At 44.1% G+C, this 121,896-nt stretch overlaps 1 protein-coding gene across 1 annotated transcript; it reads left to right on the plus strand.

Annotated features, from left to right (window-relative positions):
• Positions 1-30,458: 30,458 nt before the first annotated feature.
• lhx4 (LIM homeobox 4) lies at positions 30,459-118,795 on the plus strand. The gene is made up of 6 exons (XM_078219321.1): positions 30,459-30,534; positions 33,401-33,572; positions 98,774-98,976; positions 110,763-110,920; positions 115,296-115,467; positions 118,404-118,795. Exons 1-6 carry the CDS (start codon positions 30,459-30,461, stop codon positions 118,793-118,795), a joined length of 1,173 nt encoding a protein of 390 aa, XP_078075447.1.
• Positions 118,796-121,896: the final 3,101 nt, after the last annotated feature.

A 121,896-nucleotide genomic window follows, 5' to 3' on the forward strand; every position in this document is an offset into this window, starting at 1 on the left:
GCTTCGCCCGCCATGGAGTTGGAACGGGTGAGGGATGGACAATGGAAATGTCCGTTGACCTTGGGCAGGACTTTCCGGTCTCGTTTGAGCGAGGCCATAAAATCACACGCACTGTTTGGGATATCTGATGTGAGGCACATTTTTACATTTCAAAGACATTAAAAGCATGAAATTTGAACAGATAATGTCTGTATGGGTTGTATGGGTGCCATTTGAGATCCAAAATGAGACCCGAGGTGATCAGGCACACTTCTGGAGTGAGTCGTTCCTGACCCCATATTGACAAAGACATAAGTAGGAAGATAGGAACATCGGAATTAGGAAGAGTGGTAGGCAAATGCAGCCCTTCGAGCCTGCCCCGCCACTCAATCAGGTCATGACTGATCTCTCCCTGGTCTCAAATCCACCTCCCCACCTGTTTCCCATATCCCCTTACCCCTTTTTTAAATTAGAAATATATCTATCTCCTTCTTGAAATGATTCAACAATTCAGACTCCACCACGCAATGGGGCAGCGAGTTCTACAAATTCACTACCCTCTGCGAAAAGTAGTTCCTCCTCATCTGAGTTTTAAATCTACTGTCTCTTAACCTATACCTGTGACCTCTTGTTCCAGATTGCCACATAAGATTGCCACATTTGGTGCAAGCCCAGTGAACACCTGACAGAAGTATGCTAAGTAGGCATTAACACCACCATTTTGGAGTTCAACACTCCAACTAACTGCCTCTTAATCATGCAAGAACTCACACTCAACAGCAGTAGGACCCTCACACCATCACCAGTGCGATTTAAAAACATTATCAGCTACTTATAGGTTAGTCGCTTGTTGGTACTTCTAGGCTATTGCAATGATCCTACAAGTGTCTGGTGCTTTCTATAGTTGTTTCAAGTTGAAGAGGTCTATAGGGAGTGGTCTGACAGGTACTAAAGGTCTTGAAGAATGAGCAGAGGGCATGCAGAACAGGATAGGGTACTGGAAGAGGGAGGAGGAAGAGGAGGTGAAGGGTTCGCAGCGGGATGCTGTGTTGGCCAAGTGTACTCCAGAAGTAATTCTCCTACCTCAACTTCAGCATGAAAAGGGTGTCAGGCATTTCTGCTTCATTCAAGATGTCCTCACTGATACCTGCCACCTGCTGCATTCACAACTACAACCTCAGACAAGACACTGTCATGCTGCCGATGTGACTGCAGTGATCATTTGTGGACCTTGTTCCTTCCAAGTTGGAGAGATATGCAGTTTGCTTTCTATTGTTTGAATAAGGGTGGCAACTGACACTGTCAATTAATTGAAAGTTAAATACATTTAATTCTCTCTTACCAGAGATGAGCAACTGGGGTAAAGCTTATGTTCGGCTTCATAAGAACATAAGAACATAAGAGCTAGGAGCTGGAGTAGGCCCCCTCAAGCCTGCTCCGCCATTCAATAAGATCATGGCTGATCTTTTTATGGACTCAGCTCCACTTACCCGCTCACTCACCATAACCCTTAATTCCTTTATTGTTCAAAAATGTATCTATCCTTGCCTTAAAAACATCCAATGTGGTAGCCTCAACTGCTTCACTGGGCAGGGAATTCCACAGATTCACAACCCTTTGGGTGAAGAAGTTCCTCCTCAACTCAGTCCTAAATCTGTCCCCCCCCCCTTATTTTGAGGCTATGCCCCCTAGTTCTAGTTTCACCCGTCAGTGGAAACAACCTCCCTGCTTCTATCTTATCTATTCCCTTCATAACTTTATATGTTTCTATAGTGCCATCATTGACTGCACACACATTACCACTGACCTCAAGCACCTCTTGGCCAAGAGGCCCAGCTGCGGACAGTACGACTTTGATGTTGGGGGGCAGCAGTCGGGGCTGCTGGGCTGGCTGACAGACAACAGCATGGGCACTGGCAGAGAGGCAGTAGCAGGAGGCTAAACGCTGTCACATCGAATGTAGACAGCAGGTTAATGTTCCATATAGCCACTAGTAGTCAGTCCCATGAGGCAGAACATCAGCAGTCCTAATGGTCTGCTGGAAGACAAATTGCTGGACTGCTCTGATGCTGTATAGACTCTTTTGCACAGTGCCGTCTACAGCCATGGTGACAGCAAAGAACAAAGAACAAAGAACAATACAGCACAGGAACAGGCCCTTCGGCCCTCCAAGCCCGCGCTGCTCCCCGGTCCAGGATTGAATCCTGAATCCAGGATCCCCGCCCAATTTTCCAGCCTATCTACATACCAAAATCCTATCCACCGAGCTGTCCCTCACAGCTACGATGCTTTGTTCATTACAACCTATTAACTCACCCCCACCCCCCCATTCCAGACCATGTGATCTCCAGGGAGAGGCGAAAACCCAGAGTGAAAAACCCCAGTGCCAATATGGGGAAAAAAAGTCTGGGAAATTCCACCCCCCACTATTTAGCTTTTGGCAAAGATAATGGCCGCGATTCTCCCATTGCGACCTGCAGCTTTTATGTCGGCCTTGAACAGGGATTTGCGCTGGCACCGGGAATGCATGCGCATCTCCCAGAGCCGGTGAACAGTCGCCGATCAGACCATGCTGGAAACTGATGGGAAGGCAGGTAAATCATTTAAATCTGTTTTTAATCGGTTTTAAATATGCATATTAGTTAATTATCAGGACCTTTCAGGTCCCGATTGAATCTCCCAGGAGTACTTCATCCCAGTGGAGTTCAGACTAGCTTCCCACGTTCGGGGAACTAGCGGGAGACCCCGCCGGAATGAAGGGGGGACAATCGGGGCCTACCAGGGGGTCGGGCAGCAGGGGGGTGGTGCCCCCTGGGCATGGGCACCCTGGCAGTGCCCGCCTGAGCCCCCTGGTACTGCCCAAGGGGCAAAGTGCCATACCCAGGGGGCATCCTGGCACTGCTCAACGGGCATCAGGCAGTGCCAAAGGGGTGGGGCCTATTGTGGGCAGGGCCTAGGGGTGATCGGTGGGGGTGGGGGGTCCCGCTGCCACGCTGCAGACAGGATTGGTCTGGAATGGAGGGAGGGCAGCGATTGGGGCAGGTTGGGGGGGTTGTCTGCTGAGGGGGGCCTGCGTCCGAGGAGTCTGACCCCGGGGAGGGGGTTCAGCAGGGGAGCGGTCTGCTGGGGTGAGGGGGCTGGGGGGATCGCCACAGCTGGGGGGTGGGGCCTGGACATCAGTGCGCTCTGGGACGGAGGTGGTGGGGGGGAGTGGTTGGTGGGGGGGTGGTCAGGGCTGGCCCGGGAATTGCTGTGAGGGCCACGATTGGGCCATGCGGGTGGTGGTGGGGGGGGAGGGGTGCTGGAGAGGCAGCACCGTGGTGGTCTCGGGCTGGCGAGCAATCGAGCTGGCCAGCAAACGGGAAGTTGACAGTTTGGGGCCACTGTGCATGCGCAGAGTTCCAGAACTGTCAAACTCCAGCGTGAATAGGGTCTGGCATGCTACCCCCCCCCCCCCCCCCCCCCCCCCCGGGTATTTAATGAGATTCACGACCGGGACCTCTTCAGTGCACAGAGTGCGGAGATTCAGGTGAGAAGCTGAACTGAAAGAACAGTCGGCCACCAATTCAGCACTTTTGGGAGAATTGCGGCCAATGTTTCAGGTTTGGTTTTACTTTGAGCCTTAGTGTGGGAGACACGTTATATTCTATATGCTGGGGTGGATTACTCTGCTCTCGCTTTTTACTACTATGTGTCAATACATCTGTTGATTAATTTATTGCTTAAGGCTCAGTCTGAGGGAATATCCAAACCAAAGACCAAGAGGTTGCATCAGACTATGTGATATATCCAGCTGCATGTATGAGTTACAGGCTTTCTATTTGACTCCTAAGGTCAATTGTTGCTCATTATCAAGGCATTTGCAGGAGATTATGTCATAGGGAGCAAAGTTTTATTTGTGAGTAATAACTTGGGGGAACTTCCAAGAGCTTAGGATGGGACAAGGGACACAATATTACACTTACACCTGATCAAGTGAGATAGCAAACACCAGTTCTATGGGTGCAGTATAAACATAGTAATTAGCAAAATTGTCGCGTTTCTCTTACCCCCACTCCTTGTCTATGAAAATTCAAGTGTTTCTTTGGAAGGGATATTCTTGTCCCAGTATAGACTACCTGATTTCTTCATATATATTAAATGCCAACTCAAACTTCACTCTTCATTCAGCTTGTGGAGATAGGTTTTGCATACTCTTTCTTCTGAGAAATTGAAAAGAATGTGCAGGACACTACTAAATTTGATTGAAGAAGGAGAGAAGATGGAGTTAAGTTAACGCATATAGGTCCAGTGATGCCACGTTTGGGTTTGAAAACCCTGCCAACTGTAGGAGGAAGCCAAGACTAGGGGAGGAAGGGGGGATCCTACGTTTTGAAGAATGGGTGTGAGCAGAAGTCACAGCAACAATTTCAGCAAGGCGAGGACGTAGAAGTGTGAGGAGCTTGTGGGATAGTGTGTGCTGAGTTTACAAAGTGCAAAAGGGAAAGGATCAGATAGACAATGACTATAGAGGGCATCAATAAGGTGGCTAGCTTCTTTTTCTACTCTCACAGATAAAAGGAGAAAAATCCATCTCAACACCCTTGCCTCCCTCATATCAGCTCCTAATTCTATTGGAAGAACATCCTAAGGAAACAGTTAACTGATTGAATGGGCAGATTATAGTTGAGTAAACTATGTATTCTCTGGCATGCTACCAGCTAGAATTCCCGTAGTATGACTCATCACTTTACCAACCAGAAGCAATTATGAAGTTATCCAGGAATTGTACCTATATACTGCATTATTCTATACTTTATTTTTTGTTTCAATGTATTGTTGAAGATTAAAAGTAAATATAATACTGATCTTTACTTCTTTTTTCTCCCAACTTCCTGAATACTTGCATATTAGTTCAAGTTACAAGTATTGAACTGTATTCCATTGGTAAATAGATCTCTCCATTAATGGATGGTTTTGATTAACTAGCAGCCCCCATTCCCCTGAATGCCGGATAGTAAAGATTTAACTGTACAGACATAAGAACAACACCATTACCTGGAGTCAGGTCACCTTGAGAGATGCAGTTAACCCAATAAGCCAGTTACACTGCACTTTTGCATTAATGCAAGGCTGTGTCAGCATTTTGTTTTGGAAGGATAAAGGGAATGCCACGCATGTCTTTCTGCAACTCACCAGGAGCCACTGCGCTGACAAAAGTGAAAGTCTGCATTATATCATCATTCCCATTGAGTAGGCACAATAGTAGGAAGTGCCAATGCTTCCTTGAAACAGACATGCTCACTAAGCAGGACCCATCAACTACAATGTATTTATTCTGAAAGATGCAGCATGTTAATACCCACTCACTCTGTAACTCACAATTTGGGCACTTGATGCCCAATGTATAAGTGAGATATGCGCATTCCTGATTCCTGAGTGGTGGATGCCAATCAAATAGATGACATTATTTTTCACCAACCATGTGAGAACCTTTTTTTAAGTTTATTTATTAGTCACAAGTAGGCTTACATTAACTTTGCAATGAAGTTACTGTGAAAATCCCCGAGTTGCTCCGGCACCTTTTCGGGTACACTGAGGGAGAACTCAGCATGACCAATGCAACTAACCAGCACATCTTTCGGACTGTGGGAGGAAACCGGAGCATCCGGAGGAAACCCACGCAGACATGAGAACGTGCAAACTCCTCACAGATAGTGACCCAAGCCGGGAATTGAACCCAGGTCTCTGGCCTCTGGCGCTGTGAGGCAGTAGTGCTAACCATGTTGCCACCGTGCCACCTTCAGAAGATTGCAGTGACAATCATAAACAACAGTCATTCTCTTAGCACAGGGAGCTGGTTCCATGTCTCTCTGTGTAGGTTACACTACATAGGCTTTTGGTCGCATACACATTGGTTAAGGGTCTCTCTGTCAAAGTCCTTCTGTCTAAGTATCAGGAATAATAAGAATGCTTTCATAAGGCAATCTGGCAAAAGCTAGCATGTATCTGTTAAAAAACAAATGGTGTTTAACAAATTTGGTTGAGATTATTGATGAGGTAAAGTAAAGGATTGATGAGGGGGATGTGGTTCCACTTTCAAAATGTGTTTTAACAAAGCGAAGGCCCATAGACTAAAAGGGGCAGTATCAATATTGATACAAAACTGGCAGAGTAACATGAAACAGAGAGTATTAGTAAATCATTGTAACCATTCTATGTTTCTCTGATCCTATGAGATGAGGAAAGTCATTTTGTCTGTCACAGTTTAATGAATTTACATTTCTATTTCATTATTTTCACCATGTAAACATGAAGACGGTGTGTGTTGTTATTATATATATATATTCCTTTTCCCCCATATACTGTCTAGTTTCCTTTTGAAAGCATCTGAACTATTTGTCTCAACCACATCCTGTAACAGTGAGCCCCATACAGTCTTACCACTCCTTCAGTAAAGAAATTTATCCTTATTTCAATGTTGGATTTATTAGTAAGTAACTTATATTTATGGGCCTTGTTTTGAATTCTTCCCAGTCAGAATTTTAAAGACCATTATCAAGTCTTCTTTAAATGTTCTCTTTCCTGAAGAAAAAATTCTCTAACCTATTCAAAGTTACCCATTAGTGATAATATCTCAGCACTGTAACCCTTGTATATCTTGTTTGCTCTTGCCACATATCTTCTGTGTCATTTTTGGAGTATGGAGACCAGAGCAATATACAATACATTCAGTGCGACTTGATCACACAACGTCCTGTACAAGTTTAATACATCTTCACTACTTTTCAATTCTATAACCCTTCACAGAAATCCCAGTGTTTTGTTAGTGTTATGTTTAGATTGCAATGTATTCTCTATTACTGATTTCAAGATGACTGCTCAACAGTTCCCTGCATTTATTCTATCTCCCTTTTTGTATGTAGAAACACATTAGTTGTCCACCAGTCCTCTGGCACTATCCCCTTTTCAATGGAACTTTTGTATTTATAAACTCGTGCTCCTACCATCTCTTCCCTAGTTTCCTTGGGTAAGATTGGGCACTGACCATCCAGACCTAGGATTTATTAGTTTGTTAAATATTTTTCACCTTTTTTATCACAACTACATTAATATTTTTATTAATATTGGGGCAGCACGCTGGCACAGTGGTTATCACTGCTGCCTCACAGCGGCAGGGACCCAGGTTCGATTCCTGTCTTGGTGACTGTCTGTGTGAAGTTTGCACATTCTCCCCATGTCTGCGTGGATTTCCTCCGGGTGCTCCAGTTTCCTCCCGCAGTCCAAAGATGTGCAGGGTAGGTGGATTGGCCATGCTAAATTCTCCTTCAGTGTACCCGAACAGGGTACACTGTGTGTGGCGACTAGGGGATTTTCACAGTAACTTCATTGCAGTGTCAATGTAAGCCTACTTGTGACTAATAAATAAACTTTAAAACTTTAAAATAAAATTTCAACTCATGTTCCAGTGAAGCGTCTATTTCATTATTATGTTCAGTAAAAACTGGCATGAGGATCAGTGACTGCTTCTATTACCCCTCCACAACCTGCAGCAGCAGTACCATCCTCTGCTAGTGGAGCATTCTTCAAAAGTACAGCCTTCTGATTGAACCTTTGGCCTCAGGATGCAGCCCATCAGCCTTAATTAGATGGCAGACAAGGAAGTTGGCAATTACAAGGCCATCGTCCAGAATATCACACCAGCGGATCCCAGAATCTTATGCCCTTTAAGAAAAGTTCCATTATGAACTTATGGGCAATGGATTTTGCACTTAGCCTCTCAGTGAGTACTGGAAATCTAAAATGAAAACAGAAAATGCTGGATATACTCAACAGGTCTGGTAGCATCCAAGGAGAGAAAATAGAGGCCAGAATTTTCCAGCCGTTCCCACCAGCGGGGTCCTCTGGTCCCACTGATACATACATCTCCCAGCTAATGAAGGCAATGCAACTAACTGCTCCTATCTACCAATGTAACTGAAGTTCCTCATCCCTGAATCCGTGCTCTTAAATCTTTCCTGCACCCTCTCTAAAACCTTCACATGCATCCGAAATTGGGATCTTCAGGACGGAACACAATACTCCAGTTGAGGCTGCCCAAGTGTTTTTTAAATATTCATTGTAACATCTCTGCTATTATATGGTCACTTTCTGTTTTCTCCAGTACAAATTATTGCTTATTTACTTTTTCCCTTTGAGTTAAATTATTTAATACCTCTATCCCCCTCTGTACTGAATTGCCAATATCCTGAAATTCTTGTTGCCATTCTGTTTAGAAAGCCATTTAATTTATCAGATTATTGCAGCTCTGTGCACAAAGCACTTTAAACCCAGACCTGAATGACTGAAACACTTCTTTTTATTCATTCATGGGACACGAGTGTCACTGGCTGGCCAGCATTTATTGTCCTCCCTAGTTGCCCTTGAGAAGGTGGTGGTGAGCTGCCTTCTTGAATCGCTGCACTCCATATGCTGTGGGTTGACCCACAATGCCACTGGAAAGGAATTCCAGGATTTTGGCCCAGCGATTACAAAAGAATGGGATATATTTCCAAGTCAAGATGATGAGTTGCTTGGAGGGGAACTTGCAGGTGGTGATGTTCCCATGTATCTGCTGTCCTTGTCAGATTCACCTTATTAACAGCTGCGAGTGAATTGGCAGCCTTTTTCAAAATCATCTTCATCTTTTATTGCATTGACACAAATATTGTCAATGCATGAAGCAGACTTGCCTAGAATTGTTTAAGGAACATTTGAAAGCAATTGAATGTTGTAAGGCCTTGCTGCCTAGAATAATGTAACTTCACTTTAATGGCCTTCCTCCCATCTCTCTCGAGCCTGTGGACCGGGTCTTGTCAGTCTCGTTCACCAATATATGTAGTCACTGCAATTAATACTCATAGACTCTGCCACAGAAGTTCTGTCCCTCATGGTCTGGTACATACACTGAGAATACTGCTCTCCAACAAATCAACTGAAATCACTTGATGATGTAGGTAGGACCATAGCAGATGCCATCTCCCTAGCCTTGCACTCAACCCTGGACACCTAGATAACAAAGACACCTATGTCAGCCTCCTATTTATTGACTACAGTTCACCCTTCAACATTATTATTCCCACAAAACTCATCTCCAAACTCCGGGCCTGGGCCTTGGCATCACCCTCTGCGACTGGATCCTGAACTTCTTAACTCACAGACCACAATCAGTAAAGATAGGCAACAACACCTCCTCCACAATCATCCTCAACATTGGTGCCCCACAAAGCTGTGTTCTCAGCCCCCTACTATACTCCTTTTACACCTATGACTGTGTGGCCAAATTCCCCTCCAATTCAATTTTCAAGTTTGCTGACGACATTGCCGTAGTGGGTCGGATCTCAAACAATGATGAGATAGAGTACAGGAATGAGAGAGAATCTGTGAACTGGTGCGGCAACAATAATCTCTCCCTCAATGTCAACAAAATGAAGGAGATTAGGAAGCGTAAAGGAGAACATGCCCCTGTCTACATCAATGGAGATGAAGTAGAAAGGGTCAACAGCTTCAAGTTTTTAGGTGTCCAGATCACCAACAACCTGTCCTGGTCCCCCCATGCCAACACTATAATTAAGAAAGCCCACAACACCTCTACTTTCTCACAAGACTGAGGAAATTTGGCATGTCAGCTACGACCTGATGAAGTGTATCCCAGGATATTGTGGGAGGCTAGGGAGAAAATTGCGGGTCCCCTAGCACAGATATTTGTATCACCGATAGTCACGGGTGAGGTGCCTGAAAATTGGAGGGTGGCAAATGTTGTGCCTTTGTTTAAAAAGAGCTGCAGGGAAAAGCCTGGGAACTACAGGCCAGTGACACTCACATCTGTGGTGGGTAAATTGTTGGAAGGTATTTTGAGAGACAGGATCTACAAGCATTTAGAGATGCAAGGACTGATTAGGGACAGTCAGAATGGCTTTGTGAGTGGAAAATCATGTCTCACAAATTAGATTGAGTTTTTTGAAGGGGTAACCAAGAAGGTAGATGAGGGCAGTGCAGTTGATGTTGTGTACATGGACTTTAGCAAGGCCTTTGACAAGGTACCGCATGGTAGGATGTTGCATAAGGTTAAATCTCACAGGATCCAGGGTGAGGTATCTAAATGGATACAAAATTGGCTTCTTGACAAAAGCCAGAGGGTGATCGTAGAGGGTTGTTTTTCAAACTGGAGGCCTGTGACCAGCAGTGTGCCTCAGGGATCAGTGCTGGGCCCACTGTTGTTTGTCATTTATATTAATGATTTGGATGAGAATATAGGAGGCATGATTAGTAAGTTTGCAGATGACACCAAGATTGGTGGCATAGTGGACAGTGAAGACAGTTGTCTCCAGTTGCAACGGGATCTTGATCATTTGGGCCAGTGGGCCGATGAATGGCAGATGGAGTTTAATTTAGATAAATGCGAGGTGATGCATTTAGGTAGATTGAACCAGGGCAGGACTTAATGGTAGGGCATTGGAGTGAGTTACAGAACAAAGAGATCTAGGGGTACATGTTCATAGCTCCTTGAAAGTAGAGTCACAGGTGGACAGAGTAGTGAAGAAGGCATTCAGCATGCTTGGTTTCATTGGTCAGAACATTGAATACAGGAGTTGGGATGTCTTGCTGAAGTTGTACAAGACATTGGTAAGGCCACAGTTGGAATACCGTGTAAAGTTCTGATCACCCTATTATAGAAAGGATATTATTAAACTAGAAAGAGTGCAGAAGAGATTTACTAGGATGCTACCAGGACTTGATGGTTTGAGTTATAAGGAGAGTCTGGATAGACTGGGACTTTTTTCTCTGGAGCGTAGAAGGCTGAGGGGTGATCTTATAGAGGTCTATAAAATAATGAGGGACACAGATCAGCTAGATAGTCAGTATCTTTTCCTAAAGGTAGGGGAGTCTAAAACTAGAGGGCATAGGTTTATGATGAGAGGGGAGAGATACAAATGTGTCCAGAGGGGCAATTTTTTCACACAGAGGGTGGTGAGTGTCTGGAACAAGCTGTCAGTGGTAGTAGTAGAGGCGGGTACAATTTTGTCTTTTAAAAAGCATTTAGACAGTTACATGTGTAAGATGGGTATAGAGGGATATGGGCCAAATGCGGGCAATTGGGATTAGCTTAGGCATTTTTTAAAAAAGGCGACATGGACAAGTTGGGCCAAGGGGCCTGTTTCCATGCTGTAAACCTCTATGATTCTATAACTCTATGACTCTCACCAACTTTTACAGATGCTGCATAGAGAGCATTCTTTCTGGTTTTATCACAGCTTGGTATGGCTCCTGCTCTGCCCAATACCGCAAGGAACTACAAAAGGTCGTGAATGTAGCCCAATTCATCAAGCAAACTAGCCTCCCATCCATTGACTCTGTCTACACTTCCCACTGCCTCTGCAAAGCAGCCAGCATAATTAAGGACCCCACGTACCAGGCATTCTCTCTTCCACCTTCTTCCGTCAGGAAAAAATACAAAAGTCTGAGGTCACGTACCAACCGACTCAAGAACAGCTTCTTCCCTGCTGCTGTCAGACTTTTGAATGGACTTATCATGCATTAAGTTGATCTTTCTCTCCACCCTAGCTATGACTGTAACACTACATTCTGCACTCTCTCTTTTCCTTCTCTATGCACAGTATGCTTTGTCTGTATAGTGCACAAGAAACAATACTTTTCACTGTATGTTAATAAATGTTACAATAATAAATCAAATCAAATCAAATCAAAGGGAGGTAGAGAGAAAACAGGGAATTATAGACGAGTAAGCCTAACATCGGTAGTGGGGAATATTCTCGAACCCATTATCAAAGACTTTATAGTAGAGCATTTCGAAAGCAATGGCAGAATCAGACAGAGTCAGCATGGATTTATGAAGGGGAAATCATGCTTGACAAATCTGTTGGAATTCTTTGACGATGTAACTAGTAGAGTTGACAAGGAGGAGCCAGTCGATGTGGTATATTTGGAATTTCAGAAAGCATTTGACAAAGTGCCGCATAAGAGATTATCATGCAAGATTAAAGCACATGGGATTGGGGGAAGTGTATTGAGATGAAGAGAAAACTGGTTGGCAGAGAGGAAACAAAGAGTAGGAGTTAATGTGTCCTTTTCAAATTGGCAGGCAGCAACTAATGGGGTGCACATGAATCAGTGCTGGGACTCCAGCTATTCACAATATATATTAATGATGTGAATGAGAGAACAAAATATAACATCTCAAAGATTGCAGGTGATACCAAGTTGGGTGGGAGGGTGAACTGTGATGAGGGTGCAGAGATCCTTCAGAATGATCTGGACAGGTTGCGTGAGTGGGCAAATCAATAGCAGATGCAGTATAGTTTGGATAAATGTGAGGTTATTCACTTTGGAAGCAAAAACAAGAAGACAGATTACTACCTGAATGGCTGTAAATTGGGAGAGGGGAGTGTCCAGCGGAACCTAGGTGTCCTTGTGCGGCAATCGTTGGAGGTAAGCATGCAGGTGCAGCAGGCAGTAAAGAAGGCAAACGGCATGTTGGCCTTCATTGCGAGAGGTTTCGAGTACAGGAGCAGGGATGTGTTGTTACAATTATACAGGGCCTTGGTGAGGCCACGCCTAGAATATTGTGTGCCGTTTTGGTCTCCTTTTCTGAGGAAGGATGTTTTAGCTCTCGAGGGAGTGCAGCAAAGGTTTACCACGCTGATTCCGGGAATGGCGGGACTGAACTACAAGGAGTGACTGACTAGGTTAAGATTGTTTTCGTCAGAGTTCAGATGAATGAGGGGGGATCTCATAGAGACTTACAAAATTCTAACAGGACTAGACAGGGTAGATGCAGGGAGGATATTCCCAATGGTGGGGAAGTCCAGAACCAGGGGTCACAGTCTGAGGATTCGGGGTAGACAATTTAGGACAGAGGTAAAGAGACAGGCTTCACCCAAAGAGTGGTGAGCCTGTGGACTTCATCACCACAGGAAGTAGTTGATGCCAAAGCATTAAATGTATTCAAGAGGCGGCTAGATATAGCACTTGGGGCAAATGGGATCAAAAGTTATGGGGAGAAAGCAGGATTAGGCTCTTGAGTTGGATGATCAGCCATAATTGTAATGAACGGTGGAGCAGGCTTGAAGGGCCAAATGGCCTCCTTCTGATCCTATCTTTTATGTTTCTATGTATGGCAAAATTACTCTTTGAAATGTGCACAAAAGTTCTTATTGGTACTATTTAATTACTCTTGGTAACATTCAGTGAAGTTATCTGTAAAATAAGGGGGTGGGACATGGTGGCACAGCTGGTTAGGGGCGGCATGGTGGCACAGTGGTTAGCGTTGCTGCCTCACAGCACCAGGGACCTGGAATGAATTACGACCGTGGGTGACTGCCTGCGTGGGTTTCCTCCAGGTGCTCCAGTTTCCTTCCACACACCAAAGATGTGCAGGTTAGGTGGATTTGCCGTGCCAAATGTGTAGAGTCACAGAGATGGGGTGGGAGAAAGGGCCTGGGTAAGATACTCTGTCAGAGAGTTGATGCAGAGTGCAGGGACTCTATGATTCCAGGGGGGGAGTTTTCCCATCCCACCCACCACGGGAATCGTAGAGGGTGGAGGGTGGACCATGCACTAGTCCATTGACTTCGGGTGGGATTTTCCCATTTTGGGGCGAGCGCAGCTGGAAAATCCCACCCTATGAATATAAAAGCTTTCTCTTAGTAGCACAATCTGGCATTACTTTTGGCAATACACCCAGAAATTACTCCTGAAAATACCAAAATTACACATGGCAGTGCACATGAAGCTAGTTTGGTCATGTTTACTTAAATTACTCCAGATAATGTAGCACCAGAATGATATTCTGGTGATACACACTAAAACTTTGCTATGTTAGAAAACAATTACTTTTGGCAAGATATGGCAAAATGTTCTAAAGTTATGCTTAGTGACTTTAAAGGGTGACCTTACTATCTAATACTTACAGTAGAGAATGGCAATCACAAACAGCACCCTGTGAGAACTCAGCCATCCAGCCTGGAAGATGAATGGATTGTAAAGCAGAACCTGGCTGTTCACACTTCCCTCAAATCGACTCGCCAAGAAGGACTTTGCTGAGTGCAATGATTTGTAGAATCAACCTTCTAAAGTACACTTGATAACTTACACCAAAGTTATTATTAGCAACATGGCAACATAAAATGAAATAATTCTTGGAAAGGTACATCAAAATTACTCTTGATACTGTACCATGAAACAGTCTCTGTCACATGCACTAAAATTACTCTAACTCATATGCAAATGAGACTTGCTGATAAACACTCTTCATTTCTGTTTACAATATATGCAGTTAAATTATTTTTGGCACAAAATATTAAACATACATTTATAGCATAGTTTAAAATCATGCTTGTTAGCATACACTGAGCAGTATTGTCCATCAGAAGAGGGTGGGTGATCATTAATGGATTCAAAAGAAGCTAGGGACTGGAACATGTGAGAGACAGGACAGAAGATGAGGCAGGTGCTGAATGTAGAGATGGAACTATTGGAAAAGATTTTTGACAAATGATATTTTATCTGATGAGCATAATTTCAGTTGTTCTATTCAGTAGTTTGCTATTCATTTAAGTTCTCCTTTGTGACGGCAGTCACTGTTATTTTGCTCTTCACTTTTTGATCTTTGCTATCCTCAAAGGGGTTTGTTTATCATTAATTCTAAAGAAGAGTTTGACACGTGAAACATGAAGCCTGTCTTTTCACTTTGTATATGCCAACTGACCTGCCATTTCCAGGATTACTGACTTCACTTCTGATGTGCAGTATTTACAGGATTTTTTTGTCTTATTTCTACAAATATGCTGAATTTAATTAGTAGTGTAAACTATTACACTCAATTGTGGATATTGCATTTACAAAGTCAATTGTCAATTCCAATACAGCTTTCAAGAAATACACTTTCAAAAGGCTTGACAAATATTTTGTACAATATAAAGTAGAATGTTAGAAACTAAATGGATGACAAACATTTCCCTACTCAACACTTTCAGAAGTACTTTACACTTGGTAATACTCACTAAAGTTACTCTTGGTGATGTATACTAAAGTTACACTTGATAATAAACAATCAAGTCACTCTATGTAATATTGCCATCAGAGTAGAGAAGGTTCAAATGAAAATAAATTGAGGTTTTAAAATTGATGAAGCATTTCCATAATGAATAAGGAAAGGCTATTTCCGCTGGCTAGGGATTTAGTGATAAGGGGCTATCAATTTAAACATATTACTGAGAGTCAGGAGAGATGCAAGATTGTTGAACCACAGAATGATTTTGCAACTGTGAGTCATTGAGAAACATTGCATCTTTATCTGGTAAATTGGACAAATATTCGAAGCAGAGAAGATAAAGGTGTGTGAGAAGAGGGAGAAGTTTTAGATTACCCTGGCAAAGAATTAGCATAGACAAGTCAAATGACGGTCGTTAATGCTGTACACATTTTTGGTTAATTAATTATTATTGATAATTTGCATTAAAATAGCCATTGGTACAATCTATAATTATTATCAGTCATAAGCATGAAATGACTATGGGTAAGGTACTCTAACAATTGTAATAGACACTGAAATATAAGATTTCTATTGGTAACATGCATTGAAATTGCTTTAGATAATAATGACAAATTATTATTGGTAATAGACAGAATATTAATCCTACTCTGCACAAATTGGTTCAGGTAAGCAACGGTGAAATTCTGTTGATAACCTGCACATATTATTGCTAGGAAAGAAACACAGAAATTGTTCTTAATAAAATATACTAAAGCAAACCTAAGTTTGCTAAGATGCACCAATATTATTGTTAACATACATCAAAATGCAACCGCAGTGAAGTACGCTACAATGAAAGTGGCATTACACAGAAAATTAATGGGCACTGCACAGGAAGAATGCTGTCACGTAAATCTGACATATCTATTTCGTAAAGTTAGTTCCAAAGATCAATTTTAAACCCAAATGCTATTAATCGTGAGTGCAGTGTTTTGAGGTCGTGGGTGGAGATTAGCTGAGATATTTGGGACTCACAAAAGCGATGATTCCGTGACCCGTTTTTTTCTCAAATTGTTGTCCATCCTTCATTGCGAGAAGTGGGAGAATTCCTTCAGGCAGACAAGCCTGTCGCTGACACACTCGCAGTTGTCAGCACCTGCTTAGCGTCGGACAAGCAATTGGGTGTCGAATTCGAGTTTCAGATCACTGACAGGCTTCCGATACAAGAAGGAAATCTGCTTCAATGTTACAACATCCTATCCGATTTGGAGGAAAGGTTCTCACAATGAACAGCTTAAAAGTAGTTCACACGAAATGTTCAACCTGCCTATCGGCTCGAGCTTCAATTTATTAGTGTAGATGTGGCTGCACTTATGTTGCAAGTCAGTGGCAGCATAGGTGTACTGTTTGTGGTGTTTTCCTGTGTTTATATCAGTATTTTAGTGAGTTTGTGTCAGTGTTTCTGTGTATCTGTGTCAGTCACTCTGTGTGCATGTGTCAGTGTTTCTGTATATCTATATCAGTGTTTCTGTGTGCTTGTGTCAGTCTTTCTGTGTGCTTGTGTCAGTGTTTCTCTGACTCAGTGTCTCTGTGTGCTTGTGTCGGTGTTTATGTGTACCTGTGTCAATGTTTCTGTGTGCGTTTGTGTCTGTGTTTCTGTGTGCTTGTGTTGGTGTTTCTGTGTATCTGTGTCAGTGTCTCTGTGTATTTGTGTCACTGTTTCTTTGTGTCTGTGCCAGTATCTTTGTGTGCTTGTGTGAGTATTTCTGTGTGTTTGTGTCAGTGTTTCTCTGTTTGAGTCAATGTCTCTGTGTGTTTGTGTCAGTGTCTCTGTGTGCTTGTGTCATTGTTTCTGTAGATGTCAGTGTTTCTGTATATGTGTCAGTGTCTGTGTGTGCTTGTGTCAGTGTTTCTGTAGATGTCAGTGTTTCTGTATATGTGTCAGTGTCTCTGTGTGCTTGTGTCAGTGTTTCTGTGTGCTTGTGTCAGTATTTTTGTGTGCTTGTGTCGGTGTCTCTGTGTGTTTGTGTCAGTGTTTCTGTATGCTTGTGTCAGTGTTTCTGTGTGCTTGTGTCAGTGTTTCTGTGTGCTTGTGTCAGTGTTTCTCTGTTTGAGTCAGTGTCTCTGTGTGCTTGTGTAATTGTTTTTGTGTACTTGTGTCAGTGTTTCTGTGTGCTTGTGTCAGTGTTTCTCTGTTTGAGTCAATGTAGCTATGTGCTTGTGTCAGTGTCTCTGTGTGCTTGTGTCAGTGTTTCTGTGTGCTTGTGTCAGTGTTTCTGTGTGCTTGTGTCAGTGTCCCTGTGTGCTTGTGTCAGTGTTTCTGTGTGTTTGAGTCAGTGTTTCTGTATGCTTGTGTCAGTGTTTCTGTGTGTTTGTGTCAGCATTTTTGTGTGCTTGGAACATAGAACATAGAAAAACTACAGCACAAACAGGCCCTTTGGTCCACAAGTTGCGCCGGTCATGTCCCTACCTACCTAGGCCTATATATAGGCTTACCTATTACCCTCAATCCTATTAAGTCCCATGTACTCATCCAGAAGTCTCTTAAAAGACCCTATCGAGTTTGCATCTACCACAATTGACGGCAGCCGATTCCACTCACCCACCACCCTCTGAGTGAAAAACTTACCCCTGACATCTCCTCTGTATCTACTCCCCAGCACCTTAAACCTGTGTCCTCTCGTAGCAGCCATTTCAGCCCTGGGAAAAAGCCTCCGATAATCCACCCGATCTATACCTCTCAACATCTTGTACCCCTCTATCAGGTCACCTCTCATCCTTCGTCTCTCCAAGGAGAAAAGACCGAGCTCCCTCAGCCTATCCTCATAAGGCATGCCACCCAATCCAGGCAACATCCTTGTAAATCTTCTCTGCACCCTTTCAATAATTTCTACATCCTTCCTGTAATAAGGCAACCAGAACTGAGCACAGTACTCTAAGTGGGGTCTGACGAGGGTCTTATAAAGCTGCATCATTATCTCCCGACTCCTAAACTCAATCCCTCGATTGATGAAGGCCAGCACACCATACGCCTTCTTAACCACTTCCTCTACCTACGATGCCAATTTAAGAGTCCTATGGACCCGGACCCCAAGGTCCTTCTGATCCTCTACACTGCTAAGAGACTTACCCTTGATATTATACTCCTTCATCCCATTTGACCTGCCAAAATGTACCACTACCTATTTATTCGGGTTGAAGTCCATCTGCCACTTCTCCGCCCAGTCTTGCATCCTATCTATGTCATGCTGCAGCTTCTGACATCCCTCCAAACTATCCACAACACCACCAACCTTCGTGTCGTCGGCAAACTTACCAACCCATCCCTCCACTTCCTCATCCAGGTCATTTATGAAAATAACAAACAGCAAGGGTCCCAGAACAGATCCCTGGTGCACTCCATTGGTGACCGACCTCCATTCAGAAAAAGACCCATCTACAACCACTCTCTGCCTTCTGCAGGCAAGCCAGTTCTGGATCCACAAGGCAACAGCCCCTTGGATCCCATGCCCTCTCACTTTCTCGAGAAGTCTTGCATGGGGGACCTTATCGAACAACTTGCTGAAGTCCATGTAAACTACATCTACCGCTTTTCCTTCGTCAACGTGTTTAGTCACATTTTCAAAGAACTCCACCAGGCTCGTAAGGCACAATTTGCCTTTGAAAAAGCCGTGCTGACTACTTTTGAGCATACTAAACTTCTCTAAATGTTCATAAATCCTGTCCCTCAGGATCTTCTACATCAACTTACCAACCACTGAGGTTAGACTCACCAGTCGGTAATTTCCTGGGCTATCCCTATTCCCTTTCTTGAATATAGGAACCACATCCGCAATCCTCCAATCCTCCGGAACCTCTCCCGTCTCCATCGACGATGCAAAGATCATCGCCAGAGGCTCTGCAATCTCTTCCCTCGCCTCCCACAGTAACCTGGGGTACATCCCATCCGGTTCCAGCGACTTATCTATCTTGATGCTATTCACAATTTCCAACACATCCTCTTTCTTAATGTCGACAAACTCAATCTTCTCAGTCCACCGCAATTCTGTAGTACAACCACCCAGGTCTTTTTCCATCGTGAATACCGAGGTAAAGTATTCATTAAGCACCTCTGCTATTTCTTCCGGTTCCGTACAGACTTTCTCACCTTCACATTTTATAGGTCCTATTCCTTCACATCTCATCCTTTTACTCTTCACATATTTATAGAATGCCTTAGGGTTCTCCTTAATCTTACCTGCCAAGGCCTTCTCGTGACCCCTTCTGGCTCTCCTAATTTCCTTCTTAAGTCCCTTCCTACAAGCCGTATGCTCATCTAGATCCCCATCATCGTCTAGCTCTCTGAACCTATTGTACGCTTTCCTTTTCTTTTTGACTAGGTTCAGCACAGCTTTCATGCACCACGGTTCCCGTAACCTACCAAAACCTCCCTGTCTCATCGGAACGTTGTCATGTAGAACTCTAGACAAACATTCCTTGAAAATCTGCTACCTTACTTCGGTACTTTCCCTCGAGAATACCTCCTTCCAATTTACGCCTCTAATCTCCTGCCTGATGGCTTCATATTTCCCTTTACTCCAGATAAACACTTTCCTAGCTTACCTGATCCTATTTCTTTCCAATGTTAGTGTAAAGGAGATAGAGTTATGATCACTATCCCCAAGATGCTCCCCCACTGAGAGACCCGACACCTGTCCAGGCTCATTAGCCAGTACCAGATCGAGTACAGCCTCTCCTCTTGTAGGTTTATCCACATGCTGTGTCAGGAAACCCTCCTGAACACACCTCACAAACTCCTCCCCATCCAAACCCCTTACCCTCGGGATATTCCAATCGATGTTTGGGAAATTAAAGTCTCCCATCACGACAACCCTGTGTAAGGGACTGAGGAAAATTTGTGGGGAAGACAGTTACCAGTGTTCTTTATCCCTGGTGGGCTTCAGTGTCCTGTTTGCAGGGTGGGTGCTGTGAACAGGATGCTGTTGGTTGAGTGATGTGGGCTGGGCCAATGGGATTGCACTGGGGGCGGGAGAAAAAAAAAGGCGCCAGGAAGTGAAGAGGCAGAGAGCTGGAGAGAGAGGCAGAGCTGGAGAGGAAGAGTGCAGAGAGAGAGGCAGAGCTGGAGAGGCAGAGAGCTGGAGAGAGAGGCAGAGCTGGAGAGAGAGGCAGAGGTGGAGAGGAAGAGTGCAGAGAGAGAGAGCTTTTTCCAGGCAGGGAGAATTCGGTTTGGAGTGAGAGGCAGCCAGGCGTTCCCCTGCCTGTTCTTTTCATTACTGCCGAGGAGGACAGCCTTCAGCGCACTCGACCTACTTTGCTGCACGGATAGCTCGCGGCACCTCTGCCTCCTGCGGCATCATCTTCCACACGTGTGTCTCTCCTGGACTGTGCGTGGGTGTCGTGAGTAACTGGTGGGGACTATACAGTCCAACTGGATCAGTATCTACGAATGTGTTACGGAGGATGAGTTTACCCATATGTGCACCAACGGTTGAAGATCAGAGCTCACTGTTTTATGTCTGTTAATGATATGTGTTATTAAATTTATTTTTGATATTCCGACTTACAGTACTGACATTTATGGGTAAACAGGGAATTAGCCAAATCAACATCAACCGCTAGGAATTCGGGATCCTGTTGATTGAATATTTAAATAGTAGCCCCCATATAGTGGTCAGCAGGGGGTTACACCTGTTATTATTACATCTCTCCAGGATCTGTTTCCCTATCTGCTCCTCAACAGCCCTGTTACTATTGGACGGCCTATAGAAAACACCCAGCAAAGTTATCGACCCCTTCCCGCTCCGAACTTCCATCCACAGAGACTCCGTAGACAACCCCTCCACGGCATCCACCTTCTCTACAGCTGTGACACTATCCCTGATCAGCAGTGCCCCCCCCCCCCCTCTTCTGCCTCCCTCTCTGTCCTTTCTGAAACATCTGAAACCCGGCACCTGAAGTATCCAGTCCTGTCCCTGTCCCCAAGTCTCCGTAATGGCCACCACACCACACTTCCAAGCATCGATCCACACTCTAAGCTCCTCCACTTTATTTACTACACTCCTGGCATTAAAATAGACACATCTCAAACCATTGGTCTGAGCTCTCCCCTTCTCCATCACCCGTCTATTCTCCCTCTTACTCTGTCTACAGTGTGAGTGTGGATCGCTGCTTGGAAGTCTGTTTGTGTCAGTGTCTCTGAGTGCTTGTGTAAGTGTTTCTGTGTGCTTGTGTCAGTGTTTCTGTATATGTGTCAGTGTTTCTGTGTGCTTGTGTCAGTGTTTCTGTGTGCTTGTGTCAGTGTCTCTGTGTGCTTGTGTCATTGTTTCTGTGTGCTTGTGTCAGTGTCCCTGTACGTTTGTGTCAGTGTTTCTGTATATGTCTGTTTCTGTATATGTGTCAATGTCTCTGTGTGCTTGTGTCAGTGTCTCTATGTGCTTGTGTCAGTGTTTCTGTATATGTCAGTGTTTCTGTGTGCTTGTGTCAGTGTTTCTGTGTGCTTGTGTCAGTGTCTCTGTGTGCTTGTGTCAGTGTCTCTGTGTGCTTGTGTCAGTGTCTCTATGTGCTTGTGTCAGTGTTTCTGTGTGCTTGTGTCAGTGTGTCTGTATATTTGTGTCAGTGTTTCTGTGTTTGTTCCAGAGTTTCTGTGTGTTGTGTCAATGTAGCTGGGCACCTGTGCTGTAATTTCTGTATATCTGTGTTTCTGTGGGCTTGTGTCAGTGTTTCTATGTGCTAGTGTCAGTGTTTCTGTGTGCTTGTGTCAGTGTCTCTGTGTGCTTGTGTCAGTGTCTCTGTGTGCTTGTGTCATTGCTTCTGTGTGCTTGTGTCAGTGTCCCTGTATGTTTGTGTCAGTGTTTCTGTATATGTCAGTGTTTCTGTATATGTGTCAGTGTCTCTGTGTGCTTGTGTCAGTGTCTCTATGTGTTTGTGTCAGTGTTTCTGTATATGTCAGTGTTTTTGTGTGCTTGTGCCAGTGTTTCTGTATATTTGTGTCAGTGTTTCTGTGTTTGTGCCTGAGTTTCTGTGTGTTGTGTCAATGCATCTGGGCATCTGTGCTGCAATTTCTGTATATCTGTGTTTCTGTGGGCTTGTGTCAGTGTTTCCGTGTGCTAGTGTCAGTGTTTCTGTGTGCTTGTGTTAGTGTTTCTGTATGTCTGTGTCAGCGTTTCTGTGTGCTTGTGTCAATGATTCTGTGTGCTTTTATCAGTGTCTCTGCACCTGTGTCGGTGTCTGTGTGCTTGTGTGCTTGTGTCAGTTTCTCTGAGTGCTTGCGTCAGTCTGTCTGTATATCTGTGTCAGTGCCTCTCTGTGCTTGTGTCAGTGTCTCTGTGTGCTTGTGTCAGTATTTCTGTACATATGTATCAGTGTATCTGTGTGTTTGTGTCAGTGCTTCTGCTTTGCTATTTCTGTAAATCTGTGTCAGTGTTTCTGTGCCTGTGTCAGTGTCTCTGTGTGCTTGTGTCAGTGTCGCTGAGTGCATGTTAGTCTGTCTGTATATCTGTGTCTGTGCCTCTGTGAGCTTGTGTCAGTGTCTCTGTGTGCTTTTGTCAGTATTTCTGTATATCTGTGTCAGTGTCTCTGTGTGGTTGTGTCAGTGTCTCTGGGCATGATTTTATAGCCTTGCTCATACCGAAACCAGAAACTACCCTCCAAGGTCAACAGACCTTCCCATTGTCTGCCCCTTATCCGCTCTGATTTCCATGGCGGGCGGGGTGGTAAAATTCTGGCCATTGTGTCTCCACATGGTTTTGCCAGTGTTTCAGAGTGCTTGTGTCAGTGTTTCTGTGTGTTTGTGTCAGTGTTTCTGTATGCTTGTGTCAGTAACTCTGTGTGCTTGTACTCTGTGTGCTTGTGTCAGTGTTTCTGTGTATCTGTATCAATGTTCTGTGTATCTGTAGTAAGAATTTTAACAACACCAGGTTAAAGTCCAACAGGTTTATTTGGTAGCAAATGCCATTAGCTTTCGGAGCACTGCTCCATCGTCAGATGGAGTGGAAATCTGCTAACGCCGGCATCTCCACATCATAACTGTGTATCTGTGTCAGTGTTTCTGTGTGGTTGTGTCCATGTCTCTGTGTGCTGTGTTAATGTCTCTATGTGCATGTATCAGTGTTTCTGTGTGCTTGTGTCAGTGTCTCTGTATATCTGTGTCAGTGATTCTGTGTATTTGTGTCAATGATACCTCATTCTGTCTGCCTGTATTGGTCATATTCTGTGTTTCCCCTCAAGTCCTTCTTTCTGTGGATTTTTGCTGGTGTTTCTTTATGCCTGTGTTAGTGTTAGTATTTCTGTGTAATTGTCTTGGTGATTTGTCTTAAGAGCAATGATTTAAGTAGTTCTGTGTATTTGTGCTGTGTTACTTATTATTGCCATCGTGTTACTGTCAGTGTTTATGGTCATATTTGTGAGTTAATAGCTGTGTATAAGAGTATGTACGTAATAAAAACAGATAAAGTGGATAAACTCAGCAAGTCTGACAGCGTCTATGGAGAGAAACAGATGGGCCTAAGTGATCCTTGTACATAACGCTAGAGTTTGTACGAATGTGGATGCGTACCCGCTCATAATTTTAGTGTTATCACGTTTCTTCGAGAAGTTTAGGGCTTGAAGTGAGCTTTTATTCTAGACAATAATTGTTTTCTTAAATTTTAATTTCATTCAGACTCCTGGCGAAAGCCGTTTACCAGCTAAACAGCGAGGAAGTTTGAGATCGACTTCTGGTCAATTCCAATTTGCGATTTCCATTTTAAAATCTAGTCATTTGTTGAAGCCGTGCAGGAGAGTGACTGAAAGTGCTGGGGGAATTCTAGATGGGGATTACTGCCAAGTGGATAGGTGCATTGTGAGAGAACAATGTCCGGTACCTCGGTCTGTCTGCAAAACATTACCAAGTTCTGTAACTTTATACAAGGTCTATTCAGCTGAAGATTATCCCAATTCCATTTGATCCCATCTTCCAGAAAAAAGGACCAACCCCAGCATCTTCCCATCACGGCATTTAAACAATGAGAATCCATTCAGGACTTGACTCCCATGCTGAGCAGGTGACAGGCCGTGTTATTTCCATCGCCCCCGAGCAGAAGGCAGAGGGGAATTGAGAAACTTTATTCAGGATTGGGCACCCGGTCTCAAGCGATCCCTCTATAATGTAGCTGGGGTAGCTGGAAAGGGAAGCAAAGTGATGCATGGGAATTCGCGGGTGTTGGTTGCATTGCACGTTGACTGTGATTGCAGCCTTATTTTTGGATATCTGTGTGCTCGAGTGGCAGCCTGTATGTTAGAGATATGTGTTGTGTATGTTTGAAACGTGTTGCAGTGATGCACGCATTCTCTCCCCCCCCCCCCCCCCGCCCCCTCCACACCCAACTACCGTCCTTCTCAGATACCAGAGAACAGGCGACCTGCCAAGGCCACGTTTAAAGGTGCTGTGGTATGTTTAAAAATTAATCTTTGCCAGGGGGCCACATTGATGGTGTCCCATTTTGAGGGGCTGATCAATAAAGTCGATGCGAATCAATTCATTCCCTGATTAATATGCAAGGGGCAGACCATCCCTGCGAGAGAATCCCTCGGGATTTACTTGTTTATTATTCCCAAGTATTTGGGGGAAAGAATCGTTTATAAGCACACAAGGACACACACAGACTGGGGTTTAGTTTATAAAGTTTCCCCTTCTCTCTCATACACACACGCATAAAATAAGTTTGAAACCGTGTTGTTACTGGAACACATGGTCTAAGTCCTCACATTATAGAGCAGCAACATTGAAAGCTATTTTTGAAAAAGCGGTGTAACAGTCCAGGAGTGTTGCTCTGATACCTTCTTCATGACTTATCAGATATGTGAATGACTTTTGGCACTACTTTGCTGCAAGGGACTTGCTACGAACCTGGCTGTGTTGAGAAACGTGAGTTTTAAATCCTGAATTCTGTGGAGCGTGTACAGTAAGAAATATCCACATTGGAATAATTTAGCGAATTAATTCACTTGATTCGGTCAGCTTTGAAATGTGAACAGATGTGGAAGGAACTTTGACATGTATTATATATCAATATATAACAATATTATATATACCGTACATGCAATATAGTCAAAGTGGACTGGCGGACTGTGTACAGGAAATCTAGTGGGGAAGTGAAAGGTAATGCATATGAGGGAGACTTGTTAAAGTCTGATTTTATTTTTAAATCTGGAGCCCTTATGTTCGCAAGGTATGAATAGCGAGGCACGTTGAACAATCAGTATAAGGCTATTGTGTTTTTCACGACAGCACCAGGGGGAACAGTATCTGGGGCAGTGTGGAATAGTATATTCTAATCAAGAATATATTTGCTTGGTGGTTACTTAGCGAGGGTATGGCGTTCATTTTTAAACACGACACTTTCAGGAGATGCGAAGGCCTTAGAGAGAGTGAGGGAGGTTTAATAGAATAGAATTCACCTCTGTGGAGAATATGGAGGCGCTAGGGATGGTCTTCTTCGATCAGGGAAGGCGTGAGAGCAGCTTTGAAATCGCCTTTCAACGTGAAGATGAGTTTTGATCAAGTCTAGATGCTGTGTCTACTAGCCGCAGGGTGCTAACTGGAAGGCACAGGTTTAAAATGCTTGGCACAAGGACTAGCAACATCGGGAGGAATCTCTTGACCTTTCGCAGGGAATGGTCCTGATCAGGAAATGCACTGTCTGACAGGATGGTGGAAGCCGATTCGATGGGACCTTTCAAAAAACAATTGGACAAATACTCGAAGGAAAAACATTGCGAGAGCTATGGGGGCAAGTGCAGCTTCAACCAGTTTTCAATAAAACAAACAGAAGCATTCAATTCTCCGACAACATATGCTGCTCCAATGGTTCCCCACTTTATTCAAATATTCGTCCTTCCACCTGCATTCCTTGCTAACTTGTCTCTCCCCGCCCATTGTTTTTCATTGCATCTCGCAACACTGCAGCATTCAAATTATTGTCGACCAAAGGTTTGGCATGGTCAAATCTGACAGCTTTCACGAGCTGATCTCGAAGTTGGACTTGTCCCTCCGCCCGATTCGAAGTTTGTCTCATCAGACCTTCGACATGCACATTGAATAACACTGCTGGCCAGTAGTATCCTTGTGGCACGCCATCTCCAACCATTCCTGGATTTTACTCTCCCTGTTTCACCCGAGAATACCTGCAATCTGTCTCCTGGTGTAAAATCTTTACCCAGCCTCCCATCTCCCCGGCTCACACCCTCAGTACCACACCCCTCCCCCCCCCCCCACCCCCTCTACCATCACCCCACTGCCTCAACTTGCTGCACTGAAACGCTTTGCAAAATCGACAAGGGGAACGCTCACCTCCCGGTGATGCTCCTCTAATGCAGTTCTCAATTCTATCCCATGTGTTCATTGCCAAGGTATTGCCACTTGTGCCGACACATTTGCATCAGTCAAGAATAGTTGAATCGGGCGAAACAGTTGAATCATTTTGGTGGCTAAAAGCTGTGTAAAGAAGGTGAGGTCTGAGATCGAAATGGGGGCAATTGCATTTTATTGAAGGAAGAGGATACCGACTGGAAAGCTGAATTAGAGACCTTGAAGACGAGGATTAGTGGAGAGATTGGCATGGAGTGCGGTGAAAGTTGAGGAAGGAGATGGTAGGGCTTCTACGGAGCTTTGAGGTGTAGGGTTGGAATTACAAGATGAAATTAAAGTGTATAGATAAGACAATCATAAGGAGCTGTTGGCAATGAAGCCAGTAAATTGATGTTATCAGAATGAATTGGATTGGAACGCGTGTTGAGAGGAGATGGGACGCTTAAAGAGGTGATAGAAGGAAGGATGTGTGGAAGGAAAAGAAGACGAAGGGAAACAGAAAATGCTGGAGATATCCACCAGGTCTGGCGAGTCAACCTTTCAGGCCTGTGACCTTTCATTCGTCCAGACTTGAAACAATTGTTCCCCTCTCCACAGATGCGACCAGGCCTGCTGAGTATTTCCCACTTTGATTCCAGATTTACAGCCTTATCTTGGTTTTGTGTGGGAGACAAAAAGATAGCTGGAGCACTGAAATAACTGTGTGTGGAGAATGGTGGAGGGAAGTACAAAGCAGAGTGCGTTGGAGAGAGAAGAATTGAGCCAAAGGTTGACTTCAGCGGATAATTGATGATGGTTGTGATAATAAGACATTCAGAATGGAAATGAAATCTGTTCAGTCAAAGCTGTGTGCGATTGTCAACACAACGGGAGCTATTGGAATCTATCAATGATCATTTTATAACTTTGGATGCATTGAAAGCTTAGATCTATATTTTGCTGTGATCGCTACCCGCCTGATTACCCCTTCGTTGCTATGAATAATTGCATTACTATTTTGTAAAATGTTTCACAGTCTGTATATGTCTGACAGATCAAAGTATATTTGTTAGTGTATGGTAAATTTCCCGTATTTCTGCAAGTATGCAGTATGTCTAGTTAGTACATATGACATATCTGTATGTGGTCACAGTAAATGTCTCCATTTAGATATGGTGAACAGTTTACGGCATATCCCAAGTGTGTCTGTATGTATCTCGTATATGTCTGTTTTTATGCAATTGCTAACCAGTCACAAATGAGCAACGCTATTATTTAAACTAAAGCAAAATCCACTCCGGTTTAAAATACTTGATTCAAGTGTAGGCTAGTATATGTTTTTATTTAGCACATGACAAATCGGAACCAAGTAAACAAATCATCAACCAAATAGTATTTCAGCTGAATAATAGCAATGTCTTGCATTTATTTAGCTCCTTTGATGATGTCGAATGTTACAAGATGCTTCACAGCAGTTATGCCAAAACTGGGTAGCCAATGAAAGAATAAGATATTATTAGTCTACATGAGCAAAAGTTTGTCCAGAGAGATGGAAAGATAAGAGAGGGAGGCACTTCCAGAGGTGTGTGGGGGGTGGGGGGGAGGGGTTGGTTGGTAAATCTGAAGACAGGGCTTCCAGTGGTGGGATGAAAAGACCAAAGTGGAGGCTCGGGGGAGGAGAAATTGTGACAGCTAGGACCGTGAAGGGACTTAAGCAGCTCTTAAGGTGAGAATTTGAAGTTAGACGTGTTGGAGACCGGGAGACAACATTGATCAGTGAGAACAGCAGTGATAGGGGAGTGAAATTTGGTGGATACAGCTTACAAAGGTAGCTTTGACTTCCGAGATGTGAAGCTGAAGGAAATTGTGGTTCGCAACTGTTCACCCAACTCTCACAGCACCAAGGCATTGGGATGGCAGAGAGATACTGAAGTAGCAGAGAGATTGGTAATGTTGCGGTTCTTGGGGAAGTGGATCTTGTGTCTTCAGATGATACCACCGAGGCGTGCCAACGCCAACTTGCATTTATATAGCATCTTAATGTTGTAAAATGTCACGGGAAGGCAATCAATTAGAAAATCACAGTGTATCATTGAAGGAGATATTAGGACAGGCGACATAACGGCCGATCAAAGGACGAGGTTTTAGGGAGACTCTGAGTGGAAGTCAGAGAGGGAAAAGGACTGAGGAGCCAATACCATGACCTAGGGTCCAGACAGCCGAAGGTGCAGCTACTAAGCATGGGGCAAAGCATGTGGGGGATACATAAGAGGTTGAAGTTGGAGGAATCAGCGAAGAATAGAAACCAAAACAGGAAATGCTGGAAAATCTCAGCAGGAATCACAGCTTTTGTGGAGAGAATAGAGCCAACGTTTTGAGTCTGGATGACTCAAGAATAGATCCTAGGTTGGGGGTTGGGCGCCCCCCACCCCCCCCCCCCCCCCCCCCAATCCCGGCAGTCTCCTCAGGCAAGGAACTGAGCGGGGAGGGAGTCTCCTGAGTGTCATTTCGGACAGGCACGGTGACTGAGTGGTTAGCACTGCTGCTTCACAGCGCCAGGGTCCCGGGTTCAATTCCAGTCTCGGATCACTGTCGGTGTGGAGTTTGCACGTTCTCCCTGTGTCCGCGTGGGTTTCCTCCGGGTTCTCCAGCTTCCTCCCACAGTCCGAAAGATGTGTAGGTTAAGTTGATTGTCCATGTTAAATTGCCCGTTAGTGACCCGAGATGTGGAGATTAGGGGAATGGCTACGGTAAATGTGTGGGGTTATGGGGATAGGGTGGGGAGTAGACCTGGTAAGATGCACTGTCAGAGAGTCAGTGAGACTCAATGGGCCGAATGGTCTCCTTCTGCACTGTTGGGATTCTCTGGATTCGATGTATGGGGGGAGGATGCTCCTGAGATAAGATACTGATGGGGGAGAGAGGATACTCCTAAGGTCGGGACTAATGGGGTGAGGAGGGTGTCCTGAGCTAAGGAACTGATGGGGGTGAGGGGGGTCTCTTGAGTTTAGGGGGTGAGGGGCGGGGTCTCCTGACGTAAGGAACAGATGGGGGTGAGGGAGTCTCTTGACTTAGGGCGCTGATAAGATGAGGGGGAATGTCCTGAGTTAAGGGGCTGATGAGGGTGAGAGGGATATTCTGAGTTAAGGGGCTGATGGGGGTGAGGGGGCCTCCTGAGGTAAGGAACAGATGGGGGTGAGTGGGTCTCTTGAGTTAGGGCACTGATAGGTTGAGGGGAGATGTCCTGAGTAAAGGGGGCTGATGGGGGTAAGGGGAGATGTCCTGAGTAAAGGGGGCTGATGGTGGAGAGGGGAATGTCCTGAGTTCAGGGGCTGATGGGGGTGACCACTGCCAGGCTCAGCTTGGTTAGACAGCAGTGTATCCTGCCAGGCGGCGGAGATTGAAAGGGGGGCGGGCAGGGGGGTGAAGAGCACGTTCACTCAGTCAATCCTGTAACCGCACCAAATGGCATTAGGACCGATTGACTGGGGGAGATATTAGAATTAATTCGACACTTGTGTAAATAGCCGAACAGGGAGCGGAGCCCTTTCTGATTGAATTCGCCCCGAGTGAAGAATCCATCAGCAAAAGGAAGCAGCAGACCCACCGCTTTCGGTGCCAGCCTTTGGCAGTGGAGGTGGTAGGATGGTGGGGGAGGGGGGGAGGAGGAGGAGGGGGGTGAAATTGAGAGTGCCTGCAATACCTGCTGCAGCTTGAATGACTTCCATGAAGTGAAGGGAAAGCAAGGCTGGGTGGCGCATTGGTACTAATGAAGCCCCAATGAGTGGAGAGCCCGCCTCCTCCACAGCCAGGGATCTCCTGTTATGGTGAAGACTCGCCCCCTGGAGGGAGCACCCTCGCTGCCTGATTGGCAGCTAGCAGCCGATGAAGTCATGGTGTCCTGGGCTGAGTGGATGATAGAGATGTGGATGGATCAGTGAGGAGGGAACCCCGCATCAACACAGGCTACTGGGCCACTGGATTTATTTATTGATATCTGGACGCATCGCTTTGGAAGACAGGGCTGGATTTATATTGTGCAGAGAGACACATAGCTCTTTTATTTTTATTTTTTGTCTTGTTTTTTTTGTTGGGGGTGGAGGGAGGGAAAGGGGGGGGCGACTCTTTTTTTTTTGGAAAATGATGCAAAGTGCAGCCATGGCCACAGAGAGTCCTGGGAAAGGAGTTCGGGAGCTGTTGGGAGTCACGGTGCAACGTAAGGAGCTTTCAATATAGGGGACGTTCAGAGCTGCGGGAAACCTGTTTCATTTCAACCCCCCCCCCCCTTCCCCCTCCCCACCTCCATCCACCCACCTGCCAACTGCATACTTTCTGGGGACCTGGGTGGTGGGTAAACCTGTCTTTGCTGGTCGAGGGATTGCCTGGTAGAGAGAGGGTGGTGGAAAGAAAATATCAGAGAGGGACATCGGATGAAAAAGGCTGTCTGCAGGAATTGGAGCAAGCAGTTGAAATGAATTTTAGGCTGCAGTAATAAAGGACAGCTTAGGGAGCACGGTGACAGTTTATTATTGATGGCGATTGCGATATAAACTCCAGATTGGGTCAGGAGTGTTGCAACTTTATCATTAGGAACGGTAGGAGATTTATTTTTTCACATATATATTTAAAAACTGTGGTTTCCGCTTAGGTCAATGAAGTACACGGGACAAGTAATGCCCCAGAACAAGAGAGCGCTCCCGTTGCAATGAGAATATCACAGCATGGATGAAGTTCGGTGGAAATATCCCATTCACTGGGTAATGATAGGGGGGGGAGAAACAGTCACTGAGTAACTTCAGTCCGCGCGAACGCTGAAGCAGGACCTGTCACTTCAGCTGAGATTACTGATGGTGTAAAAAAAAAGCAAACCGTGTATCATCGGCAGAATAGATTCAATCGTGGGAGCATCCGGTGTAAATCAGCAGCCGGTGGTGCGGGGGGGGGGGGAGGGGGGCGGTGGGGTGGTGAGGGGAGTGTGAATCTAATCCAGGGTAGTGAGGTGTAGGGTAGCGGGGTGAGATGTGTAACTGTGATACCACTCAAGGTGAGGGTACCTTATCCATTCTATACACCCACAGGACCCTGAAATGGGCGGGGGGGGGGGGGGTGGGGTGGGGGTGGCGGGGGGAGGTTGCCCCATCAAAATGGCAAGCCTACTTGGTGCAAATATTTAGAAGACGTGGGAAATGGTCTGAACATTATTTTTTAATGTGCAGGTTGTCAGTTCTAATCTGCTATCGACAACGTCTATTAATAACACACAGCATATTATTAACCTCTCTCTCTTTCTCTCTCTTTCTCTGGCTGAAGGGTACATATATTTATATATCAAATACTAACATTAATCAGGGTTCCAAACCTGTGTTAAAACTCGCTGGTAAGTAGGTAAGAGCGCAAACCTTGACATACTCAATGGTGGAGATACTCGTATCTAGACTGGGAGCAGGGGGATTTAATAATGTGTGTCTTGGAGAAAAGTGGATATAGAAAGATATTTTGAGTTACTACTTGCAAATAGAACGCTATCCGTTTAGGGTAACTCTGCCCTCTGTCTCGGTCAGCAGAACCAAGCTGCAGCATCTGGTTAACTTGCTTCAAGCGAGCTGCCAACTAACAGTCGCAACAAGCCGCCCCGTGAAACAATTGGGAACCCCCACACTGTGAAGTTAATGGTCTTATGACCTCTTTCAGGTGCCGGCCATTTTGGAGGGGCTGTATCGGATCCTGCAATCCCCCACCCCATTTCACATCTAAAGCACTTTCAGGTTTCGATCCAACTTCATATGTGTTTGATTCATATTGCCCGGTTCTCCAATACACACGGCTTCGGTTGTCAATGCCTTCTGTAATGGAATACAAAGCAAGTATATTCCACCTCGATACAACCCTGTAAAATAATTCCTAGTCCTCACACTCTCTTTCCTGTAACTGTAACTCTTTTAAGACATATTTGTATTTTTAAAGTAAATGTCACAATGAACCCAAGCACTTTCTCTCTGAACGCGACCAAAATCAAGGTTTAAATGTTTTTGGAAGATAGGTTTGGGCACTGGGGATTACCTTTAGTCTCTTATTTCGAGTCAATGATAGGGGGTCTTCCCAGTTTTTAAAATTTTAGACAGTGTCTCACTCCATCCATTTCTCTCCCTCTTATTTTGTTCATCTCCAGCTCAATACAACTCTCTCGGTGACAATTGAGAAGTATTTTTTGTGTGTCTGTATCTGATATATTTCAAATGCTGTCCCCATTGTTGTGGTAAAAGAAATATTCAACTCAGAAATCGTCTACCTCTAAAATATTGTCAATCTGCCGAATATGGTCGGCTGAATTTACCGGGAGTTTCACGATGAAACTGCGCCGGGTCTATTTCACTGCTTGTTTCCCAGAATCGGAATACACGCATGTTACAGCTCACAGGATCAGCGCTGACTGTTTGTGAAAGAATTTCACACTTTTCTATTGAAAGGCGAATTCTTGCGTTTCTCTGCGCCAGGTGGCAATCCTAACTGAAAAAGGAAAATAGTTAGGAATAATAAGTGGGCTATCTAAGAAGTCTAACCTCTGAACAGAAGTGATATTCTCGAAGTAATTAACAGTCCTGTTTAACCAATTCAGCTGTGACTTTTCTGGGTAAGATCCCTCAGCAGATATCAGCTTATTTTTCGCTAACGAAGGGTCATCCAGACTTGAAACGTTGGCTCCATTCTCTATCCACAGATGCTGTCAGACCTGCTGAGATTTTCCAGCATTTTCCATTTTTGTTTCAGTTGCCAGCATCCGCGATAATTTGCTTTTAGTTTATTTTTCTTCAGATTGTTTTCGCATTCTGTCCATCCAAGTTCTTATGTACATCTCTTTCTTGCCACCTTCATTTATTTTGCTGAGATTTATTGCACCATGATCTATGATTCTATGTTCGCATCCTTTTGTGTTTAATCCTCGCCCTCCTCCAGTTCCCTTACAAATGTATATTTTCTCCCCCCAGCACCCCCGCCCTTTATAGAGATTGGTACTCTATCTCTGCAGGCTTTTTCCCCATCAAATTGTTATTAACTTATCTTCTTATCCCTTTTTGTTGCAGAGATCCCGCTGTGTGCAGGCTGTAACCAGCACATCCTGGATAAGTTCATCTTGAAGGTACTGGACCGCTCTTGGCACAGCAAGTGCCTGAAATGTGCTGACTGTCAGGCGCAGCTGACCGACAAGTGTTTCTCCAGGGGCGGGAACGTGTACTGCAAGGAGGACTTTTTCAAGTGAGTCACTTCGGGTTGCATGTGGCTATGGTCAAGGGGCGGCATTTGTCCAACGAACACTGACTGAGGGAAAGAATGGGGTGCGTAGCTTTACAGAAACAGCACCAACCTCACCCAGTGGCAATTGACCCTGGAGAGGAAACATGCAGTGCCCATTGGCCCGCTTGGGACCTTCCATGATGCATGGCACCACATGGTATAGAGGGGGTGATTTGATATACAGAATTTTAGTCATTATTTGTACTCTGCGGTTAAGTAGTTATCGTTTATTATATAGGTGCTGCCTTGGGGCACTTACCGTAACGTTTTACCTTTCCCCCTTTCTAAGTGTCGCCCCTCCAGAGTAACAAACGAAATGCCCATTTCTACATTGATGTTGTCATTCGGGCCTAGATAGAAGTCTACAAGATTATGAGAGGCATGGACAGAGTGGATAGTCAGAAGCTTTTTCCCAGGGTGGAAGAGTCAATTACTAGGGGGCATAGGTTTAACGTGCGAGGGGCAAGGTTTAAAGGAGATGTACGAGGCAGCTATTTTACACAGAGTAGTGGGTGCCTGGAACTCGTTGCCGGGGGAGGTAGTGGAAGCGGATACGGTAGTGACTTTTAAGGGGCGTCTTGACAAGTCCATGAATAGGATGGGAATAGAGGAATATGGTCCCCGGAAGGGGAGGAGGTTTTAGTTAAGTCGGGCAGCATGGTCGGTGCAGACTTGGAGGGCCGAAGGGCCTGTTCCTGTGCTGTAACTTTCTTTGTTCTTTGTTCTTGTTCTATCTACTCAGACAGCAGTCTCATTTCAACGAGATTCAAACTTACACAATTTTCATACGGTCTTTTCATATCAGCACTGACTTGTAAAATATCACAAATTGTTCATGTTTGATGTCATTTAATGTTTGATGTATTAATCTAGATTTGTGCTGTACGAATTCAGACACATTCAGTGACTTGTGTGGCGTGTATATTTACAGTTGTAAATAGAAGCCGTATCAATACTATCCCTTCCACACTTACAGGCCACACAGCAGCAATCCGCGTTAATCTGCATGTACAGCTGGTGTGCTACATTGAGTGCTCTGTTGCCCTCATTCTGTGTCACATTAGATTCACCAGAAAACCGGGACAAAACGCACAGGTCAGATCAGAAAAAAAGACAGTTAAAGAGGGGCGGAACTGTTTAAATAACAAGCCACAACAGAGAGGGGCGGAATATTTCCTGTTAAGAAGGAAAGGATAAAGTGCTTCCACTGTTTCGAGCGAATAGATTAGACCGAAATGAGACAATTGACCCGATAGTCTCTGATAAGATATCACGAGGAGTACTCACATTGGGCTGGGCTACCCAGGTGGGCGGGTATAGAGTGACGGGTACTTGCTGTGGGTTTAGCATGCTTGTATCAATATTACAAGTCAGTACGAGTGATCCGTGTCAATATTATAAAACCTGTTGCATATGTGTCGATAGTTTGCGGTTTCGGCGCTGAGAACTGTATACAATTAACAATTCTTTCGATGCACTTTGCCAATTTGAGAACCTCATCTGGCAAATGAGTCGGTCTGCCCAAGTTTGCTGACCTTTATTAACAGTGGGATGCTCTTGGGCGAAAATATATTCCGCGGTTTTCGCTCTGTGGTCCAGGCCTGTTATCCGTCCGATATTTTAAACAAGTCCCGGCGGGCGGGTGACACGCACACCACCGACTCCATTCACCTTTCCAGAAAGCGCCGCTCTCAGATTGGTGGGAAGGATCTGACGGTGAATGTTTCAGCCTTGGCTAGAGTTTGTACACAGCAAAAATATTATTATTAAATTAATACTGTTAGAAAGTAAACAGTTCAAAATAAACCGAGATATCCAAAGAGCGAACCAAATGTATATTTATTATATATAATATTTAAATAAAGAAATAGAAAGAGATGAGCTCTCTGATAGGTAGATAGCAATAGATATCCTTATAGAGAAAGGTACAGATTACAATTTCATACACTTGCTTCACTAGGATGCTGCAGGCGGGCTAGTTAGGATAGGGAAGGAAAGAAGCCCACTGGATTTGTAGGTTGATAGCTGGTATATTGCAACTGCGAGTGGCCGGCTAGATTTGGAAAGTCTTTTGTGGAACCGAAAATGTCTGGAGTATGAACGAAAAAAATGTTGGCACAGTACATAAGGAAAGGTGCTTTGAAACTGGGACCTGTTTTCTTTGTCTAGTTTTTGGACAGACTTTTCATTTAAGTCATTTCATTTTCATTCCAAGACATATAAAGATACCACCTATAGATAAAATCTTGTGTTTGAGAAGTTTCTCTATGTTGTGTTTGGTCTTTTTAATTCAGGTTTGATGTTATGCTCTCTCTCTCTGTGCTCTCGCCGTTCCGTTGTATTTCCGCTCCTTCTGATTTATTATCCTGCCCCAAATGCGGAAGATTAACGTCTGCGGGTTTCCCACCGAATTACAGTGAAAATCCCAACCTTTAATCACCTCGCATCAACAACATCTGTCCCCCTCAACGCCGCTGTTTTCAGATTTGAGTTGAAGGCAGTGTATGGAGATGAATGTTTTTAAACATGCAGTTTGTGAAACAAATGCACCTTTCCCCGGTAAAGGCAATTTTGGTCCTTGCCTGTTTAAATTGAGATGGAGCAAGGGTTGGGATAGGGTCGGATCTTTGTTTCAATGTGATTGTGGTTCAACCTGCAGATTGTGTCGTTTCTCTGTGTAACCGGGACTGTTCCGTTCCTAGCTTTTGGATCAACAGTGAGATTGGAGTAATCTTATTTGGGGATACTGTGCCATCACTATTTCTATAAGGCCGAGGCAATTGCGTGAACACTGCTTAAATTCGGGAAGGTTATTTAACCGGGTTATTTTTAAGATAATTGTCGGAATTATACAGGCCTTACTCTCGTCTTACACTGGACACATCTCTACAAGAGTGCAGATTCTGAACATTGTTTAAAAGGGACCGGTTTCAAAAATCGAAATAATGTGCCGTCTTTGGTTAAATCTAAGTGATCTTTTAAATCGGAATATTGCCTGACCTGGGAGGTAGCAGTGGGGGATTTTTGAATAGCGCATCTGTTGGACGGTGGATAAGACAGGTTTTTATTTAGAATTTAGGGAAGTAATCTCCCAGCCTTTAGAAAACCAGGAATCAGAGATTGTTTTGAGATGGAATTGCTATAAAATCCATTGGTTGTCTTGTGAGGGACTTGTGTGGCACTATCGTGTCGGCGATGGATATTTTACAAGAGGAATGGACAGTCACTGTGCAATATACTCCATAGTCCAGGTAGCGATTCAACTTGGGATTCCCAATTCCTCTGTAAAAACGTTTCACACGGATCAGCAATAACACCCTTTGGAGAAACCGCAAAAGAAAACTAAAATAAAACAGGGTCTCAGACTTTTGCGTTCATTGCTAGCATGACTAGAAAACGAATTTTTTTTTAGAAAACACCAGTTAGAATTTCCACTCCACAATCCTGTCTGCCCGGTTTCAGCCACTTCAAGCTGAGAATGGAGCCCACGAATAAAGAAATAAAGCTACGAATTTACCTGTTATTCACCCCCTTTTAGACAAGGCACAAACAGTGATATTTCATCCGCTGTACGCGTCCAAACGGAATTAAAGTCGGAGGTTCTGTTTATGTGAAGCAAAATATCTGATAATCTGGAAAATAAATCCCTGTTTAACGGTACACAGTTTTGCAACAAAAACATGAATGCAAGTTAAAAACAGTTTGATAACCAGCGGCTGGTAAGGGTGGATCCTAACGGGCAGCCCGAATCAAATCCAACTCACAGGCAGCTGAATTAGATCTAGGAAATTCGGATCAGGAAATTGAACCGAAAGCAAAGGGATCAGTTTAGTGTGATCAGGACTTCAGTTCTAAATGTGACTGGGTGTGAAATATGAGCCGGATTAGAGGATGCAGTGTGAGCTGGATTAGAGGGTGAAGTGCGAGCCGGATTAAAGAATGCAGTGTGAGCCGGATTAGAGGGTGCAGTGAGAGCCAGAGTAGAGAATGCAGTGTGAACGGATTAGAGGATGCAGTGTGAGCTGGATTAGAGGGTGCAATGTGAGCAGATTAGAGGATGCAGTGTGAGCAGATGAGAGGATGCAGTGTGAGCTGGATTAGAGGGTACAGTGTGAGCCGGATTAGAGGGTGCAGTGTGAGCTGGATTAGAGGGTGCAGTGTGAGCATATTAGAGGATGCAGTGTGAGCAGATTAGAGGATGCAGTGTGAGCTGGATTAGAGGGTGCAGTGTGAGCCGGATTAGAGGGTGCAGTGTGAGCCGGATTAGAGGGTGCAGTGAGAGCCAGAATAGAGAGTGAAGTGTGAGGCGGATTAGAAAGTGCAGTGTGAACGGATTAGAAGATGCAGTGCGAGCTGGATTAGAGGGTGCAGTGTGATCTGGATTAGAGGGTGCAGTGTGAGCATATTAAAGGATGCAGTGTGAGCAAATTAGAGGATGCAGTGTGAGCTGGATTAGAGGGTGCAGTGTGAGCCGTATTAGAGGGTGCAGTGAGAGCCAGAGTAGAGAGTGAAGTGTGAGGCGGAGTAGAGAGTGAAGTGTGAGGTGGATTAGAAATGTGAATGGATTAGAGGATGCAGTGTGAGCAGGATTAGAGGATGCAGTGTGAGCAGGATTAGAGGGTGCAGTGTGAGCAGATTAGAGGATGCAGTGTGAGCCGGATTAGAGGGTGCAGTGAGAGCCAGAGTAGAGAGTGAAGTGTGAGGTGGATTAGAAAGTGCAGTGTGAACAGATTAGAGGATGCAGTGTGAGCTGGATTAGAGGGTGCAGTGTGAGCCGTATTAGAGGGTGCAGTGAGAGCTGGATTAGAGGGTGCAGTGTGAGCCGGATTAGAGGGTGCAGTGAGAGCTGGATTAGAGCATGCAGTGTGAACAGATTAGAGGGTGCAGTGTGAGCTGGATTAGAGGGTGCAGTGTGAGCCGGATTAGAGGGTGCAGTGTGAGCTGGATTAGAGCATGCAGTGTGAGCGGGATTAGAGGGTGCAATGTGAGCTGGATTAGAGGGTGCAGTGTGATCTGGATTAGAGGGTGTAGTGTGAGCTGGATTAGAGGGTGCAGTGTGAGCCAGAATAGAGGGTGCAGTGTGAGCTGGATTAGAGGGTGCAGTGTGAGCTGGATTAGAGGGTGCAATGTTAGCCAGATTAGAGGGTGCAGTGTGAGCTGGATTAGCGGGTGTAATGTGAGCTGGATTAGAGGGTGCAGTGTGAGCCAGATTAGAGGGTGTAGTGTGAGCCGGATTAGAGGGTGCAGTGTGAGCCGGATTAGAGTGTGCTGTGTGAGCTGGATTAGAGTGTGCTGTGTGAGCTGGATTAGAGTGTGCAGCGTGAGCCGGATTAGAGTGTGCACCGTGAGCTGGATTACAGTGTACAGCGTGAGCCGGATTAGAGGGTGCAGTGTGAACAGAATTAGAAGGTGCAGTGTGAGCCGGATTAGAGGATGCAGTGTAATTGGGTTGATAAATATGAACTGGGGTTAAGGCTGAGTGTCAGGGGACACCTCTGTGCTTTCCACCGGAACTAACCCACATTCTTTGATAACCCGCTTCGACTAGTCTTTCTGCTCATTTTGGAGAATCGCTCCCCAGCTCCGAGCCGCTCTGAACCCACCGACCAACTCAGACAGTCCGAACCTGGGGGTCTGGGGAACTTTCACAAAATCTGTGTTCTCCCTTATCTTTCCATTAATAAATCGGGACTGCGAATTGGCTCAATGATTAACGTGGAAATGTTCCATGATGCACATTAATGCAAAGGATCTAAAAAAAACAGCTCCCCGCGTAAGCATTCCTCTTTGAAAAATTAAATATATTAATTGCAAACATATTTTATTCACACATTGAAAGAACTGGTTCCAAGGGCTCTTGAGGATGTGAGGCCCCACAGCGGGATTTGGCTAACTCGGTGTGTGGAGACATGACTGTCCACAATTAATAATCAGATTGGTTAGCGGGATCACCCATTCACTGATCACTCTGACGTGTGCGAGACCTCCTTATATTGCGGGCATTCCATAAAAATGAAAGTTACGAAGCGAATGCTTGGAATGGACTGGGAAAGCATTTAATCCATCTCCTTGCTTGCGCCAAGAAACACATTCGAATTGAATCCAATTCATGGCCCTCACAAGAGACAAGCAAGACCCAAGCTGACAAGATAAGGCATCGCACCCCATCTTGGGTTTGATCTGACGCCTTATCCAAAAGGCTGGAATGGCTCAGAAAGGATAATGTTTATCGCAAAGTTCAGGAGTCAGTGAATGATTCGTTCTGTGTTTACCTGTGGCGAGTTTGCCTCTTTTTAAAATTTCTACAATGTTTATTTCCACTGCAAAACAGTTACTAAAACAGAAAATGGCTGTCTCAAATGTTACAGAAATTAGTTATTCACAGATATGCGGGTGAATATTTGTGTGTGTGTGTATTCAACCCAGGGACTGGTAGTAATCGAGTTAACTGGACCCCCCTCACTCACACCCAATTTCCTCATTCAAAGTGGATTTATTTTACAAGCCTGTGGTAGCACTGATTGTTAGATTGTTGCTCTGGAATATCACAGTGCAGGAAACATCTGAAGTTCAGCAGTCTGGAAACTGAGCAAACGCCATGGCGAATCCAGATGTGTTTGGCGGAACCCTTGTCGAGCTCTGCGACTTTTCTACGGCCCCTGAGCTCTCTTCCCCATCTCTAGAGTGGAACCATCCTTCCCTTAAATTTGGCATCCTTCTCCGGGGCAGCCTTTCCATTGTACTCGGTGTTAAAAGCCTATTCTTGTATGTTTTTTAAATCACCACTTCAGTGACAAACTGGGCGAGATTCAATGGAAGATTAGCCGTATTAGAATGAATTAAATGATTTCTTTTCAGATAAGGAGGCAAGATAAATGTGCTAGGGTCTGATGGGACACACACCAAAAATGCCGGAGGAGCTGAGAGAGGGAATTATATTCAGTCCTTAGGAATTCTGTTTCCGGGTGAATATTGAGCGTGAATGTGTGCCGGAAGACAGCAGAGTGTTCAAATAGTCCCCAAGATAAATTCTAATCGGAAATTGAGAGGGAAATTGTCACGTATATATATATAAAGGAAAAACCGTGATGTCCAGCGTGGTTCAGTTCTGGGGTCACTTCTGTTGACCGTGTGTAGCAATGATAAGATTTCAGCCTGGATTTGTAGCTGAGACCAAAATAGGAAGGACTTTGGTTTTAGAAAATCGAGGAAGATCGCACAAGGTAGCGGCAGGTGAATAGCCTTAGAAGTTGCAATTGGAATTCAATGACAGTAAGTGCGATGTGATACATTTCGGTTAAAAAGTGAACGGTAGCCATCACACTCTTCATGACTGTAGGTTCAGTGCTGGGAAAGAGCTGCAGGATTTGGGGGGTATGGATTCACATAAATATTAAAGGCGACATCTCAGGTTGTAAAAGCTGGGGAAAAAGAGCTTTAATAATTTCATAGAATATACAGTGCAGAAACAGGCCCAACCTGTCCATGCCAGTGTTTATATTCCTATCCAGCCTCCTTCCATTCTATTCTAACTCTGTCATAAACTTCTATCCCCCAATCGTTCAGGTACTTATTTTGCCTCTTGTGTCAGTGCTATTCACCTCAACCAGTTCCTGTAGAAACTTCCATATTTCCACCACACAGTGGATAAAGAAGTTTCATCTAAGTTCACTTTTTGGTTGCTTGGTCACTATCTCACTATAAGGCGGCACAGTGGCGCAGTGCTTAGCACTGCTGCCTCACAGCGCCAGGGACCTGGGTTCAATTCCGGCCTTGGGTCACTATCTGTGTGGAGTTTACACGTTCTCCCTCTGTCTGTGTGGGTTTCCTCTGGGTGCTGTGGTTTCCTCCCAAACTTCAAAGATGTGTGTGTTAGGTTGATTGGTCATGGCCATGATAAATTGCCCCTTAGTGTCAGGAGAATTAGCAAGGTGAATGTGTGAGGTTACTGGGATGGGGCCAGGGTGGGATTGTAGTTGGTGCCGGCTTGATGGGCTAAATAGCCTCCTTCTGCACTGTAGGGATTCTGTGATTCTTGTTGATGGTTCCCAGTACAGATGGAAACATTCTCTGTGTCTCCACTCTCCCAACACCTTAATCATCTGACCCCCCTACCCCCCCCCCCCCCCCCCCCCCCACACACACACCACCCCACCAGCCTTCAGAAGAAAAGAGACCCAGCCAGTCCATCCGTTCCTGATAGGTATAATCTCACATGATAAAAACAGAACACGCTGGGTAAACTCAGCAAGTCTGACAGTCATCTGTGGAGAGAGAAACAGAATTAACATTTGGAATCCTGCATGACTTCTTCAGAGCTCAGAGTCAGAGAAACTCGAAATGTTAACTCTGTTTCTCACTCCACAGATGTTGCCAGACCTGAGTTTTGTCCAGAATTTTTTGTATTTATTTCAGATTTCCAGCATCCACAGTATTTTGCTTTTAGTTTAGATTTAACCTCACAGTCAGTTCTGGCATCATCCTTGAAAGTCTTATTTTTATCCTCTCCAGCATATTTCTGTTCCTTCTTTATAATATGGTGACCGGAATAGTACACAGTACTCCAATTGTGGTGCAACCAAGATTTAATAAAGGTTTAGGATAACCTGCCTATATTTCAATTTTATCGCTACAGAAACAAACTCTAATGCTTGATTTGCTTTTTTTAATGGTCTTATTGATCTGTGGCATGACTTTTAGTGACTTGCGCATTCATACTCCCAAAGTTCCCTTTAAACTTTAGTTATCAAACACAACCTGTTGATTTTAACACACTGTCCCTTCTAATTTTTTAACCCTGCCGAGTGCATTCATTATTTGACAGAGTCCAGAATATTGCAGAGTGCTGCAAAGCCATGCACCCACTCAACTTTGTGAGAACCCAAATCCTTTTGTTCCTCTACCCCAATTAGATGTATATTTTCAGAGTAGTATGTGTCTCCCTTATTTTCATCTCTAAATGTATTGTCTCATACATACCTATGCCGAAATTCATTTGCTAATGTTATGCCCAATTCAATAAGTTTGTTAATGTCTGCTTGTCATTTGTTGTAGCCCCCTTCAGTGTTGACTGTCCGTCTCAATTTAGTGTTGTCCGAAAAGTTTGAAATTATATTTTTGGTTCCAAAGTTGAAATTATTGCTAAAAATTGTTAACAAGGGTCCCAAAAGTAATCCTTGTGGGACCCCGCTTCCCATCCTTTGACACTCAAAATGATTACCTTTAACACTTATTCTCTGCTTTCCGTCTTTCAGCCATCAAGCTATTTATTTAGCTGACTGCATGTGCTGACTTTATCAATTAGACTATTAGATGATATCTTATCAAAGCAATTTTGGAAATCTAGTTATTTTACATCTAGTGAATTACCATTCTTTACCCTCTGTTACATTCTCAAAGGAGTTGTTCAAGAAACGCTTTCCCTTTTGAAAGCCCTGTTCATGATTCTTATATTTTTGATTTCTAACTGTTTTTGTGTTTTCCCCTTTCCTCAATATCATGTTAAGCTGACTAGTCTATTTGCCATATTAAATACAGGTGTGGCATTATCTGCTCGCCAGTCCTCTGGCACGTCACCTTTTCCGACGATTTATTAAGTATGAGTAATAGAGTCCCTGCTATATCTTCCCTATATTCTTTCAAATTACATGGACACAGTGGGTTCAATTTTCCAGCAGCACTCACCCTGAAACCGGAAAATCCCACCCAGGTCAACAGACCTTTCCATAGTCCACCCCTCGCCCGCTCTGATTCCTGTGGCGGGCGGGACGGTAAAATTCATCCCATTATGTCCAGACTGTGTTCTATCCTCTTTGAGTCAGGGCCTGATCTGACTCTAGAGAAAAAATGAACTCCTATGCATAGAATTATATAGTATAGAATTGTGGATTTTATCTCCTTATAGAATACAAAAGTCAAGATGTAATGACAAGCCTATGTGATACCTTTAGAAGGCATCAAAGATATTGTGTGCTGTGTTGGGCTCCACACTATAGGAAAAGTACTGAGGCTGCAGAGAGACTATAATGCAAATAGACTAGAACAATGTGACAACATAAAAATATGAATAAAGGTTTGAAAGACTGGCTCATTTTTCACTACGTCTAAGCAGATTATGGGAAGATGTTTTAAAAATTATATAAGGGACAATGTGGATCGAAACGGATTTTGTTCAATAATTATGGGGTCAATAATGAGGGGCTGTATATGCAAGATTAAGTATGAGAGATTTATAGGAGAGTATAGAAAAAAGATCTTCACATAGAGAGTTGTGAACCTAGTTTATTTCCAGGATTCATGGTTGAGATAGAAACAATGTTCAAGGTTACATTGAAAAAATGGACAAAGGAAAAGGGATTGCATTGATATGGGAAGAGTGTGAGTAACTGTGATTAGAAAAATACCCGTGTGTAGATGATAAATGTCAGTATAGACTGGTGGGGCCTGAAAGGCTTGTTTTCATGCTATAGAGTCAAATGGCCCCTAACCTTAATTTACTCCACAAATTCTAACCATTTATGCTCAGGATATTGGTCTTGCAAGGCCACATTTCTTATCTGTCCTCAGTTGCCATGATTAGGTGATGGTGAGCCTTGTTCTTGAACTGCTGCAGTCCTTGTGCTGATCAAGCTCCTGCAACAGTGTTGAGTGGGGAATTCAAAGGTACTGACTGATTCAGTGATGATGAAAGAATGGCAATGCATGCCCAAGTCAGATGGTTTGCAATTTGGAGCAGGTGATGCTGATGGTATGGCCAATGCTTAATGAGTTGAAATAAGTTCTGCACTAAAATTTGAATTGCTGGAGAATTTGAATCACATATGGCTTTGAATTAAGATTGCATTGTAATGGAGTGTTAGCTGAGAGATAAATCATGTTTGTTCCCTCCTTTCAGCAGGCTTGAACTTACTCTAATCATGCCCCGTGCCATTACATTTTACAATGCAGTTGTGTGAAGACTTCCACTATGGCACATTGATATGAGGTTAAAAGATCCTGTTTCTTGAAAGCAAATTTTATATTGGGCTTTTCCTTCTTTATTACTTGGGAATGTGTTGCTCTGGCTCTGCATTATGTGTGTGCCTGGCTAAAACAGATGGCCTTAACTCAGTGACAGAACTTGAGTTTCACTAGTTTGCAGCTAGATGCATGAATTGCATGCCCCCACACTTTCTTTCTCCACCTTTGGCAACCAGAACACCAGTTTGCCTCGGCTCATTTGACTTTGGAATTCCCTCCCTAAATCTCATTGCCATCTATCCCTGTTAAAAGTATCCACAAAACACATCTTTTTGACTTAAGCTTTTGGCCACTGTCCTAATAGCTTATTATCGGGGGGAAATCCCGCCAATGGTTGGTGTCATACCTGGCATAAAAGAAGATGGTTGTGGTGGTCAGAATTCAATCATCACAGCTCCAGGACATCACTGCAGGAGTTCCTCAGGGTAATGTCTGAGGCCCAGCCATCTTCAGTTGCTTCATCAATGACCTTCCTTCCATCATAAGATCAGAAGTGGGAAAGTTTGCTGATGATTACACGATGTTCAGTATCATTCACAACTCCTCAGATACTGAAGCAGTCCATGTCCAAATGCAGCAAGACCTGGACAATATCCAGGCTTGGGCTGACAAGGAGAAAGTAACATTTGTGCCACTCAAGTGCCAGGCAATTACCATCTTCAGCAAGAGAGGATCTAACCATTGCCCCTTGACATTCAATGACATCACCATTGCTGAATCCCTCACCATCAACATCCTGGGGATTACCATTGACCAGGAAGTGAATTGGACTAGCCATATAAATATAAATATGGCTACCAGAGCAGGTCAAAGGCTGGGAATCCTGAGGCAGGTAACCCACCTCTTGACTCCCCAAAGCCTGCTCACCATCTAAAAACACAATCAGGAGTGTAATGAAATACTCTTCATTTGCCTGGATGAGTGCAGCTCCAACAATACCTTGCAAAGCTCAACACCATCAAGGACAAAGCAGCCAGTCTGATTGCTACTCCTTGCTATCCCTTCCACAAATATTCAACCCTTCCATCAAAAATGAACAGTGGCAGCTGTATTTACCATCAACAAGATGCTTGCAGGAACTTACCTAGGTTCCTTTGGCAGCATCTTTCAAATCCATGACCACCACCATCTAGAAAGACAAGGACAGCAGATACCTGGGAACAACACTGCCTGGAGGTTCCCCTCCAAGTCATTCACCATCCTGACTTGGAAATATTTACCTTTGCTTCACTGTCACTTAGTCAAAATCCTGGAACTCCCTTAGTTGTTGGTGTACCTACACATCAGGGACTGCAGCAGTTCAAGAAGGCAGCTCACCAACACCTTCTCAAGGGCAACTAGGGATGGACAATAAATGCTGGTCTAGCCAACAACACCCATATCCCATGAATGAATTTTTAAAAATGGCTTGGTGCCAAATGTTGTTTGATTGCCGCTTCTATGAATTGCCTTGAGGCATTTTACTATGTTAAGGTGGCATATAAATGCAAGCTGTTGTTGAATATTGAATCATTTACATTATGGAATGCAGGTATACAAAAAAGAACTATACGCCTGTCATTGGCAGCAATCAATTTGAATGCCGCAGCTCTATTTGTTTGCTATAATTCCATTGTTAACCTTTGACTTGAGTTGAATTTAATGTTATCTGCAGCCCGCTGTGGATCTGTCAATGGTTAAGAACCTGCAACAAACTGGTATCGAATGAAATGCAGATACTGCACTGCTGCAGAAGCAGGATCATTGGTCTTTACGGAGTGTGACAGGTCTACAATGCAGCAGTGCAGGCAGCAATGAGATCGAAGAATTATTCTCATCATTGTTGAATCATGCTGGGAAATGTACCATGCATAAAGCGGAGGATTACATGAGAATAACCACTTTTCTACCTTCACTGACGTGAGTAACCAGTGCCACAATCAATGGGTTACGACCATTGCTCACAATATCAGGGTCAAAAAACAGGAGCAATTGTTGAATACTGATGTGTTCCAAACAGGAGAGGGGGGGGGGGGGGGGGGGGTGGTCAGTTCAAACAGCACTGTTTTCCTTTTACAGTCTGTCCAGAAACAGAATATGTTTTGCATTTGTTTGTTTTTTCACGGATAAGTGATGGCATATTTTCCCAACCCCTCAGTTTTTGTGTGATCCAATTTTATTAATTATCCCACAGCAGGCTCGAATTAGGATTAAATCAGCAGGTTAGTTTATAGTATGCATTCAAAATCTAGAAAAAGGAGAATTTGCAACGTCCCACTCCACATTCACACGGTAAAGGGGAAAAGAGGTTTATAGTACAACGACCACAGAAAAAACTGAATATTGCTTTGTGTGAGTTCCAAATCCCAAAATCAGAATTCAGTGAGGAATTCTTTCATGTAGGCCTTCGATAGTTGACTGGCTGAAGGCCAGTATTTTAAGATTTGCTCTTTCAGGTTGCATTGATGTTACAAGATAAAGAAAGCACGCAGAGATTGCGTCAGTTCTGTATTTGAGGGTACAAAATCCTCCATTAGAGTCAGGTCAGATTGGCTGGTGCTCCACCCTGGGCAGAGCTTGCTTCAGTGTGGCCTATCACTTGGATGTTAAACAGCACACTGGCATCACTGCTCAGATAGATAATAAACTGCACAAAAGGTCAGGGTCTTGGATCATGTGACATGCGACCTTCCTTCTCCACAGTGACTTCAACAAAGGATGTTTATCCAGCATCTGGAATTTGTCTTTGCTTTTAAGACTGATAATGTCTCAGCCATTATGGGTTGAAAGGGGTGCCATTCATGTTAATGGTCTGGTGTTTGGGGTTGTCTCAACAGAATCATGGACTCCACTAGCAAAGTTGGCTTATCAAATGCCAACGGAATTCCTATAGCTCCTTTTGAAATTGGTCTGTGCACTCCCAGGTAGAGCGTTAGAAACCCCTTAGGCATAACGAGGTGTGACATTCCTGAACCAAACAAGAGAATTATTTTGTTCTTTGGATGGCTGCAGACAATTTCAAGGCAGAGGGTGAATCATCTTATTGAATCATCATTTCTTCAGTGTTCAGAAGAAAAGTCCTGTTTAAAATAAGGGCCGGAATTCAGTGGGAATTCCCCTTGACAGCGGCGGGACCAGAGAATCCCGCCGCTGGCGAACAATGCGCCACCTCCCACCAGCGGGAAACACACGGCTGGGAGGCCGAAGAATCTTGCCCAAGAACCAGTAATAAGGATAACGTTTTTAAATATATGCACAGTCTGGGTTTCTGTTCTGTGTTGGAAGAACTCAAAGATAAAATTGTAAATAGGTTTTTAAAAAGGAAGAATGTATACCACAGCCTAATTCATCTGTATCTCTCTCTATCTCAAGTGTCCCAGAATGTTCAAGAATGGGACATCTCACAATGTGCCTAGTTAGTTAAACATTTTCCTGCACCCTTCACCTTTGAAGTTTTTTTGCCATCTAAGTTGGTGGAGGTGCAAGTTGATATTGGTGCTGGAAGACAACGGGACATGTAGGACCTTCATGAACAATAGTACCAACAGTGTATCTCCTTAACCAATAAGATTAAAGGATTGAGAAATAAACTGAAAGAGGACTGAAAATGGAGAGCGAATTTGAGTTAAAGTACAGAAAGAAATGTAAAGAGAGAAAAAAAAGACCAGATTTACAGAGAAAGAAAAGAAACTTGAAGGAAAAGGAAGAGAAAACTTAAATATTAAATTTGTCATTTTTTAAAACTGCCAACAATTCACGACCTGAAGGAATGAGACTGCACATTTTAATTTCTCACATTCCAGGACAGAGACGTTGTTTGAGGGCCATTAACAATGATCACATTGGTAAAAGCATACTTGTGCTATTGATTATGGTGCAGATTTTTCTGCAAAGATAACAACATCTGAATGACGTTATTATTAATAAGCAAATCAGCCAACATCTTGTATTCTGAGGAAGAGATGCCCGTGAATTGCAACGTGTTGCTGCTCTGCCATTATTTTAGGAGCATCTCTAAACCCCTTGGAATAACGGGCAACATACAATTTAAATTCTGTCACTCTTGCTGTACCTGTTTGTTAAACTTTTCATGTTTCACATACAAGATCATCCTCTGCACATCCATATTTAACAGTTTCTCATTTACCAAAGCAAATGACTTTATATTTCCCCATATTATACTCCATCTGTCACCCTCTTGCTGTTTCACATAACCTGTCTTTCACCCCTTGTAGACTATTTGGATCCTCCTCACAGCATACTGCTCCACCTAGATTTGTATTGTCAGCAAACTTAGTTGCATTATATTCAGTCTCTTCATTCAAGTCATTACTATAGATTTTAAATCGCTGGGGCCCCGAACTAATCTTGCAACACCCCACCAGTAACAGTTTGCCAACTTACAAATAACTAATTTATTCTTGCTCCCTGTTTTCTTCTCTTTAACCAATTTTTGACCCACGCTATAATACTTTACCCCAAACCTATAAGCTCTTATGTGGCAACACCCATTGTAGTGGAACCTGATTTTAATGTATTGAAAGTCCAAATATACTACCTGCATTGGTCCTGTTTTTGGATTCATTTTTTTTTCAAATATGTAATCCTGTAATTTTGAGCCCAAGTCTTCCTGGGTTTATCTTAATCTTGATCGTTCTTGTTAAGTCTGAGACTACTGGGGAGGTAGCTTCCAGAGAGGTCACATCAAAGGCAAGCCCCAGGAACAATAGGGTTTATTGAAGAACTGTACTCCTCACACTCCAGCCCTTGAGTGGCTGCAGGGATGGTGTCCTGGGCAGGTCACCACACACCTCGGGCCACCCAACCCATCCTCTTAAAGGGGCTACGCCCCGCATAGTAACAGTTCTGGACACATTAATCTGAATTTCTTTGTTTGTGCGAAGTGTGGCAGCTAGATACTGTAATACATTACTACTTTATGACAGTGTGCCAGAGTAGACCAAGCCATGCAGCACATTAATGCCATGCAGCCCTGTTAGCTAGGCTACATTATATATTAGAACATTATGTGACAGAATGCTATCTAGCCTGAAAGTACATTAGCATACTTTTTCCTTAGAGTGTTAGGTCTCTACAAAAGAAAAAACAATCTGTTCCTTTCTGTTGTCCGGTGCCGATGTTCCCAATGTAGTCCACAATATGACAAAATTTTACAATTCTTCACTAATGGGTTTACAGGCAGAGGGAATGCCAGAAAATTCCCCGAATGGCCTTCCCACTGCCCTCCCAATCATCCTGATTTTTCCAATATTTTATGCTGGGATGGATGAGGCCCAGGCCTACCTTACATCTTTGCCCTAATTGAGGCCCTTAAGTGATGAATTAAGAACCATTTACGGCCTTGCCTCAATTTTGAAACAGTCAGGAGTAGTTCAGGAGCGGGAATAATCCCGGAAAGTCACCCTGCCCTGGTCTCGGACATGAAGCATCATCCTTTCAACATCTTGCACCACCGCCCCACACCCCACCCCAGCTGCACAAGGTCTGCCTCCCGAATGTGCTCTCTCCCACCCCCAACACAAACCTCCCTCCTCTTCATCAACACCCCCATGCCCCTTTTAACCATCTCTTGCCACCCTGAGACTCCCTGGTCTTGGACTCTGGAATTAAGAATCTGGAGACCAATTGTAGTCCTGACAGTGGCCACCAATGCTTCTGGTACTGCTGGGACTGCCAATCAATCAGATTGACTGGTAATTATCTGAAGCACAACTTCCTCCTGACTGAGGGGCCAAAGTCCCATCACCAGCCAGTTAAAGCTCCTTGGAGTATTAAATGACTGCAGGGCACCTGAAAAATCTTGGACTTTAATACACGAATATACTATGTCATGGAATGCTTGATATCCTAATGGTACGTTTGATACTGTGTCATGAAGAACTTAATTTTCCTATGGTACATTAATATGCCCATGACAATAGGAGATTAAGGGATGCTTTAATTGGGCAGTTTGAGATGGGCAAAGGATTTGCTGAGATCAATAGAGAGAAATTGTTCATTTTAGTGCAACAGTCCAAAGAAAGAATACATAACATTAAAATTAGAGCTAGACATTTCAGGGGTGATGACAGAAAACACTTGTTTGCAGAATTGGTAGTGGAAATCTGGACTGTTGATCCCAAAAACCTGTTGCGGATAAGTCAGTTGAAAATTTACTGTGGGATGGAATGCTCAATGTTTCTAATGCCCTAAAATTTGCTGCATCATGGATTGTCGATGTTATCTGTGGCTCACTGATATGTTGTATCATGGAACCTCTGTTCCCATGTTCCCACATTATTGCAATGTGTCAAATGTTCAATTTCTCTATGGCATGTTAATTTTCTGTGTCAGAAGTATTCAGTATATAGAAAAATACTATCCAGGGCACATGATGGGCATGGTGGCACAGTGATAAGCATTGCTGTTTCACAGCACCAAGGACTCGGGTTTGATTTCTGGCTTGGGTCACTGCCTGTATGGAGTTTGCACATTCTCCTCGTGTCTGCGTGGGTTTCCTCTGGGTGCCCCAGTTTCCTCCCAGAGATGTGCAGGTTAGTTTGACTGGCCATGCTAAATTGCCCCTTAGTGTCAGGGGGATTAGCTAGGGTAAATATTTGGGGTTATGGGGATAGGACCTGTGTGGGATTGTGGTCAGTGCAGACTTGCTGGGCCAAATGGCCTCCTTCTGCACTCTATACATAAACATACTGTGCCAAGGAATATTCAATGTTCATATACAGCAAAATGATGCTCCAATAACACATTATTATTCTTTAGAAGGTTAAGGGGTTATCTAACTGATATGTTTAAGTTGATTTGGGGAGGTTGTCCAGAGCAAGGGGACACAACAGCTAGGCCATTTAAGGGTGATGCCAGGAACATTTCCTCATACCAGTGGACAAATGATTTCTGCTGGTGGTAAAGTCCAGGTCAAGAGAGCAGAACCTTAAAATGAGAGCTGAGTCTTTCAGGGGTGATGTCAGAAAGCGCGTCCTCAGAGAAGGATAATGGAACTCTCTCCACAAATATCTGCTGGGTCACTAGAAAATTTCTTCATAATGATTGATTGACTTCCGTTTAGTAAGAGGTTAAGAGTTATGGAAATAAGATGGGCGGACAGGATAAAGATATAGATCAGGTCTGATCTAATTGAAAGGTGGAAGCGGCTTTAAGGGTTGAATGGCATGTTCCTGTTCCTATGTTCCAATAAAAAGTAAAATGCTGCAGATGCTGGAAATCTGAAATAAAAACAGAAAGCGCTGGAAATACTCAACATGTCTGACAGCAACTGTGGAGAGAGAAGCAGAGTTAATGTTTCAAGTCAGTGCAAAAAGGATAATATTAAGTTTAAAGTTTATTAACACTGCAATGAAGTTACTGTGAAATTCCCCTAGTTGCCACACTCTGGCGCCTGTTCGGGTCAATGCACCTAACCAGCACATCTTTTAGACTGTGGGTGGAGACCGGAGCACCCAGAGGAAACCCACGCAGACACGGGGAGAATGTGCAAACTCCACACAGACAGTGACACAAGCCGGGAATCGAACCCGGGTTCCTGTGAGGCAGCAGTGCCAACCACTGCGCCATCGTGCTGCCCACATATTATTGTCTGGAGTACTGACCACTGCCTCGCCAAGGCTGAACGTCAATACTCTAACATTTTCTCCTACCTCCCCCGGACTGTGACTGAACCACCAAACATCAAGCCAGTTCTGACGAAAGAACCTGAAACAAGGGTGGATTTGCCATGCAAGCTGCTCCCAGTTTCGCGACAGCGGGAGGCGGTCCACCATTGGCCGGCGGCAGAATCTTCTGGTTCTGTTGTTGTCAATGGTATTTCCTGGTGAATGCATCCCACTCCCCTGTGGAACCCATGGTGAGGCTGTGCCATCGGTGGGACCAGAAGATCCCACCAGAAAGTATCAGCCAAAAGCTCTGCAGATGCTGCCAGTCCTGCTGAGTATTTCCAGCTTTTTCTGTTTTTATTCCTATTCCATTGTTGTTCCTATGTCTTAGAATTCTCAGCATTTCTATGGTAGGTCAATATACTGAGTCACGGCTGCTTGCAGTTCCTAGAATACACTACTATATTGTGCCATAGAATGAATTGCTATCCTTCTAGTCCATTAGCATACCATGTCATGGAATGATCCATGTACAAATAGCATATTGCATGCACCATGACATGTTATTAATGTTCCTATAGTACATTAGTATTCTATATGGTGGAATCCTTAGTGCCCCTAAAGTATATTACTACGCTATGTTATGAAGCAGTCAATGTTCCTATAGTGCAATAATATGCAGTGACATGGAGTACTCAATTTCCCTACTGTATATTCTTATATTTTAATCACTTAAGGTTGATGTCTCTATGATATATTAATATGTTAAGTTGTAGAATGCTTAATGAGCCCATATTCCTTAAAATACACTGCCATAGAACATTCAATTTCCTTCTATAGCAGTTATATACCATGCCATTGATAGCTCAACATCCTATAATGTATGGATATAATAGGCAGGATTTCATGGCCTCGCTCATCCCGAAACTGCAAAATGACACCCAAGGTCAACGGACCTTTCCATGGTCTGCCCCTCACCAGCTCCAATTCCCATGACGGGCAGGGCGGTAAACTTCCGGCCAATATGTCGAGGTATGTCAATAACCCTCTAGTCCATTAATGTATTGTGCTACTGAACTGGATTAACCCTAGCTCCTTTTTGGGACTACTCCAGATCAGGTGTACTCCTCAGATGATCACTATCACTTAAGAGACATGTCTCACAGATGTTTAGCTGGATCTGATCTGAAGAACTGATCTAACTCTGTCATGAAGGAAAGGAAAAAACAGAAAATATTGCTGTCTTCCAGATAGCCTCTTTAACAATCTTTAGCTAGATTATCACAACCTGAAGATTATAAGAGTTCAGGTATCTCTCAACAATGTACCTCTCCACTGAAGATTAGGTGGAGGTGGGTTCTTGAGTTTGGATCCAGAAGACTAGATGGAACAATTATTTTCTAAATTATGTAAGAGTGTATGAAAGAACAGAACATAAAATTCACTTTTCAATCATAACATTTACAGTTCTAGGAAAAGTAAGCATAATCTTGTTTCTAATAGAGAATCCAAGACTTATTAATGTTATGGAGAGATACTTAAGATATCCATCAATATTTAAAGTAGTAATTTCCTTAAATCCCAGCATAGAAAGCTGCCATGTTTAATAAGCTATCTCTATCCCAATAAAGGAGAGAACTATCCTCATTACATGACAGTACCATACCGTTTTTTTACTGGGACATGCGCATTGCTGGCTGGCCAGTATTTATTGCCCATCCCTAGTTGCCCATGAGAAGGTGGTGGTGGGCCACCTTCTTGAATCGCTGTAGTCCATATGCTGTGAGTTGACCCACAGTGCCGTTAGGGGGGGAATTCCAGGATTTTGACCCAGCCATTGTGAAGGAAGGTGATATATTTCCAAGTCAGGATGGTGAGTGGCTTGGAGGGAAACTTGCAGGTAGTGGTGTTCCCATCTATCTGCTGCACTTGCCCTTCTAGATGCAAGTGTACGTGGAAGGTGCTGTCTAAGGATCTTTGGTGAATTGTTGTTTCCTTTACCTTGAGAGATCCTGGAATGAATCCAATGAAACTAAAAATCCTACTATGTAGTTCTAATATTTATCCCCTAAAACAGCTAAACCAGAAGGAAGCATGGACAACATGTTTTGTTTTCATCACCATCTTCTAATCAAACAGGACACTGAGAGATCCATTCAGTAGCCAACTCCTTGCAATATCCAGTTTCCAGGATTCAGTTAAGAACTTGTTTAGGGTCATCCTTAAGGTAGTGCCTTGCAATTTACTAACATCTTGCTGAAGGCCAGTTCCTTTTTTTTTCAGAACTGCCTTGTTTTAGAGAATATGCTCAGAGATCTTGTTGTCCCTGAGCACACAATTATAGTAAGAAGTCTCACAACACCAGGTTAAAGTCCAACAGGTTTATTTGGTAGCAAATACCATAAGCTTTCGGAGCAATGCTCCTTCGTCAGATGGAGTGGTCTCTGTTCTCAAACAGGGCACAGACACAGAAATCAAATTACAGAATACTGATTAGAATGCAAATCTCTACAGCCAGCCGGGTCTTAAATGTACAGACAATGTGGGTGGAGGGAGCATTCAACACAGGTTAAAGAGATGTGTATTGTCTCCAGACAGTACAGCTTGTGAAATTGTGCAAGTCCAGGAGGCAAGCTGTGGGGGTTACTGATAATGTGACATAAATCCAACATCCCGGTTTAGACCGTCCTCATGTGTGCGGAACTTGGCTATCAGTTTCTGCTCAGTGACTCTGCGCTGTCGTGTGTCGTGAAGGCTGCCTTGGAGAACGCTTACCTGAAGATCCACGGCTGAATGCCCGTGACTGCTGAAGTGCTCCCCCACAGGAAGAGAACAGTCTTGCCTGGTGATTGTCGAGCGGTGTTCATTCATCCGTTGTCGTAGCGTCTGCATGGTTTCCCCAATGTACCATGCCTCGGGACATCCTTTCTTGCAGCGTATCAGGTAGACAACGTTGGCCGAGTTGCAAGAGTAGGTACCGTGTACCTGGTAGATGGTGTTCTCACGTGAGATGATGGCATCCGTGTTGATGATCCGGCACGTCTTGCAGAGGTTGTCCGCAGCAAACTACCCAGCCTTCAGGAGAACAGTGACCACGACACCACACAACCCTGCCACAGCAACCTCTGCAAGACGTGCCGGATCATCAACACGGATGCCATCATCTCACGTGAGAACACCATCTACCAGGTACACGGTACCTACTCTTGCAACTCGGCCAACGTTGTCTACCTGATACGCTGCAAGAAAGGATGTCCCGAGGCATGGTACATTGGGGAAACCATGCAGACGCTACGACAACGGATGAATGAACACCGCTCGACAATCACCAGGCAAGACTGTTCTCTTCCTGTGGGGGAGCACTTCAGCAGTCACGGGCATTCAGCCGTGGATCTTCAGGTAAGCGTTCTCCAAGGCAGCCTTCACGACACACGACAGCGCAGAGTCACTGAGCAGAAACTGATAGCAAAGTTCCGCACACATGAGGACGGTCTAAACCGGGATGTTGGATTTATGTCACATTATCAGTAACCCCCACAGCTTGCCTCCTGGATGTGCAGAATTTCACAAGCTGTACTGTCTGGAGACAATACACATCTCTTTAACCTGTGTTGAATGCTCCCTCCACCCACATTGTCTGTACATTTAAGACCTGGCTGACTGTAGAGATTTGCATTCTAATCAGTATTCTGTAATTTGATTTCTGTATCTGTGCCCTGTTTGAGAACAGAGACCACTCCATCTGACGAAGGAGCATTGCTCCGAAAGCTTATGGTATTTGCTACCAAATAAACCTGTTGGACTTTAACCTGGTGTTGTGAGACTTCTTACTGTGCTTACCCCAGTCCAACGCCGGCATCTCCACATCATGACACAATTATGCCCAGGCATGTCTATGCACTTTTAAACCTTTGTCCAACAGGTGAACTCTGCTTTTAATTTTTAATCCCTCCTTCATAGGAGAATCACTCTTTTTAATCTTATAACTCCTTTTTTAGAACATAGAACATAGAACAGTACAGCACAGAACAGGCCCTTCGGCCCACGATGTTGTGCCGAGCTTTATCTGAAACCAAGATCAAGCTATCCCACTCCCTATCATGCTGGTGTGCTCCATGTGCCTATCCAATAACCGCTTAAATGTTCCTAAAGTGTCTGACTCCACTATCACTGCAGGCAGTCCATTCCACACCCCAACCACTCTCTGCGTAAAGAACCTACCTCTGATATCCGTCCTGTATCTCCCACCACGAACCCTATAGTTATGCCCCCTTGTAATAGCTCCATCCACCCGAGGAAATAGTCTTTGAACGTTCACTCTATCTATCCCCTTCATCATTTTATACACCTCTATTAAGTCTCCCCTCAGCCTCCTCCGCTCCAGAGAGAACAGCCCTAGCTCCCTCAACCTTTCCTCATATGACCTACCCTCCAAACCAGGCAGCATCCTGGTAAATCTCCTCTGCACTCTTTCCAGCGCTTCCACATCCTTCTTATAGTGAGGTGACCAGAACTGCACACAATATTCCAAATGTGGTCTCACCAAGGTCCTGTACAGTTGCAGCATAACCCCACGGCTCTTAAACTCCAACCCCCTGTTAATAAAAGCTAACACACTATAGGCTTTCTTCACAGCTCTATCCACTTGACTGGCAACCTTTAGAGATCTGTGGATATGGACCCCAAGATCTCTCTGTTCCTCCACAGTCTTCAGAACCCTACCTTTGACCCTGTAATCCACATTTAAATTTGTCCTACCAAAATGAATCACCTCACATTTATCAGGGTTAAACTCCATTTGCCATTTTTCAGCCCAGCTTTGCATCCTATCTATGTCTCTTTGCAGCCTACAACAGCCCTCCACCTCATCCACTACTCCACCAATCTTGGTGTCATCAGCAAATTTACTGATCCACCCTTCAGCCCCCTCCTCTAAGTCATTAATAAAAATCACAAAGAGCAGAGGACCAAGCACTGATCCCTGCGGCACACCGCTAGCAACCTGCCTCCAATCCGAAAATTTTCCATCGACCACCACCCTCTGTCTTCGGTCAGACAGCCAGTTACCTATCCAATCGGCCAACTTTCCCTCTATCCCACACCTCCTCACTTTCATCATAAGCCGACCATGGGGGACCTTATCAAACGCCTTACTAAAATCCATGTATATGACATCAACTGCCCTACCTTCATCAACACACTTAGTTACCTCCTCAAAAAATTCTATCAAATTTGTGAGGCACGACTTGCCCTTCACGAATCCGTGCTGACTATCTCGGATTAATCCGCATCTTTCTAAATGGTCGTAAATCCCATCCCTAAGGACCCTTTCCATCAATTTACCAACCACCGAAGTAAGACTAACCGGTCTATAATTACCAGGGTCATTTCTATTCCCTTTCTTAAACAGAGGAACAACATTCGCCATTCTCCAGTCCTCTGGCACCATCCCCGTGGACAGCGAGGACCCAAAGATCAACGCCAAAGGCTCTGCAATCTCATCCCTTGCCTCCCACAGAATCCTAGGATACATTTCATCAGGCCCAGGGGACTTATCGACCTTCAGTTTATTCAAAACTGCCTAGACATCCTCCCTCCGAACATCTATTTCCTCCAGCCTATTAGCCTGTAACACCTCTTCCTCAAAAACATGGCCCCTCTCCTTGGTGAACACTGAAGAAAAGTATTCATTCATCACCTCGCCTATCTCTACTGCCTCCATACACAAGTTCCCACTACTGTCCTTGACCGGCCCTAACCTCACCCTGGTCATTCTTTTATTCCTCACATAAGAGTAAAAAGCCTTGGGGTTTTCCTTGATCCGACCCGCCAAGGACTTCTCATGTCTCCTCCTAGCTCTCCTAAGCCCCTTTTTCAGCTCATTCCTTGCTAACTTGTAACCCTCAATCGAGCCATCTGAACCTTGTTTCCTCATCCCTACATAAGCTTCCCTCTTCCTTTTCACAAGACATTCCACCTCTTTCGTGAACCATGGTTCCCTCACTCGGCCATTTCCTCCCTGCCTGACAGGAACATACCTATCAAGGACATCCAGTATTTGTTCCTTGAAAAAGTTCCACTTTTCATTAGTTCCTTTCTCTGACAGTTTCTGTTCCCAACTTATGCCCCCTAATTCTTGCCTAATCGCATCATAATTACCCCTCCCCCAATTGTAAACCTTGCCCTGCTGTACGGCCCTATCCCTCTCCATTGCAATAACAAAAGACACCGAATTGTGGTCACTATCTCCAAATTGCTCTCCCACAACCAAATCTAACACTTGGCCCGGTTCATTTCCCAGTACCAAATCCAATGTGGCCTCACCTCTAGTCGGCCCATCCACATATTGTGTCAGGAAACGCTCCCGCACACACTGCACAAAAACTGCCCCATCCAAACTATTTGACCTACAAAGGTTCCAATCAATGCTTGGAAAGTTAAAGTTAAAGTCCCCCATGACAACTACCCTGTGACCCCCACACATATCCATAATCTGCTTAGCAATTTCTTCCTCCACATCTCTATTACTATTTGGGGGCCTATAGTAAACTCCTAGCAACGTGACCGCTCCTTTCCTATTTCTAACTTCAGCCCATATTACCTCAGTGTGCAGATCCCCCACGAAGTGCCTTTCCGCAGCCGTTAAACTATCCTTGATTAACAATGCCACTCCTCCACCTCTTTTACCAGCTTCCCTACACTTAGTGAAACATCTATACCCCGGAAAGTCCACCAACCATTCCTGTCCTTGTTCTACCCACGTCTCCGTAATGGCCACAACATCGTAGTCCCAAGTACCAATCCACGCCCCAAGTTCATCTACCTTGTTCCAGATGCTCCTTGCATTGAAGTAGACACACTTCAACCCACCTTCCTGTCCACCAGTACCCACCCTTGACCCTGATACCTTCCCCAATACCTCACCACCCTCACTGACTGGATTATTTTATAACTCCATAAGTTTCCTTCATAAAACACATTGATATACTATTCCAAATAAGGCTCTATGATTATGTATATTTAATATATTGTGGCATGAAGTGATGGATGTTCATCTATTCTATTCATATACAATGTCATGAAATTCTCAATGTCCCTATAGTATATTAATCAGCAGTGTTAAGAAGTAGTCAGTGTTCCTGTGACACATTAATATGTTCTGACATGGCGTGCTAATGCTTCCACGTGCATTAGTATACTGAGTCATGAACAGTCAGTGTCACTATAGTATATTAATATATTGTGGCAAAGAGAGTCCAAAGGCCCAAAAATACATTAATATACTGTTCACAGTGTTCTCAATAGTCCAAGCGTATACTAATATACCTTGATGTCCCTATAGGTCTCCATGTGCCATGGAGATCTCAATTTTCCTACAAAACATTAACATGTGTCTTGGAATGGTCAAATGTATGTTAATATAATCAGATGTCATTGTTCCTATAGCATATTAACATACCATGCCTATAATGTTTAGTGCCCATATATTATGTCTCAGTGTAAAAAGTCTCAATGACACATTGATATGTCTTGGAGTGATCAATGTCCATTCATATGTATTGTAAAAGCAACATGCTCTAGGCAAGGTAAATGTAAGGTATTGGATCAGGTCAAAGCTCTGCAGTTCTCCACAACCAGTATTGAATGGTGGTAAGCAATTAAATAAGTAACAGCAGGAAGAAGAACCATTAATGCCCCATCCTGAATGATGGTGGAGCCCAGCACATTAACCCAAGGACAAAGCTGAAGTGCTTAAAACCATCTTCAACCAGAAGTGCCAAGTGGATAATCTATCTCAACCTCCTCCGCCATCTGGTCCCCATCATCAAAGGAGCAGGCCTTTAGCCAATTTGACTCTGTGACATCAAGAAATGGTTGAGGACATTTCAGCCATTTGAAAAGGCTATGGTCTCCAACAATCTCTCGGTTTGTGCTCCAGAACTAGCTACACTCTTATCCATCCAGTACAGCGACAGCATTAACATCTCCACAACAAAATAGACAATTGCCCAGTTATGTTTCATCTATAAAAGCAAGACAAATCCAACCCTGCTAATTACTGCACCATCAGTTTACCCTCAATCATCAGCAATGTCATGCACGTTGTTGACAATGCTATCAAGTGACACTTACTCACCAATAATTTCTCACCAGTGCTTAGTTTGGATTCCACTAGGATCACTTTGTTCCAGGCTTCATTGCAACCTTGTTCCAAAAATGGAAAAGTTGAATTTCAGAGGTGATGTGAACGTGACTGTCCTTGACATCAAGGCAGCATTTTACTGAGTGTGGCATAAAGGAACCCAGCAAAGTTGAAGTCACTGGGAATTGGGAAAAAACTCTTCACTATTTAAAGTCATACCGGAAAATAGTTGTGGCATTTAAACCAACCATCTCAGCTCCCGGACATTGCTGCAGTAATTCCTCAGGATAGTGACCTCGGCCTGAACATCTTCAGCTGCTTTGTCAATGACTTATCCTCCAAGACAATGTTTACTGATAATTACACATCCACAACTCCTCAGGTACTGATGCTTTCCATGTCCATATACAACGAGGGATGAACAACACGCTGGCAGGCTTGGGCAAGTCACATTCATACCGCACAAGTGTCAAACAATGACCATTTCAAACAAGAAATTGTTTAACACCTCCCCTTGCAATACAGTTGCATTACCACTTTAGATTCACCCACCACCAGTATCTTTGGGGTCACCACTGACCAGATACCTAACTGGACCAACCATATAGACACTGTGGTTACAAGAGCAAGTCAAAAGCTGGAAGTTCTGCAAGTAACTCACCTGATTCCCCAAAGCCTGTCTGCCATCTGCAAGGCACAAGTCAAGGTTGTGATGGAAGGCTATCCACTGGCCTGGACGTATTGTCATCCCAAGAATGCTCAAAAAAATCAACACCATCCCAGACAAACAGCTCACTTGTTTGGCACCCTATCCTCCACCTTAAAAATTCACTCCCTCCATCACGGGCATATCATGGCACCATCTACAAGATGCACTGCAGCAACTTGCCAATGATTCTTTGACAGCACTTTCCAAACCAACAACCTCTACCACCCAGAAGAATAATATGCAGGGGAACACCATAAACTGCAAGTTACACTTCAATTTCTATTACCCTGACTTGAAAATATATCACCAATTCCTCACTGTTGCTCGGATCAAATTCTGGACAACAGTCTGGGTTCAAGAATGTGACTCATCGCCACCTTCCCAAGGATAATGAGGAGTGGTCAAAAAATATTTGCCTTGCCAGTGACACCCACATCTCATGAACAAATGAAGAAATATACAATCACATGCAATGCTTGATGTCCCTATAGTACATTCACATACTGTGTGACGGGGTCCAGAATTTTACCGCCCCGCCCGCCACAGGAATCGGAGTGGGCAGGGAGTGGAACATGGAAAGGTCTTTGACCTCGGGTGGGATTTCACGACTTCGGGATGAGCGAAGCCATAAAATCCCGCCTGGGATGTTCAATGACTTGATAAGTACGTTGTTGTCATGTGGCATGGAGCAGTAAAGGTTCCTATAATGCATTAATGTTCTGTGACACGGAGCACTCAATGTCCCTGGAGTTTATTCATTTTCTGTGTTGCAGAATGCTCAATGCCCCTATTGTACATTGATGCACTGTGTTATGTGGAACCTGAACACCTTGAAAATATTCAGCTCATCAGAGAGAGCTCACATGGATCTGCAAAGGACATGGCTGATGAACCAGATAGAATATTTTGAAGAGGTGACTGAAGTATTGAACAGGGGAAAGTGTACACACATTATTTGTACGGACTTCCAGAAGAGATTTGATCTAGTCCCTTGTAAGAAACTGTTAACTAAAGTTGAAACCCATAGTGGAGAGAAATTATTGACCTAAGCTGGAATTCGAAAGCATGAATAATGGACAGTCACTCTGATTGTTAGGATGTGAATAGTGGTGTTGGATAATTGTCTGTGTTGTGCTTTCAATTATTCCTCCTATTTTTTTTTTACCAATTCAGATGATGGAATAGAAAACCACCTCTCCAAACTTGCCACAAAGAAAAGCAACATTGTAAAGAAGTAGAAGCATAAAATTGTCAAGAGATATTTATAGATTAAGTAGATGGACAAAATGGATTTTAACATAAGCAAATATGAAATCACCCATTTTAGTCCTAAAAAAGAAAGAACAGGATGAAAAATTGGAAACAGTGAAAGTCCAAAGAGATTTAGGGCTCCAGATACATACATTGTCATAGGGCCAGAACAGAAAGCAATCAAAATGATAATGGAATGCTGGTGTTTATATTCTCTAGTACTTAGATGGTTACGGCATGATTCATTTGAGGTTTTCAAGATATTAAGGTGAACAGATAGAGTAGATATAGAGAATCTATTTTTCTCTACTTTGGTTGGGGAGCCTAGCACTAAGGGGCATATATTAAAAATTAGAGCCAGAGCTTTCACTCGTGAGATTAGGAAACACTTCTACACACAAAGGTTTGTAAACTTTTGGAACTCTTTTCCACAAATGATATTTGATGCTAGATCAATTGTAAATTTTAAATCTGAGATTAATAGAATGTTGTCATCCAAAGGTATTAAGGGATACAGTTCGATTGTAAATCAGCCATGATATCATTGAATGGTGGAGCACACTGAAGGGGTTGGATAGCCAACTCCTGTTCCTATTATACATTAAGATAGCATGGCATGGAATGCTCAAGGGCCAAATGGAACATTAATGTACTGTGATGTGGCTGATCTCCCTATAGTAGATGGTTGTCTGACTTTCCTGCAGTACATTAATGTACCATTTAATGTATCATTGAGTGGGATAGTTGATGTTTCTATAGGACATTAACATACATGTATTGAAATGCTCAATGTACCTACAGTACTTTAATACAATGTTCATCAACTTTTTTGTGTTTGAGATTCCCCTCCAACTTATAACATTTCCATGGATCGCCTAACACTAGTCTCTTCTTATTATTCTTGTTTTACTGATAACTTGACTACCACCCTCCAGTCTTTTCCCTCAAGTGAAGATTCTCTATTTTCTCTATTATCTGACACACCAGGTATATCTCACATAATTATCTTTCCGACTTGCAAGTAATTCCTGACTGTTACTGGGTGTTGGGGGAAGAGTGAAATCGCATGCCTGGGGTGGAACTCAGGAACAATCAGAAGTACAAAGAATATCTGGACACATGGAAAACTTTGGCAACTAATTTGATGTATAATCGTAATCACATCACTGGGGGAACAAGAGACCAATCTTGAAACCACGGTCTCTTTCTCTGGCAATGACCATCTGTGCTGTTTGCCTAGCAAAGATTGAGTGGCTCATCCATCCATTCCTTTCTTCTGGGATCACACTCTGCATGCTGTGTCCAACTGCCGGGCTGGCTTGCTTTCCTCACTCTCTTTTCTACCCTTCAACCAAAACCTGAGCAAAAACAGAGAGACCTCCAGCTCTGACTCACTGTCATTGGACGGTGTGACTTGATTGACAAAACATTTCAGCCACGTCTTGTCCCAATACAAATTCGTTTTGCTCCATTACAGCATTTACTTTTGAATTCATTGTCTGGTTACTTTTGGTGGACACTTGAAACCATCTCATGGACTCGCAGCAGACCACAGACCCCCAGTTTAGAAAGCCTGCTTTAATGTACTATGTCATATAGTGTCCCATATCGCATGTTGTGTCGTGAAATGCTTAATATTCACATGATACATGAATATACTGTATCAGGGAGTTCCTTCCATGGAGTACCATAAGGTGTAGATAAATAATGCACAAGAACAAAGAAAAATCATAAGCAGAAATTTTAAATTGGAAGAAGGCTGACATCAGTGGGATGAGCGGGGATCTAGCCAGGGTTAAAATGGGAGCAAAGACTGTCAGGAAAAACTGGAATGGAACAATGGGTAATCTTTAAGAAGGAGATGATTCAGGTACAGACTCTGTGGGGGCGGGGGGGGGGGGGGAGGGGGCTGGTGGGGGGGGGGGGGGGGGGGGGCGAGTAGGGGGGAACTCACCAAAATAATTCTAAGTCCAGGACAGGGGTAAAAACAGGAGAGTTTCTGACCCTTTTTTTGGGCGAGTGCAAATCCAGTATATTATCCACTCAGTGCAGGAAAAAAATGGGCTAAACAGTTCCTTACCTGTAGGGCACCTGGCTTCTCCTGTTGCAGCCAGCCTCGATCCGGCCACCTACCCTCCCCTTCCCTCCAGCTATCGCGGGGGCCCACCACTGATTGCGAACCCCACCCCTCCCGGAAATAATGTCCCCGCCACCCCCCCACCACCCAGACCAATCACCCACTTCCCCTCCGCCCACCCCCCCCCAACCAATTGCCTGCAGTGTGGCAGCAGGGCCCTGCTCCCCCACCACCGATTGCATGTGGAGTGGTAGTGGGGCCCTTACACTGATCGCCTGCAGAGTGGCAATTGGGACCCCCTCCCCACCCACTGAACCCCTGCAGAGTGGCAGCCTCTCCCAATGACTGGCTGCCCCACCCCATCCATCAGCCAGCGGGGCGCAACAGTAAGATCGCCCCCTTATTCCAATAAGGGTGAGATGTAAGGGGACCATTGTCAGGTTTCTTTGGATAACAAAGGAGATACAGAATATAATGAATGATGAAAAGGAGAGGTGTATGAGGCACATTCTTCAAACCAGAAAACTCAATGTAATAGATGGAGAGGAGAAGTGAAAAGGAAAGTAGACTTGCAAAGAGAGAATATATAAATGGTAAGGGATCTGCAAGAAATGATACAAGCCTAACAAGCAAAGTGGGCATAGGACAATCTAAACTAAAGGAGGACATAAATGGCCAAGGAATGAATAGAGGTGAAATAGTAGTATAAAAAGATAGCTTAAAAATAGATTGAAACGAATTGCTATTATAAAACGTCAACAATGCACATTGTCTAATAAAATAGGGGAACCGGAGAAAGCGATACATTGTGAGAAAGCAGATAAAGTAAGCATTACTGAAACATTACTTCAGAAAAATCAAGACTGAGAATTAAACATTGCAAGAAATAACATATTTCGATAAGAGAGGGATTGAAAATAGGGAGGTGAATTCACGATATTTATTAGAGATAGCAATGGCAGTAGAAAACATGTTGTAACCATAAGTAAGGCAGAAAAAGTATGCCTGGAGATAGAGACAAAGGATAATAAAATATAAATCAGTGTAATAGGGGTAACTACATTCTACCTAAGAGAGGAACAGTGATGGAGGAAGGAAAATGCAACCAACTTTGTGAAATGAATTAAAAAAATAGAAAAAATAAGCATGAGATTTTTCAGCTACCCTGATCTTAATTGACCAGGGTGCGAATGGTGATAAACTCCACATTATTCAATATGTTCAAGCTGTAAGTGAGTTCATCCCATTCTGGGGGCCCTCTCATGGCTGAAGACCCCGATGCAGACAGTATGGATGTCTATGGCACTGGCATATTGTCATTATTGGTGCTTGGGCTTCCCATCATCTCAAACAAAAACAGCTCACACATGCAAGTCTTCTAGCAGCCTCACAGTCAACAGCCAAGCATCAACCATATAAAAATGCTAAACACAAGCTGCAGTGTGCTTTAAAAGAAATGCAATGACTGGTAGAATGCAAAAGCTGATAAACGGTAACATCTAGCTGAGAAGCATGCTCAGTGTTTTTACGGTGTGCTGAAGCCTACATATGGTCCAGCATACCAACACAACCTTTGCTCCTATCCTAACAACTGAATGTTGTTAACATCTAATGTGGTGAGCACCGCTGCCTCACAGCGCTAGGGACCCGGGTTCGATTCCCGGCTTGGGTCACTGTCTGTGCGGGCTCTGCACGGTCTCCCCGTGTCGGTGTGGGTTTCCTCTGGGTGCTCCAGTTTCCTCCCACAGTCTGAGAGACGTGCTGGTTAGGTGCATTGGCCATGCTGAATTCTCCGTCAGTTACCCGAACAGGCGCCCAAGTGTGGTGACTAAAGGGTTTCCACAGTAACTTCATTGCAGTGTTAATGTAAACCTACTTGTGACAATAATAAATAAACTTAAAAACTTAAACTTAACTGATGGAAGTGAATTAACAGAACAAGAGGGAGGCGATGGCCTAGTGGTATTATCACTAGACTATTAATCCAGAAACTCAGCTAATGTTCTGGGGACCTGGGTTCAAATCCCGCTATGGCAGAGGGTGGAATTTGAATTCAATAAAAAAAACATCTAGAATTAAGAATCTACTGATGACCATGAAACCATTGTCGATAGTCAGGAATTTGGTTCATTACTGCCCTTTAGGGAAGGAAGCCTGCCGTCCTTACCTGGTCTGGCCCACATGTTACTCCAGAGCCGCAGCAATGTGATTGGCTCTCAGCTGCCCTCTGAAATGGCCTAGCAAGTCAGGCAACGAGGGATGGGCAATAAATGCTGGCCAGCCAGCGATGCCTATGTTCCACAAATGAATAAAGAAAAACAGGTGGGTAAGAGGATAAGAGAATGGAGTTCTTACAATGTGTATAGAATTCCTTTCAACCCAATATGTAAAAAGCCTGAGGGAGGATTCACTACTATACTCCTTATACACCTATGAGTGTGTGGCCAAATTCCCCTCCAATTCAATTTTCAAGTTTGCTGACGACACCACCGTAATGGGTTGGATCTCAAACAATGATGAGACAGAGTACAGGAATGAGATAGAGAATCTGGTGAACTAGTGCGGCAACAATAATCTCTCCCTCAATGTCAACAAAACGAAAGAGATTGTCATCGACTTCAGGAAGCATAAAGGAGAACATGCCCCTGTCTACATCAATGGGGACAAAGCAGAAAGGATTGAAGGCTTCAAGTCTTTAGGTGGTCCAGATCACCAACAACCTGTCCTGGTCCCCCCATGCCAACACAATAGTTAAGAAAGCTCACCAATGCTTCTACTTTCTCAGAAGACTAAGGAAATTTGGCATGTCAGCTACGGCTCTCACCAACATTTACAGATACACCATAGAAAGCATTCTTTCTGGTTGTATCACAGTTTGGTATGGCTCCTGCTCTGCCCAAGACTGCAAGGAACTACAAAAGGTCATGAATGTCGCCCAATCCATCACATAAACCAACCTCCCATCCATTGAATCTGTCTATACTTCCTGCTGCCTCTGCAAAGCAGCCAGCATAATTAAGGACCCCACGCACCCCAGACATTCTCTCTTCCACCTTCTTCCGTCGTGAAAAAGATACAGAAGTCTGAGGTCACGTACCAACCGACTTAAGAACAGCTTCTTCCCTGCTGCTGTCAGACTTTTGAATGGACTTACCTTGCAGTAAGTTGATCTTTCTCTACACCCTAGCTATGACTGTAACACTGCATTCTGCACTCTCTTATTTCCTTCTCTATGAACGGTATGTTTTGTCTGTATAGCGCACAAAAAACAATACTTTTCACTGTATGTTAATACATGTGACAATAATGAATCAAATCAAATCATATCAAAATTGTAGTTTCTTGCGGTCTTGGGCAGAGCAGGATCCATACCAAGCTGTGATACAACCAGAAAGAATGCTTTCTGTGGTGCATCTGTAAACGTTGGTGAGAGTCGTAGCTGACATGCCAAACTTCCTTAGTCTTCTGAGAAAGTAGAGGTGTTGGTGGTCCAGGGAATCATAGATCAGGCAGCTTATCATCAATGGTATGAAAAGTAGTGGAATCCTTACTGAAGGGAAAATAGAAAATTTGTAGAAACCAAAACATAATAGTACATATTCAGCATAAATTTCAAAGGGAGAGTCTTGCTTGTCCCAGCTCTTTGAAGAGACTGGACAAGGATAATTCGGTAAATGTAATATATCTAGATTTCCAAAAGGCCTTTGATAAGGTACCATATAACATACTAATGAATATGTAAGAGCATGTGGATTCAGGAGACATGTAGCAAAATAGATAACTAGATGGCTAAAAAGACAAAGTAGGGGGTAAAGATAGCTATTCAGAATGGGAAAAGATAATAAATGGGTCCTACAAGTTTCAGTGCTGGCAGTGTTGGATCATTGTTGTTCACATTCCTATCAATGAAGCATTCCTGATAGAATTTCCCTAGCACTCTTCTATAAACATAGAATCATGGAGTACATACAGTGCAGAAGGAGGCCATTCAGCCCATTGAGCCTGCACCAACAACAATCCCACCCAGGCCCTATCCATCTAACCCACATATTTATCCTGCTAGTCCCCCTGACACCAAGGGGCAATTTAGCATGGCCAATCAACCTAACCCGCACATCTTTGGAGTGTCACTAATAAACAGTCCAGGCCCCACTCTAGTGCAGGAGTATGGGGGTGATAATTGTTTGTACGCTAGGACTTTTGTCAGATGCCTTCCCCATATCCTCCAGCTTCAATAGGAAAATTATCAAGTAAATGCTAGTGTCCTTCTTGAAGCCAACTCCACAGCCATTCAAGCTAAACTCCTGAAAAATCAACTTTGATGGACTAGACAGAGGTAGTCATCAGAACCTAAGTGTATCTTTTTAAACCTCCAGTATTTGATTCTATCTATGGTACAGGGGAAGAAGCTGATTGGTGAGTAACTGATAAGTTTTTCTACTTCTAATGAATAGTTTGCCAAGTTAACTTATGACAGGGCAGCTCAGCCAAGTGGAATGTGCTTCCTGTGGAATGTGGGAAGTCATGGATGACATGGTGGTACAGTTGTTAGCATTGCTGCCTCACAGTACCAGGGAACTCGGTTCGATTCCAACTTTGGGTGTCTGTGTAGAGTTTGCATGTTTTCCCTGTGTCTGCATAGGTTTTCTCCAGGTGCTCTAGTTTCCTCCCCCAATCCAAAGATGCTCAGGATAGGTGGATTGGCCATGCTAAATTGCCTCTTAGTGTCACAAAGATGTATAGGTTAGGTGAATTAGCTTTGGTAAATGTACAGGGTTACAGGGATAGGGCAGAGAGCCTGGATGGGATGCTCTTTCAGAGAGTGGGTGCAGATTCAATAGGCTGAATGGCCTCTTTCTGCACTGTAGGGATTTTGTGGTTGCATCCAAAAGTCTAGACTAACATTTGCAGGAAGTGTCACTGCAGTGTTTTAGAACTCGAGCGGCAACTGGAACCACTGTGGTTCATCTGTGAGGCAGTAAACTATGGATAACATGTTTAAGGAGGTGGTCACACCTCACGTTAGGAACTTGCAAGCAGAGATGGAACAGGTAATCACTGGGCAGCTAAGAGAACCTGGCAGGTCATGCAAGAATCCCCTAAGTCGATCTTGTTCACCAACCAGTTTTCCATTTTGGATTCTGATGAGAGTGATTGTTCTTCAGAGGAGTACAGCAGCAAGAGGCAAGTCAATGGCACCATGGGTGACACAGCTGCATAGGAGGGGAGAAAGAAGAGTAAAATAAACACTAGTGATAGGGGACTAGTTAGTTAGGGGAAGAGACAGGCATTTCTGCAGTCATAGGCATGACTTCAAGATGCTAAGTTGCCTCCTGGTGCTAGGATCAAGAATGTCATGCAAGGGGATTGATGCGCATTATCACACACGAGGCTTGAGATGTTCAAGGAAATAAAGGCTTTTATTTACTATTACAACGAAGCTACCATGTATAGTACACGATCCCAGATTGAGGGGTCCCAGACAGAGCAGTGACCTTTATACCTCTCCCAGGAGGCGGAGCCCGACTGGGATGTACCATAATAACTATAATACAGGTGTAACAACCTAACCCTAACCCCAACAGCAACAAGTAGAACAACCCATCCCTAACCCCAACAGCAACATATATACATACTCGTAGTACTGGCCAGACCCTGGCTCAGTACTACCTAGTGGGAACCAACGATGGTTCACCACAGGGATGTAAGAGAGCCTTCTGGGAAAGGGTGAACAGCCTGAGGTCATGGACAACATTGATGCTAACAACATCAGTAGGAAAATTAGGAAAGAAATTATAAAGCTGGACCTCCAAAGCAGTACTCTCAGGATTACCCTGAGTGCCACATGCCAGTGAACATAGGAATTAGAAGATTGAGTGATTGAACATGTGGCTGCAGAATTGGTGTAGAAGGTAGGGCATCAGATTTTTGAGACATTGGGGCCAGTTCTGGGGCAGGAGAGACCTTTGCAAGATGAATGGGGAGGCGTTGGCCTAGTGGTATTATTGCTAGATTGTTAATACAGTAACTCAGCTAATGTTCTGGGAACCCAGGTTCAAATCTGCCATGGCAGCTTAAAAAATCTGGAATTAAGAATCTACTGATGACCATGAAACCATTGTCAATTGCTGAAAAAACTCATCTGGTTCACTAATGTCCTTTAGAGAAGAAAATCTGCTGTTATTACCCATTCTGGCCTACATGTGACTCCGGAGCCACAGCAATGTATATGACTCTCAACTGCCCTCCAAGGGCAACTAGGAATGGGCAATAAATGCTGGCTAGCCTGCGGCGCCCATTTCCCACGAATGAATAAAAAAAACCTTAGCAGGACTGGGACTAGCATCCTCGTAAGGAGGTTTGCTAGTGCTGTTTGGAAAGGTTAAAACTAGATTAAAATGGGGATGGAAGCATGAAAGGGAGCTCAGATTGGAGGGAAGCAAAACTGGCAACAGGAAATAGAAAAGTAGTAAGCAAGATTAAAAGGCAGACTAAGCAAAAGCTGGCAACAAACAGGATCCAAAATGCAGAATAATGTAAAAAAATATTACATTGCCTACAACAGATAGACATTCCTCTAAGACACAAAAATCCAACAGGAAAGATAGATTAACCATGGCAAACAAAAGAAGATAAAGATTGCATTATATCAAAGAATGTGGCCTATAAATTTCCAAAAAAGGGTGGTAACTGTAAGAATTAGGAGCAATTTAGAATCCAGTAAAGGAGGACCAAGAAACTGATAAAGGGAAAAGAGAATGTGAATGCTGTTCTGTATTGTAGAGCAATGCATCTCTGTGTGATTAGTCACATGCTGTGACATCTCCGGGGGCATTTGTGGGTTTTTATCTCTCTTCTAAGTTGGAATTCAATCAGGCAATACCTTGTGAATAAAGCTGCATTGGTTTATTAAGTAACCCACAATGAGGCATCTCAGAAATCCTTCTTGTTGTCAAATCAGTCAGAAACAATTACACATACACAACAAATGCAAGCTAGCAAGGAACATGAAGACTTTGCAAAAGCTTCTTTTGATTTGTGAAAAGGAAAAGGTTATCTGGAACAATTGTGAGTGCATTCCAGATATGGGCAGGAGAACGTATACTGGAAAATAGAAAATGGCAGAAGAACTGAACCATGACTTTGTGTCCTGAAGGAAAATCCAGAAAATCCCCTGGAGAAACTAGAGAACCAAGGGACTTACAAAAATGAAGAACTGAAAAATATTAGCATTAATAATGAGGTAGTACTCAAAAAATGAGTTGAATTGAAGGTTGATAAATCCTCTGGACCAGATGAGCTACATTGGAGAGCATTGAAGGAAATGGTTATAGAGAGAGTTGATGCATTGATGGCTACTTTCAAACTTTTATGGATTTTGGAAATGTTCCTGCAGACCAAAGATGTGTGGGTTAGGTTGATTGGCCATGCTGAAATTGCCCCTTAGTGTCCTGAGATGTGTAGGTTAGAGGGATTAGTGGGTAAAATATGTAGGGGTAGGGCCTGGGTGGGATTGTGGTTGGTGCAGACTTGATGGGCCGAATGGCCTCTTTCTGTACTGTAAGGTTTCTATGAAGATGTGACCCCACTATTTAAGAAGGGAGGGATAAGGGAGAAAAACGGCAAACTACAAACCTGGTAGTTTGAAGTCAGTAATAGGAAAAATGTTTGAATCTATTGAAAAAGATGTGATAACTGGATACTCAGAAAATAATTAGAAGATGGGATAAAGTCAACATGGATTTTATGAAAGGGAAATCATGTTTGACAAACCTGTTGGAATTTTTTGAGGATGTTACCTGTAGCATAAAAGAGAACCAGTGTATGTAGTGATTTTCAGAAGGCTTTTGATAAAGTCCAAGAGATTAGTAACAAAATTAGAGTGCGTGGAATTGGCATAGTATATTTGTATGGATTGAGAATTGGTTAACTGACAGAAAGCAGAGTAGGAATAAATGGGTCATCTCAGGATGCGAGGATGTGACTAGTGGCATACCACAAAGAAGCAGTGCTGGAGCCACAACCATGCAAATGATTTGGATGTGGAGACTAAATGTAATATTTCCAAATTTGCTGATGACACAAAACCAAGTGAAATGTGAGTTGCGAGGAGGATGCAAGGAGGCCTCAAGGGGATTTAGTCAGGCTGAGTGAGTGAGTGGGCAAGAACATGGCAGATCGAACATAATGTGAATAAGTGTGAAGTTTTCTACTTGGTAGAAAAAAATGCAGGGTACTTTTTAAATGGTGAGAGATAGGGAAGCGCTAATGTTCAAAGGGATCTAGGTGTCCTTGTTCAAGAGTCAGTATCAGCTAGCGTACAGGCGCAGCAAGTAATCAGGAAGTAAATGGTTTGTTGGTCTTCATCACAAAGGGAATTAATTACAGGAGTAAAGATGTCTTGCTGCAATTGCATAAAACATTGGTGAGACTGCACCTGGAGTATCGTGTACAGTTTTGGTCTCCTTATCTGAGGAAGGATATACTTGTCAAAGAGGGAGTGTAACAGGGGGTTCACCAGACTAATCCCTGGGAAGGTGAGATTGTCTTAGAAGGACAGATTGAAGAAAACGGTGTGTATCCTCCTGAGTTTCAAAGAATAAGAGATGATCTCATTGAAATGTACAAAATACTTAAAAGGTGTGACATGGTAGAAATGGTTAGGATGTTTCCCCTGGCTGGTTAGTAAAGAACCAGGGAGACAGTCTCATGATAAGAGGCAGGCCATTTAAGACTAAGATGAGGAGGAATTTCTTCACTCAGGGTTGCGAATCTTTGGAATTCTCTACTCTAAAAGGTTGTGGAAGCTCAACCATTGAGCGTGTCCAAGAAATCGCTAGATTTCTGGATATAAATGACATAAGGGATAGTGGGTAAATCAGAGGTAGATGATCAGCCACAATCTGTTTGAATGGTGGAACAAGCCTAACAGGCAGAATGGCCTACTCCTGCTCCTATGTTCCTAAGACACACACCATCCTGACTCAAAACTATATCACTATTCCTTCACTATCTCTGGGTCAAAATCCTGAAATAACCTCCTAATAGCACTGTGGGTGTACCTACACAACATGGATGATTGCAGTGGTTCAAGGAAGTGGCTTACCACCACCTTCTCAAGGACGACTGGGAATGAGCAACGAATGCTAGTCTTGCCAGTGATGCCCACATGAAATAATTTTTTTTTTAAATGAGGCCCTTAAGGGGTCCATTTCAGGCCATTTAGAACCTCAATTGGCCTCTACGTGGAAAGGACATTCTCGAATTTCCGTTGCTCTGACTGAATTGTAGTGAGTCAGGAAGAATGGGTACCCCAGCCCCCTGCCTTCCTTCTTGATCCACACCATCCTCACCCTCCAACCCCCATACCCACACCCCACCCTGTAACCCAGTCCTGTGGACTGGATTGAATTCCAACAAGTCTTCCCTCACGACAAAGAGTAGAACCTGAATATAAGATAGTCAACAAGAAATCCAAAATTCTGATAAATGTTTTTACCCAGAGAGTGGGGAGAATGTGGAGTTCTTTGACAAACTCAAAGTGAATCTCATAGATGTATTTAAGTGGAAACAGACAAGCAAAAGAGGGGCACTGAAATAGAGGGGAACTGCTGTTAGAGTTAGATGATGAAGGACAAGAGGAGGTTTCAATGGAACATAATGTCCAGAAGGTTCTATCTCTATGTTGTATATATTCTATGTTATTCTGCATAATAAATTTTGCCATAGAGGTCTCAATATCCATATTCTAATTCTCTTTCCACAGCTAGTGGTGCACTAAGACAGACTTTCATCTGTTTCCATAGCTAATATTGCTTGAGAGGCACCACTCCACATTAAGTGTGGCTGACCAAGAGTTTCTCCCACTCTTAGCTTGTTGGAAGGATTTGCAGTTTGACATTCTCAAACTGTTTGATCGCGTTATGAACACACCTTCCTTGGCCATTAAGTCTTGGGATGGGACTCGAACCCGGAGCTTCTTGCTCAGAGGCATGGATGCTACCCACTACACCACAAGATATCCTACAATATCCACAAAGTAACTATATCGTGTCATGGAATGCTCAATGTCACTGTAGTACATTACAAACTGATACATAGGAGTGATTGGTGTCCCCAAAGTACACTAATGTACCGTGACATGGATTTCTCTATTTCCCTATGCTACATTGATATATTGACCTTGGTACGCCCATTGCCCCTATAGAGGAGTCTTTCGCAAACTTGGGTCGGTGGTTCCCTGGAGCTCCATCGAGGCACTACAGGTGGTTAGCAAAATAGTCAAGTGGTACACAAATGAATTCTGGCTAGAGGTGGGCTTGATGTGATCCAGGCGATGCAAGAGGAGAGCAGCCATCACACGTACTGTGGGGAACCTACCCGGAGGAATGCTGATAGCAACATCAAGGTCAGACCCACAGTTGCCAAAGGCTGATGGTGACTGTCAGATGAGTTCAGCCTTATTCAAAGATGAGATTAAAAAATATATTTAAATGCTTAAATTCAAAGAAAGTGATCAAAACCCAAATTCTGCCTTATATAATGAATATTGTATCGTATCATAGTATATTTGGAGGGTCTGTGATTATTAATGCAATTGTAGAGGGGTCCTTTATACAAAGAGGTTTGAGAACCACTACCATTCATATATCGTGTCACCAAGTGCTCAATTTCTCTTTAGAACATTAATGTATTGTGTCAAGGAGTACTTTGCATATCAATAGTAAATTAATATACATGGAATGCTCAACATCACCATAGTAGGCAATGATATATGAATGGTATCCTTGCAAAACATTAATATACCATGATAGTATATTATTTCACTATAGGCAATGAGCATTCCCTGTGTCAATATCTCTATAGTGTGTTATTACACTATACTTCAGAATGATCAATGTCCCCATAGTATACATTGATATAGGGTGCTATAGATTGCTCTATGATTCTATCGTGCATTCATATACTGTGTTATGGAACATTGGGCACCTGTATAATAAATTAATATACTGTGATGTGAAGTCATGAGCTTCCATAGGGTACATAAATGTACAGTGTCATGGTTGTATATATTGTACCATGAAATAATCAATATCACTATGGTAAATTAATATAGTTTGTCATGAAATACTTAATGTCAATATAGTATGTTAATACACTGTTTCTTGGGGCAATTAGTGTGCCTGTTGTACTGTGACGTAGAGTCCTCAATTTTCCTTTCATACTGTAATATATGGTGCCAAGTAACACTCAATGTTCCTATAAAGCAATAATATTCAGCATGATAGGGTTCTTGACGTCCCTAAAGTTGATCAACATACTGTGGCATTGAATTATCCATATGTTATATTAATATACTATATCATACAGTTCTTGCTGGCCATATAGTATGTTAACATATTGTGTCACAGAATGCTTGATGACCCCGTTTACATTAATATACTTAGTCATGGATGCTTGATACTCTTACAGTACATTAATATACTGTGTCATGAAGTGCTCAGTGGCCCTACGGTGCACTAATGTACTGTGTCCTTGAACACACAATGGTCTAATACTACATTAATGTACTCTGTCATGGAATGCGTGATTTTCCAGTGTATACATTAATACACTGTGTCACTTAATGTCCCTAACGTATTATAACAGAGTGACAGAGGGATGATATGTAAGCCATAGGATATTGAGAACTCTGTATCCGAGGAAATCATCCATTCATAATATATTACAAAAAAGTGATTTGGCTTTCAGAAATTATTGTCTTCAGTTGTCATTAATTATATATGTTTATAGACTGCAATAATAAAAGGCATGGTAATGGATCTGCCCTGGAATGGAATTTGGAGATGTAGAAACTGAGATTAATAAGTATAGACTGAAGACTACAATCTATTCCGCCCTGTCAGTAAAGGCACAACATGGGTCAATAAGCCTTACTTATTTTGAGATCTTGTTTGTTGGTCACTAGGTCCTGGGCTTGCATCACCTACTTACAAGTGCATGAATGTACTGTGCCATGGAATGGTTGATGTGACTACACCACATTAACATACCATGTCATGGATTATTCAATTTTTAAAATTCCATTCATGGGATGTGGGCACTGCTGGCGAGGCCAGCATTTGTTGCCCATCCCGCATTGCCCTTGAGAAGCTAGTGGTGAACTATCTTCTTGAACTACTGTGGCCCATGTGATGTCGGTTCACCTGCAGTGTTGTGGTCCATGTGATGTTGGTGCATCCACAGTACTGTTGGAGAGGGAGTGCCAGGATTTTGACCCAGCAACAGTGAAGGAATGATAATACAGCTCTAAGACAGGATGGTGTGTGGCTTCTAAGGGTGGGGGGGTGGGGTGGGGTGGGGGAGGAGTTGTACAACTATAATGCATTAACATAATGTGAAAAGGAGCACCTCATGTCCCTATAGTACATTAGTATACTTTTTATGGAATACTCCATATATCTATACTACATTAATATACTGTTTTATGGAGTGTTTTATGTCCCTATATCAATGTTATGGAATGCTCTATGTCCTATCATATATTAATATACCATGTCATCGAACATGTCTGGTATCCCCGTTGTAGAAGAGGCTGCATTGTGAACAGCACATTTAGTATACTACATTGAAAGATGTACAGGAAAATCGCTGTGTCACAGGGATGGAGTCACCTTGGACAGTGGAAAGGAAATAGATGAAAAGGCAGGTGTTACCTCTCTTGTGCTTGAGAGCAGAAGTGTGAGAAATGGGATCAACATGGTCAAAGGCCTTCTCAACCTTTTATTTCAAGTTGAGATAAAAAGAAAATATTTTGGAGGCACTGGTGTGAATGTTAGCATTGACAAAACACATGGAACAGAGACACAGAAACTGGGAAAATGAAATAGATTCCTTAAAGGAAGCTGCATCGGAGGAAATGAAGTCTATGTGGCCATGGGAATCAACCAGATGGAGGAGGGTGATGTTAGTGCATTTTATGCATCTCCGTTCAAGAAGGAAGTGGAAGAACAGACGATCCTGGTGAGGGATGGAGGTGTAGAGAGATTGCTCTATGGTGAAAATAAGACTGTTATGGCCATGAAACTGCTGAACCGACAGAAGGCATTGCAAGTGTTATAGATGATGGTCACAAGAGACTCGACAAGGGGAGAAAATATAGAGCAGCAAGAAAAAAGAGCCTGGAACAAGAACAGGCTGAAGTGATGAGTCTACCAGTGCAATTCACTTTGTAGATTTTGGGAAGGAGCTAGAGGTAGATTATTCGGTGTTAGGAGCTGGGTTTGGAAGCTTAGGAGGGATGGTCTCCAGTTGAGGTGAGATCAGTGATGGTCTGGGAAACAATGGTATTCAATAATGAATATATTAATGAGTCCAGCAGAAAAGGTGTGGTGTTGGAGAGTTGGCATTCAACTTCTGCAAAGTAAACCACAAGATAAATATGAGTTTGCCAAACAACAACAGCATCACCCTTGGCAGCAGATTTACTAACAATACTTGTGCTGAACCTGAGCGACCAGAGTACTACAAATTCAAAGGGAGATAGGTTCAAATCAGTGAGCGAAGTAAAAAAATTGAGATGGCCATGTCATGTCCACAGTTCCCACTGAAAATATCCATTGAAGTTAAGAGGGGGGGGGGGGGGGGGGGGGGCGGTAGGGGCAGTCAGAGACTAAAAGATCTCTGAAGTTGGGGGAAAGTGTCATTGTATGAGAGGAAGACTTCTGGGAAAAGAAGTCTGGGAGCTGAGGCAAAGGAAATAGAAGAAGAGCTAATATTTGTTCTAAAATCTTGTCTGCATGCCCTCAGGCCCTAAGGCTGTGCCAGCTTGTTACAAGTGTGTTAATATACTCTGGCATGGAGGATTCAATGACCCTGTAGTACATGAATCCTATGTCATGGAATGTTCAATGTCCCTATAGTACCATATTTATATACAGTGTCAAAATGTGCTTGATATACCGATAGTACATTAACATACTGTGTGATGGAATGCTGAATGTTCCTATGACACATTAATATACTGTACCATGAAATACTTGTGACTGCATTACATTAGTAAACTGTCTTGAAGCACCAAGATGAGCTTCTGAACGTGTTACCAACTAATGTCACTTGTATGCCATTGTCCACTTGCACCCCTACCTCAGCTCATCTGTTGCTGAGACTCTCATCCATGTCTTTGTTACTCATAAATTTGACAAAACGTGGAATCGTTATGGGTAGAGATGAGGAATAGTAGAGGGAGAAAGACACTAGTAGGTGTGGTATATAGGCCCCCAAATAATAATGTTGAGGTAGGGAGGGCTATAAACAAGCAGATAAGGGATGAGTGTAAAAACGGAACGGCAATAATCATAGAACATAGAACATTACAGCGCAGAACAGGCCCTTCGGCCCACGATGTTGCACCGACCAGTTAAAAAAAAAACTGTGACCCTCCAACCTAAACCAATTTCTTTTCGTCCATGAACCTATCTACGGATCTCTTAAACGCCCCCAAACTAGGCGCATTTACTACTGATGCTGGCAGGGCATTCCAATCCCTCACCACCCTCTGGGTAAAGAACCTACCCCTGACATCGGTTCTATAACTACCCCCCCTCAATTTAAAGCCATGCCCCCTCGTGCTGGATTTCTCCATCAGAGGAAAAAGGCTATCACTATCCACCCTATCTAAACCTCTAATCATCTTATATGTTTCAATAAGATCCCCTCTTAGCCGCCGCCTTTCCAGCGAAAACAATCCCAAATCCCTCAGCCTCTCCTCATAGGATCTCCCCTCCATACCAGGCAACATCCTGGTAAACCTCCTCTGCACCCTCTCCAAAGCCTCCACATCCTTCCTGTAATGTGGGGACCAGAACTGCACACAGTACTCCAAGTGCGGCCGCACCAGAGTTGTGTACAGTTGCAACATAACGCTACGACTCCTAAATTCAATCCCCCTACCAATAAACGCCAAGACACCATATGCCTTCTTAACAACCTTATCTACTTGATTCCCAACTTTCAGGGATCTATGCACACATACACCTAGATCCCTCTGCTCCTCCACACTATTCAAAGTCCTCCCGTTAGCCCTATACTCAACACATCTGTTATTCCTACCAAAGTGAATTACCTCACACTTCTCCGCATTAAACTCCATCCGCCACCTCTCGGCCCAACTTTGCAACCTGTCTAAGTCTTCCTGCAAACTACGACACCCTTCCTCACTGTCTACCACACCACCGACTTTGGTGTCATCAGCAAATTTGCTAATCCACCCAACTATACCCTCATCCAGATCATTAATAAATATTACAAACAGCAGTGGCCCCAAAACAGATCCCTGAGGTACACCACTTGTAACCGCACTCCATGATGAATATTTACTATCAACCACCACCCTCTGTTTCCTATCCGCTAGCCAATTCCTGATCCAATTTCCTAGATCACCCCCAATCCCATACATCTGCATTTTCTGCAGAAGCCTACCATGGTGAACCTTATCAAACGCCTTACTAAAATCCATATATACCACGTCCACTGCCTTGCCCCCATCCACCTCCTTGGTCACTTTCTCAAAAAACTCAATAAGGTTAGTAAGGCACGACCTACCTGCCACAAAACCATGCTGACTATCACCTATCAATTCATTACTCTCCAAATAACTATAAATCCTATCCCTTATAATTTTTTCCAACATCTTGCCGACAACAGAAGTGAGACTCACCGGTCTATAATTCCCGGGGAAGTCTCTGTTCCCCTTCTTAAACAATGGGACAACATTCGCTAACCTCCAATCTTCTGGTACTATACCAGAGGCCAACGACGACCTGAAGATCAGAGCCAGAGGCTCTGCAATCACTTCTCTTGCCTCCCAGAGAATCCTTGGATAAATCCCATCCGGACCAGGGGATTTATCTATTTTCAGACCCTCCAGAATATCCTGCACATCCTCCTTATCAACTGTAATACTGTCTATTCTACTCCCTTGCAACCCAGTGTCCTCCTCAGCTATATTCATGTCCCCTTGCGTGAACACCGAAGAGAAATATTGGTTCAATGCTTCACCAATCTCCTCCGGTTCCACACATAACTTCCCTCTGCCATCTATAACTGGCCCTAAACTTGCCCTAACCAACCTTCTGTTGGGGGACTTCAACATGCACATTGACTGGCAGACTCAAGTCGGTAAGGGTGGAATGGAGGAAGAGTTCTTAGAATGCTGTCGGGATTGTTTCCTTGAACAGCATGTTACGGAACCGACGAGGGAACGAGCTATTTTGGATCTGGTATTGTGTAACGAGGTAGGTAGAATTAAGGATCTTATTGTGAAGGACCCTCTTGGGTCTAGTGACCACAATATGGTCGAATTTCTGATTCAGATGGAAGAGGAGAAAGTTTGGTCTCAAACCAGTGTCCTCTGTTTGAACAGAGGGAAATATGATAGGATGAGGGATGAATTGGCTAAGGTAGACTGGGAGAGCAGGCTGGCAGGTAGGATAGCTGAGGAACAGTGGAGGATTTTTAAGGAGATCCTTTTCAGTTCTCAGCAAAAATATATTCCAGCAAAAAACAAGGATTGTAAGAAAAGGGAGAACCAGCCGTGGATAACGAAGGAAATAAAGGAGAGTATTAAAATAAAAACAGCTGCGTACAGAGTGGCCAAAAATAGTGGAGAAACAAGTGATTGGGAAAAATTTAAGAAACAACAAAGAGAGACTAAGAAAGCGATAAAGAAAGGAAGGATAGACTATGAAGCTAGGCTAGCAATTAATATAAAAAATGATAGTAAAAGTTTTTATAAATATATAAAAAGGAATAGAGTGGCTAGAGTGAATGTTGGACCCTTGGAGGACGAGAGGGGGGAGTTAATAGTGGGAAATGAGGATATGGCTGAGTCTTTAAATAAGTTTTTTGTGTCGGTCTTCACGGTGGAGGACACAAATAGTTTGCCAAATATTAACGATAGAGGGTTGGCAGCAGGAGAAATACTTAATACGATTAATGTTACCAGAGAGGCAGTGCTGGGTAGACTAATGGGACTGAAGGTGGACAAGTCCCCGGGTCCGGATGGAATGCATCCCGGGGTATTGAAAGAAATGTCAGAGGTAATAGTGGATGCGTTAGTGATTATTTATCAAAACTCGTTGCATTCTGGGGTAGTGCCGGTTGATTGGAAAACGGCTAATGTTACGCCGCTGTTTAAAAAAGGAAGGAGACAAAAGGCGGGTAACTATAGGCCGGTCAGCTTAACGTCTGTAGTAGGGAAAATGCTGGAATCCATTATTAAAGAGGAGATAGCAGGGCATCTGGATAGAAATGGTTCGATCAATCAGACGCAGCATGGACTCATGAGGGGAAAGTCGTGCTTGACGAACATGTTGGATTTTTATGAAGATGTGACTAGGGCGGTTGATGGAGGAGAACCGGTGGATGCGGTGTTTTTGGATTTCCAAAAGGCGTTTGATAAGGTGCCCCATAAAAGGCTGCTGAAGAAGATTAGGGCACACGGAGTTGGGGGTAGTGTGTTAAAGTGGATTGGGGACTGGCTATCCGACAGGAAGCAAAGAGTCGGAATAAATGGGTGTTTTTCCGGTTGGAGGAAGGTAACTAGTGGCGTGCCGCAGGGATCGGTACTCGGGCCGCAACTGTTTACCATTTATATAGATGATCTGGAGGAGGGGACGGAGTGTAGGGTAACGAAGTTTGCAGACGACACAAAGATAAGTGGAAAAGTGAATCGTGTGGAGGACGGAGAAGATCTGCAGAGAGATTTGGACAGGCTGAGTGAGTGGGCGAGGATATGGCAAATGGAGTATAACGTTGAGAAATGCGAGGTTATACACTTTGGAGGAAATAATAACAAATGGGATTACTATCTCAATGGAAACAAATTAAAACATGCTACCGTGCAAAGGGACCTGGGGGTCCTTGTGCATGAGACGCAAAAGCCCAGTCTGCAGGTACAACAGGTGATCAAGAAGGCAAATGGGATGTTGGCCTATATTGCGAGGGGGATAGAATATAAAAGCAGGGATGTCTTGATGCACCTGTACAGGGCATTGGTGAGGCCGCAGCTGGAATACTGTGTGCAGTATTGGTCCCCTTATATGAGGAAGGATATATTGGCATTGGAGGGAGTGCAGAGAAGGTTCACCAGGTTGATACCGGAGATGAGGGGTTTGGATTATGAGGAGAGGCTGAGGAGATTGGGTTTGTACTCGTTGGAGTTTAGAAGGATGAGGGGGGATCTTATGGAGACTTATAAGATAATGCGGGGGCTGGATAGGGTGGAGGCGGAGAGATTCTTTCCACTTAGTAAGGAAGTTAAAACTAGAGGACACAGCCTCAAAATAAAGGGGGGTCAGTTTAAGACAGAGTTGAGGAGGAACTTCTTCTCCCAGAGGGTGGTGAATCTCTGGAATTCTCTGCCCACTGAGGTGGTGGAGGCTACCTCGCTGAATATGTTTAAAGCGCGGATGGATGGATTCCTGATCGGTAAGGGAATTAAGGGTTATGGGGATCAGGCGGGTAAGTGGTACTGATCCACGTCAGATCAGCCATGATCTTATTGAATGGCGGGGCAGGCTCGAGGGGCTAGATGGCCTACTCCTGCTCCTATTTCTTATGTTCTTATGTTCTTATTTCAAAGCTCTCCTGACCCACCTCTCATTACCCATCCAACATAAACTTGAGCTCATTTCAATCATTGCTGCCTGTATTCTAACTTGCATTAAATCCCGTTCAGCCAACATCCCTGCGCTCACTGATCTACATTGGGCTCCCAGTTAAGCTGCAGCTCAATTTTAAAATTCTTGTCTTTATTTTCAAATCCTGCCTGGGCCTCACCCCTTTCTATCTTTCGAACTTCCCCCAGCCTCACAATCCTCCAAGATCACTGCGCTCCTCTAAATCTGCTGTCTCGTGCACCTCTGATTTTAATCTTGCCTTCAATCATGGTCATGGCTTCAGCTGCCTGGACCCTAAATTCCAAAATTCCACTCTTAAATTTCTAACCTTTCCACCTCTCTCCTCCATATGGTGCTTCTTAAAAACTCTTTGTTCAAGCTTTAGCTCAGCTTTCCGAATATCCCTTTTTTTAATCAAACAAAATGTTAATGGGATGTAGGTGTTACTGTTAAAGTCAGTATTTCCTAATCATCCCCAATTTCCCTTGAGAAGGTGGCGTTGAGTCATCTTCTTGAACCGCTACAATCCATGTGGGGGAGGAACACCCACAATGCTGATAGTTGGGAAGGGAGGCTGAGCTTCCAGGAATTTGACCCAGTGGCAAATCATGGAACAGCGACATAGTTCCAAGTCAGGACAGTGTGCAACTCTTGGAGAGGAAATTGCAGGCGGTGGAGGGGTGGGGGTTCCCATGCATCTGCTGCTTCTGTCCTTCTAGGCTGTAGAGAGCACAGCTTTGGACGATGCCATCAAAGCAGCTTTGTCTGGAGGATTCAACGACCCTGTAGTACATGAATCCTATGTCATGGAATGTTCAATGTCCCTATAGTACCATATGGTGAGCTGCTGCAGTGCATCTTGTGGATGGTACACACTGCAGTGACAGGAAATGCCAGTGGTGGGGGAAGTGAATGTTTAAGGTAGTGGATGGAATGCCAATCAATTTGGTTGCTTTATTCAGAATAGCGTCGAGCTTCTTCAGTGTTGAAGCTGCACTTATACAGGCATGTGGGGAGCATTCCATCCAACTCCTGACTTGTGCATTGTAGATGGTGGTCAGGCTTTGGGCAGTCAGGAGGTGAATCATTCACCATGAATATTCAGCCTTTGGCCTGCAACTGTAGCTACAGTATTCACGGAGCACTCACAGGCCTGCAAACGTTAATATACATTCGCGAAGACCCTATAGTGCATTAATATCCTGTGTTGTAGAATACTGACTTTCCCTATGTGCATCACTATCTTGTACAATTGGACACCTGATAATCATTTGATATACTGCATTGTGAAGTGCTTGAAAACAGCGGAGCACAGCAATATTTTGCATCCATACGGCTCATTAATATATTATTTTACAGGATAGTCAATTTACCCTACAGCACATAAATATACAATGCCAGTGAGCATTTGAAATGTCTACAGTATGTTAATATCAAGGAATGCTTGATCTTGGTCAGTACATTCATTTTCTACATTACAAATGCTCGTGTCCCTGTCGTACATTAATATATTGTGCCATGGGGTGTAGTGTTAAGCAGAAGAGGTAGTGCCTCTGACTGCGGACATGCCGCATCCCTTGGATGGTCCGCAATCTTTGGTCCTCTCTGCTTACACAACTCTCACCTATGGCTCCAAGTAGTCGCTTGTGCACGGCGACGGCCACACCCCGGCAAACTGCGTCGGCTCGCAGGCTAAACTAGGTGAGGGTAGCCCGTGGATTTGTATCCCGGGTGATAGAGAGAGAGACACCCATCTGCACAGTGCACGAGGATGGCTGTGGCAAATTCATCCGACTGGAGCGGATACCCTAACATCTCCGATTAAGGAAGGGGCAGCAATTCCTTATGCAAAGTTCAGGTTGTAAGTATGGATAGGCATGAGTTGTAAGTACTGCCAGCATCGGCCCTTCCATCTTCAGAGGCCACACTCCATTTTATCATTTAGCGGTTTTGGCCGGGGTGAAGTACGCTCAACACAAAGTTCCCTCATTCAAATCAATCTCACACATGAGTGCCATTACATAATATTACACAGCACACAAACAGGCCATTCAGCCCAACAGGTGTTTATGGTCCTACTGACCCCTCGTTCCCTCCTCACTTCATCTAACCCTATCTCTTTGCTAGTGAAAACTGTCCCAACCTGTTAGTTGGACCTGTTCAGTTCTCGTATCATCCTTGTAAACACTTGCTGTGTATTGTTCAGTGTTTGTATATCTTTTTAAAAAATAGGGAGACCACAGCGATGCACTGAACTCTCAGTATGGTCAAAGCAAGTTTCTATATAGATTTAACACAAGTCTCTATTCTCCTTGACGTGAACCCCAGTGTTGTGTTTACATTTTAAGGCCTTCTTACTCTGCGTTGCTACCTTTTAATGATTTGCAAATTTATACTCGCTAATCGCTTTGCACCTTTGTTCCATCTAGATTCTTATTTTCCAAGGAGTGACTGGGCTCCATATTCCTCCAATCAAAATGTAACATTTCCCATGAACCTGCAATGAAAATCATTTGCCATTAAAATATGCATTCTGCAAGTTTAGTAATAATGCCTTGTATTTTGTCACAGTCTTTCCTCAATATTAACTACAGCCCCAATTTGGTGTCACCCATCTTCGTTTTACATTTCTGATTCCTGTGTCCAAATGATTTACGTAAATGATGAACAGCATCAATCCCTGTCAAGCACCACTTTCCATTTTCTACCAGACTGAGCAACTATCACTATCCCTTACCCTCCGTTTTCCTTTTAGTAGTCAGCATCTTATTCATTCCTGGACTCATTGAACCACAGAATTAAGCTCATCAACCTCCTCAATCCCCCTCTAGGGCATTTTCACAGTAACTTTATTGCAGTGTTAATGTAAGCCTACTTGTGACACTAATAAATAAACTTTAAAAAACTATTGCTTCATTGAAAACTTAATCAAATTCATTAAGCATGATTTGCCCTTAAGAAATCTCCTTGTGTCTCATTCTTTCTCATCATTATCCTCAAAATCTTCATTCCACAAATGCTACGGTGACTGAGCAGAGAAGTAGGTGAGATTCCATTGGCGGCAATAGTTGGATACCTGCACACAGATAGTTCATGGCATAGAGATGTTCCTCAGTTAATGAAGTGGCATTGCAGTTAGGCAGTTCCTGAGTAGCTATTTTTAGGACGCATTGCTCGACTACAACAAAAGCCTGCATTGGTATAACATCTCTTAACGTGCTAAAACAGTCCAAAACACTTCACTTCACTTCACTTCAAACAGAAACACAATTTGACACCATGCCACAGATGATAATACTGCAAAGGGTGACCAAAAGCGTAGGTCAAACACATAGGTTTCAAGGAACATCTCAAAAGAGGAGGAAGAGAAAAGGAGACATTTAGGGAAAGAGTTCCGAAGCCTAGTGCCTAAGCAGTCCCAAGCCCAACAACAATGACTGCTAATGTGATAGAGATCAGAATTCGAGGAGAATTCTATAGAGATCTGTAAGGGTTGTTGGGCTGGAGGATATTAGAGATGTTAAAAGGAAAGGCCATATAGGGCTTTGAAAATGAGGATGAAAGTTGAAAAATTATGCGTTACTAGAGTGAGAGCCAAGGAGATCAGAGGGGTGTTGCTTGAAAGGGACTTGGTGTGAGTTAGGATATGGCACAGAGATTTGGATAAGCTCAAGCAATTGGAGCTGTTTCTGCTCTGCAGCAGGAGCAGAAACTTGAAAGGAGTGTGGGGTGTTGAGCCTCTCAGTTGCAGTCCAGTAATAAAAGATGATGCAAGTCCATCTTCTTCACAAACTCACTGTATTCTCTTTTACAACTCCATATACATGCAACCAACACTCAGTGCTGCCTGTAGCCCATTTATATATCTCGATGAGTACTATTAAAGAAGTAACATACAAATTAGGCCTAAAGTAGAAGATTGCAGTTAACCCATTCCTAACATAAGGGGTGGGGGGGGGGGCGGCGGGTGGTGGTGGGGGGGATGATGGAGCAGTCAGTTTCAGAAATGGAGTCTCAGGGAAGACAGGATTTTGGAGGTGATAAAAGACAACATACTTACAGGGAGCTTGATGATGGTGTGGTCATTTGCACGGACAGAAGCATCAAAGGCAAGGTTTTGAAGAATGGGGGGATGTAGTGAAGACAGAAGATTTGAATGGTGAAAGGGTTAGAAAAGGTGCTGTGAAATTTGTCCACATCTCTGGTCAGCATGTCATAGCTGATGGGAAAAACACTCAGCATTACTGCATGAAATGTCTGAGCATTCATGGAATGTATTTCCAAGGATCAACGCTACCGGCACTAAGTGATACTCTTACTTGATAAATTGAGCCAACCTCGCTTTCTTTTGGAATAATTAGCCCAAAGAGGAATGTTGTGAGGGTAATGTTAGTTTTTCTGTTCAATCCAGTGTTGCAAATACATTTGAAAACGTTTGGAAAAGATTTTAAAGACCAGATGATACTAATGTTGCCACTTGCTGAGAAATCTCAGGCCAGCATCATCGGTGCCAATGAACTGACTAGGACCCGATCCAAACAAAACTAACATCAAATTCTGTAGCGGTCTAGCTTGCACCATTCTCCAGTGCCTCCGACTGACAAACTCATTGATCAATGATCATGAATAATACTGGCATAATGTCAGAAAATCCAACCTGGTGGGGCATGATTGGCAAACGTGGCATCAAAATTGACAACAGCAATAACTTTCTGTTCCTAAGGAAATGGGCTGAACACAGTCTGATGAGTACTAACACCACCCTCTGGCTGCCAAATAAGAACACTATCTATCCTGGGTGTATCCTTGTTCCAAACACTGCCATTTGATTGATTGCCACTTAGTCAGGAGAAAGGACAACAGCAATGATATCAAGATCAGCAAAAGCAGTGAGAGATGATAAATGTTGGACACACCAATGCCTCCTTCTTGCAAAAGTCAAGATTCATGCTAATCCTCCTCAGAGGTCCTGGTTGGGGGGGAGGGGGGGGGGCGGGGGGAAGACTCCTGCGGTTAACTGTTCGCAAACACAAATTAATTTGTTCAAGGGGCTGAATTCTCTTGGTGCAATGGTGCTGGCTGGGACAGGGTGGAGTGGGGGTAGGGGGCACAGGTAAGTTAGAGGGGGAAGACGTGGGAGGGAAACCCAATGGATGTTAAATGGCTCAAAATGCCACCTTGTGGGTATACCACTGATGTTCCTTCTCTCGACCGTTTCATATTGCTGAGAGAAGGAACATCAATGGTGTACCCACAAGGTGGCCTATTGAGCCATTTAACATCGACTTTCATTCCTCCCATCTCCCACCCAGACTTCTGTCCACTTGGGGTGACTGCCAGGTAAATCCACCTGGCTTCCCAGTGGTTTCCCTGGATGGAGATTCCCCCCCTTGATGGGTACTCTCTGATGCACAAAGGGAGCCCTCCCACCACCCCCCTCCCCCCACCCAACTCTGCTCCCCTGGTATATTTAGGTGAGGATAGATGGTAAGAGACTTGAGTTAGCATAATCACCAGCCTGGAGTGATTGGGTTGAATGGTCTCTTCCTGTGTAATGTAAATACAGTTCCTGGTGAAGCTAACTGGAGCTGATTGAGCGACGCAATCCACAAATGCAGTTTTCAGAGACTTGGGCTAAACTGTCTGTAAATACCAGGAATGGCTGGTTGAAAATGATCATGATATTGAAAGATTGCTGACTGAGAAACATCATCTGCACTTCTGAGGGGTAAGGCACAAGCTATCAAGAAAGAAACAGAAGTATGACAGTAGTTGTGAACAAGTTTAAATACCGAAAATAAGGATTATGCGTGACACCTGGTAGGGCAAGCAAAGCAGATCAATGGAAGTTCTTTATCTTATTAATACATTGTGCCAAGGAGAATTCACTGTGCCTTTTGTACATTAGTCAGAGTGCCATGGACTTCTCAATGTCCTTATAGTACATTAATTACAACAGATAATGCTGGAAATGCTCAGCAGGTCAGGCAGCATCTGTGGAGAGAGTTAACATTTCGGATCGATGTGACCTTTCATCAGAGTTTCTTCTGCACCATTGCCATGCATACAATAAACATAGTTGTGTTGCATAAATGAGGCCTGTTGGCCAATAGTGCACTATAGCACTGTGCCAATGAATAAAGCCAGGCCTGTAGTATCTTGATGTGTGGCAATACTGAGTGGAAGTCCACATCTGTGGTAGATTATAACTGCAGCGTTGCCACCAATGAGATAGAGTTGTAATTGAAATGATGTAATCCAGCATAGTTTGAATTGTGATGCGATTTGATTTTATATAGATAATATCACCTTCTATTTCCTGTACATTGCATGTAGAATGGCATGACCGTGTGTGACAAACCATTATTGTATCATGAAATTAATTAGGTGACATCACAAACGGTGATGGCCAGAACGAGGCAATTTATCAACTTTATCTGAACATTGAGGTCTGTAAATATCAACAAGCATGCACTTCTCTGCATTACTCATTGAAAGGATGCAAGACTCCCATCAAATAACTGCTCAATCTTGCTGACAATTTGGGTGCAAACCAGAACTTGAACTTGTATAACACCCATTACATGAGGCAAAATGTTAAAATGGACAGGAAACAAAATGGTGGTGGGGTAGGAGGGGTGGTGTGACAAGCGTCAAAGAGATGAAATGTAAGCTCAAAGTCTTGTTTTATTTATAGAAATAGTGTAGCTTCCATAGATTAATTATCCTACGGTTAGCATTTTTTTAATGCAGCAAAGAAGCAACATAAAACATTCATTATCATCTATCAGTAAATATCAACAATTAAACTTTACGGAACCAAACACCGCTGACTCATCAGTCATCAACAGATCTTTCTTCATCACAATTAACTCCCTCACCTCAGTCACATCGCTTTATTACTCCACGTTTATCCTGGAGGACAAGGATATCCTAGAGGTCCTTGTCTCTAAGGAGATCGACATTCTCCATTTCCTCTATTCTTACTTCCAAACCAACAGCAAAGAACTCAGGGATGTCATCGACTGAGATCACCGCTACAACTCCCTCCATTGCTAACTCGGCATTGCTGTCACCCAGTTCCCAGCCAGCCCTCACTCAACCTGTGATGGTGTCTTGTCACTCTATAGCTTCACTTATTTCTCCCTCCCCTCTCAAAGCTGATTTCTTCCTGTCCTGACCTATCCTGATCCCTTGAGCGGCACACCCCCCCCTTCCCCCACACTACCACAAACTAACTCCTAACCACTCAGTTATCTTTCCTCTTCTCACATCTGTGCATCTACCAGTTAATGGTTCCATTTTATTCAGGCATGGTGTCTCCTTTAGAAAACCATCATTATCAACCCCTCCTCGAATTATCCAGCATTCACCCATAGGGCTTCTCTAAGTGCTCTTCCAGCTGCAATGTTTGTCCCGTCTCTATGTAGTTAAAAATGCAGTTGTCTGTTGGTGCCATGTTTATAATGTGCCTATGGCTTCTGCCATCCCATTGGTTTTGTGACCACCCATGCCAATTACAAAAGGCACACCTCCTCTGACAATAACTGCAGTATGTTGGCATTCATCGTCCTCCTCAACCTTTCCATGACATTCAACACAGTTGAAGGAAAGCAAGAGCTTAAATTTATACAGCACCTTGCATGATCTCAGGACATCCCAAAAGCACTTTACAAGGTAGTCACCCTAGCGATGAAGCATACATCAAGCTGCTGGATCCAAGATATATTCCCATTCAGTTATCTTAATAATTACAACCATGAACTGTAAAGCCCCAGCTTTGTGGGACTGCCCAAATGGTTCTGCTCCTTCCTGTTCTCTTCTTCTCCCCACACACCCTTAAATGCCCAATCCCCCTCCACCTCACCACCTCTTATCCCCCACACCCTCTACCAAGCTTCTCCCAACCACCAATATTCTTACCTGCATTTTTGCCAAGACTTATGCACTTTCTCCAGACTGACCTCCCATCCACCTCCATCTATATAGAATCCACTTGTTCATCTCTTGGCTGCCAATATCCCACTCACCCATCATACCCATTGTGGATAACCTACCCCAACATATTTGCTGAAAACCTCCGGTCTCGCCCACGGCTGCGATTCTCTGCTGAGCCCCAAATTCTCCATTCTCGCTGGCAGCTGGGCAGGAACAGATGAGATCAGTAAATCCCGCCCATTAAATTTTAAATAGTCACTTTCAAAGTCCTCCAAGACTTTGACCTATCTTCAAAGTATCACCTGCTCCAAAAATGCATTCCTGCTCAGACTCACTCTATGCATTCCCTTCCTCTTACCCCCACCACCAGTCAGTTGCAGCGTCTCAGTTGCTTCAGCCCACTCTCTGGAACCCCAACTCCAAACCCCTCCACCTTCCTCCTTTATGTCTAAAAGCTTTTAAGAGTCCATATATTGAATCAGATTTTGAATTCTCTCATGAGGATGTTAAATAAAATGGAAGGGTCAGTGAGGGAAAAAAAATACTGATTTATGGAAAATTGGCTGACTACAGTCAAGGGGCGGCACAGTGGTTAGCACTGCTGCCTCACAGCGCCAAGGGCCTGGGTTCAATCCCCGACTTGGGTCACTGTCTGTGTGGAGTCGGCACGTTCTCCCCGTGTCTGCATGCGTTTCCTCTGGGTGTTCCAGTTTCTTCCAACAGTCCAAAGATGTGCTGGTTAGGTACATTGGCCATGTTAAATTCTCCCTCAGTGCACCCGAACAGTTGTCGGAGTGTGGCGACTAGGGGATTTTCACAGTAACTTCATTGCGCTGTTAATGTAAGACTACCTGTGACACTAATAAAATAAACTTTTAAAATATTTTAAGCACTAACCAGGAGGATGATAGGTTTATAGAAATTGGAAGAGGTTAAAACAGGGGCTGAATGTCCACTGGGGAATTACCATTACTGCTGAAACCCAATTCTCAAGTGAGCATCTACTCAAGATGACTGATGCATGCTTCATTTCATGAGCTCCTATGTATACAGTGAATATATGCAGTAAGGTAAAATTGCCATAGTCCCAGATAACCATAGGTTGCTCTGCCCACTGAGGGGGAGAGCTGACTGGTGGTGATTTAACCTCAGAATCAGCACACCTCAGGTGAGGGGCACAGTTGAGACGGTGGGACCTTCAGAAATGACCTCAGCCAGTCTGGGAATTGAACCCACACTGTTGGCATCACTCTGCATCACCAAGCTGCCATGCAACCAACTGAGCTAAAGTATACCTGGGACAGAAACAGGACCAGTAACGTAGGGGCAGAATTGTCTCTGTGTTGGGGTGAGCAGAAGAAAAAAATGATGGTCGCATTATTTTAAGAAAGTAGGAACCTTTGTTGGTAGTTCTAGTGTCTTCAATATTGTAAATATTCCATATCACCCAATATGGTCAGCATGTTGCAATATTGACTGTTGTGGCACAGATGTCTATGGCACTGACTGATGTATCTATTCACTCCAGATGATTGCGATCACTTAAGTAGGTAGGACCTGAAAATAGCAGCTACAAATATGTCTTGAGCTGAATAGCAGGAGCCAAAAGTGATTCACCTAGTAGTGGACATCTTTAATTCAGCCTCCGGTTCACTTAATTGCCAACATCAATTCAAATTGGCCCCAATGGTGCACTCTTGACTGCTTCCTTTTGCTATTAAATATCCAATTTAGGCAGACAGTGGAGACACATGGGAGAAAACCTTTAGAGCTGGAAAATGCAGTGGAAAAGAAGAATAACCTATAGCACACAAGGAGATATCTTGGTCATTTTCCACCGCCCATGTCTCCTGCAGATGTGGCTCATTCTTGGGATATGGTTCCACATCTACTAGCAGCCCTCGGGTACCTCACCCCACACGCATTCCTCATGTACGCACAGATTGTGAGAGTTTGCAGGTTATTCATCCTTGAATGGACACCTCATTCAGTCCCTCACCCAATATTCACAGAGGCTACTTTCCAGCTGCACTCATTGGATACTGGCAGGAGCAAGAACCTCCTGATTGTTCCCTACTTCCTAAACCAGATTGCTGAGGTCTAAGATGAACAAATTAGCAAAATCAAGTAATCAAGCCTGTTACCTTTCCTCATTTATATTACCCAATGCCGTCTAACGTTTCATCATTCCGCCGCCATTGGCAGCCTCACCTCCAGCTGACTTTATTAAGTGTATTTTCTGGATGTGGGCTTTGCTAACTAGGCTGGGATTTATTGCCCATCCCTAGTTGTCCTTGAGAAGGTGGCCTAGACTCTGGAATTCTCTCTCGAAACTGCTTCACGTCTCTTCCTCACTTTCTTTACAATGCTCCTTGAAACCGATCCCATTGACAAAGCTTTCAGTCAGGTATCCCCATGCCTCTCCATGCAGCTTGGCGTCAAATGTTGATTGATAATCGCTCATGTGAGATACTTTGAGACATTTTCCTACATTAGCCCTGCTCAGTAGTTGTTGTGGTGGTGCATTTAATCATTAAACCAAAGGGGCATTCATGACTTTAAGCAAAATAAGAGATCTTGTAGAGCCTGTAATTCTCAAACTTATTGTTTCCTTAAACTCTACTTCAAAAGATCACATTCCTACCAGTGACCCTTGCAGCCTTTCTATATTTGACTGCCAATTTGTGCTGAATCGGGGCTATTTTTTACTATAGACTCACAGCCCCTGCAAAAATGGATTTGGCCCATCCATGCCTTTGTAGGAGCATCATGCAAAAGTCTTAGGAGCTTTTAGTAACGGGGAACAAATTAATTGGAACCAACAAGCCAACCCATTTCTGGGGTCACTTCCACTCACCAGCCCAACATGTCAACTTATTCCTGAACCCCTTCTCCTTCCAGAGACACATCTAGTTTCACCTGGAACCACATTTGTCAAATTTTCTTCAATGACCTTTGCCAGGAGCCTTTGAGATTTGAACTCTTGAACACTCCAATCGTTCTGCATCAGTGTGCTCACTTTCTGCAGGGGTATCGGGAATTGAAGCTATGGTGGCATCCTTTTGGAGCTGAATTCAAACCCAGCTCTGTCAGTGGAAGGAGTCAAAGACCACACATGAACAAACCTGAGCACCCAGCCCCTTTATGAAAGGCTGAGTTCCTTAGGTTGTCTATCACCCGAGCTATGGGTAGTCGCTGAACTCAGCAGCAGATCATGCAAGCTCACTCCGTTTATCACTGAACTCCCAGCAGCAAGTCAGCAGAAACATGTTAGAAGAAAGTTGCAGCCTGAAACTCAGTGCCAACTTGCTTAAATTAGTAACATTTTGCGACTTGTTCCTTTAGCACTGAAGGGCTGAATGTTGCACTGATAGGATCTGTTACTGAAAATTCCTGCCTGTGCTTTTTTGCTGGGTCATTTTGGATGTCACGGGCCAGATTATCTGCTGGATCAGTCATCTTTCTGTCATGCAGATGTTTTGGGAGGGCTGCTCCTTTGTGAAAATGAATACTGAGCAAGGATAGGAAAGCAGATAATGCTGTGTTAAGTTTTTATTTTCGCCGTATTCTGGTGAATGGGGAAGCACCTCTATTTACCCCCATTCTAAGAAGGCCCTGTCCCCAGTCTGCGATGAGCTGTCCAGCCTCCGGCAGCATGGCGGTGGGCTGCTATGGTTGACCTCAACAACACTGGGTTTGGATGGAAGGAGTTTTAAACCTCAGCTAAGGTTCCCACTCGTGATTGATATCCAATGATTCTTGGTGGAAAGAGTATGCATAATAGTAAAGTCATGATGTGGAGATGCCGGCGTTGGACTGGGGTGAACAACTATTACAGTAAGAAGTCTCACAACACCAAGTTAAAGTCCAACAGGTTTATTTGGTAGCAAATACCATAAGCTTTCGGAGCGCTGCTCCTTCGTCAGATGGAGTGGAAATGTGTGCACTCTGACGAAGGAGCAGCGCTCCGAAAGCTTATGGTATTTGCTACCAAATAAACCTGTTGGACCTTAACCTGGTGTTGTGAGACTTCTTACTGTAATAGTAAAGTCGCCATAGTCGCAGATGACCATAGGCATGACTGGTGATAATTTAACCTAAGGATCACCACACCTCAGACTAGGGGCAAGGTTGAGAAGGCGGGCCTTCATGAATAACCTCAGCCAGTACAGGAATTGAACCCATGCTGTTGGCACCATTCTGCAGCACGAACCAGGTGTCCAGTCAACTTAGCTGAACCGAAAATGACAGCACAGTGTATAGAGCAGTAGATAAATAAGTGATGGTGACACAGTAGGATAGGGAATGGGAGACTGTAACACAGCAGCACGGTGGCCATAAGGAGGGCATGGTGGCACAGTGGTTAACAGTGCTGCCTCACAGCGCCAGGGACACGGGTTCGATTCCCAGCTTGGGTCACTATCTGTGCAGAGTCTTCACGTTCTCCCTATATCTGCATGGGTTTCCTCCAGATGCTCCAGTTTCCTCCCACAGTCTGAAAGACATGCTAGTTAGGTGCACTGGCCATGCTAAATTCTCCCTCACTGTACCCAAACAGGTGCCGGAGTGTGGCGAATAGGGGATTTTCACAGTTACTTCATGGCAGTATTAATGTAAGCCTACTTGTGACACTAATGAATAAAATAAGTCTGACTATGTTTTAAACCATTCACTAGAACTATAAAGTTGGTGTGAGATGCTTTTGACTCACACCAGTTATAATGTGAATGCAGAATCTTGAATTGGGTCTCCATTTTATTAGGAAATTGTCAATGAGGCTCACCGCAATGGATAGCAATGTCTTTTGGAGTTTCCCAAAGTTTTCTTGAAATTAGTTATGGATTTTAGTTGCAGCCCCTTGAAGTTAGCCTGATGAGCAGTTGGGAAGGCTCAGGATGGATCACCAAATGGATAAGGTGATGGACCTGATGGCTTGCATTGTCCTTTTCCTAAGCTGCATGTATATTTGCCTCAATGTTTGAGTATCTGCAGTCAGCCTGCTCTTCTCTGTCATCCGTTGTCTATAGCAATACAAAGGAAAATTACTTTAGACAATTTCCATTCTATACCTGGTCAGAATAATTTGAATAGAAAACATGTCCGATTTGACAGAGACTGGTGCCTATTTGTGGCCTCACCCAGAATAATCATAATAATGGCGAATGCTCAAAGGATAAATGTCATATGATCAATGATACTGTTCTGAAGTTAGAAATGAAACAATTGTTTGAGAATCAGCAAATAATTACTCTGGATATGACGTGACACTGGAATATTTGATCACTGTCTAGTGGGAGGTTAATCCTGTATCTAATTCCTGACCTGAGATTGCTAACTGTAGGTGCAAGCATTGGAAAGTATTCCACGTCCCCATATTAACATCTGACATCTTGGTGATTTTAAATTTTCAACAAAGAATATTTTGATACAAAGGAGGCTAAAAACTTGGTGTCCTTGTTATTCTTGTAAGTTGATCGGGGGTGGGGGGCGGGGGGGGGGTGGGGGGGGTGCGAGCTTCTTCTCAACTGAGCCCCACAAAATAAATATTATTTTAAAGGAAAGCTAACTCTTCTTTTGCTCTATAAGCCAAGGGAGAAAGCCGGAGCTGTTTGCTTCCCCACACTCTGGCAAGAAACACCCTAGGGTTTCATAGCCATTTACTCACCGAGAAGAGGTCTACAAAAGCATCAAAACGTCCATGTAGCCTTACTAAGGGGAGTTAGGGTGGAGAGTGGGGTTGTGGATTGGGGAATGAGGGGGGGTGGCAGAGGTGTGCAGATTAGTATTATGGTTTGTGAAACTGGCAACAAAGTCAATCGCATCTTTAAATTTTTAATACAACCTCCTTTATGAACAACTCTCTCAGGTGCGCTCCTGCAGTCTTTGTGAGCTGGAGGAAAATATGGGACCGGTACTTGTTGTCCCCCTCTGCATTCAACAATAGTGATTGGAAATGCCAATGGTTTGAAGCAGTTGGGCACCTACGCTACACCAATTGGGGTGTGGGTGCCCTGCAATCAACATGCAAAAGGAGAAACTCAACACAGGAGATTCCTCTATGGTTATTGACAGAGGATCCCAGTGTGCACAATTCTGGTACAGCCCCTTAGATTACACAGGGTATCTGGATTTACGCAGCTCCTGAAGTATGTTATACCACTGTACAGATAAGCACAGCTATGACATGTGTGTTAATAGTATACATCCCTGAAATACCCATGTGAAAATCTGTGTCTAATTTATTTCTTCTCTGAACATTTAGATACCCCTTGATTGTTAACCTTTAATTGTCTTTGCTAATTTTTCTGTTTTGATTTGTAATTGTCTATTGCTTGAAATAATAAGAACATTTTAAAAAGCATTCTGATTTATAGCAATGAATCAGATTTAATATACCCCTGGGGGGAAACTGGTATTTTTAAAGAGGATAATATTGCCATGCTTGCCATTTCATTATTCTAACACAAAGCCACTTTGTCTCCTAATGTAATATGATTTGATTGAAATAACTTTATGGTACCGTTTTTCTCAATGCTATAAAAAGAGAAGCGAGAAAGGAAGCATAGTAAATAAAGCCCCATTGAAAGAAAGAGTTTTATATCATTCTCAAGAGTGTCCCTCAGGACTGTTTATTGTGCAAGGAGCCATTTTATTCCTGATGTCCCATCTAACGTTCCCATCTAGTTGAAGGCCTAGGAGAATTCCCTAAATTTTGAATAGCTTTATCACATCAAATCAAGCCTCACGTGCCGTGTTAACACCAGAATAACAGTGCCTTTGACAGTGCATCACTCCCTCTGTGCTGCATTGCAACAAGGGCCTAACTGTCATGACAGAGCCTTGGGCTGGGGCTTGAATCACAGCCTTCTGAAACGGCTGATAAAGCTGTCCACTGAGTCACAGCCGACACTGAGTGCGTTGGCTTTTAAGACCAGTATGACTTTAATAAGTTGGAATATGAAAAAGTAGATTTCATGATTGATGATGGATTTGCTGGAATGTGGTCCTTTCAGTGACTTGGCCCCAATGTGCTGAAATATATAATGCTGCACACTGTTTTTTTCATTATGGGTAACTGTCTCACCAGTCAACCTTCAGCCATTCACTCAGAAATATTATAATCATTTTTCAAAGTTGAAACGATGATGTGATGAGTAAACACATTTGCTGATGGCAAGCAGCCAAAGATATCCAGCACTAAGAGAGGGACTGGCCTGCATTCAGTGATCGCTTTTCAAGTTCTGCTGACACCTGGCACCAGTTCAGTTCATTGAAGATCCTCCCCACCCCAATAAAAACTTCACTCCTGCCCATTAGCATCAGTCGTGGCTCAGCAGACAGCGCTTCTACCTCTGAGGCAGCAGGGCAAAGGATTGAAGTTCCACTCCACAGTCTTGAGCACGCAACCTAGGCTGACATGACAGTGCAGCACTGAGCTCATGCTGCACTGCTGCAGGTACTGCTTTTCCATTGCAAACCGATCAGCACTGCTGTTTGTGGGGGAGCTTGCTGTATGCAAATTGACTGCTGCATTTCCTAAATTATAGCAGCGACTGCACCTCACAAGTACATCCTTGGCTGTGAAGTGCTTTGAGGTGGCCCAAGGGTGTGAGCGGTGCTATACAAGTCAGTCTTCTTCCGAGATCAAAGATAATTGAAAATAAACAGCATTCTTGTTGGACAAACCAGTGATGTAAAATGACCTTGCCTTTTTTTTTTCTCTTCTGGTTAATTGCAGACGCTTTGGGACAAAATGTGCAGCCTGCCAGCAGGGTATCCCCCCAACCCAGGTGGTGAGGAAAGCTCAGGACTTTGTCTATCACCTTCACTGCTTTTCCTGCATCATGTGTAACCGGCAGCTGGCTACAGGGGATGAATTCTATCTGATGGAGGATAGCCGACTGGTGTGTAAGGAGGACTATGAGACAGCCAAACAGAACGGTAAGCACTGCACTGGTAACGTATGTCAAGCAACGTTGTGTAAGGATGCTCATATTGCATTGCCTTTATCCACCTTGGCATATTATTCAACATTGTACTCCTGATGATGCTGAGACATAGGCACAAATTAAACGTTCAAAACAAACCTTTTACCTTTACCATTAAAATGTGCGTCATGCTTCTTGAAGTTCTCCAACTGTTGCTGTCTAACGAATTGTACTTTTGAAAAGTACAATGTATTATTGGCACAGTGGCACAGTGGTTAGCATTGCTGCTTCACAGCGCCAGGGACCCAGGTTCAATTCCCGGCTTGGGTCACTGTCTGTGCGGAGTCTGCACATTCTCCTCAGTATCTGCATGGGTTTCCTCCGGGTGCTCTAGTTTCCTCCCACAGTCTGAAAGACGTGCTGGTTAGGTGCATTGGCCAGGCTAAATTCTCCCTCAGTGTACCTGAACAGGTACCGGAGTGTGGTGACTAGGGGATTTTCACAGTAACTTCATTGCCTACTTGTGACAATAATAAACTAAATTAAATTAAACTAAACTATTGGCCTGCGATATATCTGCTACATTCCTCGGTTGAGCATGCTATGATCACAAAGACCACAGCGCTTAAAAATGAACGGGATTCCCATGGCAAGCAACACAGGCATTCTGCACTGGAGGTGGGGGGAGTCTGAAGACCTACACATTAGGACACAGCTGTTCAGGGATGATGTTTCTTAAGATGAGATCTGCAATTCTCTCTTCCAAAAGCAATTTAAGCTGTGGGTCAATTGAACATTTCAATACTGCCATTGAAAAATCTTTCAGCCAAGCAATTAGGCAAAGGTACAACAGGTTATGGAACCACAGCGGGTAGATGGATTTGAGCCGCAGATCTGCCAATATCTAATTTGATGACCGAGCAGGCTGAAAGGGCTGAATGGCCTATTCCTTTGTAGTTCTTGGAGCAGCCTGTTTCAGACATTGGGGCCGATTTAAAAATTCCCTAAAGCGCCTGTGCTGCCTCCTCAAATGAGCAGAGTTTGAGGCAAGTCCTTCCTGCTGATTGAACAGCAGAGGTGATGGTGATCAATAAGGGTGCCTGCAAACTTAAGGAGGCCTTAGAGCCATAGAACCTTTACAGTACCAAAAGAGGCCATTCAGCCCATCAAGCCTGCATCACTCTCCGAAACATGATCCCACCCAGTCCCTCCCCTCCTGTCTATCCCTGTAACCCCACACATTTACTGTAGCTAATCCCCCTATCCCATCTTGGGACACTGAGGCCAAAACAGAAACTGCTGGAAAATCTCAGTAGATCTCGCAGCATCTGTAAGGAGAGAAAAGAGCTGATGTTTCGAGTCCAGACAACCCTTTGTCAAAGGGTTTGTCAAACGGTATGCAAAGGTTTTTGGGACACTGGGGGCAATTTAGCAGGGCCAATCCACCTACCCTGCATGATGGGGCATGGAAGGAAACTGGAGCACCCAGAGGAAACCCATGCAGACACGGAGAGAAGGTGTACACTCCACACAGACAAACACCCAGGGAAGGGAAATTGACACGAATTTCTCTCCTCCTGCAGGAGAAAAACCTAATTTCAAAAATACAACGTACAAGGAACATGACCAAAACACACTGCAGGCCTATTAATTGTCCTGGTCATTATATTTAAAAAGATGGTGATTCTCTGACAGCTGACTCGTTGCTGAAATTTTCAGATCTAATGTCTTTCGCTGACCTGCAGTCCACCGATTGACTAATATTAATGAGATTAATGACAATTACTAATAACCTGTTGTACAGATAGTTATTAATAGGTCCCTGGAGCAAGTGTTGTGCACTGAGTAATATCGCAACACAAAATACAAATGTGCATTACATCACCTGAGCCAATCAATCAGCTCGCGAAGAAGGCACAATTTATGGTTATTGAGCAATCCTGCCTGTCAGCCGCATAATGAATTAACTCCTTCAGTCCTGTCATAGAATGACAACGCAAACCTGAAGAACTCAGCCACTAGGCCGGTAACCTGTTTCGAGCAGAGTTCGCCTGCTCTAGAAGCCGCCAGCCTCACCATTCTGCTAAGTGAAGACCGTATTGGAAATCTGGACACGTGCGACTCTCCATTTTCCAATATTCATTTTATGTGGTCGGAAAATCAGTGTGCAAGCTTTTCACCGGTGCTGCAAAACTGGATAATTTATTCGCCCTATGTCTCTTAATCTAACATTGTCGTTCATTGAAGATAGACAAGGTGAAACTGCTTTCTGTAATTCTGTAAACTAAGAGCAGAAAGAAGCTTGAGTGTCTGTGTGTGTGTCCATGTGTGTGCCTGAGTGTGTGTCTATGTGGGTGTGTGTGTGTATGTGTCTGTATCTCTGTGTGTCTGTGTGTGTCCACGTGGGTATGTGTGTGTATGTGTGGGTGTCTGTGTTTGTGTGTGTATATGTGTGTGGGTGTGTGTGTGTGCACGTATGTGTGTGTGTCTATCTGTGTCTGTATGTGTGTCTATGTGTGTGTGTGTCTATCTGTGTCTGTATGTGTGTCTATGTGTGTGTCTGTGTCTATGTGTGTGTGTATGTGTCTCTGTGTGTGCATAAGAATAAACCAACTATCACATGGTCTGATTGCATTAGGAATTCACTCCTGGCTCTGAAAACATCTGATTGATCCACTAATAGTTAATCTCCACTGATCAATTTATGGATACTTTATTGATCAGTGAGTGGCTTAATTTCCTTTTGGATATGAGCGGAGGCATAGTACCAAGCTATTTGTGTTGGTTTACAGATACAGGCAGATGAAAAGCATGCACAGATTATAGGGATAATTCATATGGAACTGGGCTCAATTGCCTTTACATTTTACATTTGCAATTGTTCTGGGTCACTGAAAGGTTACATACAGACATAACTACAGCACCATATCAGTGTTTGCACTGATGGCCTTGCCATGGGCTCCACGATAGCCTCTTGCTGTTTTTCTTTGTCTTGTAGGAATATGTATTGCTTGAGATGGGAACTTCAAAAGCCACAGAAAAACACAGGAGGTGCTCGGTGAAAAGAGTCCATGATTCATTGTCTCCTATCCTGGTTATAATGATAGTGAAGTTATTGCCTAATCATTGCAATCAATCTCAACCAATTAGCCAACACCAAACCCACACATGAGGTGACGGAAACCCCTGTGGTGGAAAACTTTGGGAACCAAAGGCCTGAAGTCATCTAGCATTCCCAATATGTCCCTTATCTTGTCTTAGATTACTCACAGCCTAAAACATTATTTTCTGAAAGAAATCCATCTACTTTTTACTTTAATCAGCTTGGACAGTTCTGTAGCCAGGAGCTACTTAAAGTGAACATTAATCTGATAATATTTCACTAGCTTTTCACTCTGCTAACACAGTTGGACCTTACATATAGCTTGCTGCAATGAAACACAACTTCACGAGAGCAATGGTGTGCACTTAGTAAAAAGCTGTTGCTGTTCTGATATCAGAATGGATATAAAAAGTACAAATGAGATATTAAATAGTGTGTTTCCATTTTCCTCTGCTGATGTCTGTTGAGCTCTTGTTTTCATTTATTGCTTCAAAAACAATGGCTGAATATTCCTGTGGGCATTAGGGACCAATATTGGGACCACATGCAATCCCCAGCTTGTATGTGTCGTCAAGGTGCCCAACAGGGCAATGCAACATGATTCCTCGCCTCCAGGTTGACCATCCAATTATGGAAAGTGAGCGGATTCCTAAAGTGAGAGGCCCAATAAAGGGGCCCCCTGCAGAAGAAGGCTAGCATACCCACTCAGAGAGGTGAATGGTACTGAGGCAAAAAGACAAGTGTGAGCGTGCCTTAAAGTGGAGGCGCTCTTGGAAGCCTGCTGAAAATGTAAAATTTAAAATGAAGAGGCCCACAGTTGTTAGGGCCATGAGTGTGGAGGGAGGATCCCTCCACAGGAATGGTTTTGGTCATAACAGTTGTCTTTTCATACTTGTCGCTCACTCGTTGGACCAGTGGGGGAAGCCACTGATGGCCTCCTGAGCCTGCCATGGGGAGGCCTCCAGGTTGCTGCAGACCTCCACTCTCAGTTGGGAGGGGGAGAAGGGAAAATGCCGTTGGCATTAAAAATGGCCTGTAAGGGGCCTTGATGTGTCTAATTGCTCAGTCATCTCTGTAAACGGGGTTACCAAGTTCCACTTTCCCAGAGGCAGGCAACATCGCGGTGCCAGTCCATTAGGGTTTTATACTTAATTCCTGGCCCCATCTCTATGGGACCAGGAAAATTCAACCCGATGTATTTAGCCTCAATGATATGGTCTGTTTTCCACCAATCTGGACAGATACACATCACACAGCTGGTAGAACATTAGTATTCCAGTGCACATCTCACCATGGATCACCTATTCCCCCAGATATTTCATGCACAATGTGGTTCATAGAAAGCACAAGCTATCCTCTGGAAGTAAGTTTTTGTGGAAAGCGTGAATCTAAAAATATCGGAAAGTTGTCAAAATTGTAGGAAGTAGTGGTATTGACGTTGGGTTAAACAGGTTTCTGTGTGACCACTTGAATGTGTAGCAGAGAGCATTCAGCACTCTCAGAACAGTTGCTCAGCATATGTTATCGCAGTTACGAAAGGAGAAGAGGAATCTCAGGAAGAGAAAAGTGCATCAATACTCTTCATCCAATATGAAAGACAGTGGGGTGAGACTAGTCTTCATCAGTAGCACAACATGGGGTCTAGTAAATGGGAAGTGCATATTGCACCATGTCTGATATTCTTTTGCATTAAAGCCAAAGGAATGTTCATAGAATCAAACAAAGAACAAAGAACAATACAGCACAGGAACAGGCCCTTCGGCCCTCCAAGCCCGCGCCGCTCCCCGGTCCAGGATTGAATCCTGAATCCAGGATCCCCGCCCAATTTTCCAGCCTATCTACATCCTAATATCCTATCCACCGAGCTGTCCCTCACAGCTACGATGCTTTGTTCATCACAACCTATTAACTCACCCCCACCCCCCCATTCCAGACCATGTGATCTCCAGGGAGAGGCGAAAACCCAGAGTGAAAACCCCAGGGCCAATATGGGGGAAAAAAAATCTGGGAAATTCCTCTCCGACCCCCTGAGGCGATCGAAACGAGTCCAGGAGATCACACTGGCCCTGATCAGAAAATGCTTCCCAACCCTATTCATTTCCACTTCTGCTTTACGAACACCATCTGAATTCCCTGCCCCCGAGACAGGTTCCCAACTATCCGCAGTCTCGCTCTGTACTGGCACCAGCAAGATGATCATAGAATGAAGCCTTGAAACGAGAAACAAAGAACAATTAGCCCGCGCCGCTCCCTGGTCCAAACTTGACCACTCTTTTGTATCCCTCCATTCCCATTCCGTTCATATAGCTGTCTAGATAAGTCTTAAACGTTCCCAGTGTGTCCGCCTCCACCACCTTGCCCGGCAACACATTCCAGGCCCCCACGACCCTCTGTGTAAAATATGTCCTTCTGATATCTGTGTTAAACCTCCCCCCCTTCACCTTGAACCTATGACCCCTCGTGAACGTCACCACCAACCCAGGGAAAAGCTTCCCACCGTTCACCCTATCTATGCCTTTCATAATTTTATACACCTCTATTAAGTCTCCCCTCATCCTCCGTCTTTCCAAGGAGAACAACCCCAGTTTCCCCAATCTCTCCTCATAACCAAGCCCCTCCATACCAGGCAACATCCTGGTAAACCTCCTCTGTACTCTCTCCAAAGCCTCCACGTCCTTCTGATAGTGTGGCGACCAAAACTGGACGCAGTATTCCAAATGCGGCCGAACCAACGTTCTATACATCTGCAACATCAGACCCCAACTTTTATACTCTATGCCCCGTCCTATAAAGGCAAGCATGCCATATGCCTTCTTCACCACCTTCTCCACCTGTGATGTCACCTTCAAAGATCTGTGGACTTGCACACCCAGGTCCCTCTGCGTCTCTACACCCTTTATGGTTCTTCCATTTATCGTGTAGCTCCTCCCTACATTATTCCCACCAAAATGCATCACTTCGCATTTATCAGGATTGAACTCCATCTGCCATTTCTTTGCCCAAATTTCCAGCCTATCTATATCCTTCTGTAGCCTCTGACAATGTTCCTCACTATCTGCAAGTCCTGGAAAGGGAAGAGAGGGGTTAGCCCATAGAATCTATTCGGTCCAGAAGGAGGTCATTCAGCCCATTGAGCCTGCACCAATAACAATCCCACCTGTAACCCTGCTAATTTACCCTGCTAATCCCCCTGACACTAAGGGGCAATTTAGCATGGCCAATCCACCTAACCTGCACATCTTTGGAGTGTGGGAGGAAACCGGACCACCAGAGGAAACCCACACAGACACGGGGAGAATGTGCAAACTCCACACAGACAATGACCCAAGATCGGAATTGAACCCGGGTCTCTGACGCTGTGAGGTAGTAGTGCTAACCACTGTGCCACCATGCCACCCTCAATGCTTCTTGCTGCTGTACAATTACAGTTTGGGCTTTATCTCTAATACCGTTTCATCAATGTTCATAGGCAGACTGCATTTCTTATGAACTAAGCTGTTCCTTTCGGTCCTACCATGAACGGAGTTGTTGACTTCTGATCATATGTTGGTGAATTTGTCAAGTGATTTTGCATCATCTCAGAAGGTAGAAACCGGCATGTGTCCAAAGTAAATTAGTATATGGAAACAACAACATCCAACAATGGCTGACCTTGGGCAATATTTCTAGGCTGGATCTGCCGTAGACCATGAAGCTGCTGAGCCGCTTGACCTCCTTAAAATAAAAAAAAATAGGTTCTGAAATCTTTGTGGCTTGCTTCAGAAAATTCTTTAAACATGGTGGAGGTAAATGTATTTACATGACACTTTCTATACAGACGATGTTAATTCTCTGGGTGCAGACGGTGCTGGCAGCCACCACTTGCATTACTCATGCTGGTTTCTATGTTGATATCATTGCCAAAATCCACGTAGGCTGGGCAGGTAGCGAGTGGCAGCGGGCCTGTACCCAGGGAATTGACATTGTCTACATAGCACTGCCAAAAGTGACACCACTTAAGTAAATTTCTCCCCAATGCTTCACTAGGTCATACAAAGAGTTTCTGAGTCTTGTATGGTTAAACATTGTGTTTATTGATAACACATAACTATAACATATATACTGAGTGTAGCCCAAGCTATGAGCTATGAGCTACCTCATCTGCTACACAGATCTCTATCCAGTCCATAACTGACCCTCACCTTAGATCATGTTTCCCAGTCCCACATTAACCCTTGCTATGTCAGACGCCCTTATATTACAATGGCCTTTGATGCTGATTTTACCTCAGAATCATTTATTCTCTAATAGAGTTTCCATTCCACAAGCCTTGTAAAAGGTGGATGGAACAGAAGACCATGGACTACCAGAGAACCTATCAGGAACAGGAACAAGAATAGGTCAAATTGTCTCTGGAGCCTATTCAGGCATTCAATTAGATCATGCCGGATTCATATCCATAACTCCATCTATCCGGGTTGATTTTGATGTGTGTTATAAAAGAGTTGGGCTTTTTTTCCTATTCATTTATGGGATGTGGGCATCGCTGGCTGGGCCAACATTTATTGCCCATCCCTAATTGCCCTTGAACTCATGAGGCCAGTTAAGCTCTTTGAAGTATCCTCTTTCAGAACGTGTATTTCATAAACACGTATCACATCAAAAGATGCATATGTCACTCATGAACAAAGGAGATTGAATGACCATCGAGTCCATCCCCACATCGTCTGGAAATGCATGGAAGCTCTTGAAAAACTATTCAATTTTCCTGGGTTTCTGCCATTGTTTAGGTGAAGTTGTACCAGATGAGTAGAAGATCTGCCAGCAGAAATTCATGCCCAGGTCTCTCAGTGCTCATATAGAACATAGAAACCCTACAGTGCAGAAGGAGGCCATTCGGCCCATCGAGTCTGCACCGACCACAATCCCACCCAGGCCCTACCCCCACATATTTTACCCGCTAATCCTTCTAACCTACGCATCCCAGGACTCTAAGGGACAATTTTTAACCTGGCCAATCAACCTCACCTGCACATCTTTGGACTGTGGGAGGAAACTGGAGCACCCGGAGGAAACCCACGCAGACACGAGGAGAATGTGCAAACTCCACACAGACAGTCACCCAAGCCGGGAATCGAACCCAGGTCCCTGGAGCTGTGAAGCAGCAGTGCTCACTACTGTGCTACCATGCCGCCCTTTGGCAATGAAGGAGGAACTATCATTTGCTAAATGTTAGAAATCCACACACTTCCACCAGTGTACATACATAAAAGTAACTCACTCTTAAAATGTTTTTTAAACAGGAGATATTCATATTAGTTAACATTTCAGTTACAAGTTTGTTTGCTTTTGTGGCTGGTACAGTATATAAAGATCACTTCTTCAATGATATTAGATTAATTCAAAATCAAAGCTTACGAAGGAAAATTGACGATCTGTTGACATCCATTACATTTTTGCAAGGAAACACTTGGGCACAATTATAAGTTGTACAGCGCTAACATTCTACATTGTACATTTGACTGGACTTGACTATTCCAATACACACTTAGGGCCCGATTTTACCATTTTCATTCTAAGTGCCGAATCTGGGCGTAGTACAGAGCCGACTTAGAAATCTGCTTTCAGGCGCCCCCATACGCCCTCAGCCATCTCCAGTCCCATTCGCGCTGTGGGCGGGGCTTAGCACAGCCGGAACGATCGGAGCTCTGAACTGCGCATGCGCAGTTAGAAAAAAATTGGAAAAAGCGCTCCCGTGTCAAATCGCTCCCAAGCTGCAGAAAGCGGAGAAAGCGGCCCGGGAGCGAAAAGCGGGAGCGGGTGTATCTCGGGGGGCGGGGGTGGGGGGGGAGCAGGGGAGGAGGGAGTTGGGTAAGATGTATCTCGGGGGGGGTGGGCAGGGGACAGATGGATCTCTGGTGAGGGGGGCAGATGGATCTCTGGGGGGGTTCAGGGGGGTCCGCTGCCACTCTGTGGGCGGTCGGTGGGGGGGAGGGGGCAGGGGTGGCGATCGGTCTGGGTAGTGGGGGCTGGATAAGGGGGGCAGTGATGTGTGTGGGTAGTGGGGGGTGGATAAGGGGGGCAGTGATGTGTGTGGGTAGTGGGGGGTGGATAAGGGGGGCAGTGATGTGTGTGGGTAGTGGGGGGTGGATAAGGGGACACACACACAGCACTGCCCCCCTTATCCACCCCCCACTACCCAGACCGATCACCACCCCTGGCCCCCTTCCCCCCCACCGATCACCCGCAGAGTGGCAGTGGACCCCCCTGCCCCCCCACTAGAGATGCATCTGCCCCCCCACCAGAGATCCATCTGCCCACCCTCACCAGAGATCCATCTGCCCCCCCACCAGAGATCCATCTGTCCCCCCCCCCTGTGTCAGATCGCTCCTGAGCCGCAGAAAGCGGAGAAAGCGGCCCAGGAGCAAAAGGCGGGAGCGAGGGTGTATCTCAGTAGGGGGGGGGGGAGGAGGGAGGCGGGTAAGATGTATCTTGGGGGGGACAGAAGGATCTCTGGTGGGGGGGCAGATGGATCTCTGGTAGGGGATTCAGGGGGTTCCGCTGCCACTCTGTGGGCGATCGGTGGGGGGGAGGGGGGCAAGAGTGGCGATCGGTCTGGGTAGTGGGGGGGTGGATAAGGGGGGCAGTGATGTGTGTGGGTAGTGGGGGTGTGGATTAGGAGGCAGTGATGTGTGTGGGTAGTGGGGGGATGGATGAAGGGGCAGTGATGTGTGTGGGTAGTGGGGGGGTGGATAAGGGGGACACACACACAGCATGTGTGTGTGTCGGTGGGTAGTGGGGGGGAGGAGGGAGGCGGGTAAGATGTATCTCGGGGGGGACAGATGGACACACACACATCACTGCCCCCTTATCCACACCCCCACTACCCACACACATCACTGCCCCCCTTATCCACCCCCCCACTACCCAGACCGATCGCCACTCCTGCCCCCCTCCCCCCCACCGATCGCCCACAGAGTGGCAGCGGAACCCTCTGAACACCCTACCAGAGATCCATCTGCCCCCCCACACACATCACTGCCCCCTTATCCACACCCCCACTACCCACACACATCACTGCCCCCCTTATCCACCCCCCCACTACCCAGACCGATCGCCACCCCGGCCCACGATCACTCACAGAGTGGCAGCGGACCCCCCTGCCCCCTCACTATAGATCCATCTGCCCCCCCACCAGAGATCTATCTGCCCCCCCACCAGAGATCCATCTGCCCCCCCCTCGAAATACATCTTACCCGCCTCCCTCCTCCCCTCCCCCCAAGACAACGATCTGGCCTCACTCCCCCCCCCCCCGACAATGAACTTGCCTCACTCCCCCCCCGCCCCCCCCCCCCCCAGAGAATGGTCTGGCCTCACTCTCCCTCCCCTCCAGAAGAACATCTGACCCGCCTCCTCCCCCCCCCCACCACTAGACAACGATCGGCTATCCCCCCCCCCCACCACCAGGCAACAATCAGCTATCACCACCCCCCCCCCCACCACCAGACACCGATTGGCCCTTCCCCCCACCACCAGGCAACAATCAGCCCTCCTTCCACCACCACCATCAGACAATGATCAGCCCTCCCACCCCCCGCGCCAGAGATACATCTGACCCGCTTCCTCCTCCTCCCCCCCAACAGAAAACGATCTGACCTTACTCCCCTCCTCCCCCCTCCAACCAGAGAATGATCTGACCCACCTCCCTCCTCCCCCCCACCACTGATCTGAGTCAGAGAGCCGTTGGAAACACTGAACGTGCTCTTCAGAGGCTGGAGCACCCGACTCAGACTTTTATTCAGCAGGTCCCTAAAAGCGCGGTTCCGGATGGGTAAACACGGTGATAAAGGGGGAAATGCTGATAGAGTTGGGCGGGCAGTTCATTAATTCAATTTAAATGCATGCAAATGCATTTAAGTCATCGTTGCGCCCGATTTGGACACGGAACGGATCCCCGCCATTCGCGGGTCTCGGTAAAGTGGCGAACTGCGCGGACGCGGGTGCAGATCGCGATAAAGGCCTCACACCCGACTTTACCACGATTTCGCGCCTGAAAACAGGCACAAATTGTTGGTAAAGTCGGGCCCTTAGTCAACCTCCCTAGTTCTACATTCCAGAAATGTTAGGTCATGAAAGCTTGCTCCCCGTGTCTTATTGCATATTAAGTCTTGCTCACACATCTCCTCTGTACTCGCTAACCTACATTGTCTCCCCAATCCCTTAATTTTAAAATTTTCATCTTTTTTTCAAATCTCTCCATGGCATCACCCCTCCCTATCTCACAAACCTCCTCCAGCCCCACAGCCCCCAGAAATCTTTGCTCCAAGTAAACTCTCATCTTTCGAACGTTTCTGATTTCAATCACTCCACCATTTCTGGCCATGCTTTCATTCGCCAAGGCTTTAGACTCAGGAATATCCTTCCTAAACCTTTCTATCTTTCCATCTGTCTTTCCTGCTTTAAGAGGCTGCTTGAAACCTACTTCTTTAACCAAGGCTTTGGTCATCTAAGCTCTTCTCTCCTTATGTAGCTTAGTGTAAAATTTTGTTTGTATACACTTCTTCAAAAGGCTTTGGAATGTTTTACCATGCTAAAGGCACGGTGCAGATGTGTGTTGTGACTATAACATAATCCAGAACCCTTATTTGTGTCACACTAACTCAATCATGTGTTTGTATCTGTAGTTTAAGAACTCATAAGAACTTGTTGTCTGACAGATGCTGATGCAGAGGCTGGAGCAAAGAGACCTCGTACTACTATTACGGCCAAGCAATTGGAAACATTGAAGAATGCATACAAAACCTCCCCCAAACCAGCTCGCCATGTGAGGGAACAGCTGTCCTCGGAGACGGGGCTGGACATGAGGGTTGTGCAGGTAAAAAATACCTTGTGGGAAGTAATTTTGCTTGTTTTAATTTTATTTACAATTTCACTTTAGAAAATATTACTTGCCATAATTCACCCAGTGCCTAGTTCTCAGTAGAAGCAGCATAAATTGCAGCTTAAATGCAATTTCAGTGAGCCATGATGTCACAATGGTGAGAGTGTAGACTTCAAAATGGCAGTAAGTGCTAACATCACAAAAGCAGTGAGTGCTGACATCACAATGGCAGTTAGTGCTGACATCACAATGGCAGTAAGTGCTAACATCACAAAAGCAGTGAGTGCTGACATCACAAAGGCAGTGAGTGCTGACATCATACTGATAGTGAGTGCTGACATCACAATGCCAGTGAGTGCTGACATCACAATGGCAGAGAGTGCTGACATCACAATGGCAGAGAGTGCTGACACCATACTGATAGTGAGTGCTGACATCACAATGCCAGTGAGTGCTGACATCACAATGGCAGAGAGTGCTGACATCACAATGGCAGAGAGTGCTGACATCATACTGATAGTGCTGACATCACAATGCCAGTGAGTGCTGACATCACAATGGCAGAGAGTGCTGACATCATACTGATAGTGAGTGCTGACATCACAATGCCAGTGAGTGCTGACATCATACTGGCAATGAGTGGTGATGTCACAATAGCAAGTATTGAACAGAGCAATGTGTTGAATCAGTTAACTCTTTCAGTCCTAACATGAATTATTGTTGTTTTCAGGAGGGGAGGAATAAAGATGCAGGCACTGGAAAATTAATCCATTTTGTTTCACATATGCTTTTACTTTTTATGACATGCCAGAGTGGCACTTGTGAAAAATAATCCTCATTTGCTAATAACTATCTACTAAAACATTTCTTTGAGTATCATAACTATCCAAATAAATTAAGCAGTGATTTTGAACACTTCAGTTTAATAACCTCACAGTTGTGTGTGTTTGGATGTAATGTGGTTGAATTCTTACAATTTAGGCAATCCATACTCTAAAATTATTCAGGCTATAACTGAATCTAAACTAGAACAATGATGGCCCAGATCAGGCACACTCTTTGGGTATTACCATAAAAGTTCTGTGTTCTATGATACATGATTCACGTTATGAGTTTTATTCAATGTCACCTGCCATTGTACCCCTACATGAATATTGTTGGATGCTATTGATTCCTTCTCCATAGAACACCTACCAGTGATGCATTTTGCTATAATTTATCATTTAAAATTGAGTTTTGTGTATTTAGGATTCAGATGAACTAGTGACATTGTGGTGAACAGGAGGAATTGGATTGTAGCAACCCGAATGGTTCTGTTGCGAATGTTGCTGTCCAGTGCTGAAATCATGCATATAAAATGAAAAAATCCCAGGCTTGATCTGTGCTGAGTTATCTGATTTGAGCTGCTGTGGTTGTAACAGTGCCACATCTGGACTTTGCACTCTTGGACTACAGAGGGACAAATTCAACCACAGCTTTCACAACAAACCGATCACCAGTGCCTCCAATGCAGTGTGGATATTGAGTGAGGACATAGATTGTAATCGGTCCATTGTAAAACTGAATGCCAAAACTCATTGTTTAGTCTCCTGCATAAAAGGCAGTCACTTTGATGAGGTGCTGGTGGATGTCAATAGGGCCTAATCCTAGGATAAATTAGGAGAATAAATGAGAAAACTGAGGAAAGAATTAGCAAAAAACCGATATGGCATTTAGATGTTGTGAGGAACTGTGGGGAACAGAGATGCTTTCCCTTATAAGTCCAACATGCTGCACCTGACATTGGTAAGACATTGACTCCTTGTGGTAAGTTCTCCATCTTAACCAGTCTATGAGGAAGTTAGTCAAAGCTTCTGCAATGGAAAGGGGAAGTAAATTGGCGGCTGAACTAGCCCAGTCTCAGTCAGGAAATGACTGAGACCATGAGGCCTGGAAGATCATAGAATCCTACAGTGCATAGGGAGGCCATTCATCCCATCGAGTCTGCACTGACCACAATCCCACCCAGGCCCTATCCCCATAACCCCATTATTTTACCCTAGCTAGCCCCCCAACACTAAGGGGCAATTTAGCATGGCCAATCCACCTAACCTGCACATCTTTGGACTGTGGGAGGAAACCGGAGCACCCAGAGGAAACCCGCGGAGACACGGGGAGGATGTGCAAACTCCACACAGACAGTGACCCAAGCCGGGAATCGAACCCAGTCCCTGGCACTGTGAGGCAGCAGTGCTAACCACTGTGCCACCGTGCCACCCCTAAGGAGCCCTCAATAGGCCTCCATGCTGCCAAATCCAAATAACAATCACTGCCTCTTCCCCTACAGCCCCTCACTCCTGTCATTTTCTTCTTTTAATATGGAGGCCAGCACAGCATTTAAAATGCTACAGCTCAGTGACTGATCCTATCACTGGCTTCTTCTCCTGAATTGAAGAGCCTAATGGCCTGGCTGGGAACCAGTAAAGCATCTTTCATTGGAACAGTTACTAAAATTGAAAATTGAACGTCAAATAGCTGATTTTGAATTCCATTTTTTTTCTGTCCCTTGATCATCTTCTTCATGTCCTGCTACACCTTCCTCTGCCACTGGTCTGTGCAAGACCTGGCTCAAGAGTTGAAGACCTTCAGATCTTCAAGACTGACGTGGCTCTGGTAGTAGAGGACACTCTAAGAGATGTATCATCATTTGGGAATGGCCCAATTAATTGTCCAGTGCCTGAGGTGATTGAGCCACAGCCAATTAGGACATGCTTCACTTGTTCCTGGTGGAAGAGATTCCTCTGGATCAGTAGACAACTCAAGTGTCTTCACCTGTAGAAGTCTTGAGCAGTCAGCAAGGTGGCATCTGTCAGGGTAACAGTCAAGGGGGTTAGACGGTATGTAAGAAATGGTCCCTTGACTTGAGTCCTTGATAGGGAGACTGGGTTTTCAGTGAATTTTAATCAACAGTGATTCACACTTCAGACTTGAGCTGAGATCCAGCTCCTGCTCCATGCCTACTGTACATGCCCTGAAAATTCATCATGGTGCTTCACGCACATAATCTACGATAATCAGTTGATTAAGGAGCCTTTTTGAATTTCCAAATAAAATGTTAAAATTTGGCATTCCGCCCCAAAAATATCAGGATGTACAAAAGTATTTGTGCAGTACACCTGATATTCAACTGACCATTAGAACCACATAGATACAATCTGCTTTCAGGTTATAAAGGGTCTTTTTCAGCATGGAGGTCAGTCACCAGTGGGGTGCCCCAGGGATCTGTTCTGGGACCCTTGCTCTTTGTGATTTTTATAAATGACCTGGATGAGGAAGTTGAAGGATGGGTTGGCAAGTTTGCTGATGACACAAAGGATGGAGGTGTTGTGGATAGTGTAGAGGGATGTCAGCAGTTGCAACGAGACATAGATAAGATGCAAGACTGGGCAGAGAAGTGGCAGATGGACTTCAACCCAGATAAATATGTGGTGGTTCATTTTGGCAGGTCGAATAGGATGGAAGAATATAATATTAAGGGTAAGACGCTTGGCAGTGTGGAAGAACAGAGGGATCTTGGGGTCTGGGTTCATAGGACGCTCAAAGCGGCGTCGCAGGTAGAGGCTGTGGTTAAGAAGGCGTATGGAATACTGGCCTTCATCAATAGAGGAATTGAGTTTAGAAATCGGGAGATAATGCTGCAGCTGTATAGGACCCTGGTCAGACCCCACCTGGAGTACTGTGCCCAGTTCTGGTCGCCTCATTACAGAAAGGATGTGGAAGCCATAGAACGGGTGCAGAGGAGATTTACGAGGATGTTGCCGGGATTAAGTGGTATGCTTTATGAGAATAGGTTGAGAGAGCTAGGTCTATTCTCCTTGGAGAGGCGAAGGATGAGAGGTGACCTGATAGAGGTGTATAAGATGTTGAGAGGTATTGATAGAGTGGATTCTCAGAGGCTTTTACCCAGGGCTGAAATGGTTGTCACGAGAGGCCACAGGTTTAGGGTGCTGGGGAGTAAGTATAGAGGAGATGTTAGGGGTAAGTTTTCACTCAGAGGGTGATGCGTGCGTGGAATCGGCTGCCAGTAGTGGTGGTGGAAGCGGATTTCGATTGAGTCTTTTAAGAGACTTTTGGATAGGTTCATGGAGGTTAGTAAGATAGAGGGTTATAGATGAGCCTAGAAGGTAAGGAAATTGTTCGGCGCAACTTGTGGGCCGAAGGGCCTGTTTGTGCTGTAGCTTTTCTGTGTTCTATGGTTCTATGTTCTATAAAACAAAGTACAGTTAAAGGTTGATATACGGACCGCTGTATTTTGTTTAATATAATGCTACAATATCTTAGCTAGAGTGGAACGGGTGTTAATAAATGAAATTCTTTAAACTTCCTGCAGGTTTGGTTCCAGAACAGAAGAGCCAAGGAGAAGCGGTTGAAGAAGGACGCAGGCAGGCACAGATGGGGGCAGTATTACAAGAACGTGAAAAGAAGTCGTGGAGGGGCAAAGAGTGGGAAAGAAAGCTCGGTGGAGGAAGGGGGTCTCAGCGACAGTGAGCTGAGTTTCAGAGGTGAGTAAGGCCCCATTGTATTTGAGTGGTTTTGTAGCCTTTTTTGGGATTCCACCATGCCCAAGTGGTTGATTGAGGATCGCGAGCAATCCCTTGCAGTCATGGTTAAGGACGTCAGCAAGAGCTCTGCAGACACAGCGAGAGCAACACATGCAATGAGGTCCCCACTATTGCAGAGATTGTCACTGAGAAGACTTCAGGAATTCTCAAGTCTTGTTTCATTTCCCTGGAGACACCCAGTGAAGCCCTGTAATCCCAGAAGAGTTTCAAACCCATGAAAGCTTCTCCACCACCTAAAAGACAAAAGTCGAGAATGTGATGGAATTCTCCATTCTCCTGATGGGCAAGCTGCAACAACTTAAGAAGCTCAACGGTATCCAGCACAATGCAGTCTGCATTATCAGTACCCTTTCGCCTGCGTATTCATTTCCTCCCCCATCAATGCTCCATGAGTGCATTATCTACAGCAATCCTGGCCAAGGCTTCTTCGTGAGTATCTCCCAAACCCAACACCACAAGCACCTGGAAGCACAGAACTGGTTGATTCTTGGGAAGATTATTACCCCCAAGTTCCTCTCCAGTCTCACACCATTCAGACTTGGACATCATTTCTGAATCAAAATCTTTGTTCTGGATGGTGTGAAGCTTTTTGAGTATTATTGGAGCTGCACCCATCCAGTACCCAATTTGTAATTATATCACTCTCTTACGAATTGACACCACTCCTAGCTCTGTTTCAAAATAATGCATTTTGTTTTACACTGGTTAAACAGCCCAGTGGAAAACATAATAACAACCTGTTTCACAATAGTAAAACATTCTCCTTATATAGTAACACAGTGTATAACACTGAGTCCTTAATTGCTCAGTAATAACAATCCTGTTGATACACAGTGTTATACAAAGATATAATACATCTGCTTTTATTATTATATAATATATTGGGGATTATTTGAGCCAAAGAGTGAAAACACTTGCCAAAGGGATGCAATACTAAGAAGGGTGGCACGGTGGCACAGTGGATAGCACACTGCCTCAGAGTGCCAGGGACCCGGGTTCAATTCCCAGCTTGGGTCACTGTCTGTGTGGAGTTTGCACTTTCTCCCCATGTCTTTGTGAGTTTCCTCCGGGTGCTCCGGTTCCCTCCCACAGTCCAAAGATGTGCAGGTTTGGCGGATTGGCCATGCTAAATTGGCCCTGAGTGTCAGGGTGACTATACCACGAAGGGTAAATACATGGGTTATGGGGATAGGGCCTGGGTGGGATTATGGTCAGTGCAGACTCGATGGGCTGAATGGCCTCCTTCTGCACTGCAGGGATTCTATGAGTCTATAAGACACACTTGTTTAAACATCTGGATTCAGAATTCAATCTTAGTTCTAATTGCTAATGATCACAATTTGAATTTATCTGGAGTGGCTAAAGGCTAAAACCTGCAGGTTTAGCACCCAAGTGCTGATTAGATGTAATGTTTGTGGCACAAGATGTTTGAGCTTACCAGGTTTTCTGATATGGCATGGAAGTCAAGCAATGTCCCGTACCTGCAGTGGAGAAAGGACATTACCATGCCTTCCTTTTCCTGTCTACCTGACCTCATCTCTTCCTGCCCAGTCCTTCTTTATCAGACCCAGAGTGACCTATAGCAAGGTGCTGCTGGCCAAGCACTCCATTTCTCCTGGTGACTCCTATAAGTTAACTATTAAGTTTAAAGTTTATTTATAGTGTCACAAGTAGGTTTACATTAACACTGCAGTGAAGTTACTGTGAAAATCTCGCAGTCGCCACACTTCGGTACCAGTTCAGGTAGACTGAGGGAAAATTTAGCATGGCCAATGCACAAACCAGCACGTCTTTCAGACTATGGGAGAAAACAGGAGCACCCAGAGGAAACCCACACAGACACAGGGAGAATGTGCAGACTCCACACAGAAATTGACCCAAGCCAGGTATTGAACCTGGATGCTGTGAGGCAGCAGTGCTAACCACTGTGCCTCCATGCCGCCCCTAGAATAGCATAGCACTCATTCTTCCAGGTGGCTTATATTTAGAAGCTTCCTGCATTTAGTAATGCATGAGGCGGACAAAGCACATGTGACTCCTTTCCCAGGACAGCACCTCGCACTAGGTGCCTGTTTCCACACTTGTCTTTTCCAGGAACAGTTCACTAACCTGTTACCAGAGGTTAAGGTTTGGGCACCACTCGACATCAAGCATTACTGGCCAGGAGTGGCTCTTAGCACTTGCTGTCGGCATATTGAAATGATTATGAATGCACCTTCCATGGCCATCAAGTCCTAGAGTGAGATGCTGGCTCAGAGGCAGGGCCACTACCCACTGCGCCACAACATTCTCAGGTGAAATCTTCAGAGAACTTCAGCTGGGCACTGTTTGGAGAGATGTTAGGGCAAGTGCTAGCAGTGAAAATATTGTGCAGCCTCTTCAGTAAGAATCAGTCGGCACTTGAGGTGACAATCAACCATTTAATGAGTCCTTGGGTGACTGTTCCCAATGCAGGCTTTGACTCCTTTCCCAGGATGGCATCCTGCATTAAGTACCGGCTAAACTGACATTGCATCTTAAGCCCCATCTTAGAAGCTCTCTTGTGCCTAATGTATTTGGTGAAAGTTGCCCTTGTTATATGGGTCTAGGGCATAACCCTTAAATTAGAATTGAGTGATATCCCTCTTGTTTAAATTAGCTAATCTATTGTGCATATTCCTGATTATTTTATGTAATGCACGTTGTGTGTTAAAGGATTATCATTTAACATTCAGCGTATACAAGAATTAAAAGGAGATACAATTACAATGATAGCCTTCAGCAGTTAATCTGCCTTTCACCACATGCTATGAAATTGTCTTCTAAAGGCAGAGTTCATTTTTTCAAGTGCAATATTAGCCAAAAGCACTAATTATTTTGTTTGTCCTGTATTCCAGATGATCAGATCCTCTCTGAATTGGGTCACACTAATGGAATTTACAGTGGTGTGGGTGAGATGACGGGCAGACAGTTGCTGAATGGCAGTTTCAGTGTCGATGGCATCGGGCAACAATACCATGACCTGAGAGCTAGCAGCCCCTACGGAATCCCTCAGTCCCCATCGTCTATAGCCTCTGCCCCTTCACACACCCCCTTACTGAACAGCCTTGGCTATATTGACAATAATTTGGGGATTATAGCACAAGGAGGACAAGGAATGAGCCATGCCCTGAGAATGATGACAGGCGGTCCTACTTCTGATATCTCCACAGGCAGCAGTGCTGGTTACCCAGACTTTCCAACAAGTCCTGCCTCGTGGCTCGATGACATGGATCATCCTCAGTTTTAACACACCATACCACTAGTGTGTGATCCAATTGGAGACGTCTAGAAGAGGACTAGTAGCCACAGCAGCTGCAGGACTTTTGAAGACAAGCAATGTATGTGTTTACAGCTTTGGCTTCCTCGCTCTGTGGAAGTGAATCCAGCTCAAATACAGCACAGAGATCTAAGGACCGAACCACCGGTCTGGAACAAGCACCTACCTAAGTGGACCTTCTAATGCTTGCAAGTGAAGGCCAAAGTATGCAAGTTGGTGGCGTTTTATTGACTGAGATGTCAAACCAGATGGAAACAAGTAGGTGGGTCGTGGAGGAGGCAACCATGTCACATGCTGATCATAAAAGAGACACCAGACCTTGAGATGGCCTTACTGTAGGCTGGATATCACTATCATTGAAATTTTAATCTACAAGTAAAATGACAAGTGGTAGAGTTGGTTGAGACAGTCTGTGTAAAATAAGTTGTAGAAACAAAAGTTCTGTCGCACAACTCGGATTTACTTCCAAAAGATATTTATTTTACTGAGAATATGGGATGTAACCCAGGAGCATAACTTTATTCTTAGATCTAGATGGGATGTCCAGTGTCTGGAGTTGCTAGTTACAGATACAAACATTGTGTGTGCTGGAAAAGAGAGGAGAACATTTTAATCTTGCCGCTCTGTATGCACTGTTAGGTTTGCATCTCCATACCATGTCTTTCACTTGTCATAGGAACAGGGGTGGGTCATTCAACCCTTCGAGCCATCTATCTGCCCTGGGTTCTATAATTCTTAATAACCTTGCCTAACAAGGGCATTAAGGGAATTGGATTCTGCTCCAAGCTGATAATGTGTGGCCAATGAAGCACATTGTGTGTAAATCACAGCTGTTACATAGGGGCACCACGACTATGCACAGAGAACCCCACGTGATCTGGAATTTTCCCATCAATCTTTTGAGATTTGGGGATCCTTCATTGTTTGGCAAGCAAATTTAAATGGATGTGCACAAAAATGTTTTGTCTGCAAATCCTCATTTATACATTTCCTCATGCAGAAGAAACCTTAAAGAACACACGGCTGTTGCAGGCTGGTAGAGAGTCAGAAGCCCTCAACTGCTCAAAGATTCCCTTTTGCCTCCAACCTCCCGAAAGTCCCTTACTTAAATCTGCACAGCTAAGCTGCACAATGTCGGTCTTATAAATGCCCTTCATCTTTGATAGGCTGGGTTTAAATCTAGCTGGAAGGACAGTCTCTCTATGGCTTTCCACTCATTTTTGCTCTCTGGTGTATGGTTTTTTTTCCTCTCTGGTATAAAGAAAGCTTTGTAAAACACTGTACTTTACTGTACTCAATTTATATTCTCCAATTGTAGATGGTGCTGTTGGAAAAGTTTTGCCCCTTACGTTTGTGCCATTTTAGGCCACCGAGATGGACAACCAGTTGAATGCCACCTGCATTCCATACATAATGGAGATCTTCCTTGTTGGTCAACCCAGATGTGGTACAGTCTTAAAACTTGACAGTGTTTTTTTCATATAATTTCACTGATAGAAGAAAATGGTCTGACATTAAGACAATTGGGCAATGCTCTCTGGCGCTGATGCAAGTTGTAGCGATTGCTTTTGTAACCACACAGCTATCGGCGGTAGGGGGAAAAAAGGTGAAAGTTCAGTTACTTGTACATTATAGTCAATTCCTGATTAATACAAACCAGTTTGCTAGATTAGGAATTTTATTAGTTCCCATTTTTTTATGAAAAGCCAGTTTGCACATCTTAGATCCTCGTGCCATTTAATCATTAATCCAACAGTCCATTTGAAGCAAAAAAAAACAAAGCAGTTTAAATAAAATACTTTGCAACATGACTTCAAAGCTGTGCTAGCCCTGTAGAGAAATTAGCACTTTGTTTAGCATAACAGATGCATATCTGATGAACATTTAACACGGAAAATGGGAAGCAGTTTTGATATGCGCAGGAATACACACTACATCATAAGCAAATGATAAGATGTATGATTCCTTGGAATTTTACACAGACAAGGTGAATAGTTCAGCTCTTTGGAAATCTACATGGTGAAAGTCAATGGAAAGTGGTTTGGTCTTTTGAAATTTTATAGAGTGGGAGTGAATGGGAACTGGTGCAGTACATTGGAAATCTATACAATGGGAGTGAACAGTTTTTAAAGTGGCTGGCTGCTCTTAGTGTTCTTCCAACTATGAAGCAAGAGTCTTGTCGACCATGTCATCTCCTCGCCTACTTTAACGCCTGGATACAAATGGAAAGTTTGATTGATTGCAATTCTAGCCAATTGGAGTGAATGAGGGGGGGTCTATTGAAATCCTATGCAATGGTAATGAATGGGAAGAGTCTCTGGCCCATTGCACTGTTACACAATGTGAGTGAAAGGAAAGCCCATTGAAATTCCATGCATGGTTTGCATTTTTGCTTGCACAAGGCGTGTAGAGCTGACTGCAGGAAGTCACCTCAGACTGGTTTGAGCATATAGCATAGTGCTGGCCCTGGAGCACCTTCACCATTCTATGGTAACAATGATCTGTGGACAGAGGGTGAAACATGAAGCAAATTTGCCATATCTGTGAGCAAAGTATACGTGGTTTTACCTGACTGGTAAAATGCTGACCTATAAGTCGCCAGCTTATTTATTGCCAACCAAATTAATTGCCTAATTTTCAGGGTATGTTTCAATTGACCAGACAAACTAAATGGAGTCACCGTCAAAACATAAACCTTTATGATTGCCTTCTCAAGCCCACATTTTGGGTTATGAATCCCAAAATAACTCTAACAGTAATATGAAGGGAAGTACATTGAGTCCAGCATTATCAACAGTCAAAGTAGTGAACAATAATAAGACCATAATCAAAGTCACTCAAGGGCAACTTCGGAAGCTAAGTTTCCCAATTCCTGGCATGGTGGCACAGTGGTCAGCACTGCTGCCTCACAGCGCCAGGTATCCAGGTTCAATTCTGACCTTGGGTGACTGTGTGGAGTTTGCACATTCTCCCCATGTCTGCGTGGGTTTCCTCCGGGTGCTCCAGTTTCCTCCTACACTCCAAAGATGTGCGGGTTAGGTTGATTGGCCATGGTAAATTTCCCCTTTTTG

This window comes from Mustelus asterias, chromosome 8, assembly GCF_964213995.1.
Source record: "Mustelus asterias chromosome 8, sMusAst1.hap1.1, whole genome shotgun sequence".
Taxonomy (NCBI): domain Eukaryota; kingdom Metazoa; phylum Chordata; class Chondrichthyes; order Carcharhiniformes; family Triakidae; genus Mustelus; species Mustelus asterias.

Excerpts from the sequence above, each read along its gene's own strand:
- lhx4 (XM_078219321.1), top strand. The coding sequence starts at position 30,459 with ATGATGCAAAGTGCAGCCATGGCCACAGAGAGTCCTGGGAAAGGAGTT. Across the intron at positions 30,535-33,400 it reads GTTGGGAGTCACGGTGCAAC|AGATCCCGCTGTGTGCAGGC; the intron begins GTAAGGAGCTTT and ends TTTTTGTTGCAG. Across the intron at positions 115,468-118,403 it reads CAGTGAGCTGAGTTTCAGAG|ATGATCAGATCCTCTCTGAA; the intron begins GTGAGTAAGGCC and ends CCTGTATTCCAG.